The sequence below is a fragment of the Callospermophilus lateralis genome, unplaced genomic scaffold, assembly GCF_048772815.1.
Source record: "Callospermophilus lateralis isolate mCalLat2 unplaced genomic scaffold, mCalLat2.hap1 Scaffold_45, whole genome shotgun sequence".
Taxonomy (NCBI): domain Eukaryota; kingdom Metazoa; phylum Chordata; class Mammalia; order Rodentia; family Sciuridae; genus Callospermophilus; species Callospermophilus lateralis.
This window is the reverse complement of record NW_027514398.1, coordinates 726,763-870,941: the sequence shown is the minus strand read 5'-3', so window position 1 is coordinate 870,941 and position 144,179 is coordinate 726,763. Positions and strand designations below refer to the sequence as shown.

Below are 144,179 nucleotides of genomic sequence, written 5' to 3'. Positions count from 1 at the left end.
GCTTTGTGCATTTCTGTTCAGAATATTTATAACTATATTTTCCTTTTAGAATAAAATTTATTCTAATAGTAAATTTACATTATGTAAATTAAATTCTCTCACCCTCACTGAAGAGACTCCAGTTACATTGTAACAGCCCCTCCATTGATGGTTTTAGTTTCAGCTCTGCTCTTTCCTACTTTCATGGCCATGGACACATTTCCCTTCTCAAAGCCTCCTTTTCCTTTCTGCAAATAATTCCATCTACCTCATCTATAGTTGTAGAGGTCAACAGAGGATAAATGAAGGGTCTTGGCACACAGTGAACACTCAGTAAGTTTTTTCTGTGTTCAGATATGTGTATAATCTCTCCCACTAACTCTATGCTTTTTAATTCCTATCATTTCTAAAAACAATAACTATAGCATTTTTTAGCATTCTCACAGCTATCATTTAATTTGTGCTTTACAATACCTGTGAAACAGGTAGATGTGTTAGTAAGCTTCCCATCACTGTGACATAATGCCTGAGAAAACAACTTAGAAGGGGGAAGATTTATTTGGGCTCATGGTTTCAGAGGCTTCAGTCCATGGTCAGCTGGCTCCATTACTTTGGACCTGAAGTGAGGCAGAACATCATGGAAGGAGGGTCTATTAGGGGAAAGCTGCTCACCTCATGGCAGCTGGGAAGCACAGAAAGAGAGAAGAAGGGGACTGGGGACAAAAGTCCTCCTCCAAGGACCCACTCCTTCCATTTAGGTTCCACTTTTTACAGTTTCCACCACCTCCCAGCAGTCCCTTTAGCTAGGAATCCCTTAATGAATTAGAGCATTGATGAGATCCAGGCCCTCACAATCCAATCACTTCCCCAAACTTTCACCCCTGAAGATTTCTGAATTAGGGACCAAGCCTTCAACACAGGAGCCTTTGGGGGACACTTCATATCCAAACCTTAATAGTAGAGCAGATAATAATATTATTCTCATCTTCTAGATTAGTAAGTACAGTAGGGCCCCTCGTATCCAAGGAGGACATGTTCCAAGATCCCCAGAGGATGCCTGAAACCACATATAGTGCTAGACCCTATATAACTTTTCTTTCTATCCATACATATATGATACATATGTGAGAACTTTTATATATACATTAGTTAGGTGAGACATTAACAATAATAATTAAATAGAATAATTATAACAACACTATAAGAAAAGCTATGAAGGAAAGACTTATGGTCTCTCAGAATATCCAATCATATCCTACTCGTGCTTCTTTTATTGACAGTGAGTAACTGACATTGGAAAGTGCAGATAAGGGGGACACTGTGCACAAGCTCAGTGAGATGGATTCAATTACTCAAGGTTGCAGCCTCTTCCCTCTTGCTGGGTTCTCCCCATGTGCACTATACCTGCTCCACTGGCTGTTACCTTAAACCAATCACAAAGCAGCCCTCTCTCAACCTCCCCTCAATTTCCCCATGACGGCCAAGCTCTTCACAAGAGTTGCCAGCATGTGCTACCTCCATGACCTCTTTCTAATTCTCATCATCCTGCCCCATTTGATTTGTGCCTCTGCCTAATTGCTCCTGGATAAAGCCTGACTGGCCTCAAGCTCTCTGTTCCCTCTGACTCTTGCCCTCAACAATCTTATCCATTCCTGTGTTTCCAAATGCCATCCCCAAAGTTTGTCACCTGTGTAGGCTTCTCTGGTCTTGATGGTTCCCAGGTCAGGGGTGGGAGCAGGTAAGGAGAACCCTTTCACAGAAGTCCAGACAACAAGGAGGACCTGAGCCAGGGTGGGAATGATGGAATTAGAAAAAAATAAAAAAAAAAAAAACAATGAATACAAAAGATGCTTGGAAAGATTCCCATGATGTGGAGACTACATGGCTTTTGGATTCCGAGGGAGTCACGGATTCTAATAGTGGGTACTTGGGAGACACTCAGGGATAGAACTGCAGCGGAAGCTACTGGGGCATGTCTGATGCAGGTTGTAGACCTGAGCCTGCAGTGAGAGAGGGACATCTAAACAGAAAGCCCAGTGGCTAGGGAATGTTTGCTCAGAATCCTTTTCCTTACACTTTCTCTGCCTAGTGATGCAGGCACCCTCCTCTCCCCACCAGGGCCTGCCACTTTGACAGCAGATTGGATAGAAGGAAAAATGTTGCTTCTCCATGATGTAGGTCATTATCACATCTACAAGGAGCCATGGTAGTGTATTTTAGAGCATCGATATAAAATCATAGCATTCCTGACAGGTTGTCTAAAGAATAGGGGACAGGTGGAAATGTGTGACCTCTCACCTTCGAACCTTGTGGCTACACTGGACAGACCTAAAGAGACCTGAATGCAGACCTGGTCATCTTGGGAGTTTCTCAAGATCTCTATATTTTAAAAAAAACCCTATACTACTGTGCTTCTTGGAGCTAGGTTTGGAGTTACAAAGAAGTTATGAAGAATTGAACAACTACTGAAAGCAATCTGAAATCTCCCTGAATTAGGTCCATTAGAGATGAAGTTGTAGTTAACCCACGTGGCCACATAGGGGCAGCACACACTTCATGAAGTGGTCCCATTGGCTTTGGTCTTAGTCCCACTGCACCATCTACCCTTCCACAGACTCTCAGAGCCTCACTCAGGGATCTAACTTTCTCAGCACCTGGCCTTCAACCCTCATTCTTGTATGCTAGGATGGGAGGGCCATCTACCTCCTGATGCCCTCTGGAGTCTCCTAGCCATGTTGTCACTTACCACCTCAACGTCCCAGCACCTTCCTTCCTACTTGCGGCTTGTCCTATCCACCTGCCTTGTCTCTCCAAGTCCTAGTCATAGTCTCCAACCTGGCCAGCTTCTCACCACTGGCAGCCATAACTTTATCTCTAAGACTGCAAGTGATTTCACAGAATGTGACAAATCTGTAAGCAGAATGACCAAGGAGAGGAATCCAGCAGCCTCAAACGATGGGTTTTGAGTGCCATCATGGGGCACATTGTTCAGGCAACTGATATCTAGTTGATGCAGAGTAGCATCCAGGGAAAAGCCACTGATATGCCTTGAAAAAATGTTGACTTTCTGGTTTTGTTAACAATCAAGTCTGCCTTTTATTCTCAGAAATTGGGGAAAATTCATGGCAATCATGTGGCATGAGTGCTTCTTTAGCACAGTGGTCTCATCCTGGACATGTTTGCCAAAAGCCAGTTTTCCTTTTGCTTTTCTGGGAGGTCTGATCTACTTAGTTCAGGGAGGAAATATCATTGAAGTAGCCATATATGCCTGGCTGTCACAGGTGGCTGAGCAGGATGACACAACTTCTGGAGTCGTGGAGAAGGGACTCTGAAGAAGAACTCTGAGAACGTGGGTGACAATGAGTGCATGCCAGTATTTTGACCTTCTACAGAGTCCAGTTCACCTCCTCCCAATCTGGAGAAAGTCTGGGATCTTTCCAGAGGGATGGAAGAAGTGTTGTACGTTGCCCTTGAATCCCTGCTTCAAATCCCACTGTCCTGAATAACCAGGTGACCATACTCTTTCTTTAGTTATCCAAGTGAACTGATGTGGGGAGGAACGCCAGGAGAAAGCTGTCTGGCTTCTCTGACACTTTCACCTCCGGCCTCTGAGCCTGTTAGTCTCAGCTCAGGCACTTGGTCTTTAGCATTTAGGTAGGAACTGAATCAGTTTTGACAGCACCCTGTGTAGTATTCACCTGATGTCCTTCCTACAAGGGGGCTGAGCCTAGTGTGGATGCAGAGACTGGGACACAGGTGCTGAGACTGTGACAGGTAACCCTCTTCCACTACAAAGCCAGCCAAACAAGTGTGGCCTCCAAAAGGCCACCAGAGGAGTGGGAGGAGGAGGGAGAGGCGGTAGGAAGCGGGGGCTCCTGAGGAGCCCATTTGGGTCAGGGGAACGGCAGAGATGGCCCCAGGTCAGCCAGGCAGCTCAGGGAATTGGCGGCAGCGTCTATTTGAGAGTTTATGGTAAGAGGCTGGAGCAGGCACAGACTGCACATCCCACCCTTTAAGAAAGTGGGGAAGAAAGCAGCAGGGGTGTGGTTAACGACTGGGAGGAGGAGGGGAAAACACCAACCTGTCAGCCCTCTTACTCAGCCACAGCCTCCAGAGCCACCGAACTGCACCGTACCTGTCGCAGACCCTGACTCACCTGAACCTGCGCAGCCCCCGACTCACCTGGCAGCGCCCTAGAAGCTGTCACCAGAGTCCGCGCCTCGCTCTCTGTGAGCTTCCTCTCGCGATTCGGGAACCCCTGGCACAAGCGTTCCTGGCTTGACTGGGTGGAAGGGGCTAGAGCGGGCGGCAGTTCCGGCATCGGGGTACCTGGTAGAAGGAACTAGGGGTTCCAGGAAAACGCGTGACTGACCCAGAAAGTGGGAGTCGCGGTGCTGTGCATGCCCTGAGCTCTCTTGCCTTCAACTGGGGGCCCAGAGGTTCTATTTTTGGAGTTAATTTGAGTCTCAAAGGTGTTTTTCCTTTTTGTGCTCTTGATATAGACAGGGGAGGCTGGGGCCACCGGCACGAAGGAGCGGAAAGCTTGTGCCTCTAAAAGTCAGAGTCAGAGCCATGAGCCAGTTGGTGGCTTGGGAATCCAACTTAAGCTCCTGCCTCCAACCTCAGCCCTTGCCCCGCCCGGCTCCATTCTCTAGGCCCTTCAGCACCCCCTGGGGTCACATTCTTCACCCACCCCATCCCACTCCACTCTTCAAGGTATTTCTTGTCTCCCTCCCAGTTTTCTATACACCGAGCTCTGACTGGAAGCAGGCTGGACACTACAAGGGGGTCTCAAGCCTAACTCCTAACTCCGGATGTGTGTGCTTGGATCTTTCTGAAGCTGTCTTCCAAATACCCCTCAAGGGTTAAGCTCTGGGCTGCTTGCTCCTGCTGCCAGGCTGTGTGTGGGCAAAGCTTTGAGTGGGTGAATATGGAGCATATGGGTGATGTTCTGAAACCCACCAAACGCTGCCACTTGCCCTAACCCTGGGCCATATGACACCAGAATGTCCCCACTCCCAAGGGGCAAGCTCCAACTGAGATCATTTAAGGAACCAAGTTGGGACCAAGGGGTGGCCTTAGCCAGCAGGACTTGGAAAACAGAGGCAGAAGAGGTTTAGGCAGACCTGCAGCTAGGCTGGCCTAATGAGGACATGAACAGGGTAAAGGGTGCCAGGAGTTTCTTCCATGTCCTAGCTGCTCTCTGCTCACCTGAAGGGCTGTTGCTGACCTAAGCATTGCTGAGGTTAGGAGGGCAGGGGGGAGCAGGATGCAGTCAATGAAATTGACTCAGGAAAGAAGAGAGAAATAAAGCAGTCATTCAGAAGACCCAACTTTGGCAGGACAGTCTGCATTCATTCATTCTCTTAGTGTCTTCTCACCTGCAACCAGGTGCTGAAGCTAGGTGCAGAAAAGCAAAGTGAGTCTGACATGTCCCTTGCTTGCCAGGACAGAGTGGGGAAGAGCAGGGCATGCCATGGGAAGGGGCAGAGTACAATCAATCCAGTGCTTGGGTGGAAGAGCAGAGCCAGTCAGGGATGGCCAGGAAGGGTCCCTGGCACAAGTGTCTCTAAGTCAGACTGAAGGATCTATAGGAATTTGCCAGAAAAGAGGAAGAGGGGGAAGAAGACAGCACAGAGGAGGGAAGTGTAAATATCAGAGGCCAAAAGCAGCAAGTTAGAAGCAGCTTGACAAATGGTGTAACTGAAAGTAGCTTGATTAGTTGGGAGCCTAGAGAGCACAGGGGCAAGGGGAAGCTGCTAGGCTGCTATGGCAACTCTTGCTGGAGCAAAGCTTGGGACCTGGAGCCCAGCATGAGACTTCCCAGCATGCCTTCAACTCTGGGATTAAGGTGCCAGATTTAGCAAATAAAAACATGGGACACTCAGAATTTAATTTCAACTAAGCATATTTGAATATTTTTTTTCAGTATGTCAATTCAAAAATTTGGGACATACTTATACCCATACTTATGCTTATTCACCATTTATTTGCAATTCAAATCTAACTAGGTGTCCCATATCTGTCTGGCAACCTTTCTCTAAGTTGGAGTTCTTCTGGGAGGTCAAAACTGGGAACTGCCTTGCTGCCCTGAGACCGTCTCAGGATACATTTATCTTGTAACCAAATTCTCCCGGATTCCATTTTGGACTTCCATCACTGAGTGACCTATGATTATAATGATAATGATGGTAGTGAAGAAAATCAGTTCCTTGGTCAGCTCATTTGTCTATAGAGCTGGAGGAGGGTGGTGCCTCAGAAAGAAACTGGACTTCAGAGCCCTCTATGGCAGGATTCAAATTCGTGGAAACCAGTTAAATTCTCTGAGCCTCAGCTCCTGCTTATGGGGAGGATGGGTGACAGTGCACTCTGGAAAAAGTGGTCCATATTAATTTTTATGACACATTCACAGAGGGTGACCAAAACAGCACCCACAAAGTGCTTGGAGCTCCCTGATTTTCATTCCCATCCATGAAGCCCTCAGAAGTGTTGGGGGAATATGTGTAGGATTGTTCCTGATTGGGGGGATAGTCCCTGGGCAGGGAAGGGCTGGTGTTTTTTCTCAGGGCTACCATACCCATCTACATGGCCTGTTTCAAGAAGAGGAGATACCCAGGCTTGTCCTTGGAGGGTGGCAGGTAGGCCAAGTGGGTATGACTCAAAGCCCAGTTAGCTGAAGGGAACTGTGAAGGAATTAAAGGAGAATCCACATCAGATGCCTAACAATGCCTGATGCTGACAAATTCTTCATAAAATGAGGCTTTGATTATTCGTAGTTTTATAATGAGCTCCTTATTAGAAAAGTGGAGCTCTGGGATGGAGGGAAGAAGGGTGCCTTGTAAATCAGGCTTTGACTTTAATAAGACCATTTGTAAGGACAAATTAGAGGCTTCCTGAAATGGATCCTGGAGGGACTTAGAGTCTGTTAAGAGAAAGAGGTAATGGAAAGTGTGTCTACCTTGTGGGAACTGCAGGGTTATAAAGTGTCCCTCTTTCCAGTAGTAAATCTCCCTATCCCCTGCCGCAGGCCAGCTGGCTAGGCAAAATATCCGGGGGGGTGACGAATGACTTGTGTAGATTGATGCAGCAGGAATAGGAGCCGTTTATTGTAGGATCTGAGCGATATTTATACATTTTACACAGCTTATCTAATTAGCATAAAATAGATACAGCAGTCAACCAATAAGGAATCTCCACACTTAATGGCTCGCTTTTGTTACTTCACAAACCACTCCCTCTGGCATTTGGCCAGGTGCCATCCAGACTTGTTTACAGACTTTAACATTTCTCTGGCAAAATAACAGGTGCCAATCTGACTTGTTTACAGACCTTAACAATCCCCCTGCCCAGTAATAAGTATTTTTGTCCCTAGTCCTTTAGGGCAGCATTTGCCAGGAGTGTTCAGAAAGACTCTGTGCCATGAGATAGTTAGAGGTGCTCCATTGGCAAAACATTCAAATGAGGTGTGTCATTCATACTGGCATGGTCAAGGTTATGGTAAGTGATGCTGAGTAAAGTATGCATCACTGGTTTTATGCAAGCACTCATTGAATGCAGCCTAGAAACCTTGAAAATTTTAAAGGATGTGGCATTAGGCATGTAGTGAGTATGGATTGGGGCACAGGGCAGGTGTCACAAAGGACTTCTGAAGGTATTGTTCCTCCTCTACCAAGGACCAGCCTATATCATCCTGGACTTAGGTGTGTCCACCTCAGAGATCTTTGGGGAACAAGCTCTTGTGTGCAACTCTCCTGGCATCACCATCCTTCCTTGAGAGACTCTCCCCGTGTTGTCCTAACCCTTCCCCTGCATCTTATGCCCCGTGTCCCTGATAACAGTATTTCCACATTCCTAAAAATGCTGATAAGGCTAGGGGAGAGGATATGGTGGTCCCCCCATGGACTCACGTGTAAGGTCTCTCAGATCTAGTTTTCCCCAAGTGGGCCTGGCCTCCTGGGTCAATGGTGGTTACACAGGGGAAGATGGGAGCAGAGAAGCACAGGAGCAGAAGTCAGTTTTTTGAGGGTATGGTACTGAGCAGTCTGGCTTCATGACCATTTCTTGTAGAATGGACCAGTTGCAGGGCACAGGAGCGAGAGCAGGGGCACAGTCTCTACAAGCCTCATGTGTGCTTCCCTCCTAAACAGGCCAGTGGTCAACAACCGAGGCTAGGAATCAGCATGCGTAGGTTCCAAGCCCAGCCCTGGGACTCTCTGTATGATGCTGGACAGGTCGTTTAGCTGTAGTTTCCTCATCTGTAAGATATCCTTATCTTATGGGGCTTTGGTAAGGCTGGGGTGAGATAGTATACACTGGGGACACACACCAGAGATGACACTAGCATGACCCTAAGCAGATGGGACAGGCACTCTGCTGTTTCAGGATCACCCCAATAGTGGCAGATCAGGGGGACTATGGAAAAGAGGCAGGTCTTCAGGGGGCTGTGACATGTACCAATAAGTACAGACTATTATTTCAACATTTTGACACCCAGATGGCCTATTCACAATTTAATATCCTCAGCTGCACATGAAATATTCAGTCCAGTAACAGGCACACGGTGGGTGCCGAGTGAATGTTAGCTAATCTGTTTTGGCTTGTAGCTGTACCTGAGCTTGTGGGAAGCACTTCATTTATTTATTTTGTTAGTTAGTTATTTAGTTCCAAAGGCTGTGGGCCACTTTCTTGAGGCAAAGAAATCTTCCCTGGGAGCTGCCTCATGGGCACATATGAGACACTTAACAGTATTTACTCCTGCCTGTCCCCCTCCCAGTCCACTGCACCTTGGGAATAGCCAGGCCTAATTGACTCTTTAGCCAGCAAAGACACTGTCCAGAGATGCCCATCGGGAACTGGAGACCCAGTGATCATTGAAAGTATTCAGAGAGCTGATAGGAGAAAATGGTGCCTGTCCTTTCTGGGCCTCTTCATACTGTGTGCAAAGCTCTGAGCTGTGTGAGGGGGTGGGTTGGGGGAGGGGACGGCTTTTTGAGTCACTCTGCTGTTTCCCAAGGTATAATTATTACTCATGATTACAGTTTGATTAAGAGAGCAGACTCCAGGCTGCATATTCTGATGCACTTTTTACCTAGATGCAATGGGCAGATAAAGAAAATGTTGTGGTTTTATTTTTAAGAGAATCTGCAGGTGGGCTACAGGGATAGGCACTGCTCTAGGTTTTGGGGTCTTCTCCAGGTCTTCCATTTTCCACATGTTAATGGTGGGATTTGAGCCCAAATCCACAGCCACTAACATCCATGGAAGAAAGAGGGTTCCCTTTTTGCATCTTGGCTAGGGTCGTTAACATTCCCCCCCCAGTTGTCTCTTCCTTTAATGTTCTGAGCCCCCACCCCTAGCATCTGGCAACAAGAAGATCACTCACTAACCACAGGACAGATCTCCCTCCACACTGGGCCAGCTCTCCCACCAGCCTTAGGGCTCCCCATTTTCCATGCTCTTTCTCTTTTGGAGGGTCTTCCATCTGACTCTCTGAGTCTTCCCCAAGCTAGGGCAGTCCCTCCGGTGCCCACAGGGTTCAGGAGGCTCCTCTCAGCCCCTCTGGGAATTGCACTCAGGGTGGTTTTGATCTTCAGGGGTTCCTGTCCCAGCTGTGTGGGAAAGGCCAGACTACAGTCCTGGCCCCTTGAGGAGGTAGCACACTTGGTCCTGGTTTCTAGTTAGTGTGCTTTGTTCTCCTGACACTTCCTCAGGCACCCAAAGCTCCTCTTTGTTCTGCAGGAGTGTGTAGCTCTAGAATCTTTCCATGGGGCCTCACCACCCACCAGCCCAAGTGCCTGCTTCATACAGGTTCCAAGAGAGCTGATTCTGCTGCACCTGTGCAGACACTCTTGGCAGCATCTGGTCTGTCCCCTTGCTGTGGCACAGGTGGTTGGTGCTGATGTACAGAGCTGTCAGTTGAGGCCTTTGCAAGGGCCTCACCACAATTCCCATTCCTGAGCCCCAGATTCCACTGCAGCCACAGGTGGAGCTTTCTTGGGAAGTGGAAGGAGGGTCCTGCTCACAGCCTGGGCACTGTCTTCTTCTGCCCTCTAGCTGTGTGACCTTGAGTGTCTCTACTCTTCTAAGCCTCCCTTTCATGTTTGAAAATGAAGACTTTGTCCCACCTCTTTTATGGGGTCCTTGAGAGAAATACACTACTTGTGTGAGGATGCTCCAAAAAACTCATGGGAGTTGGCTCAGGGAATTGAAAGAGTTTGGGGACAGAATGATGTGGGCCTGAGTCTTGACTGATTTTGCCAGGTAATGGAACTGCTCTGAACTGCCCTTTCCTCCTGGAAACTCATTCTAGGCCTTCATTGAGTGTCCTTCCCCTGCACTCTCAGAGTTCCATCTTTTCATCCAAATTTGAAGGAGTCTGTCTGTCCTTGCAGGTTTACAGTCTGGCATGGGAAGCAACACGTGGAGGTGAATAACTGGCAATATGTGAATTTGCAATCCATTACAGGGGCACAGGGTGCTATGAGATTAGATGACAGGAAGACTGGTTAAGAAATGTGACAGAGCCTCATGAGGAGTGGCATTTGGAAAATCTCTGAAGGGACAGGTAGGATTCAGCTGTGGGAACTTGGGAGGGTGATGTAGTCAAAGAAGAGTGTAAGTAAAAGCAGAGAGGTGGAAAGACCTGGTCTCAGTGAATCATTTGGTGCAGAGCCCAGGGTGGCAAATGACAACAGAAAATAAGGGTGGAAGTGAGGAGGCCTGGATCTGGAGACGGAGGAGTATGGGACACCATGGGATTTTATTGGAAAGCAGTGGTGGAGAGCTGTTGAAGCTGTTGCCTTGGGTGGAGGGGCCTTAGTCAGATTCAGGAAGTGGTGTGAAGTGGATTGGAGAGTGGATTGGAGCTTTTGCTTGCTGGATAAGGGACTTTGCAGTGGCTCAGGTCCTGAGAGTGAATACATTGTGTGGTTTGGGTTGAATGTAGGGTCTGGATGGTTTCTGTGCATCAATTGGAAGCTTCTACTTTCTCAGAGCTGAAATGGCTTCTTTGACGACTTAGAAATAGGCTTGTGGGAACGTCAAGTGGTGTAGGCTCTATAGGTAATCTCCCTATTCTGAATTTTCTTTCTTCCACATTCTCGATTCACACCTACGTCCCTTTCTGGGGGCCTCACCTTGGAGGTGCTGGGTGCTGATGACTCCCAGGTTCTGCCTCACCCAGGCCCTCCACGGCCTCACTTGAGAAGCTCATCTTAAATGCCGCAGCTTTGAAATGAGACCTGTCTTTCTCTCTCCGCAAAGCTTGTCCTCCTCCTGCAATCTGCCTTTCCCTCTGCAGTGCTTGTTTTCCCGCAGGCTGGGTCAGAAACTATGGCTGTCTCTCCCCTACCTCTCTGCCTTTGCTCTTCTCTGCTCATATCATGCCCAACACTAAGTCCCACAGATTCTTTCTTCATGCCTCTCCTTCCTTCCTTCCTTACTCAAGCCCAGGCCTTATTACCTCATGTTACTATATAGTTTCTAAGGGCTTCTCTTCGAATCCCTCGAAAGTTCCCCAGTGCCTCTAGTGAGATCTAGATTCCCTTAAATTTACCCTGACTTTAATATCCCCTCCAAACCCAATGTTTCTGTACTTTCCAAAGGAAGCCCTTCACCCCATCCAGCCTGCTGTGCTCACTGGTGACCATCACACCTTTGCAGAGTCCTGGGTCCTGCCTGGAGCACCAGCCCTGTATGTGTGCCCCAGTACCCAGTCCTGCATACTCATCCCTCAGGACTCGGTTGCAGGCCCACCCATTCAAACCCAAGCTCCACTGCAGCCTCCAGGCTTCTCTGTGTCCCCTGAACTCCCAACATGTATCAACTCAGCCTGCTGCTAAATTCCGCCAAGATAGGGAAACACTTTTCATGTTGTTCTCCTTCCTTTTGTCCTCAAATTGTCGGGCTAGGCAATTCCATTTCCCTGGGCCAAGAAGTAGGACCCCACCCCCGCTGCACACTCATGCCTGCTCACCTGCACAGACACCCACAGCCTCTTCCTCATTCCCTACACTGGGCATCTCAACAGCCAGTTGCGACATCCACACGGCAAGGACCATATCCCAAGCCTCTTGAGTTCTTGCCCCAGGGACAGGATGCCCTCCTAACCCCTCCTGAAGGTGGAGACTTCTGGTAGCCCAGAGAGGAGTCATGGATCTGCCCCCAAGTCTCCCTATCTGTGAGGTCCTGCTCTCTCTTCTCTTTTGTCCTCTGGCTTTGAGCCCTTCTGGGCCCTGGTGAATGACAGGAGACAGGAATCGGGTGGGAGTAAAATTCACCCCAACTAAGGGTGAAATTGCAGTGGGAAAACAGGAGAGAGACTCGTGGGGGTAGGGAAACAAGGTTTTAGTGACCTGGACTTTGACCTAGCAGTGTGCACAGACTTGCCATGGTCACTGGACTCTGAGCCCTCAGCTCATCCATTCCCAAGAGGTGAAAACACTCCATGTACATTAACTTCCTTATCTATAGAGGAGGCTTCCATTGTCCCCAGTGTGATCGCTGAGCCCTCTGCCTCCATCTTTACCTGACTCTCCTTCACCCATGTGCTGAACACTCAATCCCCACCCCCCACTGGGTTCTCACCCCGGACCCCTGGGGACATGGGTCAGAGATCTCTGGGTAAATGGCTGCTTCCTGGCCATCCTACCACAAGCTTCTGGATGGGTCACCTGAGAAAGCCTGAGTGAGCCTTAGGATTCTCATTTGTGTACATGATAAGGGGGTTGGGGACTTTTTAACAAGAAGAAAGCTTTCTTCAAAGTAGATGGTAGGTGGAATCCCAGTATATAAACCATGTGAGAATAGACCAATCAACAGCTGAAGTGGGGAGGGGAGATGCCCCAGTTCCTCTCCATAGTGGCTCCTGGGGTCATCTTATGAGGTCTATATTGAGGGGGGTTGTATTTATTGTTAGGGGTTCCATTAATTATGGGGGTACTATAAATGTTGAAGTGGGGTTATATACATTGTTAGGAGTAGTGTACATCATTGGAAGGTTGTATGTAATGTTTGGTGTGCTGTATGCATTGTTAAGAGATTGTATGTTTTATTGGGGGTATACCATTATTGGAGGTTTGTATATATTGTTGGGAGACTGTATATATGAACCCTCTGAAAGTAAATACTTTTTACCTCTAGGCAAATGCAAAAGTTCATAGCTTTCATCTGACTCTCCAAGGAGCATGTGACCCATAAAGATTAGGAAGGCCTCTTATAAGATGTTATCAACATTACACGTCATTCATACCCATGGCCATAAACTTGGGCTTCTCTTTAATTCTAGGCTGAAAGCCCAGTAGACAACAGAACCACACTGTTCTGATGGCCATGATCACCGCCCCAGGATGCAGCCTGGTGCCAGACACATGGGCGTCATTCAATGTATACAGCATGCACCTAAGTGTTCTCCTAATAAGGAGGGCTTTTAAAAAAAGAAAAATATTAATTTGAATTTGTAAACTTTTTAGGGTAATATTTTATATACTATTTTAGTGACGGACCTTTTAAATGACATACTATATAAAACAATACATTATCTTAAAAATACTACATTCCCCAATGCTCCCTGATATGGATGGCTTTGAGCAGTTTTCCCATCTGTGATGCCAGCATCCATCTCAAACTCTTTCTATATCAGCTCTTGGTTCTGCACATACCTCCATCCCCATAGTCTAGGGAGAATTGGCTGTTTCTTATTAATCCAGAACGTGTTTATTTTTTTTAATAACAGCCTTTTTGAGAAATAATTCACATTCCATAAAATTTACCCTTTAAAAATGCACAATTCATCGGTTTTTCAGATTGTGCAATCATCACCATTACTAATTGTAAAATGTTTCATCACTCCAAAAGAAACTCTGTCCCATTAGCAGTCAGTCTCTCCAGCCGCTGGCAACACTAATCTACTTTCTGTTTTTATGGAAAAATCTTTTCTGGTCATTCCATGTAAATAGCCTTTTGTGAATGGCTTCTTTTATGTAGCATGTCATTGTACCTATCAGCAACTCACTCTTTTTCATTGATGAATAATATTCCATTTTATGGATCTGCCCCATTTTATTTACCTTTTCATTTACTGATGAACCTTTGTGTTGTTTTCTCTTTTTAACCATTATAAATAATACCTCTATGAACAATCATGTGCAAAGTTTTTTGTTTTCATTTCTCTTAGTTATATACATAGGGGTGGAGTTGCTGGGTCACATAATAACTCTTTGCTTATCATTTTGAGTAATGACCTAACTATTTTCCACAGAATTTGTATTATCTTCTATCTCCACCAGCAGTGCATCATGGGTCCAATTTCTCCACGTTTCTGCTGATGCTCTTTGTTGTCTGTGATTTTAGTCAAAAAGGGATCTTAGTGGGGATGAAGTGTATCCTATTATGATTTTTCACTTGTGTTTCCCTGATCACTAATGATATTGAGCCTCTTTTCATGTGTTTGTATGTCTTTTTGGAGAGATGTCTATTACAATTTTTTAGATAGTTTTTATTTTTATCCCAAGTTCCCCCCAAAAAAGATGTTATTTATTTTTGATGCCCACAATCTAACCACTTGGTTCATTGCTTTTACAAAATGCTCTTCTATAGGTTTGTTTATGGCATTTAGCATTGGTTTTGATAAAAGTCTCTGAATCTATATCATAGTAGTAACCCACCTGCTTAAAAAAAGTCAAACCATTCTATCAAATGACCTTTGAAAGCACCCTAAACTAGCAAAACTACTAAGTGATTCCAGGCTAATATTTTTCCCCTGTCTATTTTTGTTTAAAATAAGGCAGTTGAGAAAGCAACCCATAATATGAAAGATCTGAAAGGATTTGACTATAGAATTCCTCATTTCTGACAGATATTTAGGGAAGGAGAAGTTTACCTTATATTTTACCATATGTGACATTGAAACACAAATGGATGTTGGATAGAAGAATGTAGATGTGGATGGATGAAGAAATAGTGGGTGGATGGATGGATGGATGGATGGTGGATGGATGGATGACAGACAGATGGATGATGGACAAGCAGACCAATGAATGAATGAACAAGAAAAGGCACCAGTGGAACAGCCATGGCAGTCTTTCCCTCAGGGGGCTGGGGCTGTAGCTCAGTGGTAGAGCACTTGCCTAGCACAGGTGAGGCACTAGGTTCAATCCTTAGAACCACATAAAAATAAATAAATAAAATAAAGTTATAAAAATGCTAAAAAAAGATTTTCTAATATCCACTTAGAAAACTGGCATTAGCCTTTAACTTACATTTCATAGAACTGTTTATAAAAGAATTTTTAAAACAGATTTGTGGTTACAGTTTAGAAGTCAGATGCATTTTCTGTTGCCTCATATATCTTGACTATGTTCCTTTAAAATGAGGGAACCTGAGGCTGCCCAGTTTCTAGATGTGGTCAAAACTCGGTGACCAAGTGATGTAGCTTCAGATTCTTTGTCACTGGAGAGGACCTTTGTGTCTGTGATTCACACAAGGATGTTGGGTTTGCCTTATTCAGGTCCTGTCTACACTGAGTCCTCGCTCTTTCCCCAGGCACCTTTCCTTCTCTCGCCTTAACATGGGACCGTCTGGTCATCTCAGGGACCAAACTCAACATGATTCACCACCAGTTTCCACAGAGAGATTCCCTTTCTGTTTTTCACATTTTGTCCTCCCCCAGAAGACATATGGGAGCTGGCAAAGGGAACTTAAAGTCTGGGGTGAGAGAAGAATATCAGTTAAGAAGATAAGAAGGGAGCTGTGGCCAGACATGAAGAAGTGGCAGACATAGTCCCACTCTCCAGAGATGACTTTTAAAGGCTCAGACCCTGAGAGAGAAGAAGGGACAACAGTATTGCTCTCTGGAGAAAGCTTCACAGAAGCAGCTTGAAGGGCAGGTTCCTGTGAAGTTGGTGCTGGGAACTGTGGTGGGGGAGCAACTGCAAAGAGCAGCGTGGACAGGGCCGGGACCCCTTCCTGTTCCAGTGGGGTGCAGGGGGTTAGAACTAGGGCTTCAGATCTGAATGGATCAGATGAGCATCCAGATCCTTTCCATAGAACTTTAGTCCACTTCTAGATAGAACTGAGTGTGTTCCAGTGGAGTGACAGCTAGTCCTTCTATGCTATGTCAGGAGTGTCTGCCTGTCCTCCATGCCTGTCCTCCAGGTGGATGTTTCCCTGGGTTTTGAACATCTGCTAGGAAAAAGCCCTTATTCTTCCCCAAAGTCATGCTTCCTTTTTCAGGGGTGTAGAGCTGGTGGCTTTGAAGCAGTGAGTCTGGAGACCACCGCATTCCAGTTAGCCCTCTGTTTAGGTGTGTTCCGCATCTGCCAGTTAATCCAACAGTGGATGTAACAGGGCCTCCATGTTCACATCTGTACAGAAGGTGTGCAGATTTGTTTTCTTGTCATTTCTATTTTAACAATGAACTGTTAGGACTATTTACCTAGAACAAACACGGTATTAGGTATTATAAGTAATATGCAGATGAGTTGAATGTACAGAAGGATGTATACAGGTATGCAAATATGGAAATACTGTGCCATTTTATATAAGGCAAGGGACTTGTGCATCCATGGGGTTGTTATCTACGGTGGTGGTGGGGGGGTCTCAGCACCAGTGTCCTGTGGACACCAATCATGACTGTATTTACTACAGATCAGGAGCTATGCTGAACACTGGGGATGCAGAGGGGAGCAGAAAACTACCCTCAAGATGAAATAGCCAAGCACACAGTCATATGAAAAAAAAATTGTTCTGCCAGATAGCAATGCAAATGCCATGGAGCCACTAGGACAGAGCTACCAGTGTCCCAAAGGAAAGGCTCAAAAGGCATTACAAATGAAGAAAGATTGTGAAGAGTGGATAGAAGTGACCTGGACAGAAGAAGGTGGTGAGGTGCTTTCTAGAATGAAAGCAAACGTCCCACTGGGGATGCTGTGAACAGCCCAGGGGGCTGGATCTAGCAGGATCATGGTGGAAATAATCCTGGTAGGATGCAGACAGGCCTTCTATCACAGTGGCTTGCCATTAACATTATTCTCTGGCATCAGGGAGCTGTGGGATGTTTAGGATAGGATATGTAGCTGTTTTCATGGAGAGGAGAGTCAGTGCTTTGTTTTGGAGAGGACTTTGGCCCCAGAGGAGTGCTTGTGCCAAGCACAGAGAAGCTCTGAGTGGGAGATCTGCAAACAGGCATTCTTGGGTGTGGCCAAGGGCAGCAGGCAGGGCCGGGCCTGTGCACAGTCACAGGAAGTGCAAGCCCTCCAGGGGCTTGGTCAGGTCCACAGTGCCTGCTGCCTGCTGCCAGAGACTGGTGATCAGGGCTGGTCCCTAGGAAGAGCCCACTTTCTGCTTTCTTTCCCTGTACTCCTGTTTGCAATAGGGACATAGAGAGAACAGCGGGCTTGGCCAGGTGAGCAAGATGAGACCTGCCTCCAGCAGGAGGCACGGAGGGTGAGACGTGCTTATTCCACAGGTGGGGAACCCACAAAGAGGATACCTACCTGGAAAATAAGGGGGTGGCCAGGCATGTGTTTTTGCCTGAGAGTTGGAAGGGCAATTGCATAGGAATGCTGGAGGAAGGAGGATGTCCAGGAAAAGGCTCTAGGGGAGGCTGAGGGCTTGGGCAAGGACAGAGGCTGGCATTCTGCCTCCTGCTGCCCCCCTCCCAGAGCACTTGGCTGCGGCATCCAGTTGTGCCTGGCACATGTTTTCTTGAGATAAAAATTATTTTTCACAAGTACACTCCTTGCTAAATGGAGTGGTGGGAAGGCAGGGGCCTTGCTTTGTGCCCTTTGCCTCCTAATCCAGCAAATGTAGAGATTCACAGCTTGCACTCAGGGAACATTCATCCAGATCTGAGGAAGTTTTAGGGAAAATACCAAAGGAAAAAGTACAAATGTGGAGATGGTTTCCAGTCCCTGTGGGAACAAAGGGTATCAGAGGGATTCAGATTCAAACAAGATGCACAAAGTCTCATCAGCTGGTGAGGGGAATGCAGGCACAAGGGAGCCCTGGCCCTGGGATGAGGCCACTCAGGTGGAGAATGTCCCAAGGGAAAGCATATGTGATGACCCAGGAGAGTAGGTGCCAGCGATGGCCACTTTACTGACCACACAGTGCCATAAGTTTCTCTAGTGTAGAATGGGGGTCATGCTTCTTCAAGATATCAGAATCACCTGGATGATCTTTAAAACCCAAGTCCAAAATTTCAGCTCCAGGGCTTCTGACAGTATGTGAAGGCTGGGGCCTGAGAACTGCACTTCTGACAGGGTGGCAGGTGGCCTGGAGATGACATGTTGAGAACCACCTGGGCACAGACCCTGTAGGACAGCACCTCAAGTACCTTTCCACTTTCCTTCCTCAGGGGTGTACATGTGGGGCCCCTCACCCTGAAGTGCTTTTCTCACATTCTTGTGCCTGTTCATGGAAGGACTCAGATGGCCATTTCTCCCTCTCACTCAGGTTTGCTCCTAGAGTTCCAAAAATGGTTCTGACACCCATCCTGGTTGAAACACTCTGCCAACTCTCTGCCCCCGGTGCCATGACCACCAGGGTAGCTTCCCTGGATAGCCTTTGTCCACAGTGTCATCTCAGTCAGGACCCCTCCCCTGGATTCCCACCTTCTCCCTGAATGGGTTCCTGTCCCTGACTCTGCTGGGACTTTCCTTCTGCCTTACTGTACCCTGTATTATACATATGACTTTCCCAGTTAGATGTGGAATCAGGGGGACAGAGTCAAAGGCCCCTGCCCCTCATGGGTGACAGTGGAGACCCTGTTCCACAAGAGTCAGCTGAACCATAGAGAGGAGCTGAAAGCAAACCAAAACCAGCCAAGAGCAATTTGCATTGGTCCTTTCTGGCCACCTTCTGGAGAGTGACCTACAGAGGCCTAGGTGATGGGGAAGAGGTTGCTATTGCAGAGCCCACCATGAGATGAGGTGGCCCAGAGCCAGAAGTGGTGGGCTCCTCAGTCTTAAAAATAATGCAATTACTAATCTTCTTAGGGAACTGCCACCCCCAGAGCTGTATTAGGAATGTTTTCCTCAGGCAAAGAAATGTGCTGTCTTTGGTATCCAAGCCTGCCTCAGGAATTTCATTTTATGATTTATCCCTCTTTTTTTAATTGTTGGCTTTTTTCCCTACATTCCTGTAGTTCTTCCAGATCCTTTCCTTCCAGATCTCTCCATCAACACAGCCAAGCCTTCCCCTGCATTCCTTCAACACTCACATGACTTCCAAACACAGTTGCTCTGCACCAGGCCTATCTTTAATTCTTGTCCCTCATTCCTCTCCAACAAAGCGACCATGTCCCCCAGGTTCAATGGTTTCCCCTGACCTGCAGACCCCACATGAGTCTCAGAAACCTGAAAAGTTCCAGATGCTTCTCTGGGACACCTGTATAATAAAATGGCAGCATCATCTTGGAGAGAATTCAATTCACATGACATCCTTGAACTGGTTTCAGTTCAGCTTCTCCACAGAGGTGCTCTTGGAAACTGCCCTTCAACTTGTACCTAATTCATTAAACATTACCATTGTCCCCTGAATTCTGGCCTTTCTCTTAAAACAAATCCCTCTGAGTACATGTCTCAGATTGAAGAAAGGACTCCTAGTCTTGGTTCCTGATCCTGTCTTTCACTTTTCAGGAAAATGGCATGTGTGTCCCCTCAATTATTTGTGTGCCCACTCTGCTATGTTCCCCCAGGCCTCCCTGCCACAGCACAAAGTTAGAGCTGATATTTTTGCTTTTTAAAATATGGATCAATAAGTCTCCCAGTTTGCGGTGGGGGACATTGGTTTGCACTTAAGCAGTTCTCCAGTGTATTAGGGAGGCAGGCCATAAGGTTGACACAGGACTAAAGCTCAAGGTGTGGCCCCTCTACTTCCCAACCATGTGACCCTAAGCACTTCTCAGCCTCTCTCAGCTCAGCTTTACTACCTGCTAAATGCTTATGGTAATTGTGTTTTCCTACAGCAATATTACAAAAATTAAAAGGAGATATTGGCATTCATAGTGCATTATACAGAATAGGTACTCAATCCATTAGCTATTCTGTGTATCGGTGGCCACCACATCACTAGAGGACAGATGAAAGGTCAGTGGGGTGTGCCCCTTGCCTAGCTGACCACACTTGGTGCAAAACCCAGCTCCTCAGCCGGTTTCAGCCCCAGGGCCTCATCGGATCTCTGCTGGTTCTAGGGCACTCCCTGCTCTGTACTGACCTCTTGGTTAGCCACATCACTCCAAGGTGCACAACTCACCTCTTTAACCAGTGACCCAGGAAGTCACAGACCATACAGAACACTGGTGATTTTGTGGGCTACGAAGGAGAAAAACAGAGAGGAAAATGTGTGATGTGAAAGCGTGTAGCAGTCACCACTCCTCTGGCCTCCTCTCCTCCTGCCTTTCCCTTCTTTCACAAAGCAAGGCACTAATTACCCCCTCCCCCCATCCTGACTCCTGGAGCCTCATCTTCTAGCTTTAATGGGGCAAATTTCTACACAAATGCTTTTCTTCCTAGAGGGACTTCTGTCTCCATCTCCTCTTCATCTATTACAAGTGTTTAAATAAAGATTCTGTGTCCTTGGGGCAGAGAAGCCTGTGCTTACATCTGGGTGGTCTTGAGAGGCAAGTGGAGGAGCTGCCCATAACTGGGATGGAGGCCTCAGTGGCCTGGAGAACAGCCACCATCTGGAACTGACATCCTGGGAATTTTGGCAAAGTGAGCCAAAGTGAGGTGCAGATGGCTGCTACTGTTTGTGAGGGGAAGGGGTGCTTTCCCCAAACTGCAGACCTGATATTCTGACTATGGGACTGGGAAACTTATTCATAAAGAATCGAAGCACCGACTTTATGGTGAATGAGGAGATGAAGGAGAGGTAGGCTGGGAAACAAATGAGACCTCTGACAGGCCTGACACGTTCACGGGAGGGTGAGTCAAAGAAGAACTGCAGCAGGAGCTGCAGATACAACAGCTCTTCGGAACCCAGGGGCCCGGGCCCTGGAGTCCGCAGTGAGGGCTGCAGGCTGCATGGAGGAACTTAGGGATGCAGGAGATACGCCAGTCACTGGTTACAAAGTGACTGAGCCTGGCAGGATCCTCTGGTCCCCAGATGGTTTTCACCTCTCCTTCCATTGCCGGAAGAGCTATCTCTTCTACCCAAGCGTTCCTCATCCCCTCTTGCTTCCTATTTCTTCATGTTCACCTTTAATTCCTCCCCAACTTTCCGCCATACCACATCTGTGAGGCTGCCTGGCCCCCCTCTTGCCTGTGTCAGATTTAGTGGCCACAGCAGGCACCCTCCTCCTTCAGTGTGTGAGTGAGCCTGCAGAAAGCTTTGCCTATCTTTAAATCCATTTTCAGCCCTGTCTAGTGACCTGGGCATTATCTGGCATGTAATCAGTTCTCCACGTAGCTTTTAGAACTCCATTCAACACGTCATGAAGAGTGGTTCACTGTGATCCCAGCATCGAGGACCTGATTCAGCTACATATCTGGTGCTCAAGGCCTTGGTGGGTGTTGGAAGCACTTCTCCACTTGTAGCTCCAGTGTTCCATTTGCAGATGGGAAAGAGCCCAAGAAAGAGGCTGTGTAGGTTCTCATGTTGAGTCTGTTCTCCTAGAATTCTTTGTTTTCTGCTCCATGCTGCCATAGTAGAAAGTAACATAGAGTCTCCTCTTGTCTCAGAGAAAGGGAGCATCACAAAGGACTGGAAATGTCCCCAATGAACAAAGCGTTTGGGAGTAGAGGGTGGACTGCTCAAAGTCAGCTAGTGCGAACTCCTTCTTGGAGAGAGGTTTTCTTTTCCTCCAGTGCCTGCTAGTTTTGTCCCATGTGTTCCATTATTGGATGCTTCTTACTGCTAGAAGGTTGTTCCTCTCACTGAACTGAAATCTCACATGCCCTGGTTCTAGAACTGCACTGTGCAATAGCCCAGGATGGTGGCTGCTCCTTAACACAGCCCTCAGAGATAAGAGGGCCACCTCCCACTCACTCTCTAACCTCGGCTTAACATAGAAAGTTGTTCCCATTTCTTTGCTTGCTGTAGTGGTCCAGATGCACTGCCTCTGTGGACCTCCAGGGCTGGACAAATAATTTTGTTACCATCTTGAAAAGTCCTATCCAGCGGTATACATAACCACAAAAAACAGAACCTCACAGCTGGTGGTTTGCAGCCTCCTGCTGGTGTGAGCTCCTATCTTCTCCTCTATACATGAACTTTATGTTTTGCAATACTTTTTTTGCTAATTAAGTTTAATAAGTAACATGCATCTACAAATCCCTTCATTTTTGAATTCCTCAGCCTGACATTTACGACCCCACAACTCCTCTGTGGATCTCCATTCTCCACACCTTGTTCCTCATCAGTCCTGTGTTAGTCAACTCGGGCTGCCATAACGAAGCACCAGACCTGTGGCTTCAACAGCAGACCTTTACTTTCTCCCAGTCCTGGAGCTTGGAAGTTCAAGGTCAAGTTGTCTGCAGGTCTGCTTTCTTGGAAGGCCACTTATCTTGGCTTGCAGATGGTTGTCTTCTCCTTGAATCTTTTCAAAGTCTCCCTCTGTGTGTGTCTGTGTCCTAATGCCCTCTTCTTCAAAGTCACCAGTCAGATTGGACAAAGGACCACCCATATGAACTCATAGTATCCTAGTCACCTCTGTGAAGGCCCATCTTCAAATGAAGCCATATGCTGAGATACTGGGGGTGGAACATATGAATTTTGTGGCTCATAATTCAGTCCAGAGCTCTATGTTCAACTTTCATCTAGTTATGCTGACCTCATCTCCTCTTTTCAGAGCACACCCTTTATTTCCATCTCTGTGCCTTTGTCTCTGCTACCCTCTTGTCTTCCCGGGATGCTCTTCCATTAATCTCTGATGCTAAGCATCATCCAGTTTGCTTAGATGCCTATGGAGATAGACAGACTATTTCTCCTGATGTATCCCATTCTGCTTGCTTCTAGAGACTCACATCATAGCAAAGCTGTCTTGTTTCACAAATTGAAGGTGCTTTTCTATCCAATTTAGATAAAATGATCTCTAGATAAAATGAGATCTGAGTAGCATATGAAAAAAAAAAATTCAAAGATCCCAGGAAGGTGAAATCTGATACCTGAAACCTGTCTATTGGAAGGTAATGCTCTTGGGGAGCAGATTTTTTTCTTTTGAATTTTTTTCTAATTAGTTATACATGACAGTAGAATGCATTTTGACACATTGTACACAAATGGAGCACAAATTCTCAGTTCTCTTGCTGTACATGTTACAGAATTACAATAGTACTGTAATCATACATTATATAGGGTAATAATATTGGTCTCATTCTACCATCCTTCCCATCCCCACAGCTTTTCTTCTCATTCCCCTCTGCACAATCTGAAGTTCCTTCATTCTTCCCCACCCACTCCCCTCCACTTATGGATTAGCACCCACTTATCAGAAAAAATATTTGGCCTTTGGTTTGTTTGGATTTGCCTTATTTGGCTTAGCATGATAGACTCCATCTCCATTAATTTACCTGCAAATACCATAATTTCATTCTTCTTTAGGGCTGGGTAATATTACGTTGTGTATATATACCACGTTTTCTTTATCCATTCATCACTGAAGGTCAACTAGGTTGGTTCTATAGTTTAGTAATTGTGAATTGAGATGCTCTAAACATTGATGTGGCTGTGTCACTGTAGTATGCTAATTTTAAGTCCTTCATCTATAAACCAAGGAGTCAGATAGCTGCTCAAATGGTTGTTCCATTCCCAGTTTTCTGAGGAATCTCCATACTGCTTTCCAGAGTACTTGTACCAATTTGCAGTTCTTGGGGAGCAATTTTAAGCAAAATCTGGCCCTATTCCTATGCTGAAAAGAGTCAAATGGTTCTTCATTTGACCCTGATCATTCAGAAGTCCTGTGATCTCTACCTGTTTCCTCTGCAAGACAGAACACTCCTAAACAGCACTTGCCAAGACCTCTCAGTTGAAGCAAAATCAACAGAGCCTACTTTTTATATTTCAAAGTATAAATCTGTATTTTATTTTCAATTTTTATTTGTTCTAATTAGTTATACATGACAGTAGAATGCATTTTGATACATCACACTTAAATGGAGTATAACTTCTCATTCTTCTGGTTGCACATGTTTAGAATCACACTGGTAGTGTATTTGTGTGTGTACACAGGGTAATGTCTGCCTACTTTTCTTACCACTTCACTTTCTAGCTCTTCCCCAGCCTGTGCACTCCAACATGCACACCTCCTAGAACTTCAGCCTTGTGCATCATCTCAGTGCTGTTTCCTAGTAATAATATGCTTAGCAACCAGTAAGGGAAGTGTGATCACACCTCCCAGCATTGTACTTGGAGCACTGCAGACAATACAAACAGTTCCCTGGTTTCTCTCTGCAGCTAGAGGAAGGTAACTGTCAGAGGTGACCAGCATTATGCTCCAGAGATTGCGCTCATCATCTGGAGGCCTGAATTGGTTGCTGTTTGGCTTTTACTTGGCATTGGGTAATATCTTTGTGGGGGCGGCTGGGTAGGTTGGTTCTTGAAGGGCCAGATCTCTCTGCTTGCACTTGTTTTCAGGATGCTTGCAATGTGGGCAGGGCAGCTAGCAGAACCCTCTCTGCTCCCACACAGCCCTGCCCTTCACCAAGCCTTTGTCCCACTATCCCCAGCCGCCTTGCTCCCCAATGAATCATCTACTTTCAGGGAGTCCTTCTGTGCTCTGGCACTGCCCTGGCCCCTTCCTGGTGGCTCTCTTGCTCTTCCAGTGCCCTGTGTCTGCCTTTTGGATGCTTTCCTGTGATGCTGGACAGCACCAACTTTTTGTTTGAGGCATGTCCTTCCCCCTCCCTTTTTCTCAATTCATGTGTATCCCAGGGCCCAGTCTTTGGGCCAGACACCATACAAAGTGAGGTGAGGCCCCCCACCTCCTGCTCTCATTGGCATTATGATTAAAAACTGGAGACTTCGCTGGGGATTCCTAGGTGTCCATGGTGTGACACAATATAGAAAGGCAGATGTCTGAGTCTGAGATATGTGTTTCATACTCAGATATTTTTCTTTACTTTCCCTTTGACTATGTAATTTAGGCCACATTTCCTTAACCTAAGTCTTAATATTCTAAGGAAATAACTTTGCTGTTAATCTAGAAATTTCACAATGACCATGCTGGGCACTGGGCCAGAGTTGAGGGTAAAAATAATATGGTCTGGTCAGAGCGTTATACCCATATTCATTTCCTGGTTTTGATGTTATAGTCCAAAATGTCACCATTGGGGAAAGATGGATCATGAATACACAGGACTCTGTGTGCTATTCTGCAATTTCCTGTGTGTCTATAATTAACTCAAAATGAAAAGTAGAAAGAAATATCTACAGGGTAAAAATCCTGAGAAGCTGCATGAATCGGACCATTGAGGTGGTTATTAATATAAACACTTTTCAGAAAAGATGATGTTCTTGTTGAAGACCTGCAGTCAGTAGCAAATTTTTAAAAATGGAAGTAACCCACATGACCTTCATTGGGTGACTGGTATATCCATTCAGTGAAATACTACTCAGCAATATAAAAGGATGGAATCACAGAAACACACAAACACCTAGATTAATCTCAAGTGTGTTATGTGGAGGGGATAAAAGTCAATCTTGAAAGGTTATATGCTGTTTGATTCCATTTACTAGCATTCTTAAGAGGACAACATTGTGGAGACAGAGAACACAAGAAAATTGCAGAGATGAGGGGCTGAATATGACTATAAGGAAGTCCTTTCATAGTGATGGAGCAGATAACGTGTCCTGATTGGGGTGGTAGTTACATGACTATGGACATGAGATGAAATTTCACAGAACTACATGCACACACATACATGCACACAAACAACTCCATGTGAAAAGTGGTGAAAATGGAAAAAGGTCTGTGGTCTGGTCAAAGTGTTATACCCATATTCATTTCCTGGTTTTGATGTTATAGTCCAAAATGTCACTATTAGGGGAAGATGGATCATGAGTACACAGGACTCTGTGTGCTATTTGTGCAATTTCCTGTGAATCTATAATTATTTCAAAATGGAAAATAGAAAGAAATAGCTACAGGGTAAAAATCCTGACACTTCTGTCTCCTGGGCTTTCCTTACCACCCAGATAGTTCCAAGGCCATCTGAATTGGGGTTTACCTCATCTTCTTCCCATCATGGCCAGTCATTTGCTCATAGACATGTGGAGAGGGAGGTGAAACCAGCCTCCCACCACAGAGGGGAAGGGAAAGCTCATATCCTCCCAGATCCTCAGGCCACCTTGTGCCTACCTGCTCCCTCGCCAACGTCCAGGCACCATTTCCCAACCACCAGCCTAAAATTGGCTGTGTTTGTGAGACACCGGTGATGCTGTGCCATGTGTCAGGAGCCAGGCTGTCTTTCTCTTTGCTGTCTCAGTGCCAGGCATCACTTTGCGGGTTTTATGAGCAGACCAGGTAAAAATGGCAGCTGGTCTTATGAAGATTACATCAGGTGGTCTGGATGCAGACTTCCTGGCTCACCTCACATATGACCTTGAAAATTTCTTATTATCTTTGAAGCTTAGTATTTTGTTTGTTGTTTGTTTGTTGAGGGATGGGTTACTCATAGCAATTGGATTAACTAAACCAACCTCCTTGGATTCCTCTGTAGCCACATGAGAGGTTTCACCTAGTACTTAGCACCGTGTCTTAAATAGGAGCTGCTCTGTGTTCTCTCTATGTTTGCCCGTCCTCTGTGAACTTCACTCCCATATGCACTGCCTAGAATTGTCTGAATTCCAGCAGGTTATGCACAGGGCTAAGGACACAGCTCAGTATGGAAGGTTTCCTTGACTTGAACACTGCACGGTTCTGCTAAGCTCAGGCCAAATGAAGTTGTGAAGGAGAAAAGGAGGAATTCTTTTTTTCTTTCTGCTGATATTTGTGTCATATTCTTTTTAATTCTCTGTGTTTTGGTGCATATAAGTTTATGATTGTAACTTCTTGTAAATTTTTCCTTTTTAACATCTTAATTTCTCATAACTGTGCTAAATGGTTATTTTATATGTCATCTTCCTTTCATTTAGTAATGGACTGATTTATATTTTTCTACCTCTTTCTTTCTATTTTGTTTTAAGATTTTAGATTTAGTTCTTGTAAGATTCATATTTAATTCACAATTAATCCAGATTTTTAAAAAACTACTAAATCTAAAGATCTTTATATTTTAATGGGAAATTTAAGCTACTTATTTTTAAAATTTATTTATTTTTAAATAGTTTTAATTTTATTTATTTATTTTTAAAATTCTGATACATTTGAATGTTTCTCCTTTATAATACACTTGTCACTAATGTGGCAATACTAAGAGATGGTGCCTTTAAGAGGGATTGGGTTATGAGGGCTATTCCCTGGTTAAGGCCTTTTCAAAAGAGGCTTAATAGCTGCTCCCATGCAACTTGCCAACTTGCCCTCTGCCTTCTCCCATAGGAAGTGTGGGCCCTTGACTTTGGACTTCCCAGCCACCAGAACCAAGAGAACAAATCTGTTTTGTTTTAATAAATTTCCCAGACTCGTGTGTTTTGTTATAGCAGCACAACATAGACCAAGACAACTTTTCATATATTTAATACATTCCTACTCTATTATTTCACATTTTTAAATTAGCTGTGTCTTATATTAGACCTTCCCATGCTCTTGCCTTTATTGGATTGATTGCTATTATTTCCTCCTTTATTAGTTCTACTCTCTTGGTGGTTTTATGATTTTGAACATGGACTTGAATTGAAAGTCTAAACATGGGTTAGTTGCATTCTCCTCCTCCTCAAGGTGGAATGGCTTGGTGACACCTTGACTCTAGCCTTTCTGCCCCTTTCTTCTAAGCTATTGTCAACTAGCGTTTGAGTGTGGCCTTCCTTTTAACATTCTCACTCCAGGTTAGCAAGTGTTCTACCACTCAGCTGCCCTCCAGATCCTCTACTGGTTTTTAGTCCTCAATGGCTCTGCTCACTGCAGTTCTTGATTTTTGACTCTGGCTTGTGTCCCCTGCCTCTTACTCAAGGTTGGCAGAGGATGCATGTGGATCATAATTGTGAACCGGGAAGGGAGTGAACTTTTCACATATTTTTGATTGTGGAAATGTCCTACAGAGTGTTCCTTGTTCCTCTGCCTGAATCATTTGTCACCATTTCTGGATTTGTTTATGTTTTAATTACTTGGGTTGGAATTCCCGCTGCACTGAGTAGAATAGCACAGACTTTGGTTATTATAATTTTTTCTTTCTTTTTTTTTAACTGGAACCTGGCCAGAGGTCAGGCTTCCCCATGTGTGGAGAACTGGTAATCAGTGTGTCTAGAGCCCGTCTTTGAGTTAGGGCAGCTGTTTGTTCTCTGTGTTCTGTCCCTGCCTCACAGGGATCTGAAGTCTGATGTTACCATTCTGCATGAACATGAATCCCCAGCCCCAGCTTCTGGGGATGATCGTCTGATACCGCTGGGGCATCCCCAGCTTCATCACCCACCCACTGCTCTAAATTTGAGTATCATTTCTGATACCTGGAGATTTCCTTGGTGCCACATGGTTGTGACTGAGGCTTTTTTGTTATGTCCACCCCCACCCCAACCCGGAGCACCCATGCATTTGGAGGGGTGAGGCCCAGTCTGCATAAGGTCCATATGTTGGAGCCACTGCAACCCACACATGCCCACATGCCATGGGTGGAAGTTTACTTCATTTATTCAGGCAGCAAATGTCACTGAGGGAACTATAGGCTAGGGCTACTGTGATAAGGCAAGAGAAAGAATCCTCCCCACCCTCCCAGAACCCCTCAACCGGAGGGGCACACAGAGTTGACTCCAACAGCCTAAATAAATATGACTCTGCAGCTCTGGAAATGCTTCCAAGACTGTACCTGCTGTCAGGGAGGCCTGGTCTGGCCAGAGGTCAGGAAAGAGGCAGGGAGAGGTCACAGAGGCCAGCACAGCTAAGGAGGGCCAAGCTACAGGGCCCTTCCTCCTCCCAGCTCTCCCACCTTTACCTGGGAGCTAACCTGCTCCCTGATCAGGTACAAGAAACCCAGGGTGATTAAGTCCTGAGGGGCAGGGTCAGTGAGGGGGCAGGCCTGGCCCAACACAAAGCCCAAATTCTGTGAAGCAATGACAATGCTCATGCTGGGTTAAGAAATAGAAGCATGAGCAAACTCTGCAGGAGCTGAACCTGCCAAACCTTGACAAATGGAGTGGGGTATGAGGGTTAAGACCCCTTGCCCTCTGGGTCTAGATTTCAGGATTTCTTCTTCCAGATGATATCAGGAAGAAGGAATCATAGTAATTCTCTAAATACAATGTGTTGGTCTTTGAATTGTCAGGGAGGTGATGAGGGAAAGGTCAGGCAGGGTTTGAGATTTTAGAGGCAGGAGAGTCTTGGACTGGGAGGGGCAGAGCTCACCCTCTGACTGGGGTGGGACTGTAGGTGGGGTTCATTGGCACCCACCTTCTCTGTAAAATTGGGAGGGTATACAAAGGCTGGAAGGACCCTCTATCTCAGCACCCAGCATTTCCAGGGCTCCCAAGGTTACCTCCTCCCTGGGCCTGGCACCTGTATTGATTGGCCTGGAGCTTGACAGCCCCCTGCTGCCTCACCCTCCCCACTGTGTCAAGAGAATGCAATCTGTGTGCTCTGAAGGCCCTTTCCAAGTGTGTTCATGGCTTACTAACCTGGCCAGGTCTGCATGATGGGAGGGGAAGCATGGATCTCACTTGGAACTTCTTTTTATGCATACAAATTGCTAAACAATCCCCAGCAGCCTGTCCTAATCCAGGTCTGGCCCTGAGCCTCTGATCATTTTGCTGACTCAGTTTGTCATCCTGGAGGCAGGGCCTTGAGTTGAAGTCAGAGCCTCTGGCAAGGCCATGATCCTGCGCCCCAAGTGTGTCTCCCTCTCCCCTCCTCTCTCCAGACCTTCCCTGAGGCAACCTTCTCCCATTCTGCTTCCGGGGTGTGATTCACAGGCAGCTCCCTCTAAGCATGGCAGGTATGTGTCATTTCCTTATGCTAGAGAGACAGATGATGACAGACAGATGGCAGTGTCCACCATTCCTGCTACTTCCCTGGCCTGAGCAGGGCTGGACAGTCGCATCCTCCTAGGAATCTGTCCTGTCCTTGGCACCTGTTCCCACCTGCCCCTCCTTCCTTGACACCTGGAGTCTTTGGCAAACCAAGACCCCACCCCATTCAATTTCAGCACTGTCTGTTTCCCCACCAATGCTCTCCTGAAACCCTTTGTCCTTGCCCAAAGCCCTTTGCAGCAGCCTGCCCATGCTGAAAGAGAAAATGGACCAGTTCTCCAAGTCCCCTACTGGCCATCTCTCAAAGGAACTTAGCAGAGCAGAGTGAAAGTGTCAGATGTGGGCAGAGAGCCTGCCCCACATGAGGCTTTGGAAGTGAGGTTCAGTAAGCTTTGTAGTGTCACAGATCAGGAGCATTGTCCCAATTCTTGGTGGCAAAGGACACCTGAGATGCCCAAGTGGCCAGAGTGGGCAGGGAATTCTTGCATGTCTCCGGCAATAGCGTCAACTCCTGCCCTGCTCATGGTGGGAAGTGGGAGAAGGCTCAGTGCATGTTGCTGGCTGAAGGCCCTGATTCTGTTGGATGTAGGACGAGGGCCAGCTCCTTCTGTTAGGTCGTGGCACTTCTGTGCTTGGGTCCAGTTCTGAAGGATCCTCTTCAACCCGCTAGAAAGACTTTGGGGCAGCAAAGGTGAAGAACCTGAAGAGGACATCTTGTGGGAACTCTTTGAAGGATTTGAGGCATCTTAGAATAAAAAAAACTGGGAAAGCAGATGAACAGTTTTCTCATAGCTTAGGTGGCCACGTTGGTCCCCAAAGCAGACCCAGAAAGTTGCAGAGAAGTACATTGGGTTTTTTTTTAAACATATTTACTTTTTAGCTTTTTATGTGGACACAATATCTTTATTTTACATTTATGTGGTGTGGAGGATTGATCTCAGTGCCTCAAGCATGATAGGCAAGCCCCCTACAACTGAGCCACAACTCCAGCCCCCTACATTGGGCTTTCAAAGGAAAGCTTCCTAAACCTTAGATCTTGGAGCCCATGGAAGAGGTTGCAGAAATGCTGAGATAGGGAGTCCCCTTTGTTGCCAAAAGAATTCAAGCAGAAAGTGGCCAAGAGGGAATTTCTATCTGTGCTGGGCTTAAGTGAGGCCAGGGTGACCTCTGACAGCCCTCTCCACTCTGAGCCTCTGTGACTCTGATTGGGATCTAGCAGAGCCCTGTATCCAATCCCTGTCTTTCCCATCAGAGACTTCCTCTTCTGAGCGAGGCAGAGGCCAAGGTATCACCAGGCCTATATCTGGGGTGGGTTATTATGTGATGACTCTTGGATGAAGCCCCAGGAATGTCTGCCCTGTGCTTAGCTGGTATGGTCACTTAGCATCTCTGGGACATGGATGTGTAAATTCTAACCGGTAGTTTCATCACCCCCGTTCCTGTGGGTCACGATTACTCTCCCTTGCGCTGAAGAGGAGGAAGTGAGGAAATAGCCAGGCCACTGCAGAGCTAAGGTTAGAGAGCCTGGTGGTTGCTGCTCCCAACATGCTCCTGCATGCAGAACAGCCAGGTGCTTGCTAGCTGACAAGTGTCCTGGGGCCTGGCGCTCTCCATACGGCCCATATGCATCCAGCTGGCTTTCGATCCTCATGACTCCTAAACAGCTGCATTATTATTGCCTTGTTACAGGGGAGGAAGCCCAGCTTGGAACCATTGGCAAAGGGCTTGTGACATGGCTGTCCAGGGGTGGAGTTGTGACCTGCCCCCCAGGATGCTCTGTCTATGCTGCCAGCTGCCAACAGGAGCTAGAAGTGAGCATCCAAGGAGGGTCCCGTGCACCTGCAGAGCACAGCTCAGGGTCTTGAGCTAAGCCCATTCAGCTCCACACTCACCAGTGAATGATAGACTCCTCTGGATGTTCCAGGTCCTATGCCAAATATGACTCAGAAGTATGTCACATACTCTTCCAATTTATGAGAAACCAGTAGCCCCAGAGTGAATGTATCTGCAAGTTGTACCATAAAGGGTGCAAGAGCTTATCCTACTGTGGGTGTAAAGAAAGACTTCAGGGTGGAGGTGGCATAGTTAGGTGGACTTGCAGAAAGGAGCACTGGACAGGCGAGAGATGGGGTGAGGGGAGCAAGCTGCTGCATTCAGGGCCAGAGGGACCAAAGAGAGTTTTGCCATGAATTCTTGAGCTAAGGGAGCACTATTGACTTCCCCACTTTCTCTGCCCTTCCATGGATGGCCCCAGCCCCAAACAGAACTTTCCAGACCAAATTCTCACCTGACTTAATGACTGGCCTAAACTTGGTCCCTCTCATTGCCTGATGCTTCTCTCCCAGTCAGCTATGGATTCCTGTAGATGCCATCTTGGGAATCTCCCCCAACCTGTCCCTTCTTTCTCTTCAGTGTTGTCCCCATTCTTGGTGAGACTCTATTCTTGCTAAAATCAATGCATGGGCCACCAAGATGCTGCCCCAAGGGACTTTTCCTGCAAGTCCATTCCTTACTGTGGGTAGAGTCACCATAACCTTTGTAAACCCTTTCACTTTTGACAAAATTGTTAGCAAGTCCAGAGTTTCCTGCTGCTTTGTCCCCATTCACTCTGAGTTTTGCTAACAGCTTTGCCACCCTACTCCTCTTCTTTACGAGGCCGTCCGCCCTGAAAGTCTGGGCTCAAGCAGTGCCACTCTCCATGATGTAAGATTAACTGCTTGCACTTGCACAGCCTCCTGTGTAATCTGTATCTCTCTTGTATTTTCCACACTGCCAAGTGGCATTATCTGGTGGAAAAGTCTGCCCACCTTCATGTTGGTTTCTGGGTCATTCTTTCCTGGTCTTTGTATTCTCTCTTGTCCACCCACCGGGTAGATACTCAAGAGTGTTTGTTGAATTGATTGTAATCTCAATCGCTGCACTTTAGCCCCAGTCCAGCCGAGGGTAGGCAGGAGGAGACAGGTCACTTAACCTTGGCAGCTTTTTGGTCATTGTTGTTGTTGTTGTTGGAAAAGAAACAATTAGCAAGAACAGGGACCTACCGAAGACCTGCTTGCTTTCCTCATGATCCAAGGTAGATGCCATATGTCTCCTTCAGAGATGGTATTGTGTGCCAGTTAAGGACAGAAGAGCCAGATCTGCCATTTCATAGCTCTGTGATGTTGAGAAAGTCCCTTTGATATGTCCATGCCTCACTTTCCCCATGTGCGTCATGGCTGGAAAACAATAGTACCTATCTCTTTGCTTTGCTTTGAGAAATAAATATATTAATAATATTTGTCATTGGCACATTTTAAAAAGTATAAAATAAATGTTTATTACCTTAAAGTTATTATTATCAATAGCCTGTGTCCGCTCCTAGACACAACAGGCCCACAGCTTAAAACTAGAAAGGCTTGAGATGACCCTGATGATGGGGACAACTTGCTTGGTAATCTGCCTTACTCCCTCCAACCTGAACCTCAGGATTGGAATATGGAGCAAGATGATGAGGGATTAATGCTTACAGTCCTGGGGAAGGACACCAAATGACACGCATCATACCTTGTTCTTTTTTCTTTTTTTCCTTGGGGCTTGAACCAGAGGTACTTAACCACTGAGCCACATCCACAGCCCTTTTTATTTTTTATTTTGAAACAGGGTCTCACTAAGTTGCTTAGAACCTCACTAAGGCTTGTTCAGGCTGGCCTTGAATTTACAGTATTCCTGCCTTGGCCTCCCGAGTTGCTGGGACTACAGGCATGCACCACCATGCCTGGCCATCATGCCTTGTTTCTGTGCATTTCCGTTGACACTGAGACATTAGAATCTGGCTGGCCTGCCTTTTGTGACTTCTCTCCTCTGCCACATACACCCTGGTCCAATCAAGCTTCTTTGTCAAATAGGACATGACCTGATACTTCTCTTTTCTTTGTCAAATAGGACACGACCCACCTGATACTCTACTTCCTGTGATTGGCAGGAAATCTGAAAACCCAAGAGGTGACTCATAGCTCTCTGATCTTCGAGTGACACAGAGCTTGGAGTGACTCCATCCCATACCCAACCTGAGAGTTAGTTCAGCATCCCTGGCTTCAGCCTCCTAAGCACCCCTCACACCCCCCTCCTCCATCTCGTCATCCCAGGGATGGCAGCTCCTTCTGTGGGGCAGGGCTATGGATAGCTTCTCCACTTCCTTTTATGCTAACCTAATTTGTCTCCTGTGTGGACAGCACAGTCTCCCCAGCAATGTCCAGCTTCCAGATTTGAGTATTGATGGTTCTTGTGGTGGTAGGCCAGCCTTCACCCAATCAAATCTGGGAAGTTTTTCCACCAGCCAGATCCTGCTCTGCCCCAAATCCAACAGGGTCAGAGGCCAGGATGAGAGCAGGCATCTGGGCCTGGCAATGGCTTCTAGTGCACTGAGTTCTCCCCTACCAGCTAACCTCCCATTCCCAGGCAGATATTTCCTGAGCAGGGGTCCTGTGCAGGTCAGTCTTTGCAACATGCAAATTTCCTGGGACTGAACTATGTCCCCTGAGAATACAGGAAGTCCCATGTGAAACAGAGAACACAGAGTAGAGGTTGGGAGAGGACCGGGTCTGAGGTTTCTGCTCCCAGTATGTCATGGGTGTTCACTTTTGTGTGTGACAAGTGCAGGCACTAATGGGCAGGGACAGGGGTGGGATATGTACAAAGGGAAGCAGTCAGGCAGCCTAAGAAACAGATTGGAGAGGAGAGAACAGGAGGGAGAGAGGCCATCCTCTGCTTGCCTGGCATTTGCAAGCTCAATTTGAGGAGGTAGAGATTGCTGAGAACAGAAAGTTCCAGAAAGGTCTGGACTACTTCCATTTTTAGAGTCTCTCTGGGTTATAAAAGAAGAAAAAGAAATGCCAAAATAGGGAAGCAGACTGTATGATGTATTTTAAATGTTGGCCTTTACCAATTAATAATTTAATGCCCACATGCACACACACATGCACACAGACACACACGTACACAAATTGATTTGAATGGATTCATGTAGAAAAAATGTTCATGCTCATGTATTCCATGAGCCAGAACCAAGTGGCTTTCTGGTTTGAGGAGTTGCCCAGCAACCTCAGCCTGAGAGATTCTTTAACGGAGTAAGGGAGGCAGGTTTCATAGACCATTAAAGGAAAAGTCCCAGGTGCTATGTCAGGATAGCTCCTGGACCCTCATGACTCGCTGGGGCCCAGGAGGGGCTGAACAATCTAGGTGTGGAAGTGTCTGGGCCTTCCCAGATGGGTCCAGCCAGTCAAGTATCCATTTCACCAGGGAGACAGGCTGTGGGCCCCCAAAAAGAAACTCTCTCCCTCTAGGCACCCTAAGTCAGGCCCCTGCAAGTACAGAATGTGTTGCAGGGGAAACTCCTGTCAGGGTCTTGGATTCCTCATCAAGAGCCAGGAGACAAAGCAGCCCCTACAGAACAGAATGCTGAGGACTCAGGTCAGGCTGGGCCTGCTCTGGGCCCAGGTTGGCAAGCCTAGGCTGCCCTTGTTTTAACCTGCCACATAGCCTTGGGCCATTCTTTCCCTCAGCTGCAGGGTGACCGTATGACAGATAGGGACTCATTAGAGCTGATGCTCATGTGGTGTGAGGAAGGGAAAGAGCTATGTCCCCAAACACACTGCTCTCTCTACTTCCCTTCCACTGATGAGGATGCCCTCCATGGCCAAACTTTCTCTTCTTGACCAGGCCTCATCCTTGACCTGCTAAACCTGTTCACCCTGCTATCATTGCTGCTTAACTAAGGTCCTCTTAGTAACTGTCCATCCTGGTTTCCTCTCCGTGCCCTTGGCTATAAGTCCCCAGCTGCTCCTCTGTGGTTGGAGTTCAATACCCCCCCCCCCAGCAAGTCTTGGCTTCTTAGTAATACTCTTGAAAAAGCCTCTCCTGTTGAACTCCATCTGTTGTGATTTCTTGTGCACTCAACACACATAAACTATTAACTCAGGTGCTTCACAAACCATCTTATCTCCTGCTCTCAGAAAAGTTGCTTGATAAGGAGATTGAGGTCTGTGGAGACATCACCTGTCCCGTGTGGCCAAGGTGTCCCTGTGAGGTACAAGCTGGCCAGGCTCCCTGTGTTCTGGGAGTGACTTTGCTCCCTGGAGTTCATGAAAGATAAACCAGGACTGCCTTGAGTAGAGAAATTGGGGAAGGGCGGGTGGGAATAGAAAGAGCTATCAGGAGCATCTCACCTCTCCTGGCCCTTCTGTGTTCCCATCCCTTGGAAAGGGTTGTTCCGAGCTTGGTTCCTACAGAAGCATTCTCTGTCATTAGAGCCATTTCTCGGCATATCTATTTTGGAGCTGCAGCTGGTTGCTTCCCAGAATAAACAGAACTGTGATATGGGGATAAAAGAAGAAAGGAACCTCATGTCCTCTTTGTGTTTTTGCTCATCCCAAAAGCTTCCCAACCTCCTCTTCCCTCTTCTTAAAGGTCTTGCCCTAATACCGCTTCCTCCACACTCCCTGCTCTATACCTCTTCTTCTACCATCTTATAACCATAAAGGTCCTTCATAGGCATGTAGGGAACACTGCTATGGCCAGGCTGTGTCCTGGGCTCAGAGGCTCCAGGCATGTGTACCTGCAAAGACCCCGTGTCAAGTGAAACAAAGATTCATATACAGATTGAGTGGTCCCTTCTCTGAAATGCTTGGATGCCAAAAGTATTTCAGATTTTGGAATGTTTATACATAAATAAGAAGAGATCTTGAGGATGAAACCCAAGTCCACAGGTGAAATTTATTTATTTATTTTTGTTCCACGTATATCTTATACTCATAGTTCGAGGGTAATTTAGACTGTGACCTGTCACATGGGATTGGATGTAGAATTTTTCACTTGTGGTGTCGTGTCCATCCTCAAAAGGTTTTGGATTTTAGAGTATTTCAGATTTTGGGTTGTCAGACTGAGATGCTCATCTTGTACTAAGGACTTAAATGGAAGAATGTAAAAGCTTACACAGCCACTTCCTGCTGCAGCGAGGCAACTGAGGTCCCCTCCTGGGACTGCTGTGCTCAGGTTCTCAGGGCTCCTGAGAGGTCAGATAGGGCCATAATACCTGACCACACAGGCTTTCCTTGGGCCTTCCTCTGTCTTTATCAGCACAGCTGTGTTGTAAAATTCCTTGAAAAGGGAGCTGAAGGGGACAGAAAGATAAACCAGACTATTGTTTGTCTCAGACAAAGCTGTTTTGCTTCCCCAGTGTATTTATGGAGTGAATTGGCTCCCAGGGAAATTAGGGATGCTTTCTTGAACCTAGAGTGAGAGTTTCTGGTCATGAACAAGCAAAGGAATAGACTTGTGTGTAGACTCATCTGAAGCCAAGTCATTTGTCATTTTCTAGCACCTTCTACAGCAACTGGGTCTGGCAGCCTGTGGGGACATGTGGGCCTCTCACCTCTGCGTTGGTCCCAGGGTCCTTTGCCCCTGTGCTCAATGTGTTTTTTTCTTTCGTGAGTTGTGCCCAACTCCACTGACTACCTGTCCCTTCTCTGCTATCCTGCCCTGTGGCTTTCCCCACAGGCAGCTTGAGAGCACAGGAGTTGGTATTCCTGGACCCTGGACATGGGGCCTCAGACCCTTGTCCCTCCCCCGGAGTGATCAGCCTCCTCTTGCTCTGTGGTCTCCCTTCTCATCCTGAGCATCAGGTGGCCTGGCTCCTCTGCTACCAAATGCAACTCTGAGTAAAGCGGGCAGCTTGGACTTGTGCAGTGGATTTTCTCTCGTGGTTTTGTTTAATTTTTAAACATGAAAACTGTGGTTGGACTTCTAAATGAGCCTTTAGAAACCTCAGTGGATAGCTCATAGCAGAGCTGTCTGTCTGGAGGTGGCCATGGCTTCCCAAGCTGCAAAGGGCCAAACTCTGGGCATTTCCACCACCTAGGAGGGTCATAGGTATGAATTTCAATGTCAGTGGAAACGAGACTGACTCTTGCATGTAGAGTGGGAGGAGAATGTCGAGACAAGAACGTGGATCCTGCCACTCTGTAAGGCAGCATGGAGATTCCTCAAAAAACTAGGAATGGAACCACCATTTGACCTAGTTATCCCACTCCTCAGCATGTATCCAAAGGAATTAAAATCAACATACTACAGTGACACAGCCACATCAAAGTTTATAAGAGCACAATTTACAATAGGTAAGCTATGGAACCAAACAAGGTGCCCTTCAACAGATGAATGGATAAAGAAAATGTGGCATATATATACTATGGAGCATTACTCAGCCATAAAGAAGAATGACTTTATGACATTTGCTGTTAAATGGATGGATCTGGAGACTATCATGCTAAGTGAAATAAGCCAATCCCCAAAAACCAAAGGTTGAATGTTTTCTCTGATATTTGGAAGCTAATCCATAATAAAGTGGGGAGGGGAAATATTTAACTTCTGTGGATTAGATGAAGGGAAATGAAGGGAAGGGTGGGAAGAGGGAATCAGAAAAGGAAAGACAGTGGAATGAATCTGACATAACTTTCCTATGTACATATATAAATACACCACAGTGGATTTCATCATTTTGTATATCCATAAGACAATAGAGTCCTAATTAGAACAAGATATATTCCATACTTATAGAATTATATCAAAGTGTACTATACTGTGATTGATAACTAAAAGAAAGAAAGAAAGGAAGGAAGGAAGGAAGGAAGGAAGGAAGAAAGAAAGAAAGAAAGAAAGAAAGAAAGAAAGAAAGAAAGAAAGAAAGAAAGAAAGAAAGTTCATTCTAAATTCAAGTGAATTTGGGAGCATATCTCAGTTCCACCATTTCTGAGCCCTGTGGCCTGAGACCTTATACTAGTAATTTAGTTTCTTTGGGAGTCCATTTCTCCATCTGTAATATGAGGATATTAACAGTTTTAAAGAAGAGCACATTGTTTAACTCAATGCATCACGTTTCTGAGCACCTTTTCTACACCATGTGGCTTACAACCTGGGAAGAACTGTCACAGTTCTGTCCTGAGGAGGCTTGTAAGTTCTGCTGTTATGTGGATTACACAAGAAAGCATATAGGCATTGCTTAGTACCATGCCTGACACATAAAAGGTGCTTGATAATTGGGTGTATTTTCAGGTACAGTGTCTTTAATTCTCCTTCAGATTAGAAGCAGGAGAGATGGGCCTTGGGATCAAATCTTCTAGAGCTATAGAATAGTGAAAATCATGCCACCTCACTTCTGAGCACCTCAGGGAACAGGGAGGGTGAGATGGGACAGAAAAAACCTCCAGAGAGCTCAAGGCTCCAGCTTTTAAAGATCTGAAGAAATGTCACATTGAAAAGGGATTGGAGAGGACAGATGTCCACCCACCAGCTAAGAGAAGGCAGGTATGTGCTGAAGGGAGAAAGGCTGGGACAGAAGGCAGTGAAGGCCCAGGCTGACAGACAGCAGGGGCTAGAGAGGGCTTCATTGTTAGCCTGCAGGCTGCTGGGGGGGGGTTCCAAACGTTTTTCATGCATGCATAAACTCTGAAAATTTTGCAGAGCACACAAGAGGTAAACTGGAAGGTATTTGGAAACCCAAAACAGACTGTGTAAAAGCCCAGAGTATCTAGGATTACTTTCAATCAGATGCTACAAGACTCGCCTGTGCAGACACAATGTCATGAAGGAGGAAGTCTGTACTCACAGTAGTATGAGCCACACAGGTCATGCAGGGACCCTGTGCAGGTCAGGAGGCTGAAAGAGCATTTATTGTGTTTTCCATGAGAAAGAACAGGTACGGCAGGGTGAGTAGGTATAGTATTGGCTGGAGTGGGTGATTTCAGCAGACTCTGGGGAACAGGAGTAGTCCCCAGTTGCCTGATACCTAGCTGGGGTGCTTAGGGTAGATGGATATTGAGCCAGAAGTGACCTGAGAGTCCAGCCTTACTTCCTCTTCAAAGAGACCTGAGCCTAGGAGAGATTTGAACCACTCTGTTCAAAGTCTCATAGTTAATTAAACCAGGTACCTGGAACTCAAGGCTTTCCCAGCATTCCAGGAGTTTGCAAGGCACTGGAGGGAGCATGCATGGGGTCCTCAGTTATGGGAGTGCATGGACACTGCAATATAGAGGCTCAGAAATGCCTCCCACCAGCAGTATTGCAGCTCCCTGGGGCACTAGGAAAATGGGGGCAATAGGAAGGTGGGGGCTGTAGAGCAGACCCTGCCAGACTAGTGAGGCTGCCCTAACTCTAAACCTGGCATGGACACACAGGGAATTCTTAGAATCCAAGGTCTTAGAGCCTGGATGCAGCCTGGGATGAGACCTCGATCCAGTCACAGCTGTGCCCTGAATCAACTACTTCTGCTGAAATGAGGATCATTTTCCCCACCCATTCATTCTGACCGGTAGGTCTAGGGTAGTTACGTGTTTCAAATGATTTTAACCAAGAAGCATCTGAACTCTGGAAACCAGCAGACCAGATGCTCTCTGAGACCCTTTGGTCTGGGCTAGTCTACGTGGGTAAATCATCACCGCTGAACCACAGAGAGGGCTGGACAGAGGAAGCTATGCTTGAAGGTCACAAGCTACTAGGCCCCATGGGCTGAGAAACAGAACTCCTGCCCCTGGGGCATTGGTCTTCCTCTGCCCTGCAGCAGCCCCTTTCTCCCCCCCACGCAGCAATGAACTGGGGATGCCCACTGTACGTAAGGTGTGCCTATTCACATGGACATCTGGTGCAGCATTTGCCCACATGACCTTTTTTCCCCAGAAGGGCAGTGAGCTGCAGTGGTGAGCAGGGAAGCCAGTGCTCTGGATCCTCCTTACCCTCACCTGGCACACAGCCAGGCAATTAGACACTTGACAAATTATGGCGATGTTAACAGTCAAGAATAGAACACAAAGTGGGAGGTTAGTCTGCTCAGCCAGTGCTGTGGGCATGAAGTGCATGTGGTTGCTACCTCATCTAGAGGATGAGCAGGGACCAGACTTCAGAGTGGATGGAGCACCAGACAGGAGCCACACATATGGGCTGCAAGGCCATAGGTAAGGATCAGGGCACACGAACTTCAAGGCTGATTGAGCTCCCAAATCCCAAGACCCCAAGACCTAGGCCAAGAGAGGAGGAACTACAGGACAGGTCCAGGCTGGGCAAATGTGGGCAGGGCCACCAGGCATGGCTGTTTTCCTGGACCTTCCTGGGAGTGGCCTTTCAAACTTCTAGCTGCCATCACTGATGTCACCAGATCTCATCAAGTCTGATGCCTACAGGTATCTTGAGGTTGGGACTAAAATGCATATGAATAGCAGATGGTCCTGGTAAAGAAAAATCTGTGAACCCCAAACCCTTGTGCTTTCTATAGTTTTCTGTTTAGAAACAGAGACTGGCTGTGCAAAGCCAGAGCAGGCAGGGCCAGACTCAGATCCTGCACTCCAAGGCAGCCTGTGCTGGAAGTTGTGGAAATTTCCTTCAACACATTGTTGTGAAGACCTCTCTGGCACTGAAAATGTCCAAAGCATTTATGCAGATTCTTGAAGGGACCTGAGAATCTGTGATCATGACCAGTAGCTGGCATTGGAGATGTGTAGTTTACAATTAAGTGCTTTATATACATGAGTATTGCTAATTGTCACAACAGTTCTAGGACAGACAGTTTCACATGCCATACCTCAGTGGACAAGCACACTGAGATTTGGGGAGGTACCAGGATTTGTCTCAGAGGAGCTGACTGATGAGTTTCCTCCATACCCAGAACAGTGGAACTTTCCCTATCTAGAATCCCTCCCTAAGCAGAGCCTGAGAGGCTTCTTCTTGCTCAGTTTCTGGCTCCAGTTGAGTGTAGGTCTTAGCCCTTTCTGAGCCAGTGTCTCCTCCCTATAAAGGGCCAGCATCGTCTCCAGAATGCGGAGGGAGGAGAGAAGCTACCACAAGCAATTTGTGAGAGGGAGAGCATTTGTACTGAGGCCACAATTAGATGAAGACTCAGGGCCTGGGCAGGGCGCACATTGGCTCAGGCCAGAAGAAGCCTTTCCCTGAGGGCAGGGCAGGGTAGAGAGATGCTGGATGTGGTAGAGAAACTTCTGGAAAACAGCCCTCTTCTGTTGAACTCTGTACCTAGGATCATCTGTACAGTCAGCCCTGAGGGCTCACATGGTCTCCAGCAGCCACCAGGGGCATACCTGAGAAGGTGGGCCTCCTGAAAAGCTCAGAGGTCCTTTGTCCTATGCAGCAGAGGACCCCTACTCTGTTCCCTAAGGCCTCAGCTTTGTGCCTTTGGAAGTCACTTAGCATCTCAGCTTCAGTCTCATCTGTGAACAAAGGAAGTAAAACAAATGACCTGGAACCCCTTGAAGCTCCAGTTCCCACTCTCGGGGAGCTCACAATCTTCGTTATTTCCACCTTCTCTATATCCCAGTATTGTATATCTTTCCTTTCCTAACTACTCCCTTAAGTCTTTTTTCTCTTGCCTAATCTCCTCTATTCTGAGATGAGAAAAACTGAGTTCCAGCAGATGGACAAATGTGATGTCTTGCCAAAGTTATCTTAGTATCTTTCTGTAATGTCAGTTGGATGTGATTCCAAAGAATTCTTATCATTTTCATGACTGTGTGTGTTTGTGGGCAGGCACATACTAGAAAATTCCCAGTCAGCAGAAAGAGAGCTTACTCCCTTTGGTGGTGCTTGAACACTTGGATGTGGACATACATCCGCCCAACACCCCACTCTTCTGCTTGTTCTGCCAACCTTGTCTGGCCTGGGAGGCGTCCAACATGCAGTCCCCTGAGCCTCTGACCTCTGTTCTCTCCCTCTGGCCTTCAGATTGTGGTGAGCTTTGAAGTGAGCTTTTTTCTGACTTCCTGTGTTCTTCAGAAACCTTAATGAACGAGAGCTGAAGGAAGAAAGGCCAGGGACTGTTACACCAAACACCAGCTAATATCTGATGTGAGCTGAATTCATGACTTTGACAAATAAAACCCATGATTCTGACTACTCTGTCCCCAGCTTGGCTGCAGAGCAAATGCAACTGCTTGGAGGCTGGAAGTAGGGCCTAGGACCCTCATTATTTTCAGACTTGGATCAAACTTATCTAAAAGAGAGATAAAGTGATCCTTCACCATTGAAACCAAGCCAGTGTTGATGGGAAAAAACAATTTCCTCTCTACTACAATTGCTTTAATTTCTCTATTTCCTCTTACTATGAAACTCAATTGTAAATATGCACGTTAGCAACTTTTTGTCACTGTGTCAAGAACTCAAGTAAAACAAGTGAAAGGAGGAAGAATTTATTTGGCTCACACTTTTGGAGGTTTCAGTCCATGGTTGCTGGCTCCATTGCTCTAGGCCTGAGGTGAACTAGAATATGATGGTGGAAGGATGCAGCACAGGAAAGGTACACAGTTCATGGCAGCTGGGGAGCAGGTAGAAATAGAAGAGAAGGGGTAAGACCCAGGGACAAGGTGTAGTCCCCAGGTACATGTCCCCAAGGACCACTCCCTCCACCAGGTTCTACCTCCCACAGCCTCCTCCACCTCCAGGATCCATCCAGCTATCCATGGATTAATTCACTAATGAGATCATGTTCCAGTGACTTCCCAAAATATTCCACTTTCTGAACATTACTGCACTGGTTTCCAAGCCCTCAACTCACAAGTCTTTGGGGGACGCTTGATATTTAAACCATAACACTGTGGGAGTACATTTGTATAGTGACTGTGTATATAATATTTGGAGTTTGCATATTCCTTTAATTGAATATGAATTACTTTAATTGAACTGTCTGCTTATTAATTACTTAATAATGAATGAGGCTCTGTACCCAGGTGAGATGGTACTACGGCCAAAATATGATGTTGCTTCTATTTTTTTTTTTTTGGAATGCTATGGTAACTGTCCACAAACTCCCATTCTCAGGGTCTTGCTACTCAAATTGTGGTCCACACACAAGTCTAAGGGTTGATTCTTTTCTGCCCAGCCCTCTCCCAGGTCTAAACTTTTATGCCTGGCTCTTGTTCCATGTGATTATTTTCTTCCCAAACTCTTAAAACCCCAAGACTTGTCTTTCTACTGTTCATGTTCAAGAGAGTGTCAATGAGGTTTTCTCTTTTATTTCACTCTCTAATCAGGGAGGAAAACTACTAATCAGCCTGAGCAGTGGTGGGGAAGTTGCTGGAGAAGAGCTTTGTACTGGGGAGTTTCTTGGGTCTACACCCAGACTCTCCACTTGGAACTTTCACGGCTGGAGTTTCAGAAGACCAAAGTTCCCTAAATTTTGTAAGCTGTGAACAATTGAAACTGTTTTTTTCTCTTTCTGCCCATTTCCCAATAAAGGGCTTGGATAACCAGAAGAAACTAAAATAGAAACCAGCACTGTACTCTGAAATCAGAGGTCCAGAGACACATAGGCATTTACCAATTGTAACCCATTAAGATCTGTTGCAACACCAAGCTTGGCGTGGACACCACCCTGAACACTGAACATGTGGTTCGGAGGAAGGGATGCACAGTGGGGGGTCTGCCACCTGGGAACTGGGAGACCCCAGTTCCAGCTGAGAGACTGCACCACTTAATCTCTCAAACTCAGTTCTCACCAGTGAGGCAAGGACCAGAGCAGTAGCTCCTGACTCTCACTGAGCAGGCATTTATCATCACCCCCTGGATAATGGGGAGATGGTTGTCAAAGGAGACAGAACTTCTAGGACACGGAATTTGTAAGCCCTAGAGGTCTAATGTCCTGTGATTTATCACACTGTGTTATGTACTGGATATCTGCTGAGAGTGGATCTGACATGTTCACACACACACACACACACACACACACACACACACACACACACACATACACAGTAACTATATGGAGAGATGAATATATTAACAACCTTTATCACAATTATCAGTTCACTATGTATATGTATATCAAAATATTACACATTGTACATACAATTGGACATACAATTTCAACTAATTTTTTTTAAAAAATAAAGCTGGGCATGGTGGTGCATACCTGTAATCCCAGCTACTTGGGGGACTGAGACAGGAGCAACTTAGTGAGATCCTGTCTCCAAATATAAAATTAAAAGGGCTGGGGAATATAGTTCAGTGGTAGATCACCCTTGGTTTCAATCTCCATTAACACAATTTTTTTAAAAATTAACTAAAAACTATTAAAAATCAAAACCAGGATTGATGGCACATGGCAATAGTCTCACCACGTGGGAGGCAGTAAGAATTGCTTGAATCTAGGGGTTTAAGGTCAGCCTGGGCAACATAGTGAGACTGTCAAAAAATGTTTTTTAAAATCACAAATAGAGAAGGCTGAGACCATCCACACAGGTCTGCACTCTAGTATGGAGCTCAGGCCTGGGAGGTCCGAGCCTCACCTCCCCTAGTGACACACTGATCATGTGTTTAGGGGGAGGGATGCACAGTGTTTCTCCAGGTTATGTTTTTAACCTGGAAAGTTTAAAATCCAAAGCCCCAGGGCACTTTTCTGGGTGTGCTGTGGGGTAAGGCCTCCTGGGTGGACAGGCCTGGACTCTGGCTTACTGCCAGGCCCTTCATCACTGCAGGTCAGGGTGGCAAAGTGCCCTCATCTGGAGCCCTGTCCAACTCCATTGTAGTCCCATTTCTGCTCTCCACTTGCTGTGTGACCTTGGGAGTTACCTGCTCAGCCTCAATTGCCCCATGGATGAGACAGGGGATGCAAGTACCTCCCTGTTGAGCTGTTATTAGGACAGAATGGACTCATGGTTAAGGTGAAATGCTAGGCTGGGACAGGGTGAGGAAAGTGATCTGTATAATTTCTCAGAAATGAGAGCAGGGAGGGGTGAGAAAAGGGCCCAGGTGGGGCTAAGGTATGAGGGCTGCAGAGCGACCCACAGTTGCAGTGTAGGAAGGAATCTTGAACCCTTGCAAGACACTCTGGGTTCCTCACAGACTATTTAGAATCAGGGACAACTCCTGTGGTCTCAGTCTCTCCTGTCAAATTTTACTGAGATGTCTCTCTGCATTGTTTACCCCAAACCTGATTTTTTTTTATAGGATGCAGAAATTTCCATTGTAGGTGCCATATGTGCTCTCTAGTCTAGCTTTGTGGCAAGAACATTGGCCACCCTCTCCATGGGCTGCATGAAGAGCACAGAAAATCAGACCACAAGAAAAGGCTCTAGAGGCAGATGCACAGGAAAGGGGGACAGCTTTATCCTTGGGGACAGACTGTACATATTTTTAAATATATTTAACAAGTTTAACAGTAAGAGAACAAAGACCTTTTAATTGCATGTAACTTTAAATATAGATGTGTTTTTTGTAGTTATAATAAGTATGTAAATTCCATTCTCTGTCACATTACATTTTTATATAAATCTTTTCATGTGCAACTATTCCCCATATTCTTCTCATAGTATATCATGATTGGTATTGCTTAGCTTTTCCTCTGAAAATTTCCCTGAACACTTTGTCTGGGTTCTCATGATTTCACTATGATCAGTGGTACAGGTGTGAACATCTTCGTGCAAATGACCCACACCCCCTGTGCGGTATGTTTCCCACAGGTGGAGGACCAGGTCAACATTTAAGTTATTTTATATTTAACTAAGTTGTTCTTCAGGAAGCCAGTGCTGAGTTCATTGGCAACTGTACCAGTTTCTTCATAAGATATAAATGTAGGTGTTTTTTGAAATATTATTTGTCTTTAGGTCTCTTGGCTTGTTTGATGAGTTTCTAGTGATTCCTTAAAGTATTTATTTCATTTGCAGTTTTAACCACTGAGGGGTTGCCCATATATTTTTCAACTTCCGAAGTCTTTCACACACAGGTGGTGTCCAGTTTGCTTGACAGGGCATCTAAATTGGTATTTTATCCAGCTCTTGTTAAAATGAAGGCTGACTGCTGCAGTGTACAGATGGGGGCATTGTCAAGTTGGATGTTTTCGGTGTTTGTTTACATGAAGCAAGTTTTTGGTGCAGACTGCATTTGCAATGAGTGGCAGATTGGAGGCTGGCAGGTGGAGATGCTTGTTCAAGGGATGTTTGTGTTGCTTCTAAGGTGATGATGGATGCACAGGACAACACCTGTGCTGTTAGACCTGTGTTTGTGCTTTTGGATTTTTTTAAAAAAGAAAAGTACTGAGTCTTCTTTTAACCACCAATTGTTTTGGGTTGTTTCTTTAATGTATCCTATGAGATGCCTTAAGAAAGCTCTATACCTCTGACATTGCCACACCTATTAATAGTGTTGAAAGCTCACATTTATTCCAGGGCCACATGGCTAGATGCTGATAAGCTTACAGTGAGCAGTTTGGGTTCTATCAGAATTCTGGAAAACAGGTTCCTCTGAGCACTTCTTGGGCACAGAGACAGAGGTGCGGGAGACCTGAAGTCTTAGGTTCTGTATGAATGTGGGGTAAGATGGGAAATCTGAGATCTGGTCCAGGCTCTGCCACTTAAGAAAGGAGGCCCTAGGCTGGCTGGCTTTATTGGGTCACTTTTTCTTATCCTCAAACTGGGAGGGACATCTGCCTTGGGAGACATCGGCAAATTAGCAAGGGTACAAACACATTAATGGGCAACTGTCATTCAGTTCGCCTTCCGTGTCTGAAGGTTCTGCATCCATGGGTTCAACCAACTGAGTATTGAAAATGTTTGAAAAAAGAAAAATACTTCACCTGTACTGAACATGTACAGAGTATTTTTAACTTGTAGTTAGTCCTCAAATAAAAGGTTAAAACGACTATTGACATACAATTTACATTATATCCGGTATAAGTCATCCAGAGGATGTGCTTAGCTTAGATGCTAGTACTGTGCCATTTTATATAAGGGACTTGAGCATCCTTAGATTTTGATTATCTGCAAAGTTCTGCAATCAGCAATCTGCAGATATTGAGGAATAATATATATATATATATATATATATATATATATATATATATATATATATCCTCCTCCCTTCTATCTTCTGTGTGTTGCATTTTATTTTAAACCTTGACCTGGTTGAAGAAATCAGATTCATCTTATTTTTTTTTACATGGCATCTCAACCATCATAGGAAATCTGTAATCCATCCTGCCTTCCCCAGACTCACTTCTCCTTTTGGTCTCAGCGGTCTGCATCCTGCACCAAGGTCCCTAGCTCACAGGGATCCAATTTTCACACCTAGAACACAGACTCTTAAGCCTCTGGGCCCTTAGCAGGCAGTGCTGAGCTGGGACCAAGTGTGCAAAGCCCAGGGGAATTACTATTCTCCTTTTCAGGATTTTCTAAAACCTCAACACTGCATTAATGTTTTGTTTTGGGCAGCCACATCACAGTGACTAACAGTGAGTTTACAGTTAGCTTTAACCCTGTTTTTTTAAAACCATACTGCTGCTCAAACCAAATCTTCCTTATCGAAAACTGGGGAGAACTATATGTTGCTGTTTGCCTTTAAGAAGGCTACATTTATTCCATTTTCTAAGTTACATTTTTTTACATGGGAATGTCCTGCCAGCTTGTGAGGACTTCAGGGATCCTTTATTTATTGATTTTTACTTGTAGATGGACAAACATCCTTATTTTGTTGATTTGTTTTTACGTGGTGCTGAGGATCCAACCCAGTACCTCCCACATGGGAGGCAAGAGCTCTACCACTAAGCCACAATTCCAGCCCCTGGAATCCTTCTTTATCCATGGCATGAATCATAACCTCTCCCAATCCTTTACTCAACTTGCTGCCTCTCATTGGATGACCACAAACTCCTTCATACCAAATTAAAAGGTGCACACGAGGAGCATTTAGAACATCAGTCGGTCCTTAAGGTTAACATGGATATTTTGATCAGCAGTCTTTGAGGAAACCATTCCACCTCTTATGAATTTTCCTGCTTATTATCTGGCCTTCTCCTTAACTTTTGAAGCAAATGGGGAAGAACTCAGTCAAAGATCTAGCCAACGCATTGATTAATCATGCCACCAAATTTCCCTGCCTGACCACCAACTCTAAATCCTACTCACAGAGGGAAATGTGATTTTTTTCTGGGTTTGGTGGCAAAAGCTGAAAGCATGATTCAAAGTGGAGAGTCTAGTTTGGGGTTAGAGACAACAAAGAGTGTGGCTTTGAAAATTACAGCTTCTAGGAGATTGGACAGTAGCAAGTTCCTTGCAGAAGGGCCACCTCTTGAGTTGTGGAGCTTCTGTGTCTCCTGTACTTCACTGTCTTGCAGTTCTGGGTGATGACACCACTATAGGAACAAATGGAAATCAAGGGTCAGATGCTGGCTGGAGACCAGTGACCCAGAAATCTGCACTCTTTGCCTGGGTTCTCTCACTGTCCTCGCAGTGGTGGGCTGTAAATACCTCTCATAAGTGGTTGGTGCCCATTTCTCTCCAATTCTGCTTCCAGTGAGGTTACTCTTGTAGCTTTAAATTGGCCAGAGAAAGTTAGAGCAGAGAAATTCGCCAATGCTACAAATTGAGGCCTCCCCTCTCTGGTTTGCCAGTGGCTAACATGCACCAACCTATACTAATGGTTTCGCTATCTCCCAGCTCACCCTGGTGCTCATATTTTGCCAGATTTATAATTTTAAGATGAAAATCTGCTTTTCAACAGAAGGAAGCTCAAATTTCTTAACATACTGCCATCTTCTAGCCTTATTTCCCGGCAATTCCTCACCTATTCTCTTTCTCAGGCTGACATCATGTCATTTGGCTTCCTCATCTTGCTTGGTCTCCAATCCAGTCCTCAGCCCTGTCCTGAGGTCCTCTTGTGCTAGGCCACACTGTGACTGGTGTGTGAGTGTGTCTTTTCCCTCTGTTCTGAATGAGAAGGGTCTGTCTGTTAGGCAGAGACCCTCTCCCCTCTTCTGCTTATCCTCATATTTCCAAGCTCTGGCATGACTCCTGAGACACAAGAGGGTAGATAGGGAGAGAAGGGAGGAGAGGGCACAGGGGGAAGGAGGGAAAGAATGCAGGAGGAAGGAGAAAAGCCATTCATGAACTGCCAGATAAAGAGCAAGGGGATTGTGAATTTTTGAAGGGTCTGGAAAGCAGTGGAACCCAGAGATCAAACAGGAGGAGAGCTGAATCTGGCCAGCTGAGGGCAAAGGCCTTGAACTGGCGAGGGAAGCAGAGGTCCTCTCAACAAGGAAGAACAGGGTAACATGTCTCATGGCACCCTCCTGCCCTCCTGAGTCAGCTGACCCCTTGGTGGGCATGTGCTGGCAGCAAAACTACTCCTGGTGGATAATGGGCCCCAGGGTGGGAAGCCAAAGACATGATAAAGTCTCAACAAATGCTTTTAGAATTATTCTGAATTATAGCTGGCAGTAATCACAACCTTTCTGGCTCCTTCCTTCACAAGGTAATGGGGAGGGATGCCTGGAGAGCAGAGAAGGGATTAGCCCAGTGCTGGGCTCAGAGGCTGGCAGCAGAATGCTTCCCTGCAGTAACTGGGGACTGAAAGGGCTTGGGCAGTGAGGGGGCACCACTTGGAGCCAGCAGGGCCCAACCTTGCCCAGAGACACAGGAACGGCTCCCTGACACTGCAAAGCCACTCACAATGAGTTAAGTGGCTTTACCCAGCAGACCTACAACAGACCAACATTTCCCCATGTTGATGGGGAAATGGCAAGGGAAGTGACTCAGACAGAGTGGAAATCAAGTGTGCTTCTTGTGACACTCTGACTTCAAGCTGGATCCAAGGAACTGGTGCTCTGTCTGTCTTCTGTGAACTTCCTTCCACAGAACATGCTTCTGAGTGCTCAGGCCAGAGCAGTAACCTGCATGTGAGCAGAGCAGGAGGGAGAGTGACCTTCCTAGGTGGTGGGTGGAGAGAGGAAGGTGGACTTTGAGGTGAAGGGAGCCTCTTAGCTCTGGAAGATGAAGAGGCTGTGGTGACTACCCAGTCCCTCACTTACAAGGCCAGGTGTTCTTTTAAGAAAGGGTCTAAGTAGTACATTTCCAGTCCTTTCTTCTGCCAATTTATAAGCATTTTTAAAACATATGAGCCAGGGACTTTACTGAAGTATCCTCTGATTCTCCAGAAAAGTTCTGAAGAATTCAGCCTTATGCCCCAAGAAAGGAAACTAAGGCCTAGAGGGGTCAGTCACCTTTTCCAGATGCACAGCTGGTAAGTGGCAGACATTTACAGCCCCAAATTACCAAAAATTATTTTTCTCCTTTCATCAATGAATGAGCATCATAAATACAGGAAAAGGCAGACAGCATAATGTTAGAATAGGACTGTCCTTCAAATTGAGCTTTATGATGAATTTTCTGCAGTGTCCTTATTTTTTCCATTTTTTCATGGACACGTGAAAAAACATCAAGGCCACCATCAACCTATCAGCCACTGTTGGGGAGCCTTATGTTTCCAGGCATCAGAGCCAGTAATGGCAGAGCTGTGACATTACCCCATAACTGTGGTAGCAGGACATGACACCTGCTCCCAGCATTTGGTAATTAGCATTAGTGAGAAGGGAGGTGTGACATCACGGAGAAGGCTGACACAGCTGATTCATTCAAACCTGGATTTAAAACCTATGTCCTCGGGGCCTCCATGACACATCACTACGACATTACTTACTCTGGACTTTGAAGTCAGGCAAAATGTCTGCCACTTACCACCTGAGTGATCTGGACAAGACTGTAGGCCTGTTTCTTCTCTCAGGCATGACACGAATATGACCTACCTGCAGAATTTTTCTGGAAAATCAGAGATTATTTATGTGAACTCCCTGGCACACAGTATATGTTCAATAAGGCATAGCATTACCCTACAATGTCTTCAAGGGCACGAATTCTCTTTTTCTGTGATGTTTACCCCTGTAGCCCTAACATCTTCTTCAGGCCAGGATCACCTGTGAAATCTCCAAGGGATGGACATCCTGCCTCAGTCGCCCCTCCTTCAGACAGGTAAACGTCTTGCCATTCAGGAAGAGCATAATTTATCTTCTTCCTGAAGCTTCTTGGACTCAGAGATTGAACAGCCTCCTTGAGTACCCATTGCAGGTTAGGGCCAACAAGTTCTTATAGCCAATCAAGACATTTCCTGTTTAATCTGGGCCCATTTACTTGTGTTTGTTATACTTTGACTGTGACTATGGCAGACCTGAGGGCTGGAAAGCAAGTTAGAGCCCAGCATGGCTCAGGGCCAGGGATTTTGCTAATGCCACAGCATATAGGCGCCTCTGACACCACTCAGTGGGTCCGAGGCAGACCAGGACAAGGGAGGAGCAGAAGCCAGGGCTGGGAGAGTCAGGAAAGAGGTCTGGAGAAAGGGTCAGGGCTTTTGTCTCACACATTGAGGGTCAGAAGACTGCAGTTATAGAAAACCAGAGATGGGCTATTGATGAGAAATTCAAATATTCAGGCAAAATTCAAAGGAACAATCAAGTTTGCTTATCAGAAAGAGGAGCTGGAGCCTTCTAGAGGATTGTGCTTACCTCTACCTGACTAAACTTTCAATGATATATGTTAGTATCTTGAAATAAGCCATGGAGGGAATATTTACACCATGGTAATAGGCAAATGCTGGAAATCAGATTTTTTTTCATTATAGAGAGCCATTGGCAGGAGGAACAAAATATGGGAATTGTTTTAGTCAGCTTTTTCACTGTTGTGACTAAAAGACCTGACCAGAAAAATTGTAGAGGAGGAAAAGTTTATTTGGGGCTCATGGTGTCAGAGGTCTGAGCCCATAGACAGCCAGCTTCATTCTTAGGGGCTGGATGTGAGGCAGACCAACACGGCAGAAGACTGTGACAGAGGTAAGAGGCTCACATGATGATTGGGAAGCAGAGAGAGACTCCACTCACCAGATACAAAATATATATCTCAAAGGCAAGCCCCCAATACCCACCTCCTCCAGCCACATCCTACCCATCTTCAGTTACCTCTTAGTTAATCCCTCTCAGGGGATTAATTTACTGATTGGGTTAAGCTTCTAAAACCCCAATTATTTCTCCTCTGAACCTTCTTGCATTGAGTCACACATGAGTTTTTTGGGGACACCTCACATCCAAACCATCACAGGAACACATGCAAGATTTCAGAAAATAGGCAACTAAAAACTGTGATGAGACTTGCCATTGAATGCTGTTAATGAACATCAATTTATGTTTTCTACTTCATTGTCACAACATTTCCAATAGGAAAAACAGAGCAAGTAGCCCTGTCCCCATTGTATAGATGTGGAAAATGAGGCAGAGAGAGGTTAAGATACTTGTGTTAGGTCCTGGAGGTAGTCAGAAAGTGAGGTGGAACCCAAACACAGGCAGAGTGAGCATGGGGAGTGTAGAGGGGTGAGTTCTCCAAGACCCCAAGGACAGGTAGCCTGGATCTTTCTTGTGTGACTCCTCTCAGGTACTCTACTTCAGAGAGTTTGGGGAGTTCATTACAGATCTGTATCTACTAGTGAGAGTTTGGGGCACCCTTGAAGAAGCAAAGTGCATAGTTTACACTAGGGCTCACTCCTGATGCTGTACTTCCTATATTTTGGACAGAAGCATAAATACCTGTATTCACCATTACACTACCGTAGTGAATAGTTTCACTACTAAAAATTCTTCATTCTCCACCTATTCATCTTTCCCTTTCCCCTAACCCTGGAAACCATTGATCTTTTCACTGTCTTTATACTTTTACTTTTTCTGCAATGTCATACAGTTCAAATTCTACTTTGTAGCTTTTTCAGATTGACATTTTTATTAAAAATAAATATTTAAGGTTCTCCCATGTATTTTGTGGCTCCAAAACTCATTTGTTTTTAGTTCTTATATTTCATTGTATGGATATACCAGTTTGTTTATTCATTCACCTACTGAAAGGCATCTTGGTTACTTCCACCTTTTGGCAGTTATGAATAATACTATTACAATTATCCCTGTGTACATTTTTGTATGGACATGTGTTTTCAGTCCCTTTGTGTAAATACCAAGCGGTGTGATTGCTAGATCTTATCATAAGAGCATGTCTAGTTTTGTAGGAAATTGTGAGGCTGTTTTCCAAAATGGCAGCATCATGCTGCATTCCCACCAGCAGTAAAGGGGAGTTCCTGTTTCTCCACATTCTTGTGTCCTGTTTTTTCTCGAGTTTAAAAGCACTATCTGCTTTTGTACCATCAGCTGTAGCAGCTTAGGGACAGAAGCACATGTAGATTCTAATATCGTCCCCTCAGACTTTGCCCTGTCCCTGTCACAGGCATGGACTTCTAACTGTCCCATACCACTATGCTTCCACACTCCACCTGCCAGTAGATATATATAACACTGAAGATGGAGTTTCCCCAGATCCTACCAGTGAATCTCTGAATTATATAGACATTTTATTCCTAAAACATTCTCTCTCATATTCTTACCAGGATATTTTAGGAAGTCACTGAAGTGTCTTGTGTGTACTCACTGGAGTATCACCCTTTGGTAAGAATGCTGGCTGGGTTAAGGTGACATCTCTTAGGGCACCCAAATCTTCAGAAACACCAATTCCCTTCATGAAAGCTATCTGGGAGATTGCGGTATAAGCAGCAGATATGGGTACAATGCCCTTCTTTCCAGATTTTAGACCATATTCTTACAAGCATGACATTGCAGCATTATAGGCGTCCAAGTTTCCCAGTGGCCATTGGGAAGCCAGGCTGTCAACTTTCATTTTAGAGTCCTAGGAGTTCTGTCTTAGTTTGGGCCATTATACAAAGTACCATAGACTGGGTGACTAGAACAACAAGCTTTTATTTCCCACAGTACTGGAGGCTGGAAGTCAAAGATCAGGTATGAGCATGCTCAGGTTCTGATGGGGGCCTTCATCCTGCTGATACATGTGGCAGAAAGAGAGTGACACAGTTCTCTTGGGTCCCTTGTAAAAAAGATCCTGATTGATCCTATCCATGAGGTCAAGCCACCAGCTCTGCATCTTTGTTAAGGAATTTCTCTGTTCTCCCTTGCATAGAACTGGATGGAAATGCTGGGGACAATGGCTGTACGAAGCAGAGTCTAAATATCCCAGGTCTCTCACGGTCTGGGTGGGTGTATTCTGTCAGGCTCCCAGGATTCCCAGCAGAATTAATTAAGCTGTTCAAATGATCCCTCAACAGACAGCTTTTTCATAGCTATCTTGCCTTCCCTTCACACATTCTGTACTCTCTGAGTGGTATTCCCTGGGATCATCTCTCAAATGACCTCCCCTAGATTCCTTGTGGCAGGTCAAGGGGAACTGAGATCCATCCCACTGCACGGCACCTTGACGTGTTCAGTGATGTCTCTGGGAAGATGGAGTGGACACTTCCATGATGCTGGGTGGATGGTGTATAGATATGTACATAAAGATGTACATGTATATGTAGCTTCCCTGAGAACTCTGAGCCTGGTGTGTCCCTTTGTCCATCTGCCCCTCAGCTGAGTGACAAGCCCTGCTCTTCCCCCATCATTACAATACCTCTTTGAACTTTCCTAGTACACATTTGCTTTTTAAAATAAATGGTTCCTCAAAGCTGCTGTCTAAATCTTTTTTTTTTTTAACTAGTGCCCAGCATAGTATGTTTAATTTTCTTTTAAAATCATAGGCTGTAATTCCACTTTTTAAATATTTGACCCCACACTTGTTTTTTAATATGGCCAACTCCATCATGTTTCCCCCAACTTCTGATCCAGAAATTTTCCCTTCATATCATAGGATCTTTTGAGATCTTTTTTCTGTAAGGGTAGATTTCACCATGAGAGCTGAATGTTAGGGCACTCCTAGAAATTTAAAATATACTAGTGTTCAGACCTCAATAGCCCTTTTGTAGACAGGACCCAGAGTTAGTATTCTTTAAAACTTCCCAGGTAACCCCAAAATAGAGCTTCAGTTGACACCATCAATCCAAAGCATTTCCATCACTTCTTTTGGACAACCCTGTTTAGACCTCTAAAAAGTAGGTTCTTGGAAGTCTTATTGGATCCAGAGAACAAGATCAGTTTGCTGAAATTTGGGGTGAACTACAGACTCATGGGATTCTTATAGCTTGATCTGCATCAAGCTAGGCTATCATGAGAACTGGATTAATCTTAGAGTCCAGACCCTCCCACCCTAAAGAATACACTTTCATAATACTGGAGAGAGGGTGGGAATTGTCCTTCGTGTGCTGAGGAATGCTCTATTTGATGAGTCCCTGGGGGATCCAGGCTTCCTATCATGAAAGCTCTGGCTAGCAGCTGAGGCTGTGGAAGGTCAGGACATCATTCAAAAGCCAGGTTCACCATCTATCCCCTCTCTTGCTTTCTCTGTTCCAGGTCCCTCAGAGCTATTCATTCTCCAAATCTGTCTCTTTTCTGCTTTCTCCCCCTTTTCCCTGTTTCTTTTCTGCTATTTTCTCCTGCCCCACTTCTCACGTTTCTGCTCCACTGTGCCTTGGAACCAGGCTGTGGCCGCCTCCTCTCAAAGCTTCATTTGCTCTATGTGGGCCCCTTGCCTAGGAACCATTGTGCGGGGAGAAATGGGAGGTAGAGGGGGCTTCCAGAGGAGAGGGCTAGCATGCTTGGAAGCTCCAGGTCCAGATTTTATACCTGAATGTTCATGTATCCTGCTTCCACCTGCTGCAGATTCCCAAGAACATCCAAGAATGCTGGATGCTTTTGGGGGAGTTTTCAGGAAGAGGAGAATAGGTCATTTGCTTGGTGGTTGCACCTGGGGGGCTAAGGCATGAGGGATTCTAGGCACTCATTTCAGTACTGTCTCTCTGTTGTCTCCAGAGGACTGAGATGTGCTGGTCCCAGCTGCTGTCTGAGAGGATGTCCGGGATGTCCAAGCCCTGAGCTGAGTAAAGGTGGGCACATTCGCCGGCCTGAGGGTCCCCCAGAGCCCATGGTGGTGGTACCAGTTAACATGGAAATGGCAGATGTGTTCATCCTCAAGGTTTGCTTCTAAAGCAACAGCTTCAACCATGGGAAGAACTTCAAACTGGTCAAATGCACTGTGCAGACAGAGATCCAGGTAAGCTAGAGACCTGTGCACTCTGTTTGTCTGTTCCACCCTCTGCTTCCTGGACAGTTGAGCAGAACTCCTTCAGCCCAGCAGGCTCTCCTGTACTGCCTGGCAGAGAGAAGTTGGCATCAGGAGAGATGTTCTCAGCTGATGTGGCCAAACTCCTCTCCAGGTGTGCAACTCCACTTCCCTAGGGGCTTGGGGGACAGATGCTACAGCCTTTGTTTGAAACCCTGATTGTTTGTTTGGTCTTTGTTCAATTCATTTCAACTCATTAAGTATTTATGACATTTGAGTCTCTGCAAAGGACTTAAAAGTCCCCTCAAATACTCTCCAATGTAATTTGAATTAGAGGCATATGCAAGTGATTACATTTTCAAAAAAAGCTATCTAAGGTTTCTGCTGGACATTTAGAGGATGGAGCTGGTGGGGCATTTAGAGGATGGTAATGAGCTACAAATGCCCTGGGCTAGATGGGCGTCACCAGGCTCTTTTGCCAGAGCAACAGCTCAATGGGCTTATTCTTACTTAGGCTCCTAAAATCTGTTAACAGATCCAGGTATCCACCTCATCAAGGCGTCTAGATACCAGGAATTCAGTTCAATTTAACTAAGTCTATATGAAATTGTCATTAAAAGCAGAGTTCCAATATACTGGCTGATTTCATCACCTACATGCATTGAACAATAGCTACATGGGAGCAGTTAGGTGTGTCTTTCTATACTCATGATCTCATTAAGTCCTCTAATGACCCCAAAAGATGGATTCAGTGAGAATGCATCTTTCCTCTGCCCAGAACATTCCTTATTGATAATGGAAGGGAAAGTCAAATGGGTTCTCAGAAGGTTGCTTGGAGGATTTGTGATTTGAACAAGGAAGCAGGGAACTTGGAGGAAAGGCACCAACTCTGGGACAGCTGCCTGAGCTCTTCTCCATGGCATTGCCAACCCTTCCTGTGTCCTGAAAACCCATGCCTCTCAACTTTGTGAGTGGCTCCTTTGGTTGGTGCTGTGGCAGCTTGGCCAGTTACAATTGTTGATTCTGGCTCCATTGACTCCTTCTGTTTCCTGTAACTGATTTGATAAGGGCCTTGATTACTTGTCATATGGTTTCTGATATGGGATCATAAATGTGCCTGAATATAAGCCCTGGCCCCCTTCTTCCAGGGGACATTTTTCTATTTTCTTAACTGTCCATTTCAATAGTCTTCCTTCAGGTATGTCATTTTCATACATAGATGATGCCGTCCACTGCGAGCCTCACTATCGTAATTTTCAGAAGTTAACCTGATCTTCAAGTTTGAGGAGCACTCATCGACCTTTTGTGCTGAGAAGCAGAGAACATCTGGTTGGTTCCACTTGGGACAGGTTTTATTGAGTTAACAGTGAGAAGGGCCCTGAAAGATGGGTGGGATTTAAAGCAGAGACTCTGGGGTAAGAAGGGAGCAACACAGATAGAAGCTGGGAGACTGCTGGATGGTCGGTAGTCTGGATTGATGGAAGCATTGGATTTATTTAGAAAAGCATCTCAAGTCAAGGCCAAGGTAGAAATTGAGGGCAGATAAAGAGGCCTAGAACATCAGGTTAGAAATTTGGAGTTGGGCAGGCACTGGGGGACAGCACCTAGTTTTTAGGAAGGGGGAGAGAGATTTTCTTAGAGTTGTGTGATGGCCTTGTGGGTGTCTAAGGGGAGGAAGAGCAGGAGGCCTATAGAAAGGGCAGTAAGGCCCAAGCTCAAGAATGGCTACCAGTTCTGGGGGCATCATCTGGACGAGTGTGGGGACAAAGGTGAGGCAGCAGCAACAACAGAAGGATGGAATTGCCTTCTAGGAGTTTCTATCCACATTTTGACTTTTTCTGCTTCTAGTGTCTCCTGCTGGCTAAAGGTCACCTTCTAATGTCACTGATTATTACAAACAGCTGTGGCCATAAAGCCACTTGGACTTCTAGCCATGAGCTGTCCTACCCTTAGTGGTGTGTGGCCTTGGGTCTAAATGCTTAACCAATCTGCACTTCAGTCTGCCCCCTGGGGACCATGTCCATCTGCAGCCTTGCTGTAGGATTGGAGATGGCAGATGAAATGTACCTAGTGCACAACAGGGTCTCAAATAATTGGAAATATTGGTTGCATGGATGAGTATTAGGTGATTACCCTGCTCAAAAATCTCCGAGGATCACTAATTGCCCAGAGAATGAAGTTCAAGTTGTCTTCTTTGGGTATTTATCCATTCATCTTTCTTATTTTCAAACTGAGAAGACAATCACATTAGTATTTTAAAATAGCACACGGTGTTCTGAAAGATATTAATGAGGTTGCCCTGGAGAAAGGGTCTTATCTCAAGGAAGCTTAGAAGATAATTGGTTAAACAATTCTGAACAGATTCTTTTATAGCAAGCTTTCTCAGAACCTTTAATAAGCTAATATGCCCAGTGAGTCTTTGAGACAGGGGCACAGAAGTATTATTTTCTACCTAGCTGTTTCTTATTGGCCTAAAGAAATGCTCTAAATGCTCTTTTAAAAGTTGGTCCACTAGTCTTCTGAAAAAATTATTTAGGGAACTTTTATCCCCAAACCCTGGCAGCAGAACACAAAGGGTTAGAGAAAGAAGCTGGTAAATGGGAAGTGGGTTAGGTGGCTGTTGTGTGAGAGGGAACTGATGAGGACCTGAACTAAGGGAGCGTCACTGGGAACAGATAAGTCAACCCATCTGAGTGTGTCTCTGGAGGCAGAGTCAACAGAATTTGATGATTAATTGGATGTAGGGAGGGAAAGAATGGAAGGAGACAAGGATGACTCAAGCTCTTGCCTGGGCAGCTGAATGGGAGCTGGCACCATTCATTGAGATAGGAGCAGAGAAAGGAAGGGCCTTGAGATTCCAGCTCTACTTGTGGTGTGTTTGAAGTGTGTTAGAAGCACCTCCACAGTGAAATGTGGGCCTGGAGCTTAGGAGGGAGAAAGGACTTGGAGGTAAGGATTTGGCATTGTCATGCGATGGATGCCAAGCAAGAGGGCAGAATCATCCATGGAGGTTGAGTTGAGCAAGAGCAAGAGTTCCAGTAGGGAAACCTGGGGAAGTTAATTTCCAGAGGACTCATGAAGAAAGAGAAGCAAATGAAGGAAAAGAAGAGTCAACAAAAAAAATGAAGAGAACTGAGAGAACCAGTCAGGGGGGCCAAAGGCCAAGGGGCTTTAAGGAAGGAGTGTTTAGCAATGTTAGGTGCTCAGAGAAGTCAAGTCAGGGGAGGGCAGAAATAGGGTCATTGCCTTCAGCCACAGGTGCCATGGGTGACTCTTTTCTGGGCAGTTCCAGTGGAGAGATTGGGGCAGGGATCATTGTACAATGATGGTTTAGTAGAGATGGTGAGAATAACTAGCATTTTACAGTTTTGACCATGAAGTGAAGGAAAGAGGAGAAAGCAAAAGAAACGAAGTCACCAGCCCAGGCAATACCACATGTGGTAGTCCTTGAGTGGAAAGGTAGATGGCAGGTTGGAGGCTGAGAGTTCCTTAAGATTGGCTTCTTAAAACATGTTAATAGTTTTGATCTTTACTCCATCCCTTGTGGGAAGATGCTGATGTAATTTAATCGATATCCAGAGACTGTAGGAGATGGAAGAGACAGGCTTTGGTGATGGATGGGAGGTGCAGGAGTGAGGGATAGGGAGGTGTGAAGAGTGGCAGCCCTGGTTCAGGTGGACAGGGCCCCCTCCCTAAGATGATGAACACTGGAGGAGAGACTGGGTGGGGAGTGACGTGTTCCCCAGTGCAGTTACAGATCTTTCAGTGCGATTGAGGTGCTTTAACACTTTCACATGGAAATGTTGAGTAACCGTTGGTGCATGTTCTGGAGGGGAGAACTAGTGTGAGCACAGACAGTTGAGTGTGGTCAGCCTCAAGATGGTGGTTGAAACCATGGCTGTGGATGAGGTCACTGTGGAAAGAGTCTTGAATAATTCCATGTTCCATTCCACAAACAGAGTTGGGTGCCCATCCCTGGCACCGTGCTGGCCGTGGCCTGGGGCAGCAAAGTACCCCAAAACACAGGTACACTCTCTGCTTTCACAGGGTTTCCTGGCCAAGGGTGAGACCAAAATTGACTCAAACCAAAGAACAAATGATTACAAACTGAGGCAAAAGCTCTGACAGGAAGAAACAAGGCAGAGGAGAACAAATAACACAGAAGAGTTGGGTCTGAACATCAAGGACTAGCTTTGCTATTCAGAGCCCACTAGAGGTGTCCAGTAGGGAATGTCCAATAGGGAACCCAGGCCTGGCATCCTTGACTGAGATTCTCCTGGAGAAGTACCTCCCTCCATCTACTTCCTGACAGCCTCCTTTTCCTAGCTTGGCTTTGACTTCAACAAATTTTTCAAATTCAGCTCCATATCTTCTTTCACCATCCTCCGAGTACTCAAAATGCTGCCAGCACTTCCAGATTTGCCAAGCACATGTCCTTCCATAAAAACACTCCTGAAATTCCAACACCCCCCACTTGGCTGCATCTGATCAAATAGAAGCAATGGAGATTCACCCTGGCACAGCCGCTGCCGGGGCATCTTTTCAAAACATGATTACTCCAGGCATACTTGCTTACTTCGTAGAGTTATCTTTATCCCCAACTTACTTCTATGCAAATACAATAGACTCATGATGCTTGCCACGTTCAAAACCACAAAAGTACTCCCTGGATTTGGTTCCTAGGACCCCTCAGAAATCAGATAGATGCTGGAGAGACTCAGAAATGTGCCCAATGAAAACCATACTTGGCTCTTCTTGATTTTCCACTTCCCTTTGGTTTGCTATTCAGAGGAAATTGTGTTTGTTTGGGAGCTTGGAATCTCTGTAGCAAGCAGAGGCTTATATCATTCTATTTTCTTCTAATGTGCTAATTTGCTTGTCTGGGAAAGAGGATAAAATGGCATTCTGAAAACAACTTGCAGAGCATCACCCAGACGTGCCAAAACGGGGTGTCTCCTTCATGATCATGATTACGTGCACGCAGTCCCCATCCTCTCTCTCTCTCCTTCTCCCTCTCCTTTTCTTCTCATTCTCTTTTGGGTGAGAGGGCTTACTATATGTCCTGGTTTGTCTCAGTTCCAGCTTACACATAATGTCCAGGGATAATCATTAGGAATGTCCCTGCCAAGCACCAAAGTACAATGCATGTGAGGTTGAATTGTTGGTCACCTGCTTCTAAGTGCCATGTTCTGTCGTCCCCGTGCCTGGCACACTGACTGCCTGTTTCGTGGTGTCTTCTCCCTCTGGCTGTCACCAGCAGACCCACTCTCTGTGTGTGTGCATCCCTATTATCAGATCATCTGTTTTTCTCTCTCAGGAGGGTAGTAAGAAAAAATGGGCATTCGTCCATGATATGGTGCAATGCAGAATTGCTGGCAGGACCCCCACTCCTAACCTATCTCTCAGCCAGCCTCCACTAGGCTGAAAAGCTGCATTTGAGATACATCTTCATTTTTTTCCTGAAGTGTCACTGCACTGGGAATTCATATTTGCATTCCCAGGAGGGACAGGAACTAAAGCCATTCTGTGTCCTTCCTGTCCTTCCAAATGCATTCCTCCCACCCACAGCAGAGTCTCTGCATTGCAGGTGTGGGCCCTGGGTGTGGCTTCCCTGGAATGGGATGAGGGCAGAGTCCAGTTTCCAAGTGTGCCCTGTGCTTGTGTGACACCATCAAATTCCCATCCAACTTAGCTTCAAGCTTAAACCACTCACCTGATGTGGCACAGTGTGCTATGCACTGAATGTTTTTTGCTCCTCCCCAATTTACATGGTACAGTCCTAGCCCCTGATGTGGTGTCATTTTGGAGGAGGGGCCTTTGGGAGCTACTTGGTCAAAAGGCTACATTGGACCTAATACTGAGTGTGACAGCATCAAAAGCTCTGGCCCCATGAATGAGATTATTGCCCTTCCAAAGAGGTTGAAGGAAGCACCCTCTTCCCTTCTCTGCCATGTGAGGATGCAGCAAGAAGGCACCATCTTGGAACCCTCACCAGACAGTGAATCTGGTGGTACCTTGATCTTGGACTTCCCATCCTCAGGATCTGTGAGCAGTAATTCTCTGTTGTTTATAATTATCCCTCTTAATGTATTTTGTTATAACAACAGGAACAGACTAAGATAGGAGGTAATTAGATTTAGGTAAGACCTTGAGGGTGGGGCCCCCATTATAGTATTAATGCCCTCAAAGATGAAGAGAGTCCAGAGCACACTCTGTCTTAGCCATGGGAGACACAGCAAAAAGGGAGCTGTCTGTAAGCCAGGAATTGGACCCTCACAAAGAACTGGCACCTTGATCTTGTATTTTTCAGCCTCCAGAACTATAAGAAGTTTTGTTTAGGCTGCCCTGTCTGTGGTATGTTGTTTCAGCAGCCCAAGGGACAGAGACACAGGGCCAGCAGCTCCCTGAGTTTGGAGGAGCAGTCTGGCCTTCAGACCATTGGTCCAGGTTCTTGGTTTCCAGAGCATTCCTGCTGCCCTCGTTCAGATGCAGCTAGGGCAAGGCCTCAAGTTTGGGATGCAAGGTTGGGGTGCAAGAGGAAAGGAGGGGAGGGCTACCTGTACTAAAAGAAAACCTACCCTAATAAGAATAGATGAAATTATAGAAGGCCAGCTTCCCGTGCATGAGAACGTCACTGGCATAGGAGAGGAAAGGCTCATCCAGGAAGCCACAAGCTAGTACCACACAGACACTCAGAATAATATAGAAGAGGCACACTCACAGGCCTCCTCCTTTCTGCACCCTCCCCATTTCCTGTGAGTGCTCCTGGCCACCCACCCACACAGACACCTACTGAGGCAAGCGCAAGGCAAACATGCAGAGTTCTGGGCCCCTCTGTTTATCTGTATGCTTAGATTCATGACAATGACAAATTTGCAGTCAGATGTCTATCTTTTTATTTTTAACCTGGTGGTTGCTTTGCTAAATGTCCTGGTTAGAGGCTTTTATCACCTCTAACTGAATGCTCTCAGAGTGAGAAGTTATGCTAACTTTTATTATTTTGTTCTTCTATCACTTTTTTAAAAATTATGCCTTATGTGTTGAGGACATGGAACTCAGATGGCCTTTGAATCAGTTTCCTATTTCAGTCATAATGTATTACTACAAACCTGGGGCTTCAAAAACATAGGGATGGTTCCTTTGCAGTTCTGGAGGCTGGAAGTCCCAAATCAAGGTGTCATTGGGGCCTTGGTCTCTCTGAGGGCTCTAGGACAGATCCTTCTCTGACTCTTCAGCTTCTGATAGTCCAGGTGTTCCTTGGCTAATGACAGCATTGCTCCAGTCTCTGCCTCTGTCTTCACACACCCTCCTTCTCTTTGTGTGTCTTTTATATGAACATTGCCATACAGGTTATGAGCCAGAATGACCACAGTCCAGAATGACCTCATCTTGAAATTCTTAACTCAGTTACATCTATATAGACCCATTTTCCAAATGAGGTCACCTTGAGGTTCTGGAGGTTAGGACATAGGCATACTTTGGGGGACCCCATTCTTCTACCTCTTGATAGCTGTCTCTCACTATCACTGTGTTTGTCACTGGTTTCTGTATGTAGGCTAGCACAGACCAGGACATACAGATGTACAGACCTAAGTGTGAGCTTTCTGCACACACTCCACCCAGACGCACAACTGGCGTTGGAACTGACCTTTGAACTTGGCTGACACAAGTCTACCCCTCCTCTCCACTTCCCAGAATTCTCAGCTGCTGGCCACCTGCAGGTTGTGTGCCCTAATGTGAGGCTTCCTGTGATGTTGCCAAGCATGTGACCCCCTAGGGTGTTGCCTTGTCACTCTTCAGGTGATCTCCTCCAGTTCCCCTACCTATGATTCTAACCTAAGTGGTGCCATATGTGTACTTCTAACTTCAGGCTCCCACGACTCCCAGTCTCTTCCCCACCTGCCAGGTTGCCGTCTCCACTGACCATATGTGCAGAATCAAACATCACCACTGGTCTTCTCCTCAGTCTTTTTCATTACCTGATGCTCCACTCTTTGCCAACAATGTCTCAGGCCTTAGAGCTGTCATGACTTCGTTCATTCTCTCGGACTCTATTCAGTCCACTAGAAAGTCCTTTCAGGCTCCACCATCACAAACACCCAGATTCTGACTCCCTTCAACCATCCATTGCCTCTTTCTTGGTCCAATCCATCAGCATCTCTTGTCTGGAATAACTCATTTGCCTGCTAACTGCTCTGCCCTTAGACCCACATGCTCCACCCTATAGGCAGCAGCTATGGTGAATTTTTAAAACACAGGTCAATTAGAGGGACATGTTTAAGACATAGCTTAGATCATATCATTGCTCTGCTTTAAACTCTCCAGTGGCTCCTTATCTCACTTAAAATCTACAGTCTCACCTTGGTTCACAACAGGGTTTACAAGCAATTATTGTTTTCAGGCCAAATACAGCCGGTTGCTCTCATTTTTGTAAATACAGTTTTATTGAACCACAACCACACTCATGTATTATCTATAGCTCTTTTGAGCTACAGTAACAGCGTTGGGAATTTGCAACAGATATCCTATGGTCCACAAAGCCTCAGATATCTTCTACCTGACCCTTTACAGAAAACATTTGCTGACACCTGGCAGAGCCTCCCTGACCTTTTCTCCTATCAGTTCCCTCCATGCTGTCTTCACCCCAGCTCGTGTGGCACCAAGCACACTGAATCCTCACATCCTCCCACCCAGGGCCCTCCATAATTTCTGGACCATTTGTCTGGAAGGCTCTTCTACAAAAAAGCAGCTCTGTTCCCCTCTCTCTTACTTCCTTCATTTCCCCAATTTGCTGAATTAATTAATGAGTCCTTATTTAATGATGGATGGACCAATGGGTTCCAGTTATAAAGCCCAAAGAGAATGGCCACAAATCCACATTGTCGTCACTGTCACCACAATTGGGGTCTGGGGCGTGGCTGTCTGTGGGCTGTAGCTATTGGTGTAGAACAGACCCACATGACAAAGAAACTTCTTGCCTCAAATGTTAGTGGTGCCTGTTGAGACTCATTGATGACAATTGTGGAGCATTATAGTAAAATGGGTGCCTGGGACCCATCACTGGACATGAGAAAAACCTGCTTTACCTGGACACTGAAGTAACCCACGTCACCCACCCCTCCTGCTGAGGCACATGCTACATGTTGACTTCATAGTGAATTGGAAAGTCATTACTTTAACAGGCAGAAATTTTTGAAGAAATACACCACCTGGTACTTTCCTTCCTAATCTTTATTATCCATCATTATCCATCATTCCTCCAAAACTTAGCAAAAGGCCCAAACTGGTGGTATATTAGCAAATCTGAATATAGATAGAATGGTTTTACCTTTAACAGAGTGTTTTTTTTTTTTTGGGGGGGAGGTACCTCTCATGCACTGTAAGTCAGCCACAGAGAAGCTCTTGTTCCTTCTTCATGGCTTCCTTGTGCCTACTTCTGGTCTCACTACAGAAGGGAAAAGGGAAGCTGCTGCTGGGCTGAGTGGGGTGTTGGGGCTGAGGCCCTTCATGGCTCTTGCTCTGAGCAGAAGAAAGTGTTTTTTTTTTTTTTCATTCTTTCTTTCATCCAGGTGGCATGGCTGCATCAGCTGTTACCATGGCCTGATTGTCCCACAGGATCATTTATCATTTACCACCCTTTACCCACCTCTGCTGGTACTGGCTTCAGCTCACCAACAGCCTTGGGTCCTTTTCTTTCTCTTTAATATTTATTTTTTAGTTATAGGTGGACACAGTGTCTTTATTTTACTTTTATTTTACTTTATGTGGTGCTTAGGATTGAACCCAGTGCCTCACTCATGCTAGGTGAGCACTCTACCTCTGGAGCCAGAACCCCAGCCCACCTCAGGTCCCTTTCTAAAGACTGCTTTCTTCAACACTGCACCCCTTCCTTGGAGCTTGCAGGTATTGAGAGACTGCATCCCACAGCTCTGGGCCCACAGCTCTGGCCCCTTCCTTTGGCCCCTACCTACTGGGTTTCTGCTTAGGCACTAGCTCCCACTCACTCAGGCAAAGCCTGAGCCATTGGAGAGATGCTCCATCCTCAGGTCTCAGACTTCCTGGGCCAATCAGTTCAGCTCATCAGGTTGACTTGACCTTTGGGCCAGGTCAAGCACCTACTGTATGCCAAACACTACACTAAGCTCTTTATGTATCTGTGATCCACATAAGGCCGGCCAGTCTTAGTTCAGTGTCACACTGCAGAAAATGTTAGTCTGACATCTAAAAATAATTGGAAATGCATTTAAATCTTTATTGTCATCACTTGGAAAGGTATGACTGGAAGATCACTGTTAAGACAGGTAACAAAATTTCTTAAATTTCTCATAACCATTTACCAATTAGAACTAAAATGAGAGTTGGTGTTTGTCTTATCAAAGATCAGACCTAGACTGTGGTTTTAGTTCATATTGAAAAATGTCTTCATTAGTTTCCCAGGGCTGCTATAACAAAGTCTCACCAACAGGGTGGTTTAAAACAATGAAAATGAATCATCTCACATTTCTGGAGGCAGGAAAGCCAAGAGCAAGACCTCAGCAGGGCCACGCTCCCTCTAAGACCTTAAGGGAACCCTCTCTTGCCTCTTAGCATCTGACGACTTTCCAGCATGCTTTGGTGTTCCATGGTTTGCAGATGTGTCACTCAAATCCCACATCTTCACCTGGCACTCCCACTGTGTGTGTTTCTCTCTGTTTCCAAATTTCTCCCTTTTGGAGGATACTGACCATATTGGATTAGAGCCCAACCTAAAGTTTTCATTTGAGCTTGAGTAGTCTGCAAAGACCCTATTTCCAGATAATGTCACATTCTAAGAACTAGAGTTTAGGACTCCAATGTGTCTTTTTGCGGGAACAAACTCAATCCATAACAGTTTCTTGCTGGATTCATAAGCAAAGTCCTTTGTTATCTCAGTGATAAAACAAGAGCTCTGTCAAGGGCAGTCTGGAAGGGATTTCCAGAGGACTTAAGTATGGACTGGGTCCTTAAAGGATACCTGTGATGACTGGGAGATCTCCAGGAGAAGTCAGGAGACAGAGGGAGCCAGGCAGGAAGAAGATGTAGTCAAGCACAGAGAAAAGCAATGGCATGCTGTGGTGAGGGTGGAAAGACCAGCCCTGGGGCTAGGCAATTTGTGGGTCAAGAGGGGAAGACAGGACTGTGAAGAACATATGGAGGGACATTCCAAAGGGCCTTTTAATCCTAATGCTAAAGAAAGATTGGTTCTTATTCTCTTATCATATAGAAAACAAGGAACCAACGGGAATTTTCAACTGAAGTCACTTGATTTAAATTTGTTCTCAATCTTAGAGTGACACCTTTTTGGACAAAGTTGAAGCAAGACTCTCTTGAACCAAAGCTTAAGTAGATCTTATTCATTATAGGTTGAATTCTGTTATCTTAAAAAAGAGGATCATTTGGTCTTGGTAGGGCAATGAGAAAGGAGGGTGAACTGAATCAAGCCCAGAACATAGTCTACAAGCCAGAGTCCCAGTGGGGCTCCCAGGAGGCAGACCCGGCTTGGAGGCCTGGGTGGAAGAAGTGTGAATGGGGACTCTCACAAGATGCACCTGGAACAGGAGATGCAGGATCGGCTGGGGCAAAGCTCGGCTGTGAAACAGTCCATTCCACATGGAACTCTGGATCTCTGGAGCTAGGGCAGCTCAGTGACATTGGCCCAATCAGGATGAAAGGACAGGCCTTGATGACTATCTATTGACCAATCACTGTATGTGAGCCATCCCTCATCAGGGATGTGACCTTAGGCAAGGACCATTTTTTGCAAAAGAGTGGAGGATGATGGGGACCACATTTATCACATTGTTTTGAAAAACCCAGTCACTGACATACAGTATGTCTAATAAGCTCAAGGAAAACAAAAAGATTAGGTGATGCCTAAAAACAGATGAGCCTGAGAAAATAGACCACAGAGATTACAGGAGAAGTACCTCAGTGTGATTGATGTGGTTAAAGACAGAGAAAGTAAATGGAGAAGATAAGTGCTTGGATGTCCTTTATGTTTGGGAGCATAGTCGAGTGTCACTCAATGACAGGAGAAATACACCTCGAGGTGAATTCATCCTCATGTGAACATTGTAAAGCACACTTACACACACATCTGATGTCACTAGATGGTATAATCAGAGTGACTGCTATCCTATATGTGGTCCATTATTGACTATGTAGTGCATGACTGTAAGTTTTCCTGCTCTTAGAGACAAGACACCCAGTCATATTCTTTCTTTGTTTATGACCTACAAGAGGAAAAGCCAGAGAATGGGGAGATAGGAGAAGTCTTCTGGAGGAGGTTTTCACACTATTTGGTAAAGAAAATAAATCATCATTAGCCAAATAGAAAGAGAAGCCCTGGAAATGCCAATGTTTGCAAAAAAGCGCCAGAAGGCTTCTCACATCCAGGCTGTGCACCAAGGGCAGGCTGAGTGCTTGGAAGCTTCATCCAGGGCAAACAAGGCCTTCTTGCAGAAAACAAATCCTGGGCTTATCCAAAGAGCAACTGAGAAAACTAAGACCATTAAAAAAATCATGTTTCATATGGCAATTGAGTGAGTAGTATGCATCTTGTACTATAATTTTAAAGGAGTGATTTATGAATAGAGAAAGAAATATTGACTCATTAGTGACAGGTGATGACAGTGGGTAGAGCACCCATGTTGCTGCTTCCACCATTTGAGAAGATGTGCAGGTACCAGAGAGCAGCAGGGAGCACAGAAGACAGGACCACTATGGGAGCCAACACAGGGAGGGTGGCCCCAAGGCCCTGAGCTTGTACTTCTCTGACTCCTCCCTGAAACTCAACCACTTTCTTCTACCTACAAAATCTAAGTTCCTCCACAGCTGAGGGCTCTGCATGCCAATGATGGAGCCCCTAATTTGCTCTGCACGGTGTGAATGGGGTCGATTTTTGCTGATGGTTTGAAGGAAGACCCTTTCTGCAGCTCAATAGAGAACAACTGGGAGAGGACTGTCCTATCTTGCTAAAAGTGTGTCAGAATTGGATTCACACCTTGCAAATCACTGGTTTGAGAAACTCCAAAGTTACTGTTCTTTTTGTGTCACTTGTGGTCATCAATCTTCTTTTTTCTCCCTGCTATGCCTAATGGATCAGCCCATTTGTAATGTAAATTCTGCAGTCCATATAGTCTTCACAGGTTGGGGGCATAGTCCACAGGACACCCCTCCCCTCAGACCCGAGATGCAGGCTCCAGCATTCTCAGACCACCAACACTTTTGATCAACTGACTATGGATGTGGGAGTTCCCTCTATTTGCTTAAGTTTCACCAAACCAACTCATAGAACTCAGAAAAGTGCCATACACATGAATGATTTTAGTTTTGACCAGTCAAAGGAAGAAATGCATAACACAAAGTCCAAGAGGATCCCAAATATGAAGTTTCCATGTCCTTAGGATGCATCACCAATCAGGAAGCTCACCTGAGCCCACAAGTTTCCAGGGTTTTCTCAGTGTTTATTATGGGGGCCTGTTTAGATGGTTGATTGAATCATTGGCCACACTGAACTTAATCTCCAGCTTTCTTCCCTCCTTCAAGATAAGGCCATCATGTGGCTCAAAGCTCCAACACTCTAATCACAGAGTTGGTCTTTCCAACTTGAAAGCCTGAAACATGGTTGACCAGGACCCATCCTGAAGTCATCTAGGGTCCCTCTCCGTTCATTAGCATAGATTCAAGTGTGGTCCAGGTACCCATCATGAATTTCAAAGGCAATCCTATCACTTGGGAATTCCAAAGGTCTAGAGGCTCCTTCCCCAGAACGAAGGTCATAGAATAGCCAGATTCTTCACCATACAACCTCAGTGACTAGTGGTAGTCATGTTGGTAGTTTCCCTGGAGATTCAGGTTTGTCCCTGATAAGAATCTTCCCAGCACTGGACAGCCTCCCAGAGAGTGTGTTTGAGCTTGGAGAAATCCCAAGTTCTTCCTTTCCTGGGGCTGAAATCTATCTTTCTATAAGCATCTGTTAAGCAAGGAGTTATGAATTTCCACTCCAAGGATCTAGAGTTACCCCACTATCTTCTCTACAGAATCTTTCACTTCCAAGAAAGAAACCTGGAAATTTATTGCCCAGAGCAGGTCCTAGAAAGTTTCACCAACCATGAAACAGAGAGCTGGACTCTGTCCAACCCCTCTCAGATACCTTGGAAAGCAGCAAGGCTCTGTCTGGCCTGACAGAAGTTTTATTTATCCCCTTGATATAGTATTTTTCTTTCACATGTCCTAGGTCCTATAAGAGTCTCTCCTCTCTTTTTATTTTGTAATTATTTCAAATTTAACAAAAAGTTTGAAAAAGCAGTTCTAAGAATTCAAGTCACCTTCACTCTGGTTCCACAGTTTTTCAATGTCTTCTGCTTTATTTACTAGCTCTTTTTCTTCTTAAGCACATTCATTCAAGCATGCCCTTCATCTTTTTTTAAAACTATTTGAGGGCAAGTTGTGGCAATGCTGCCCATTATTAAAATGCTCCAGTGTTTATTTTCCCCAAACAAGGGCAATCTCCTGCCAAGTTCCACTACAGCCATGTAAATTGGGAAGTCAGTGTTATTCTGATACCACCACACAACTCACACCCCTGACACCATCATTCAGCCCATATCCCTGATATCACTGTGCAACCCACAAACTCCATCTGACTGACCCAGCCATGTCCATGTCCCTCAGTCCAGGAGCATACATTGCTGTCATATTTCTTCTGTTTTCTCCAATGTGAAAGAGATCCTCAATCCTTTGTTCCACAGGGACTCTGGGGAGACCCCTCACTCTGGGTCTCATCACCAGTCTTGGGCCTCAAACTCTTGGCAGGACATCTCAGAAGTGAAGCTGTACTTTTCTTGTCACATGGAGGCAGGAAGCGCACCAGAGCTGCCTGTCCTAAACTGGGAGATGCTAACCTGGACAACTGGGCCTTTCATGCCTGCCAGGTTTTCTTTTGTATTTGGTTGACATCTGAGGAGCAATGCCCTGAGACTGTCAATCCTCTGCCCACCATCAGACCTCCACTCTCCAACTTCATCATCCTTTGATGAAACGTGCACTGATTAACCAACACTGAGCTTGTTGCCAAATGGTGATTTGTATTTCCATCCTTTTCATTACATTTACTAATTGGCCTTCTACTAAGAAGAGAAGCATTCTCTTCTCCCCCGTTTATTTATCTATTCAGAGTATATTTTTTTCCATTGGATGTAATTCCTATCATTATATTTTAATACTTAGGTTGTCCCAGATTTGGCCATTCTGGGTCCCTTCAAGCTCATTCTGTCTCATTGTCATATATTCCCAACATCCTCTAAACATTTTCTCTTTTCCTGGCACAAAAATGATGTTTCAGGCTCATTTTGTACTTTTCTCTTTTCTTCTGCCCCAGCTCTGGAATCACCCATTTCTCCAAGGAACCTTAGATAACTTTCAGTGAAGAAGGTTATTTATCTGTAAACTACGACTTGGGTGGTTGGTTTGCAAATCACTAGGGAATGTCCTTGCCCCTAAGCCCTTTCGTAAACAAAGCTCAGTCTCTTTCTCTCTCTTTGTCTTAAACTATGAGTCAAACACTATTTCTAATTCCAGTTCCTTATATGGGGTCCTCTATAGCCTTCCCCTCTCAATAGTCTGTGTACTCCTTCCACCAGTAAAAGTTTCCCAGCATCCTCATAGATTTCTTCTTTGCTCAGCCCCCTGTGTGGAGCCAATTTCCTAATCACTAGCTGACTCTGCAATGGGCCCTCAGCCTCACCACTTTCACCTTTGGCCGTGCCACCACCTCCTAGGGAAGGAAAAAGAAAAAAAAAAGAGGAGTAAAACAGGAGGCTCCAAAATTTTGTTTTCCCAATCTAGTTTATGAAGCACCAGACTTTGCAAAAGGTTGTTGTTAAAACAATGTTTTATTTGTTTGTGTTTTTAGTGTTTACCTTGAGTCAAGTGATAGTCTAAAGAGTTCTAATTAATTTAATTCTCACAAAACCATTCCAAATACTGCCATTTTTCCCATGTTCTAGATTTAAAAACAAAAAATAAAGAAATAAAGAAACAAAAACGGATTCCAGAGAGCATCAGTGTTTTCCAAGGACATCTAGCTGGGTACTGGTGAGTGGTTGGGCCCTGCTAGAGTGGCACCAGGGCTTGCTATTCCTGATATTTTCTATGTTGCTGTCTGGCTGTTAGTGCCTTGAAAGGAGCTCTCAGCTCCCCAGGCCTCTTCCATTTTCAGAGGACACAGATTTGTTCATAAAATAGCACAGAGATTTCAAAAACAGTGAAATAGCTTGGTTGGACTCATCTTCTTGCAGGTAACAATGATAAAACCAGGACAAAATTTTAAAGCCATCTCTAAGGACTGAAGAGTGTCTACAGCAAGCAGAGACTAAGAAGGACATCAGCTCTTGTGACATGGACTGTGATGAATGAGTGGGAGTGCCTGGCTTTTCTTTGGAGGATACTATCCAGTCTGGGAGGGGCACAGGCAGAAAGCAGCAGCCTTGCTAGCCCAAGGTGTAAGCGGTTAGAAACCAGGGCCGGCAGAGCAGCAAGAAGGGAGTCACAGAAATGGTGAGCAAAATGAATAATCAACTTTTAAAAATTCCAATTTAAAAAAGCATCGAAATACACCAGCCACTTAGGACTAAAGCCTATAACTGGAAACTATAAAGCATTACTTAAAGAAACTAAAGAAAATTTAAAGAAACAGAGAAATACCATGTTCAGAATTGGAAGACTCAGTACTGTTAAGAGATCCATTCCTGCATCCCCACCCCATTAAACTAGAGATTTAACACAGTCCCAATCATAATAATGCTACAAAGTTCTGGAAAAGAACAGGGAAAGCTGTTTTTAAAATCAATATGGACATGTGAAGATCTAAAAAACCAATAATCTTGGCGAGAAACAGAAGATTTATCCCATTTGACTTTAAGATCCCTAAAACTACAGTAATGTGTACATTTATGGTATCAGCGAGGTGTGAAGAAAGATCAATAGAAAGGAGTTAGAATTCAGAAATAGACCTAAACTTAGATAGCCAACTAATCTTTTACAAAGACAGGAAAACCATTCACTTGGAAAGGAAAGTTAACAACCAATGCAAATGACTGTAGAACTACATGAACAAGTGTTTTATCCCTGCTTCACACCACACAGAAACATTCATTTAAAATGCATCAAAGACCTAAAAGTAAATATTAAATCTATGAATCTTTTTAAAAATATTTTTAGATGTAGGTGGACACAATGCCTTTATTTTTATTTATTTATCTTTATGTGGTGCTGAGGATCAAACCCAGTGCCTCACCTATTCTAGGTGAGCACTCTACCACTGCTCCAAAACTATGACTCTTATAAAAGAAGACACAGTATATCTTCATGACCTGGAAGCAGGTGAAGATTTCTTAGGACGCAGAAGGCACTAACCGTAAAAGAAATTTTTGATAAATTATAGATACCGAGACACTAAAATGGAAATGATTACAGATCTGGAGAAGATAGTAGTAAAACAGATCATACAAAGTACTTTTAGCTAAAATGTATAAAGATCTCCTAAAACTCAATCACAAAAACACAACATAGAAAAAAGGGCAGAAGACTTGAACAGACACTTCATAAAGAAGGAGTGTGAATGGCCAATACACACATAAAAATGTGATCAATGCCGTCAGCCATCGGAAGGTGCAGATCAAGGCACAATAATATACTACTAGCCCTGCCCCTCAAGTGGTTCCCACACTGATCTGCTAATACATGCATGCCGTGCCTCAGTTTCCCTACTGAGATGACACATATTAGAAAGATGACAGCACCCAATGTTGGAGAAGGTGCAGGGTAACAGAAGCCCCATGTCATGATGGAAACACAAAAGTGGAACAAGCATGGCAGTTTCTCATAAGGCCACACAATTCTACTCCTTGGTGTCTATTCAAAGGCCATAAGAGCATCTACACACAAAAATATTGTAAATTAGTTTTCACAGCAACTTAATTCATAATGGTCAAAATTAGAAATAGCCCCTATTTCTAAGAGTAGGGGGATAAATACACATATTGTGTTTTCTTTATAAAGTAGAACATCACCATTAATAAAAAGAAACACATTACTGAATTATACAACAATGTGGGGAAATTTCAGATATTTTTCTCGGTGAAAAAAACTGTGCCAGACACAAAAGAATGGCACCTATAAAATGACCCCACTTATGTGAAGTTCTGGAGGGGGTGGTTCCTGGGAGGGAGAGGTGGGAGTGAGCCACGAGGGATGACTGAGGAGGGAGAAGAGAAAACTTTTCAGGGATCTGGAAAACTGCCTTTCTTAATTGGTGTGTGGGTTTCACAGGTGCATTCATGTTTCAAAATCATACAGTTAAAATTGTGCATTTTAATTTATATAAGTTTTACCTTAAAAGAAGAACCACAAAATAAATTAATAGTTGAGTCACAGTTGGAGAGTAGGGGGTGGCACAGATGAAGCAGGAGGGGCAGAATGTTGGTCATTGCTGAGGCTGGGTTGTGTGTACAAGGGAAGTTATTATGCTTCTCTGTTTACCTTACATATGTTAAGGATTTTCAATAAAAAACAGCACAGGGGCCCAGCCCTAAGGAAATTAGACATTACCCTAATGAGTTTTAACTGGGGAGAGGGAATGCTCTCAGTTTAAACACCTCAACTGGGAACTCCAGATGGGGCTCAGGAGTGAAAAGGGGTTGGGTACCATATCATGAGGACCTTGTGGACAGAGTGGTAAAGATGAGTGGTATAAGTGGGTGGAGAGTGACGAAACTGTCTACTTCACATCCTCTTACCCATGTCCCTCTCCCAGTGGGTAGCCTAGGTCATTGCCCTCTTCCACATCCTGAGCGTCAATTGATTCCCATGCTGATTTGTTACAACTGATGACATGTTCATGCTATGCCTCAGTTTCCCCAGCTCTCTCACAGATCAGTAGTCAACTTCTCTGCAGTAGTCAACTTTCTCTGAGGGGAAAGGGAGGTTTTAGGCTGAGGGTCTTCTAGCATCCTGGTAGGAGATAGCTGGACCCAGACACATGTGTGCTTGGGCAGATGAACAACTGGGCATTTCTTCATAGTCATATTATTTTAATATTAGTTTAACATTCTCCTAGTGGAGATAGAAAGAAACAGATTTTCTTCTGAGAAAAAAGATGTCATATCTCCTTCTTTTTGTTCCAATTAAGAGATTAGCTGCATTTTATTTACTAAATTAGAGAATTTCTTGGAAGGCATGGTAAAAAATAGCAACAACAAAAAAATCATGAAATCTAAATAATAAACTGCCTCTGCTCTTCCTGGTCAGAACAGCAACTGCCTGGGCATCGATCCGTCTGTCACACCACCAAGCCATCCAACAGGATAGGTCAGTGCCTGCGGGCTTCTAAGTTTGCATCTGAGCCATCTCTCTGCTGTCAAGAGTCGGCTTCAGTCACCCATTACGTGTGGAACCACATAAGAGGCTTGAGGAAAAATGTTGCAAAAGTGATGTCAGAACAAGGCAAGGCCTCAGAGGTTCACATCCAGGCAGCCAGCTGCCCAAGTGGCCCTCCTGTCAATCCAGCTCTGGCTCTGGCCAGGAAGCTAGGACATCAGGCTGTGGGCAAGTGGCCCAGTTAACTAGAGGCCACCTTTATTGTCATATCTTCATTTCCTATGACCATCCTTCTTGTGTAGGGACTGTGCCACTTGCTCCCTTGAGGTGAGTCTTGTCCTTCTGTATTGCCCTCTCCATCATCCCAGTGAATCAGCTTGGCCTAGTAGAAATCTAGAGTCCAGCAGGCCAGGGTTCAAAATCCCAGCATAATGCCATGGCTTGTGTGACCTACATCAGTTTCCTCTTTGTCACACAAGGACAGTGACACCTGCTTATTTCCCCATGTTGGACAGATTCAGTGAAATCGTGTGTGTAAAGTATCTAGCAGTGCCTGGTCTGGTACTCAGTAAGGATGGTGAACTTGGGAACCATTGAGAAGGTGCTTTTTACATGGTAGGTGCTCAGTGAGTATTAACTGGTTCAACTGGAATGCGTGCAGAAGCATAGCACCTGTGTTGTCTCCTCAGTTCTGTCTCTGTCTCATTTTGGCTAAATGAACAGCATTTGTTCATTCACAACATACAGCTCACTGTGTACCACATCTTGCACTAAGTGCTAGGGAATCAGAAACAAGTACATCGATAAGGCAGAATCCCACCCTAGAGAATCACACACCCTGGGGAACCCAGTAAGGAACACCCCTGAGTTGTGTCCCTCTCTTCTCTGCAGGAAATCATCACCTCCGTCCTGCTAAGTGGGTGGATTGGGCCCAACATCCAGGTTCCTGAGTGCTATGGACTGAGGCTAAAGCACATGAAGTCAGATGAGATCCACTGGCTGCACCCCCAGATGAAGGTGGGAGAGGTGCAGGACAAGTATGAATGTCTACACGTGGAGGATGAGTGGAGGTAGGAATGTGGGGTGGGGAAGCCCTGGAGGTCCTCCCCAAAGCACTCCCCATCCTCAGAATCTTCTAGAAAATCCAAGTGGCATCGTAGACTTAGACCTCCTACAATATCTAATGCATGCATTTTCAAAGCCTGACGTGGACTCACAGTAAATCTGTATCCAGAAATGTTCCCAGTTGGGATACTGTAGTGCTATGGTGAAGGGGAGCAAAGGATAGGGAGGATGGAGGGACCCACTTCCTCCTGGAGATTCGAGCTTCCTTGCATCACCCAGAGTCTGACTGCCTATCACAGGTATGACCTTCAAATCTGCTACTTGCCGGAAGACTTCACGGAGAGCCTGAAAGAGAACAGGACCATGCTGCTTTATTTTTACCAACTGATAAAAAGTTCCTCCAGAGTCCCATTGCACCCTCCAGACCAAGTGTATCCATAGGATGATGGAAAGACAAAGCCCAGATTTGTCTTTTTTGCTATGCCTGAGGATCATTGTCAGTTGTTCCAACCTTGGTGCAGACCAACCTGTTCCATAAGCTCCCAGCTCCTCTAGGACTTCCTTGGCTTCCCAGGTGATTGGGCTAATTAAGCAGGAGCAGGTTAACATACAGGCCCTGGGGTCTTTCATAACTGGTTTTTAGCCAGCTCTGCCATTTACTAACCAGAGACTTCATTTACCTGCATGAAACTGTCTCCTCGTCTATAAAATACTAATACCTACTCAATGGGGGCTATTGTGAGGATCAAATGACATCATTGGCACTGTGCAGGTAAGCTGTCTCTGGGAAGATGAGACCCCTGGTTTAGAGCACCTGCCAATTCCCATGGTGTAAATGCTCCTTCCAAGACCTGATTCAAGCTACCAATGGGATATTCACCAGTTCATAAAACTTCTAAAGATGTGATAACTGGCTCTCTTGAACAATTGCCAAGCCTCTTTGACATGCCATAGCATTAAATAAGTGCCCAGCACCTGTGTGAAGATGTGCCAAGGAAGAGTGAGCTACTTCCATTATTTTCTAGCTTGTCTCAGCTGCATCTCCCCTCTGGTTTCCTGAACACTAATCCAGACAGGGCTTTGGAAAAATTAATGACTCCTCCCCAAATATGGGGGGGTCGGTTCTCTCCAAATTGGGATGGGGTGAAGACTCTGAAGCAGGAAGAGAATGTGTATAAAAGTTCACCTGTGAAGGGGCTCAGGGGCCCAGGGGGCAGAGGCAGAGCTGAGAGGGAGCTCCCATCCTGCTCCCCATCCCTGCTCAGTGCTTGTCTGTGGTTAGGTGAGCATGAGACGGCTCAGAGGCAGAGGTGTGTCACCTCCTGGGGCCTCTGCTCAGGGAAGGGGACAATGAGGGTGTGAGTCTGAACTGTGATCCTTCTCTTGCCAGGTCCGGAGTGACTACATGCAGTGCTATGCCAGCAAGGTCAGCGAAGGCATGGCCCTGCAGCTGGGCTGTCTGGACCTCAGGTAAGTGGCCTCAAGGTTTCACCTGGGAGAGCTGGGCCAGAGGCTGGCCTGGACTTTCAAGCATCTAGGGTGGAAGTGGGAGTAGGCATGTGAGAGCTGAGAAGGGGAGGATAGGAAGCCAGCAGAGTGGGCCTCTGAGGTGCTCATCATCTGGTCCTTGGAATAAATGGGAGAGAAGGACCAGCTCAATCTGCTCAGTCCCCACCCCCTGCCCTGCCCTTTCCTCTGGGCTGCCTGCTTCTCCCTCTGTCCTTTTCAAGTGTTTCTGCAAATGCTTCAGAGCACAAGGCCAGGCCCTGGGGATATTGGTATGTAGGGGTACCCATCTTTGCTGCTCACTATAGCACCACAGCTCCAGGAGGTACTCTGTGTGAAATTAGCACAGCATTCAGCGATGTCCTCGAGCTCACAGTGTTTGGGAGGTGACAGATTTGTACATGGTATGATTTTCTGAACTCTTCCAGGGATGTGACTCTTGCTTGAAAATCATGGGTAACAGTCTCTTGTCCTGTTAACATCACAGATTATACACTTTGCCTATGGCTAACGGCATCACCAGGAAAAGAGTATGCATTGTTTCTTGGTGTAAAAGAGAAGTATGGTAGGTGCAGCAGACATGAGATTAGGGACATGAATCCTCTGTGGACTCAGATCAGATCCTATCTGGAGAATTGGATATAATGATGTACAGCACAGGTCAGAAGCTGGGCTTTCTGGGCATGCATCCTGGGGCTTGCATTGACTCTGTTATTCTGGGCAAGTCGTCTGATCTCCCTGTGCCTCAGTTCCTTCATTTGTAAAATCGGAATGATGGAACAACTTCACAGGGTTGTTAGGAGGAATTAGTGAGTTACTATATTTCAAGTACTTACAACCATGACAGGGACTAAAGTGTTCTGTAACTGTGTATTTACTTGGCTGACATTTTTCTCTCAACCCTTATTTTATTTACTTATTTGTCTCTAATAGACTTTTGTTCAGAGAAGTTTTAGATTTGCAGCAAAACTGAGCAGATGGCACAGAGTTCTCTTGTGCCTTCTCTCCCATACCCGCACAGTGCTCCATCATTGCCACTCTGCGAGTGTGGAGCAATTGCTCCGATTGATGCATCATTATCACCCAAATGCCACAGTGCACATGAAGCTTCTCTCCTGGAGGTGCACATTCTCGGGGTTTGGACAAATGCTTGCATCCACAACTATAATATCATATGGGCTAGTTTCACTGCCCCCAAAATGCTGCATGTCCCCCCTCTTCATCCCTCCCTCCCACTTACTCCCCGCAACTTCTGGGCTTTAAATTGTCACCTTGTTTTGCCTTTTGCAGAATATCATATAGTTGAAGTGCAGCCTAACTGATGTTTTATTGATCTAGTGAAGATGCTTTACAAATGCCAACTATATTATTTAATCTAAATCTCCTGCTCTAAGTTAAAATGTGAAACTCATGGCCTATATGCTAGAAATAAGTTTGAGGAACCAAATGATTTGTCCCCCTGTGGCATCTTAAACAGACTCAGTTTTCCCCAGGTAAGAAGACCCTCTGTCTTACTGTGCCTGGAGTTCAGTGGCCTCCATTCACTGGGTAGCTCCATCCCCGTGTCTCCCAGCATGCTTATTTTCTTGTGAATGACAGCTACTTATGTTGCTTGACAATATATTCAAAGACACCATTTATTAAAAATTGTTCAGGACATAATATTGTATTTTTATGCTCCTATTGGAGGTTTTTTCTATAATTTCATGCTTTAGATGTTCTTGACCCTGTGATATGAAAATATTTTCCTAGATTTCTTTTTCTAGCTTTATAATGGTTTTATTGCTTATATTTATCTATGTTTAATCTATATCTATATTTATCTATATTTAGAAAATAAATATTCTAGATAATAGTTTGAGGTGAGGATCCAACCTTCCTATTTTCTAAACAGGGTGAGCAGTCTGAGCTCATTGCTTCGGGGTCATAAGTTACTTGATTCTCTCTGCTTATAGTATTAGTAGCACAAAACTGGTCTCAGATGTCTATAGGACACCTGGCTTAAAGGATTACTGAGTTATTATTTTTTTCTTCTTGGTACTAGGGATTTAACCTAAGGGTGCTTTATCACTGAGCTACATCCTCAGCCCTTTTTATTTTTAATTTTGGATCTCACTAAGTTGCTGAGGCTGGCCTCTAACTTGAGGCTCCCCTGTCTCAGCCTCCCAAATCACTGGGATTGCAAGCATCAGTTACTTTAATGTAAGATTGGACAGTGTCTGAAATAGTCAGTGAAATGACTAGACACAGCAATCCTGACAGGGAAGGGAGGCTGGCATATGCAGGGACATTGGCTATTTGGTCTCAGCTGAAACTACCATTGCTACAAATAAATATGTCAGTCATGCATCAGTTACTAATGGAGATACATTCTGATAAATGCATCATTAGGTAACTTCATTGTCACATTAACACAATAGAGTCCATTTACACAAACAAAGACAGCTATGACTCTAGGTGATATAATCTTATGAGACCACCATGATATGTGTGGTCCATTGTTGACCAAAAGGTCATTACGTGGCATCTGACCGTACATACAAGTTTTCATGAATGCATATATTTTTAGGAGAAATGAGACTTGAAGAAGATGTGTCATATATTAATTGATGCCACCTCTGGTGGTAGGATTATGAATTATTTATATTTTCTTTTACAAATTCAAAAATTTTAACATGTTCATTTAATTATTGTTTAGGTGAACACACAAACATATGTACACATTTCAGAGATAGCAAATAGGCAAAAAAGAAAGTGCCCAGGAACCCAGGACCTGAAGGTGCAGGTGGTGTTCCTGGCCTCCTGGGCTTGGCCGCCATCTTCTTCCTCAGCCTCAGAGCCCACAGCCCAGGAACTGGGTCTCCCAGAGCATGAGGATGTTGCCTTTCTGGGAACAAAGTCTGGGGGATTTCCTAGTCCTCACTGTTTTCTGAAGATCCAATTTTACCCCCCAGCCACCTTGCTCCCTCTCCGCAAATCCCACCTCTGGCAGGGGAAGGGCCTCCAGGCCAAATCCTGGGCATGAGTGCCCTTTTATTTTATTTTATTTTATTTTATTTTATTTTACAGCCCTGATGGCCTTCTTCTCTAGTTACCGAGTCTCCCCTCTGTAACTCCTTTCTCTCCAGGCAGTTCTTCACAACGCCCTTGACAAGAAGTCCAGCTTCCAGCTCTTGGAGTAAGTGCAGGGCTGCCTCCTGACCTGCCTCCTTTCCTTCCTTCCAGAGCCTCCTTTCCCACTCAGCCCTGGACCAGAGCGGGGTAGTCAGGGCCTTTCTCTTTGTCCCCAAGCCCTGGTACCTCCTCCCGACTAGCCAGAAGTCCTGAGCTGGAGAGAAGGAGAGTCAAATGCTGCTTCTATTTCCCTGTTTTCAGAAAGGAAGTGGGACTCGACCTGTTTTTCCCAAAGCAGATGCAGGAGAATTTAAAGGTGAGAAAATCAAAGGGTGAGGGGCCCAGAAAACCCTTCTTTGTGCAGATCCCCTGGGCTAGAACTACAAGGATTGGGCTGGGGATCCTCAAAGAAGCTGGGGCATCTGTGCTGTCTTGAGCCAGGACATTGGACAGCCAAATGCCCCCAGTGGGCCACTTCTGTGGTGGAGAATCAGGACGGGCTGCACTTGGCTCTAGCCTCCCAAGAGGCAGTCTGAGCCCTGGGAGGCTGACTTCGCTGCCTCCCACTCAGGGTTAGGGTGGGCCCTGCCTGAGACCACTGAGTGTGTTTTGAGGAACAGGTCAGTGTTGCTTTCACGGCAGGAGCCCTGGGGGCATATTCCAGCATGGGCATCCTCCCAGTGAGACCTAGTGGAAGGACAGGTGCCAGGAGGGGCAGGGCCTGGCTCATCATTGCCAACCTTTCCCCAGCGTAAGCAGTTCTGGAAGATGATCCAGCAGACCTTTCAGCAGTACGCCTCACACCAGGAGAAGTGTGTCATGAAGTTTTTCAATACCCTGGCGGGCTTTGCCAACATCGATCAGGAGACCTATCGCTGTGAACTTGTTGTAATGACCACCCTCCTTATTCTCTCTGGGCCTGGGTTCTGGGCCTGGCAGGCTAGGGGGCCAGGGAGCCATTTGGGGCCAGGAACAGTGTTCAGACAGCAGGGCTTTGCTGTTACCTGCCTGTGGCGGAACTCATGTTAATCCATGTGCCAAGCAGGGAGCTGAATGTTGGCCTCCAGCTGTGGGAGGTGGGCAGGTGGGCAGTTATCCAGAGGGGTGAGCTGTAGAGACAGTGGTCCCTGTCTAGCTTCATGAGGCTTTCTTAGAGTGTCAACACACCAGGTGGCAGAAAAGAGATAACAGTCCTCTCTCTCCTCTATTACAGCAAGGGTGGAACATTACAGTGGACCTGGCCATTGGCCCCAAAGGCATCCGCCAGCTGACAAGTCAAGATGCAAAGGTAGAGAGCACTGAGGCCATGCCAGCCCCTGGCTCTAGGTCTTAGATTTCCGACTCCTTCTCTGTCTGCCCAATCATTCATCTTCCCCCATTCCTGAGAGCAGAGAGCCACACCCTTGGCGTGAGCTCTGTGGACAGTGTTTGGGGATGGCAGCTTGAGCAGATGGCTCCTTATTGCAGACATAGGTGCAGAGAGAGAGAAAAGGACATGCTTGACATTCTCCTGGTACAGAGAGAAGAGTAGCTCTGTAAGTGGCAAAGGGAGGCAGTTCTGGGTCCAGTTCTGATTCTACTGCCACCTTGACGTATAACCTTGGGCAAGTCCTGCCTTTCTCCACACCCCATTTTCTCTTCTGTAAGGTGAGGGGCTTGGACTTGATGATCCTTCCAGACTTTCTCCCTTCATCTGCAGAGAGACTCCCAGTCGCTCCTCCTTCCCCCTACTGACCCATCTGTATTGCCTGATCCCAGCAATGGGATGCTCTTAAGGCCCCCTTCTTCTCCACAGCCCACCTGCCTGGCTGAGTTCAAGAAGATCAGGTCCATCAGGTGCCTCCCACTGGAGGAGGGCCAGGCTGTCCTGCAGCTGGGTATTGAAGGCGCACCCCAGGTAAGCCTCTCTGGACACCTGGAGTCTCTTCAGGGGTATCACTTTGGGTTAGGATGCCCTTGGGTCGACATGACTGTGACAAGCAGGCAGCCAGGGCTTCAGTGGCTTTGAGGATCTTGTTAAGAAAACTGCACCCATGCCCTAACAAGGTGCTGGGATGATGGTTTGTATTTTTATTTTAATGTCAGGAAAGAAGTAGGGTCTAATATTGACCAAGTAAAAATGACTTATAGGTCAAGATCCCAGGGATGAGGGGATTTCATGGTGGAAGAATCAGAGACCTCCAACTGCAGAGCATCTATCTCTGCTCTCACCAGTCTGTCCCTGCTCCACTCTGTTTTCCATTTTTCAGTTTCTGCTTTACATAGGGAGCACCCCACGTAGTACAAGGCATCCTGCTTTCTCACTAGTCTTCCCAGAGCTCAAGGTGGTTAGTAGGAGGGAGCACAAGCACACCCACTAGTGGCAACAGAGAAGGCCAGCAGAGATGGGAGGAAGTGTGGGTTGGGGTTGGGGGTCCTGCAGCAGGGTTGGAGATGAAGGTCCTGCAGCCTCTCAAGCAGCACTAGAGGGTACAGTGTAGCCAAGGCTTGAGGTCTCACCTTTGGCTGGCTTTTTCTCTGCAGTCTTTGTCCATCAAAACCTCATCTCTGGCAGAGGCTGAGAACATGGCTGACCTCTAAGATGGTTACTGCCAGCTTCAGGGGAAACATAAAGGCTCTCTCCTCATCCATCCCAAGAAAGGTAAGTTTCTCTAAAAGGCACAGTGGACAGCTGCATGCTGAGCCAAGCCTGCAGGGTGATGTGGAGGCATGGGGGGTGTGGAGCCATTGGCCCTTGAACAAATGCGTTCTTTTTTTTTTTTGAGCTTTAAAATATGTGATTATTTTTATTCCTTTTCTCAAATGTGAGTGAATCAAAGGTTCAACATTGGCATTCCATTTGGATCACAAGCGGAAGGACATTTCAAAGACAAAAGCCCATCAGAGAATACAAATTGTTTCTAAGTCTTCAAAGTTCAAATGTAATAACCATTTGCAAGATCAGTTTAGTGGATATCAATGGCCATTGAGATTGCATTCACTTAAGGAGGACATCAAAGGAAACCAGAGTTCTCACCACATGTGATTTATGGATTTGGCTTGAACACTTGTAATTACTTCTTTTGCACTGGAGGAAGAGTATAGATGCATGAGAGCCACCAAGTTCCAATCCATCTGAAACAAATGCGTTCTTCAGGGGTGTGAGGAGGCACTCAAACAGCCCTGCAGGTGCTTCCTGTGGGGCCATCCTGGGTCGCCAGCTACAGGCCCTGGTCCTGGACAGCCACCCCTGGTCCTGCTAGTCTGAGCTTCATAGAGGCCAGCTTCTGGAAGTGCTGTATTTGTAGTACCAGGGAGATCAGAGCCATTGCTAGGACATGGGTGGACCTTCCTCATTTTGGGACCAGGGTCAGCAACTAGCTCTGAGATGGATCACAGGGTGCTGGCAGGAAGCCTACAAGGAGGATTCTGATTCTGGTCCAAAGCCTACATAGCTTCCACCCTGATGCTGAGAGGGGACAGAAGGTGGGGAGGGGTCTCCTTGTGGAGCAATGACAGGCCCTCCATCCATCCTGGACTCTGTGTCCCTGGCTCCGATCTACCCTCCTGTCCTCTCTCTCCAGATGGTGAGATGCGAAACAGCCTGCCCCAGATCTCCATCCTGTGAGTACAGTGGGGATTTGGAAGGGCCCTGAGCTCAGCCAGTGTGTGCTGGGAGGAGGATGAACAAGCAGGGTGCCCCCACCCCCTCATTTTTGAGAGAACTCTAGACCCTGGCCTTTCCCACAGTGTGTTGCCCTCCATGCAGCCCCCTGGTGACATCCAGGAAGGATTGCTGCTGAGCCCCATCCCAGGCCCAGGCCATGCCCCAGCTTGTTGCAGCCAGGTGGGCTACTTCTGCTATCAGGCGGTGGGTAAGGGGGACCAAAGCTCTGGGGGAGCTTTGCAAGCTCTGGGTTTATCTGCCTCCTGCCCTCTCACCTCCTGCAGAAACCTAGAGGCGAGGTGGTCCCACCTCTCAGAAAGCTGCAGCATAGGTAAGCCTGCCCACCCTGCCCACGGCCTGTGCCCACCCTGTCCATGGCCTGTGCCCACCTCCCCATGTTTGGTCCCTCTGCCTGCTCTTCTGACCATTCCCTCCAAGTTACAGAAAACAACCTTTCCTATCCCTTCTCAGCGCTGGCTTTAGAATATCGCCAGTTGTAATAGCAAGCATATATTGAGTAGTCTGTACACATACTGAGTTTGTCATAACGAGAGGTGGCTCCAAACAAAATCCACAGACCACATGACTACAGATAGACATTGATTTCTCACAGTTTCAGAGGCTGGCATGTCCAAGGTCAAGGAACCAGCAGATTCAGGTGACTGCCTTATCACTGTGTGCTCCTGTGGGGCAGAAAGAAGGAACTCTGGTGGCCATTCCTCCTCTTATAAGGACACTAATCTTGTAATGGGGGCTCCACTCCCTGACCTCATCTAATTGCCCCTCCAAGCTGCATATCCTAAAACCATCAAATTTTGAGTTTGGGCTTTGAGACACAAGCACACAGTTCATAATGGTTTTAAATGGGTGGTAGGCATGTTTGAAGGAGATGGATTTGCCCTAGATAACAAAACAGAGACTTGAGCCAAGACACCCCAGGCTCAGTGGCTGCCCCAAAGCCTGGAACAGGAGCCACAGACTTGCCCAGCTTCCCCCCCCCCTTCAGCACCCTGACCTCTGGCTGTGCTGGGCTCCAAGTGGGAGCCACAACCAGGTTCCTTGCCTTATGAGACATCTCACCCATGTGCTGGGCATCCTCCTGTCATTCCAGAGTCAGACATCTATGCAGAGATTCCCAACGAGACCTTGAGACGACCGGGAGGTAGGTCCTGGACCCCACCAAGGTGACCAGTCAGGGGTCTGGGAAGTGACATGATGAGGATTCCTGGGACACTACCGTGGAGCTTCCTGCCCTCCCTTCCTCCTGCCCCAAGTGTGCTCAGGAAGCAGCCAACCTGGGATCCTGTGGGTTGAGAGATGTGGTCCTCCCCTGATGGATTGTGTGCTTTTGTGTGTCTGTGGGATATGGGGGTTCTAAGAACATGAACCTGGGACCCAGGAAACGGGGTGATGGATCCTCCATGGATCTGGAGCAGTGGAACATTCTAGATCCCCTTTCCCAGCCCAGCCTGTGCCTTTTGGCTGAGGTGTTATGGGGTTCTGGGGCACCAGGGGATGCCAGCTAGTCTGTGTGCCCAGAGGCTGTGTTCTCCATCTGTGCAGGTCCACAGTATGGCATTGCCTTCGAGGATGTGGTTCTCAACCGTGTTCTAGGAGAAGGCTTCTTTGGGGAGGTCTATGAAGGGGTCCACACAAATCACGTGAGTCCCAGACTCTTCCTGACTCTTTGTCCACCTGTGTAGGGGTGAGGCTTTGGTAGGAGAATACACGGAGGGCAGGAGGGTGGACCCTGCCAAGTGGAAGTTCATCCGGGGCACCTCTAGGTGGACAGGCTTCACCTTTGTGGCCATGCTCAGCAAGCCTGGGGAGGGCAGCGCTGGGGTGTGGGCAGGGAAGGAAGGAAGCACAGTTTGAAGCCAAGTTTAGAGAGAACAGGGCCAGCCAGCCCACATTTCATGAAGGCCTGGGGTCACCTGCTAACCAGGGCAGATCACGCGGCCCCTCATCTCAGCATCTTGGTCTGAACAGCTGAGCTTGAGCTCTTTGATCTCCAAACCTCATTCTGGGTCTAACCCAGCCTGGTCCAGAAGAAAGGGGAAGAAGAGGAAGAGAAGGGGAAAGGGGAGAGAAATTGAAGGAAGGAAGGGGTGGTGTGTCCTGCAGAGGCCAGGTCGCCTTGCCCCTCAGCAGTTGGCAAAGTCCGTGGGAAGGACCTACTGAGGCAAGGGCGGGAACGGTTTCCTTTGAGCACTAGGCTGGACCAAGCTTCCCTAAACCCTCTTGTTGCAGAAAGGGGATAAAATCAATGTGGCTGTCAAGACCTGCAAGAAGGACTGCACCCTGGACAATAAGGAGAAGTTCATGAGCGAGGCAGGTAGGCACACCTGGGCGGGGCCCAGACTCCCTGGCCTTCTAAGGAAGAGGAGAGGGGGGGGCTCTCCTTCCGCTTTCCCCATTCCCCTGTGTGACCTCCTGCTCCCACTTCAGTGATCATGAAGAATCTCGACCACCCCCAAATCGTGAAGCTGATTGCATCTTCGAAGAGGAGCCCACTTGGATCATCATGGATCTGTACTTCTATGGGGAGGTGAGCTGAAGGAAGCAGGCCAGGCACCCTGAAGATAGCTGGGACACCAAGGGAGCAAAGGACACTTCTCCCAGTTTCCTGCCTTCCATACTCAGCAGAAGCAGAGGCCCTGTTAATAGAGGAAGTCGCCAGAACATCTTGCTGACTTGGGGTTTGCCCCAGAGGAAGGGGAGGGTCAGTGGCTGCCAGCAGCCCTGGCTCCATGCTGGGGACATGACAGCACCTCCCTTCCCACAGCTGGGCCACTATCTAGAGCGAAATAAGAACCCCCTGAAGGTGCCCACCCTTGTCCTTTATTCGCTGCAGATATGCAAAGCCATGGCCTACCTGGAGAGCATCAGCTGTGTGCACAGGTGGGTACACGGAGACAGCAGAAAAGCGAAGCCCATCCCTAACCACAGAGGAAACTGAGTATCAGGGCCAGAGTCCCACAGGGAGGAGCTGGAGTCCCTGCCTGGGCCTGCACCAAGCAGCTTAGAGCACTTGAGCACCTCTACAAAGTGTTTTCTCACTAAAAAGCCAAAACAGTTGTGTGGGCCTCAGAGAACTGTCAATAGAAGTAGCTCCAGAGCAACTCCAAAGCTTAGCGTCTGACTGTAGCTGAGACCTTCTGCCCCTCCCCTGAAATGCCAGGAAAACTCCTCCCACCCTCTCAGAGCTTCACCTCCTCCAGCCTGCCCACTTAGCTGCCAGGGGTCCAGGAAGAGGATCTGAGCTAATAGAGCACCTGGAGATCCTGAGGTTGAGGCCCAGCACCACCCTCATTCCCCAGCCCCTGGGGCTGTGGAGCTATCTCTTCCCCACCTGGCCTTGTTCCCATTCCCTAAGAGAAGGCTACTGCCATGGGAACATAGCCCCAGGAGACTACCTGGGCACTTACCAGGTGCTTCCCCACCACTGACGTGGCTTGTGTGGCCTTGTGCCTGACCCTATGCAAAGCCACACAGGAAGCATCCATTCATTCAGTGAGTATTATGGAGCTCCTCCTGGGTGCCAGGCACTGTCCTAAATTCTGGGACAAAGTTGTCACCCAAACAGACAAACCTTGTCCTTGTGAAGCTCATGTCCTAGCATGAACGTCAGGTAAATCATGTCAGTGGCTGTAGGGTAAGGGAGTGGAATGATGGGTCTGGCCCCTTGGGGAACTTAAGCCTGCATGCTTTCATGTCAGCATTTTAACAACAGAAGCAGACTTTTTGTAGCAGAGCTGCCTGCGAGAAGCCAACGCGCCCACTGGTTTGGGGTGGGGAGCCATGCTAGGACCAAGGCCATCAGTACCAGTAGCTCCTCTAGGAGGCTGGAACTCAGCTCGCAGGAAGCTAACTGTATACAACCTCTTCCTTCACTCACCTGCTTGGAACCTTCCTTCAGCTCTCCCACCTGCCCCAGGGTCCTAGGCAGTGCCTCATCCTGGTATCCACATCCTTCTCTAGGGATATCACCATCTGGAACATCCTGGTGGCCTCCCCAGAGTATGTGAAGCTGGGGAACTTTGGCCTTTCTTGATACATTCAGGATGACACATATTACAAGGATGAAGGAACTTCCAGCCCCTGCTTTGTCTCTGAAACCAAAATCTCAGGAGCCTACAACTGGGGAGCCCAGACCATGAGCTTCCTGACAGTAGGTTGTTTTTCTGGAAAGTTCTAGATCTTTCTTCCCTTAATAATACCTGTAAACCTCTTTGCCCACCCCAAGCCTCTGTGACTCGTCTCCCCATCAAATGGATGTCCCCCAAATCCATTAAATTCTGCCGCTTCATGACAGCCAGTGACATCTGGATGTTTGGTATGAGGCAATTCAGGAGAGTGGGGAAATGGGCTCAAATTTTCCGTGCGGGTTGACCAAGAGGAGGATGATCCCTTCACCCAAATAGCCCATTTCACTGTGGCCACTGAGAAGTCCCAGAGGTGGGGAGGTGGTGGTAGAGTCATAGGTGACATGAGCCAAGGACTGGCCTAGAAAATCTGGGTTCATCCTCCTGTAAAAGGCTCTGATAAGCATGGACCCCACCAACCAGCTCTGAGGACAAATATGGGGATGACTTGGAGGGGAGATTCAAACACAAAACTCAGGTTTTTCATGAAAGGAGAAGCAGGGAGTGGAGAGTGCCTAGCTGGGTGTGAATTGGCAACCTCACCAAACACAGCACTTCAGGTTACCTGCCAGTTCTCCCACAGCTGACTATAAACCTCATCATTGTTACCCCCATTTTCCAAGTAAGAAAACTGAGGCTCAGACCATTAAGGGGCTTGCCCATGATCATACAGGCTGCAAGAGGTGGTGCCTGCCCTATTATTGTAGCTCCTAACCTTCCCAAGAAGGATCTGGTGTTTCCAACATGGGCCACCTCCTGAACCTACAGAATCCAGCCAGCTCCATGTTGAGAGAGTCAGGAAGGGGAAGCCCTGGTTCATGTACCACAGATGTAGGTTATTGGTCCCTTGAGTGGACCACCATGGTGGGTAAGACCCCAGTGGCCATAGAGGGAGTTGCAAAATAACACAGACGCTCCCTGCTGGGGCCAAATGCTAATGGCCATAGTGTCCCCGGGGTGCCCACTTCCCAGCAGGGTGCCTGACCTTTCACCTCTTCCCTAAGCTATGTGCATGTGGGAGATCCTAAGCTTTGGGAAGCAGCCTTTCTTATGGCTGGAAAACAAGGATGTCATTGGGGTGCTGGAGAAAGGGGACCGGCTCCCCAAGCCTGACCTCTGTCCACCTGTTTTTTACACCCTCATGACTTGCTGCTGGGACTATGACCCCAGTGTCTGGACTCACTTCACGGAGCTCGTGTGCAGCCTCAGGTGAGCATGGGCTGGGGAGCTGGAGTGGGGGACATTGGCTGGGTTGCCCCAGAGGCAAGCTGCTGCCGGTGGCACTGAGAGGTTTACAGCTAAGTCAGTGCACTCAGGTGCTCCTCAGGCCTATGCAGCAGGTGGCCCCATTCCCATCTGCTGAATGGAAGAGTTCAGGTTCAAAGTCAGTGACTTGCCCAAGGCAGTGACAGGAGGGTCAGGACGTGTACCCAGACCTCCCTTCTGATCATCTCTGAGCCACATGACCACACAGAATGAGTTGGTCCTTGGCAGAGGCATGATGAGCATTGGGCACTCGGTACAGAAGCAGCTCTGTCAGGGGCTGAAAGGCTGAGGCCAGGTTCACTGTCAGATACTAGTTCAGAGACAAGGTGAGCCTGGGGAGGCCTTGCTCATCAGGGCATCTCCAACCCAGCCCTGTGCCTTGCTCATGCTGTGCCTAGAAGGTATTTTCTCTATTGGAATAAAAAAATGTCCAGTGCAGCCAGACCTGGTGGCACACACCTGTATCTCAGCAGCTTGGGAGACTGAGGCAGGAGGAATACAAATTCAAAGCCAGACTCAGTAACTTAGAGAGGCTCTAAGCAACTTAGGTGAGACTCCATTTCAAAATAAAATATAAAAAATATCTGGGGATGTTGCTCATTGGTTAAGCACCCCTTGGGTTCAATCCCTGGTACCAAAAAAAAAAAAAAAAAGATGACCCAGACACCTATTGTCTGCAGAGTTTGGCTGGAAAACACCTGTCTCCTGAGTGGGGTTCGGAGTCTGAAGCCTTATCTTTCTCAGTGCCAAGACACTTGTTCCCCTCTTACTGGAAGGTCACAGGTAAAGGGTGTTTCCATTTCAGAGGTCCAGGAGTCCCAGTTTGCTTGGTGGAATGCCTGCCATCAGTGCTCCCAAGGGTGGTCCCCTTCATTAGGCATACTTTAGCAAGGAAGTCAGCTGACCTTCTCTGTAAAGGACCAGATAGTGAATCTTTGGGGCTTCTGTCCAGTCTTCTCATCTCTGCCTCCACAGCTTAAAAACAGTCATAGGCAGTAGTGAATGAATGGGGGTAGCTGGGTTCAATAAGAATTTCAATACCATAATTTTTATGTGGCATACAATATCATTTTATTTTTATTTTTTTAATTATTAAAAAATGTGATAACCATTTTTAATTTGAAGCCATAGAAAAATAAGTGGGAGACCACATGTGGCCTTTGACCATGGTTTGCTGACCTCTGTTTTAGGAGATCTCTTGCTTAGTTGACCTTTAACAACATTAACATGTTGTTAATACTACTCATTGATATCATATAAACATATTAGCAAATTTTAGTGAGGGCAAGAAAATTACCTCTACAAACTGGCTGGTTGAAGGCAACCAAGGAGGAGGCTGGGAATGCCCAGGCAGGGGGCAGCAGGGATGACCGTGCATTTATTTGTGGGGCAGGGTCCCCAACATAGTCTGCAAAACCTCTAGCTTAAAAAGCTTCTCTGGATGGGTGTGGTATTGCACACCTGTAATCCTCTTTGGCTGGGTGTGGTATTGCATGCCTGTAATCCCCGTGACTTGGGAGACTGAGGCAGGAGGATTGCAGGTTCAAGGACTGCCTCAGAAATTAGTGAGACTCTAAGCAACTTAGCAAGACTTGTCTCAAAATAAAAATTATTTTCCTCCTTCATTGGCTGTCCTGATTAATTCATCTGCATTGTCCCTCACAAGGAAGATTGAAGAAGCCAGGGAGTTCTAGGAGAAATGTATTGAAAGCTGTACTTTGAGAGAGCAGAAGTTCTGAGTGAGGACGGTGTGGTCTTAATCCATTATGGGATCTGGAGAACCAGGGGAGCATGATGGGGTGCCTAAGATGAGAGGTGTCTCCTTTGGAGGCAATGGGCCAGCCACCCCCCCACCATGATGCAGTTTAAAGCAGGCTTCTCTGATGCAAAGGAAGGATACTCAAAGACCCAAAGGACCCCAGCTGCCTCCCTCAGTTCACAGTCCCTTCTTTAGGGGAAATAAAGGTTTTGATTATTGTTTCCCAATCTTGTAGGGGTAGGAAGGGCTGTTTTAGAGGTCAAATTTGGAGAATTCTTCCATGTAATCGTAATTTTAGAATCCTTTGATTGGCAAAATACATTGTGTTTGAAAACAAAGTACCAGGCAGTATTCAAAAGTACATAACACTCTGGGGCTGGGGATGTGGCTCAAGAGGTAGCGCGCTCACCTGGCATGCGTGCGGCCCGGGTTCGACCCTCAGCACCACATACAAACAAAGATTTTGTGTCTGCCAAAAACTAAATATATATATATATATAAATTTTTCTCTCTCTCTCTCTCTCTTTAAAGAAAAATAAAATAAAAACAAAAGTACATAACACTCATACCCATTTGAAAGTATGGATTGATGGAGCCTCTGCAGTAATTACAGAGGCCTCTGGGGTCTGTGATGCCCAGGTTGAGAAGCACTGAATTGGGGCAGAAAGGTGAGGGGCACTAGCACGGCTAACAGGTGAGGGTTGGGGGAGATGAATCCACAGCCCATTTGCTCACATCAGAAACCAGATGGTGAATTGTTTAATGACAAGTCAAACCCAGGCCTTCATCATGAAGTTGACTGGGACACTGGAAATCTAAACAGGGTTGGCACCAATAGCAGTCACAGAAAAGCAGGAAGTGTGGGGAGCTGGGGATATAGCAGGCTTCTGCTGCCCTGTTGGGTTAAGTCTGGCTCTCCAGGGACCTCCTCCCACCTTGGACCCATCCCTGTGGTCCTCCCAACTTGGTGCAGGGTGCCCTCAGGATCCATACCCCAGCCTGTCTCAGAGGGGTCCCCCAGGTCACTCTTCAGAAAAAACAAATGAAAATGGGATCAAGGCCCTTATCCAGGCCTCTCCTAGTTTCAATGTCATAGAGAGGAGTGACTCGCTTTGGCCCTCTCACCCTGTCTGACCTGCTGCCTTGGCAGTGACATTTATCAGATGGAGAAGGACATTGCCATAGAGCAAGAACGGAATGCTCATCTAAAATACTGGAGCCCATTGCTTCCCAGGAACCCCCACCCAAGGTAAGCCACCCCTGGCCTTGCTATTAGTTCCATGAGCCACAACAGAGCCAGTGCCTGTGTGACCCACTGCCTGTTCAATGGAAGCAGGATGCTTTCCTACAATCCTCTCTCAGTTCTGCAACTCAGCTACTTATCAATCACCCCTTGTCATCTTCATGCCCTGGCAGGTGTCATCTGAGACAGCAGACACCTTGTGGAAAAGTCATTTCTCAGAACTTTCCCTTGGGAACCTGGGCACTTTTCTTCTGAGAGTTTCCTAGGGCTAAGTTAGCTCTCCCTGAGGATACATGGATGGAGACTATCCTAAGTCCCCAAAGTCCATTCTCTGTCCATGCTCTCCATGACAGCCTTGGGCTCAGGAGCCAGAGCCCAGCTGTTCCACCATCAGGTGGGGGAGGGGTCCAGAGACCATGCCTGTATTTGTCAGCTAGAGCTGCCCTAAAAAAATCCTACAGAATGAGTGGCTTAAATCATTCACTTATGTCTCTTCTGGAGGCTGGAATTCCAAGGCCAGGCTCTAGCAACTTTGGTATCTGGTGAGGGCCCCTTCCTAGCTTTCAGATAGCCACCTTCCTAATGTGTCCTCACCTGGTGGAAAGAAGAAACCTCTGGTCTCTCTTCCTCTTCTTATAAGGGCACTAATCCCTTTATGGGGCCCTATCCTCATGAACTCATTGAACACTAATCACCTCCCAAAATCTCTGCCTCCTAAACCATCACACTGGGGTACAGGACTTCAACATATGAACTGAGGGGAACACAAACATTCAGTCTATAATAATGCATAATGTGGACCAAGGTCTTTTCTCATTGTTCCTCCTGCCAGGCATCTGCTGCCCTTTCCCTAGGGCCCAATGCAGCTTTTATCTCCATGAAGTTTCTGTGAGTCCCTGAGCCCTCAGTGACCTCCTGCTTTGAATGTGGCTATCCATGGCTGTTTTGTCAGGCACTCCCACATACAGGGAGGCTGCACACACAGAGGTCATTAAACCCCCAATTAGCCGTAGCCCAGGTGGCAGAGGCCAGCCCCTGTGACTTCCCATCTCTCAGCATGTAACTGGTGCTCAGAAGTGGATGCAAAATTATTTTAATGATAACCTTGTCCACTATTGCTCCTTCATTGTGAATAAGGCTGAGCTACATTCAACCTGATGCTCCCCTTAGTGGGCCAACTCATTTATTAATGGGAGAAATGCAACTGACACTGCTCTATATCCTGTTTTCCAGCCCAGCCCATCCAAAGACCTCTTGCTGTTTAGACCCCCTCCACAAACCAACCTGCTCGCTCTCAAACTACAGTTCCAGGTAAATGTGTAACCAGGGGGCTTGGAATGGCCAGGCCCATCCCTTGTCAGGTGTTTCTTGAAATTCCATTCCTGTGCCATTAAGGAGTAGCAGTCATCTGCTCAGATGATAAAGATAGCTGGGTTGACTCTTCTTTGTTTCTTTGTTTGGCTCTTTGATGTGAACTTGAACTCACATCAAAAGAATAGAAACTCAGTCCTGCCAGACTGTCCTCAGCTAAGCAGACCTTCCTGTAGCCTAGTCTGTCTGTCTGCAGTGTCTGCTGCTTTGTGTACCTGCTTGTAGCTCCCTCCCCATGTCCAAGACTTCCCTGGCCTCCTACCCTGAGCAGAGCCTCTGAGAAGTAATCCCTAGGAACTGGGGATGGATGATGTCTCCAGAGAATAGAGTGGATCCCTGAGGCTCCCTGCAGAGGTCCTGGCCAGGACCTGGGTAGCCAGTGAAGGGAGAAGGGTTCCATCTGAGCCTTCTCCACCTCTGCCACCACCAACCATGTCTCTCACCAAGGCTGTAGGTCCCTGACTCAGAATTCCTCTGTCCTGAGTCCTTCTTTTGTGTCTGGGTAAGAGGGAGCCCAGCTTCATCTCTGTCCTTCTCTTTCATCCCCTAATCAGTGTTGCCATTCAGAACTGGAATATCTCAACCAATAGCAACAATGTCAGTTTACTGATGCTCCTTACAGGGGGCTGTTCCCCAGGTTTGTGTATCTCCTCCCAAGGAAATGCCCTATGCCTGAGTAAACCCAACCAAGAACCAACAGATAAATCCTTTTTTAAAAGAGAGAGAGAGAGAGAGAGAGAGAGAGAGAGAGAGAGAGAGAGAGAGAGAGAGAATTTTTTAATATTTATTTTCTAGTTTTTGGTGGACACAACATCTTTGTTTGTATGTGGTGCTGAGGATCGAACCCGGGCCACATGCATGCCAGGCAAGCGCGCCACCACTTGAGCCACATCTTCAGCCCCAGATAAGTCCTTTATGTGAAAATAAAATGCTTTGATTCAGAAGGTGGAAGCAACGTCCTTAAAAACTAAACATAATTAAAATAGTGATGTTATTTAAATTTTATATTAAACTATATATAATTATTGAAAATTACACATACACACATACACACACATGCACACACACACACACACACACACACACACACACACGGTTGGCTTTCCATATTCATGTGTTCTGTATCTATGGATTCAACCAACCAGGAATCAAAAATATTAACATAGGAAAATAAATCTCATTTATACTGGATATGTACAGACTTTTTCTTGCCATTCCCCTAAAATTACTGTATGCCAGCTATTTGTGTAGTTACATTACATTAGATGGCAAAAGCAATCTAGAGATGATTTAAAGCATACTGGGAGATATATGTACATTACATGCAAATACCATGCCAGTTTGCTCAAGGAACTAGAGCATCTGCAGATTTGGGATATCTTCAGGATGTCCTGAAATGAATCCCCCTTGAATATGGAAGGACAACTATGTGTGTGAGAATTTATTTATCCATGGGCTAATCATATCTGTCAATTTGTAACATGACTATGAAACATAACTGTTTGGAAAAGGGCCCAAGGGAGGAGTCATGGTCTCAATAGCAGCCTGCATGGACCCTGTGTGTGCAGAATACCACTAGGGGAGTGTTAGGCAGATGAGAGGCCATGATGCTCCACCAGGTGTCTCCAACAGGGCCAAGGAAATGCCACACCACATTCTTCAGCAACTCTGAGAGAGCAAGTCTGTGTCCCCCATGATGCTCTTGTATCACTTCTTTGTGCTCCTGTTTGTAGCAGCTGATTGTCCACCCCCTTGCCTTGTCCTGTGCCTAGTGCTTCTTTGCTTCTCCTTAATAGGTCCCTGAGGGTCTGTGTCCAGCTCCCCTATGCTCACCAGCCCTATAGAGTACCCATCTCCCATTAACTCGCTGTGTACCCCATCTCTCCACCAGCACAATGTCTTCAAGCGCCACAGCATGCCGGTAAGAGGGCACTGCATGCTGAGTCCCAGCCCGGACTGAGGAAGCTGCTGGAGGGAGGTGGCCTGGGATACTAGGAACCCCACATTCTCAGCCTCAGGGGGTGCCCTCCATGCTTCTGTGTGCCAGTCAAGTCATCAAGGTGTTCTGTGACTCTTCCCTTTGCAAATATATCAAAGTTGGGATGAAGTTAGGCTCTGCTCCTGGGGACACCAGTTGGACACCAGCTGGAACTACCCTTGTCCACACTGAAGCTGTGGCAAATGATGTAAAATTCCCTATCTTTTCTGAGCCCCAGAGGCAGAATGCAGTGCATTAGTGTGGAGGCTGGTGGGTGGAGTGCAGCCAGGCCTGGTGGTGCTGGAGAATAAAAGACCCTGGATGTTCTGCTCCACTCTGCCATCCTGCCTGATTGCTAAATCTCTCCTCCATCAGAGGAAAGAAAGGCTTCCTGGCAGCTGCTTCTACTGCTGCTGCTTTTGTAAAGGTGTTGCTGGGTGGGAAGGAGCTTAGGGGGTATTGTGGTTACAGGCTCATGAACTGCTAGAGAGGCTAAGCCACCTCCCCATTGATCGCTATGTCATCAGCGACTGTGAGACACTGAGTACTTTGTGGAATATCTGTTGATTGTCAGATCTTATGTAACAAAACCATCTTTGCTTGAAAGCAGATGCTCACTTGCCACCAATCATCTCCTTTAATGCAATGACCTCTTGCCACTTGTTGCCATGAAATCTTGACACATTTTACCAAACTGGGTTACAAAACAGGCTAAACTCACTATTTGAGCTCTTACTTGTATATATGTCTAATATTTCAGGCTCAACATATATGTCTCTAAAAATTTGGAGGCAAGGAAATATGTGTTTATCATAAGAGATTTGGAAATTTGGGGCAAGTATGTTGACATATATCTGTACTGTTATTCTTTATTTAGTAAAAATTTGAATGCCCATGGTAGCTTCAAATTCCAGGCTGCGAGATCTATTGTGAAATAAATTCTCCCCAACCTACCTCGTTTTTCTCTCTCACATTAATTTAAACAATTTCTGTCTTCTCATATGCATAACAATAATAAAACTATGGTTCTAAGCATGTACTATAATTTAGGCAGTATGCAGTTTCTCTACCCTTCTGCCCTCGACTCTTTATCCATAATTAATTAAGTTTTAGGGAGCTTTACTTTAAAAATTGTGCTTTTAGAAAGAAGCTGTTTTGTATACATGAGGGGCTGCATGGCCTTTGTCTAAGCCCTGCTCCACTGGGAGGATTTTGTTCCATTCCATAAAGACAGACTGTGCCACAGAAAAAAAAGACCTTTTGTGTCAGAGGTTTAGAAGTAATTGCTAAGAAAAAAATCTGCCTGCAAGAACATAATGAGCACTTCTTTAACCAAACAAAAAAGATTAAAAATATAGATCAGAAACACTGAGAAAATTCTCTCCCAGGCGAAGCGCTGACGAGGTTCCCTGCAAGGCAATTGGAAACATTAAAGCAATGCTCAGAGATGGTAACAACAATTTTCCTCCTGACTGGCCCCATGGCCTGGCTCATCTGGGGGCCTGTGGGATGCCTCAGAGTCAGGATGGTAGCATCTCCTTTCCGGAGTCTTCACAAGTCAGTACTGAAGTTCCACAGGGCACAGTGGGCCTGTGCACTTGCGGGTGCTGTCCAAGATGCTGAAGGAGGAACACGTGGTTTTGCTTTCAAGGAGCTTACAGTCAGTCAGAAGGAGCAGGTCAAGTGCAGGTTCATGGGTAATGTGAGCCAGAAAGTTGTGGGGGCCATGTAAAGGGTATTCAGAGGGGAGAGTGACTCCTGCCTGCTTCTGGCTTTCAGTGGGGCACTGAAGGATGGAGAAAATTTGGAGTGGAAAAAACTGGAATGTAGGGATGGAAGAGGCAGGGGCAAGTGGTGTGGTGTTTGAGCAAGGAAGGGTATATATGGCGGCAGGGGGGAACGAGGCTGGCAGGTGTTGTGGCTCATGAACATCATTTTAAAAGACAAAGGGAGTGTTAACTGTCCATGACCTGGGAAGAATACCTAGAGTGTATTTCAGAAAAACCAGCCTAGACATTCAAGGTTGTAAAGTCTCTCATTTTTTTTCCTTTGGTCTTACTACGAAATTGAAAGACTCATTCTGTTGAGTCTTCTAATATTTATTCGATAAAGATTTGCTAAGATTAAGCTTGGAACACACAAAACCTGAAAGTGGTGGCATTTGTAAAATTATACAGTATTTTCTGGACTCCAGTAACTCATATTTTCTGCATTGAATCTTTCTCAGTCTGTGTATTTTTTTTTTTACACCAAGATATTCTTATCTCTGGATATAGAACCTCAGGCACTTAGTTCCTTTTTATCACTATTTGTCAATAGTATAAAATGGTATGGGGCAGCCATACCATTGTGTTTACAGGTATTGACACTTAACCAAGGATATTTGTGGCCTCAAAATTTGTTCATTTTCGAGTATCAGATCTAAGCTTCAATTGCTTAATGAGTACTTATTCCTTTCTGTGTGGCTATAACAAATGCCTGAGGCTGGATACTTTATAGAGAAGAGGGGTTTGGTTAGCTCATAGTTAAAGAGATCCAAGAATAAAACACTGACCTGTGCTTAGCTCTTGTGAAAGCCTTCTGCCTACATTACAGTCTGATGGATGGTATCACGGTGGGAGCACATATAGGAAGGAGAGATCACATGGCAATACAGAAAACAAGATCCCAAGAGGATACATTTTTCATAGCAGTCCCCTCTCTCAAGAATTAATGCACTCCTTCCACACATGGCCCACTCCCATGAGAGAGCATTAAACCATTTGTAAGAGTGGCACCCCTGCAGCCTAGTTATGTCCCACCTGGCCCCATTTCTTTTGGAGGTTCCAACACCTTGGCACTGCCACATGGAACCCAGCCTTCATCCAGAACATGAACCTCTGGGGGTCAAACAATGCCCAAACCATAGCACTCTGTCTCTGTGAAGTAGATCATATATTCAGCAATCTCAGGGTTGTAAAATACCCTTACATTCTGAAATCTGTTTTCTTTTAAAAAGGTCTAGCTCAGTGATCCCCAGCTGAGGTGTTTTGCTTCTGTGGGGACACTTGGCAATGTCTGGAGACATGTTTGTCCCAATGGGGAGGGCTGCAGGTACCTAGAGGGTGGAGGCCAGAGGCTGCTTTGCATCCTACAAGGAAATTTCCTTGAAATAAAGGATTGATTGTCTGGCCCCAACACTGGCCTAACTATTGTTTACTGATCCCCATGAGAAAAGGAACATCTTCTATTTTAAAATTACTATTCTCCCAGCAGCCAGTTCTATGCCTGCTTCATAGCATTGCTTAATGAGTACATACTGAATAGATCATTGAACAAGGAATATTTTAGCAAAAAAGCTAACTTGTAGGGAAGGTATTATTAGAAATCAAGATTGGTAACTGAAGCTAAATGAACTCTAGGTAAACTGTCCCAATACAGCTGTTTTTAGACTATACTGTAATATTCAAGTTTATTTTATAGGGTGTACTGGGAAAACTATTTTGAGAAGCTTGGCAGGGATTGAAGCTTTCTAAAAGTATATAGAGTTTTTCTAGAATTTTCTTTACATAATTTGTGTGTGCACTGGCCACTTTGAAGGAAAGGAACTGTTTTAGTTCATTTTGTGGTGCTGTAACAGGACACTGGAGACTGGGTGATGTATGATGAACAGAGATCGATCTTTTACAGTTCTGGAGGCTAGGAAGTCCAGCACCAAGGGCCACAGCTGGTGAGGGTTCTCTTGCTGTGTCATAGCTTGGCAGAGGCATCACCCATGTGACAAAAACAGTATGGGAAAATGAGGGAAGGAGGCCTAACTCGTTATTCTGTCAGTCTCCCCTCTTGTGCTAACTAGCCCACCCCTGTGTTGGTGGCACTGACTCATTCATGAAGGCAGAGCCCTCGTGGCCTAGTGGTCTCTTAAAGTCCCCACCGCCCATGCTGTTGTGCAGGAGATTAAACATCCAACACATGAACTGTGAGGACCACGTTCAAATTATAGCAGGAACTGGAGTGCCTGTAGACTTCCTTGTCATGGCTGAGTCCTGTCACTGGCAAAGGCTCCCTGGGGAGTACTCAAAAGAATGCCCCTGGCACTCTCCCTCCATCCCAGATGCTAAGCGGATCACTCTACAGCAGGGGGAAAGCAGAGTAGTTGGAGGGACTAAACAGATAACTACACAATTGAACCATAAAAAGGAGGGAAAATAGGAAAACACCGCGCTTTCCATTCAGCACCTCGGTCTGTAGGTCCACAGTCCCACAGGTGAGTGAAAACAGGGTGAGGTTAATAAAGCTGGGGAGATCTGCAGAGCTTTGCTTCTTTAAATTTCATTCTTCATATTGACTCATAGCTCCTGCACTTCTGGCCTTTGGTTAGATAACCCTGGCGGCTACCTTAACAAAGCTGAGTGGGACTACATGCCAGAGAGCTGGAGGCCGCACCTGTGTCCCATGAAGCTTACAGGACTGCCACATGGCACTTAGATGGAGAAAAAAAAAAAACCCAAAGGGCTTCCAGAAGCTGGCTTTGCATTTCTAAATCTATTAAATGACAGCAACATCACCAATGCCAACTGAGAAAATATAATGTTAAAATGTCATTGATAGTTCGCGTCGCAGCTTGAGTACAGTGCATGTTTAGCAGTGTGTGCTGGGGTTTGTCATTCCTGCTGCCACCAGGGCCATGTGTGAGGCTGACACCTGATAATAACTGTCTGCATATAGGGCTGCCAGGCTAAGAACAAGCTAGAAAAAAGTGGCTGCAAGGCCAAGGCTTGTGACTCCCCTGAGGCTCTTCTGGGGACCGTCCCTCCTCCAAGCCTGGGATGGGGCTCATTGCATCTCTCCTTTCTCTCTGCTGTCCTCCCAGGAGGAGGACTTCATCTCACCAGGCAGCAGAGAAGAGGCCCAGCAGCTGTGGGAGGCTGAGAAGATCAAGATGTGGCAAATCCTGGACAAGCAGCAGAAGCAGATGCTGGAAGATTCCCAGTGGCTGAGGCAGGAGAAGTCCTTGGTGAGCCTGCGTGGAACACGGGAGGGGTTTCCCTGCTCTCCCCGTGCCCTCTTTGCCTCCCACTAACTGGGACAAATGCATGCCATGCATTCTGGTGTTCAGTTCCAGAATCCTAAGTTTTTGCCTTTGGTCTCCTCTGCAGGACCCTATGGTTAACATGAATGATAAGTCCCCATTGGTAAGTCAACTGGAGAGGCCTCTTTCTAGAGCCACAGCCTGGAAAGGCCTGGTTGCCCCAGGAATCACCAGTCCCTGGGTCTGCCTTTCTCCTCCTTGGGGCTGCCCATCTTGGGACCCTCCCACCCCATGGCCACAGTCTCTAATCACACTATGGATGAGGGAGGGGGGGGCAGTGGGTGGTCCCCAGAGCTGTAGAAGTGACTGTTCTCTTCCCTTCTTTTTTTGTAGACCCCAGAGAAGGAAGCCGGCTACAGTGAGTGTTCCTGCCCTTCCTTGGGGAGTCCCCACCTGGGTCTCTGTGGTACCCCATCTTTGTTTACTGCCTGTGCAGGGGGCAGCAGAGTATGTCTTCAATGTTAAGAACCGTCTATTTGCCTTGTTTTTAATGTGGCATGTGCAAAAGTGGTCAGCTTAGAGTGGAGAGCTACTCCCTGCTCTGACCACCTCCTCGGTCCTCTTCTCGGTCCATCTCCTGCCTGCCTTTATTTGGCAGAGTGGGTGATTCTCGCCTTTCCACTCCTCACTCTGGTGGAGGAAGGTTAAGTAGTTCCATCCACCTCCGACTTCTCCAAGCCCAAGGAATGAACAACACCAAGCCTAGGAGATCTCTCCGGAATCTTGTGCTGAAGTCAGGGAAAGGAGGGGGTGGAGCTGATGATAATGATAAGAAGAGCAAGGACAATGGAAACAAAGAACTTAACACAAGCCAGGCACCAGCCCAAGTCACAAGTATTAACTCATTTGTATTGTAGCAACTCAGAGACAGGCAGTATGTCTCCATTTTACAAAGGATGCAACTGAGACACCAGCTGGTTGATAACTTGCCCAGTGTCACCAAGCTGCTAATTAGCATGGCTCAGGGGTGAGCCTAGGCTCTCTGGTTCCAGGTGACTTCAGAGCTAACCCTCTTATTCTGCAGATGAAAATTGAGACTGGGGGAATACAGATGTGCTGTCTTGGGTGGCAGGGCTCTTTGATGGTGGAGGTGTGAGCAGAACCAGGTGTTCTGATTTCCATCCTTGCTTTCCCTTCCAACAGCTGTGCAGGGCCTGTGTGTGTCTTTGTTCATCAGAGTGGGCATGAATAGCAAGGCTCTACTGGTATTTCATTTACTTGAGCCCCAAATGCTCAAGGAAAATTATTATAGCATCCTTACAAATCTACCCATGAGCAGCTGATACACCAGGGTGGGGGCTCCATGGACCCCCATTGCCTGTAGAGAGTGAGGCTTCTTTTTCATGGGTGACCAAGGCCAGAATGTTGCTATCCCTTGGGCCTGTGTCTATTAAGGAGGAAGCATGCCAGAGCTGGAACTCCCATGAGGTCACCCCATCTCTGCTGTGACTTTGATTTTTTTTCTTTCTATAGAAAACCACAGAGGCCAGCATGCTCTTCCCCTCCCATCTTCCTGGGATTGGGGACTAATACCCCTGGAGTCTCCTGATAATGGAGGAGAGGGCTTTGCTTGATCATCAGCGGGTATAAAGGCAAAGGCCAGCTGCTGAGACCCCTCTACCCACTTACTCACTCACTGTCCTTCCCGTTGCAGCAGAGTTCACAGGGCCCCCACAGAAGCCACCACAACTGGAGGCACAGATAGGTGTTGGCTCCCCCAAGGTTGGATATGAATTGGAGTGGGGATTCCCAGGACTGAATACTATGGTATTTAAAGACAAGCACCTTGCCTCAGGCTACCTCAGTTGGTTCATGTAGAAGCAGGGGTAGAGCCAGGCTCCTGTCCCCACTGCCTGACCCAGAGGAAAGCTCATATGTGCAGCCCTGGGGGAGGACGAGTGGCCCCTGTCTCTTTTGATCGACCCTTAAGCTTTTGGCACCCCTCACCAGATCCTTCCAGTAGCCTGGGTGGCCACTGGTATTCTTTGCTCTAGAACAGTGGTGCTCGATTTCGGCTGCCCATTAGAATGACCTGACGGGCACTGACCAACCTGGACCCCAAGGCTAGGTGATGGTTCCATGGGTCTGGTTAGGCAATCACCAGAATGTGATTAGGCTCCCTGGCTGGACAGCCATTGTCCTGGAGGCAGAAGGGAGGGATACAGGCCCAGGAAAGGTCACTATTTCTCCACAAAAGAGTCCTTCCTGGTGGGCTGGTGGCTGAGTTGCCTATCCACAAAAGAACAGCAGTGGTAGCAGTGTCCTCCCAGGTCCCCCAAGCCCCCTCTACTTCTTGTCCTTAGTCCATCCAGTCCACAGCCAACCTGGACAAGACCGATGACCTAGTGAACCTCAATGTCATGGAGCTGGTGCGCGCAGTGCTGGATCTCAAGAAGGAGCTCTGCCAGCTGCCCCCTGAGGGCTACGTGGTGGTGGTGAAGGTGAGAGCCCAGGCAGAAGGGACCCAAGGAAGTGGGGCTGTCACCCCTGAAGAAGGGGGTGGTGTCTCCACCCATGGTCAAAGGGAAGTTGGTTCCTGGAACCCCCAAGATGTGCTCTGGCCAAAGCAAACAGGGCTTTGTGGAAAAGAAAATAGCAGGTGCTAACAGCTGCCCTGTGCCTTCCTCCTTCCAGCCCCACATGGGGCTGACTCTGAGGAAGCTCATTGGGAGTGTGGATGATCTCTTGCCCTCCTTGCCATCATCTTCGAGGACAGAGGTAGGTGTCCTATCCTAGATGGTGTCGAATCTGTCCCTTCTCCCCATACCTCCACCTGTTCCTAGTTGCATTTCTAGCAGAGGTCCCTAAGCCACCTGGGCAGTCCCATTTCTGTCCATCAGGAGACTGCACAGCATCTCTGGGCAGCCACCATCAGAGGGCCGAGAGGCCCCCAGGAGCCTGGCCAGCTTCTGGGGTGAATTTCCTATCAGGTCTCAGATTGCCATAAATTTTTATTGAATGTGGATGTGCAAGAGGGCATGCCTGTCTCCTCTCCCCACCCTTTATCCTTTATCTACTCACTGGACCAAGGTCAAGGTGAATGTCTCATTGAAATCCTGTCAATGAAGCCCTGGGAATCCCGGTGTTCTGCTGACACAGCCCTGTGATGGCCACCAGGGACCTAGCCTGATCCCTGGGACTTGTGAACACATTATCTTACAAGGCTAAAGGGGTTTGGGGGATGTGATCAGTGTGAGGCTTTTGAGAGGGGGAGATTATGTGGATTACCCAAGTGGGCCTGTGTCCTTGTTAATGAGCAGCGGGAGGAAGGTCAGAGAAGGGCTGTGATGACAGAAACCAAAGTCAGAGGGACACTGCTGTTGGAAGGTGCAGTTTCAACCCAGGGAAAGACAGGGAACACCCTGCCCAGCTCTAGAAGGAATGCAGTCCAGTCTGCACCCTGGTGTTAGCCTCATTGCGCCCGCTCAGAAGTCTGACCTGCAGAACTGTAAAGGAATGACCTGTGCTGCTCGGAGCTGCTAGGTTTGTGGTCATTTGTTACTGCAGCTGTAAGAAGCTGATCCAGGGCTACTGGACATTTGTCGGTTGTCTGTCTAGAAACCAAATGTGGACCTCCCATGGAGCCATGGGATCCTCTGCCTCTCATGGTCAGCCATCTGCCACATGATCCATGTGGCATGTGGCCCATCCCATCACCACCCTAACCATCTGCCTGCTCAAGGCAAGACAGAGCAGGGACACTTGGGACATTTCTCAACCTGCCTCTGGGTGGCAGCAGTAGCCCACAGAGGCACCCCATCTAGGCAGGTACCATCAGAGGGCTGAGATGGCCACCAGGGACCTAGACAGCTTTAGGGCAAATTTCCTGAGGAGAGGTCAGATGTGATATGATAGCTTTGTATCCTAGGGATGACCATGTACTCACTCGCTCATTCAACAAACATCTCTTGTGTTTCATGTGCTCAGTGGGCTAGGCTCTGGGCATGTGGTGGTTAAAAAAAATCCCAGATCTCTTGATTTGATGGTAGACAGTTACAAAATGGCACAAGGATGTGGACCCTGACCGTTCACCTGAATTTTGGTGGTGTGAAGGGTTGTTGCGACTGGATTGCGTATGGGGTGGGGTCAGGCCATGCTCACACGATTGGCTAGGGGTTGGGATGCCCACTCCAATCTGTATGGGGGGCTGGTTTCAGCCAGGCCTAGACCCACCTTGTCCCCAGGGACTTCAGCCAATACCCTTCCCAATGGCCAAGCAACTCGCCTGTCTGTGTGCTTTCCCTACAGATTGAGGGGATAGAGAAGCTGCTCAACAAGGACCTGGCAGACCTTATCAACAAAATGCAGCTGGTGCAGCAGAATGCCTTGACCTCCCTGAGTGAGGAGTGCAAGCGACAGATGTTCACGGCTTCCCACACCCTGGCCGTGGACGCCAAGAACCTGCTGGATGCCATGGACCAGGCCAAGGTCCTGGCCAATCTGGCCCACCTGCCTGCAGAGTGACCTAGCATGGTGGCCACCCACCTGCATCTTCCACCCCCACCGGTCATGCACCTCCCCTGCCTTGCCTTTGGTCACATGGTCTTCTCAGGGAAGGACCTGGGTGAGGGGTCCTTCCCTCACCACTTTGCATGAACCCCTCCCCGCCCCACCCCAGACTGTGCTGTTCAGGCTGCAGCTGGATGGAGGGGACTCTGGATATTGACGCAGGGTTGGTGTGACACACATGGTTCCAAGATCACTGTCGTCGCCAGCTACCCCTCCTACCCCAACCTGGGTGCTGAAGCCTCATTGGGGTCACAGTAGTGTCCCTAGCAGCCAAAACACCTTATGCATGGACATGGCGGGCCCATATGGGAACCAAGCTATTTCTTCTCCTTCCTCTCCAGCCCTCAGGGATCCCCTGATGCACAGAGGGGCCAGGGAATGGCTTTATTGGGGGGGGGGTCAGGAGGCTTGAAAGATGGGGGATGGGCTGGCTTTCTTGTACAGTGTATATTCAAATTTATTTAATGTGAGTTTGGTCTGGACTGACAGCTGGGTTTCCTCCTGATGGGGAATCTGGAACACAGTCCAAGAACAAACTGATTGGGAATTCTGGCACAGGACACTGTTGTTATCACACCAAGTATCTGGGGAAGGAGCAGAGAGACAGTGGCCAGGACTGGACTTTGGACTACAATCTGCTTTATCCCTGGCAACCTCCTCTCTTTCTTCCTTAACCTTCCCTGCCTTTTCTTGCTCCTCTTCTCCCCCTTTTCTCATCTGACCCCTTCCTTTCTCAAGTGTTTGTGTTGAGCCTTCTATTGCCTCCTTTCTATCAGATTTATGGTTGAATTAAACTCATACCATTTTCTTTGTGGTTTGTTGGACTGTGGTGTTGGTTTGATGTGCCCTTTGTGGGAGGAGGCTGGCCATGAACCACAGCCAGGCAAGAGATGGATGGTGTTCTTTTGGGTGCAGATCAAGGGCTGATGGATGCTGGGCCATGGCCAAGGAAAGCACCTGGCAGTGGGACAGGTGTGCTCCAGTCCTTGGTCCCAACTGGTCAGTAGGGTACCTGACTCAGGGGCCACTTTCCAGGAGGGACCCAGGGCAGTTTCATCCATGTGGCATCTCTTTCAGCTGCACCCAGACCACTTGGGCTCTAGCGGGTCACACAGCTGAAGGAACAGCAGACTTGGCTTTATTTAACCACTTTACTCACATGCAAGATGGATGGACATGAAACATTAACAACACAGATCTCCATGCTGTTCCTACAGCAGATCACCTTTGGGAGCCTCAGTTAGGCAGAGAGACAGGGGTTTGAGGGCGGGGGCTACAGAATGAGGAGGAATGAGGCTAGAGGGCCATGGAGTTGGGGGGGGTCTCAGGAGAGAACTCAGGAGCAGGGCCTGGGCCAGGGTCACAGGTAGGTAGGTCTTTCCAGATGTGTGAAGGAGTGTTGTGTGCTGAGGAGGAGGAGGTTCAGAAGGACAGGACCCCAAGATGGAGGGGAGTCGGCAGTTTGCCCTACTCTGCTTGCTGCCTGGTTCCCAGGAAGCAGACAATGATAAAGAGCCAGAGGAAGATTCTGTCGATGACCATGGCAACACACTTCTAGTCTTCTCTCACCTGCGGGAGAAATGGGCTCACAGTGACAGAGGCCAGGTCTCAAGAAGTGTTCCTCTCATGCTCAGTCCCTGTAGGGACAACCACAGGGCAAAAGCAACTGTCCCCTGAGACCCAAGGGGAAGCTAAGACTGGCACAGGTGCAGAGATAGGGTGGAGGGAGAAACAGAGCTGGCCCAAGCCCCATACCACCCTCTCCTGTGTCCCACCTATGTCACCCTTCACACTGCCGGGGCTCAGCAGGTTTCAGGCAAAGGGACTAGAGGAACACAGAGAGGTGCTGGTACCATCTAAGGAGATGGACTCCCAGTGGCTGCCGTGATTTCAGTGCAGAGAAGGTAGTGGGTGGGGTAGGTGTGACTCAGGGCAGGTTAGTGGGTGGGCTTTGTGTAGCCTGGATTCCCAGCCCAGGCCAGGGATGGATGCCTAGCTGCTCCCAAATTAATGATTAATTTTCTCATTCACTTATCAAGGCTATCCAGTGATACTTTCCAGCCTTTCACCCTTCCCTAAGTTGATAAGAAAATGCTGATGCTGAGTGCTAGATAAGGCAGAGGCTGCGGAGAGGACCAGCCTCGTACAACCAAGAATCTGCAGGGTTTGTGGTTGACTCATGAGCTTCACAGAGGGCCTCATGAGCAAAGAGGAGAGGGGACCATCTAGCATAAAAGAGGAAGGCCACTACCACAGGGGGCTATCCCACCAGGCTCTCCTAATCCCCCCTCCACCTCCCATCCCTGCCAACTCCTGTAGGTAGTGGCATAGCATGGCACTGCAGAGTCCACATCTAAGCATGCCCTTCTCTGCTTGCTGTCTCCCAGTTAGGCTGAGCAGGGACATTCTTTTCCTACTGCCATCAAGTGTCCCAAGAGCCAGCTAAATGTTCTCTCCCAATTGATTTCAGACTCTTTGGAGCCATGAATGAGTGAGGCCAGCCCACAGGGAGGGGTCCAGGTTGGTCTAGCTACCACCTTGAGGTGGAAGTTTTCCCTGCTAAGCTGGTAGGGTCACCCAGGGGAGGCCCTCACCCAGATCTCACTCACCGAAGAGTCAGCATCCTCAGACCACAGGTGGTCAGTAATATAGTGCACACCTTCCAGGGCTTTCTGTATGCAAAGCGACAGCAAGACCTCAGGCTCCCCAGAGTGAGCCTCGGCCCTGGGCCCTGAGGCCGGTGGGTTCAGGCATCTGCGGCCATAGATGATACCCATGGAGGGGGCTGGATGGCCTGCACACACCCATCTGCCTGTCTCTTCTTCCTCCTCTGCCTCCTCTCTCTCCTCTGCATCCATGTTGGTCTCCAACCAGTAACAAGATGGGCCAAGTTTCAGGCCTGGGGAGTCGTGTGGCTCCAAAGGAGGCCAGTTCATCAGTAGCCACCAGGGCACACGTCCCAGCAGGGCCACCCGCACCCAACAGGGCATGTTGTGGGTGCTGGGGAAGCCGTGGTGCACGTTGAGCACGAAGACGGTGATGACAATGGAGAGGGTGACGAAGATCATAGTGAAGAGCTGGTACTCGCTGGTCAGCAAGAGCAGCATGGAGATGCACAGCGTGATCTTCTCGCCGCAGTCGGAGGGCAGGTAGAAGACCAGCACGGTGAGGCAGGAGATTAGCAGGTGCGGGATGATGAGGTTGATGGTGTAGAAGAGCGGCAGCCGGCAGATGACAAAGGCGTAGGTGACGTCAGGTTAGATCTCGGGGTAGCAGTCATACTTCTTGCTGTTGTAGGTGCCCGTGGCATTGATGATGGCCCACTCACCACTCTCCCAGTAGTCCTTCAGGTCCACCGTCTGTTCCATCGGCTCCAGGTCGATCTTGCTCTTGTCATAGGTCCAGGAGCCAGACTTCATCTTACAATTCTGCTGGTGGAAGGGGAAGAAGGTGACGTCGATGCTGCAGGAGCTTTTGTAAATGTCGGGGGGCACCCAGTGCACAGTGCCCATGGAGAAGAGGTGCGCTGTGGTCAGGTGGGTCACCACAAACTCCCCATCTGCACTGCGGAGAGAAGACCAGCTGGGGGCTCTGCACACCCACCTGACCCACCCAGACTGCTGCAGAGAACAACCTGAACAAGGCAGTTCTTAGCTGGCCAAGTGTCCCATCTTTTGCAAGAGTATAAAATTCCCCCAGAAGATGGATATACTTGAGTTTTCTTTTGATATAACATTGTTTTAATTGCAAAAGTTGGAGTTTTGAAGAACACTGGAAAGTACCAAGAATTTTTAAAATACCCACTATTAACAATGTGATATGATACATGTCTATTCTACTGTCACGCAGACAATGATTCTGATGGTTTTGCATATTTGAGGTCACAGGGTGTATGCAGTTCCATTGCCTGTTTTATTCCTTTAATATTTTAGAGTGATAATTTTGAACTGTACTTTCCTAGCACACAGTGAGCAAGCAGCTTCTTAGGTAGAAGATCATGACTTTCCCACTTGGATCTTTTGTTCTTTGCTCAAGAGACCTAAGATTTTGGCTAGTGAGGAAACTTCCTGGAGTCCATGCATCTAACCTCAACCACTAGGGCCCCCCTAGGAGGCAGCTTGGCACCAACAGGAGGCTGGCTGCAGTGCTCAGGGAGGATTCAGCCAAGGGAGGGGAGGGGGCACCACAGCAGAGGGCCCTGCAGGAACAAGAAATAGCTGTGGCCAAGGAAAACCTTAACAGTGCTCACTGGAGCCACCAGGTGGGCATCATAGTGACTGTGGTAGATGAGGTTGGGGACTTCGTGGGAATGAGAATCCAAAGACCCACAAGGACTATGGGGACACTGGAACAATGGTGACCAATCAGATGGGACTTCGTCAACTCCCCCTTAGCTTCCTACGGTCTGTCCTAAAGTCCAGGGAATCAGAATACAAGGGAGTTTCCCATGGAGTAGTTCCAGGGTAGAGAGACAGACTGGCTGGAAACAGGAATTTTGAAAGAGAGTAACAAATACATCAGGCAAAAAGTCAAAAAGAAAAAAAGAAAAAGAAATTAAAGGCATTTTGGTCATTTCACATAATTGCCACTAGATGGCAACATGCACCCATTTGGTTGAAGGAACAGTTCTATTGATTGGCCAGAGTGTAGTACCTGGGTGGAACAGATGTTTCTTTATATGTCTACAGAAGTTTAACTGGGCTTTTCTTGTGAAAATCAAGTCTTAGTGGTCATGGCTTTATTGACAATCCTGAAAATTGAAGTTGGATTTGACCCTAGGACTTTGCTCATATCTCTGCCAAATGCTCAGGAAGTAGAAACTAGAATGTTCCTGGGTGCCAGCTCCTGGGTACAGAGCAATGGGGTGGGGGTATGAGTCAGCAAACACAGGTACCTGCAGTGTCAGACCTGCCAGGTCACCCAGTGGCAAGTGTGTGTTTACCAAGACGGCTTAGGTGAGAGGGCGCTGGGCCTGCCCAGGACCAGACAGTGTAAGAAACTGGTGTAAGGAACCACTGACCTCTCTCGAGGTCTAGAAATGGACTCTCTCTCTATGTTTTATTGGTCAAAAATATCATTTCCAAGGTAGGGTCCAAGGGATTGGGAAGTGCTCAGTAAGCTGGTTTCTTTGCTGCAGGACTTAAAACAGCATTTAAAACGCTATTGCGCTCTGCTGGCTTCCAAAGCCCTTGGCAGGGGATGACAGACACACAGTGTGATCCAAAACCATGACCACAGAACCTTGTCATAGGTATTCATATCTTAAGGAAGCAGCAACCTTCTTTAGAAAATGGTTTTAGACAATTATAACACCTTCTTTTAAATTTGAACTTCTTAACTTCTCAATGAAGAATTGCCTGATACTAAACAAACTAATAAAAATATAGATTTCTATTTCTCCTATCAAAAAGTATGTTAATTCATTGATTTTTGCCCACTGGGATTCTCTATATACTCCTCCCCCCCCCACCCTCCAGCTTCTGTTAGATTCTAGTTGTTAGGATGAGATTGATCCTTTGGGTCTTGAATCCAAAGCAAGTATAAGAAAACATGATTAAAGAAAAAACATACCCAGTGAATTTGTTCTTCAAAGGTGCTACTATAGGATGCCACTTACCTGTTCAGACAATATTGTCATCCTCTAAATTTTCAACTCTTAAGTGTTTTTAGAGAGCCTGAACCACATTTTCCAAAGGATACTCAGAGTTGGCAAATCTGTCCCATATCACCTTGCTACAAATGAATACATCTTCAGTGCCCAGTAAATGGTGTGTAGGAGGGAGAGAACAGAATGAAAGGAATAAAAGAATACAGAGGAGGGGGTTCTCTGCTAAGTATTGAGAGGGAAAGGATGAAGCCCTCCAAGTCCCCTTTACTATCCCTCCTGGTGATCTTCCCAGGGCTCCATGGCTTCCTACTTGTTGGAAAGGACAATGTCAGGGATCCAGATCATCTCTGAAGGGACCCGAAGGGAGGTGATGTTGCCAAAATCAGCGAGGTTCCAGCACAGCTTGTAGTCCCTCCACTCCTGCGCAGGGGAGGGGTCCCATCACTGCCATGCCAGGGAGGGGCCTCTGTCAACCTAGGCTGAGCTAGGGATTCAGGAGCCCCCAGAGCCCCACCCAGCCCCACAGAACGGAGAGGCTGCAATGCCAGGAAAGGGCTCTGACCAAGGAACCAGGCACACCCTCCCAGATAAACACCCTCCTCACTTTGCCCCCACTTCAGTAGCTAACTCCCAGGCAGGTGGTGTCCCCATCCATGCCCCTGGTTCTCTTTTGCCTCCCTGGCTGACTCCGGTGAGGCACTGCAGGATCTGAGCTGAAGTCGTGTTTCAGCACATCACAGTTTACAGAAGTGGTTAGATTCTCCATCCAGGTAGAGGCTCCAGAGACAGCCGGCCAGGGCATGCTGAGCAGGTGGAAGTGAGGACCACAGAGGGGAAAAGCCACCTGCCAGAGGCATGCGGCTAAGGCTCGGAGCTATTTGTGACCTCCAGAATATGTTCCAGAGATCTCCCTACCCAGGGGATGGCCCAGGAGGGAGCAAGAGTTGCTCTGGACTTCACTCCTGCTCCCCCCAAATCATGTCCAAGTGAACCTATGTTTCTTTCCTCCGATCAGTTTTTATTCTCTCTCCATTCCATTCATCATGTTTTCAGTTCCAATCAACATTTTGGGGAACCCACATCAAGTTGGGGCATATTACTGTCCTCAGGCATGTGGTAGTAGGTTGAATCACATTCATTTTACAGATGAGGAAAATGAGGCTCAGAGAAGCTGAATAACATGCTCAGCATCTCAGGCTAGTCAGAGGTGGTGATGGATTGATAGCCCAGGTCCCACAGCAGTGTATGTTCTCACCTCCTGCCCAGCCCCTGGCCCAGGTGACCAGACCATGGGGACAGCTGCAGTGACCTAGGTTCTAGGCCTACCCCAACTACACACACAGTACCTTCCTTGTTCTGGTCCCCAGTTGGCACATCTGTAAATATGAGCCTCCTCACGCTCCAACAGCTCTGGGATGTACAATATCCACTCAGAGTCTCTGGACCAAGGTCTAATTTAAACTAAGTAGCTGAAACACCACACCCCAACACCATCCAGGGCCTCCTGGGGGACAGGGATTACAGAAAGGGCACTGGAGGACCAGGCACCCATTCAAAGGACTCAAACAGAGATGCCAATCAACATTCTGGTGGGTGTGGCTCTCTGCATGTTTACCTCTGCCCAGGGACAGTCAGGTGCTGGTAGGGAAGGGCACCAGCTCCTCTTTCTCACATTCTACTGCCACCTCTATGTCAGAGGCCTTCAGAGCATCAGAGCAGATCAGGAGGGGTAAGAAGGGAGGGAACACACTGGGGTTCTCATGAGACCTGTGCTCTAATGAGTCTGCCCTAGGAGTGGCCCATCCAGGAGGGCCACATGCTCTTTGGCTGTCCTTCCACTGAGAGGTGGGGTCTATGGCCCCTCCATGAATCTAGCTGAACTCCTGTATTGCCCTGACCTACAGAATATGGCAAGATGGATGCTGAGCCCATTCAGGCCATCAGAGACCAGCAGGTTCTGCCTCTCTCTAGGGACCTTCCTTCTGGGAGCCCTGAGCCACAAGTGGGAATCTGACTTCCCTCCTGGAGACACTGCAGGAAAAGACCCCAAGAGGTCCTGGGCAGGGCCAGGAGGCCAGCCAGGCCCACCCTTTCAGAACTTTCCAAACACCCCTTCTGTGAGTAAAGTTTGTCCTTAACCCTTCAGAACAGGACAGCCACCAGCCAGATGCTCCCAAGTAGTCACCATGCAAAGCAGAGCAAACACTCAAACTCCTGACCATGAAACTGAGATACGAAGCATCCAAGTGGCTCTAGTTGGCGAGCTTCGGGTTTGTCAAGCAACACAAACAGGGAACTCAGTGTTCTTTGGTAGAAGGAGCAGAGCCAGGCACACCTGGGTGCCCCCTTTACTGTCCCAGCCACACCCTGCTTCTCATTTTCCTCAGCTGTAAAATGGGCAGAATGAGACCCCCCTGGGGTTTTGGTGACAATGCAGCCTGTCCCCAAGCAGCAAGGACTATGAAATGTCCATTTCTAAGAAAGGCATCTCTGGCTCTCTGGTGACATGTCCAGGGAGTAGACTCAGAGCCTGGCCATGAAAGCAAAGTCCGCTGGAGAGGTCACTTGCAACCAGATGACCCAAGTGGCAGGTGTTCACCAACCTTGAATGCAGCAGCTTGCTCCTGTCAGGGAAAGGTACAGGGAGGGGTGGGGCAGGGTCCAGCAATGACTGTCCCCCCCTGCTGGGAGAATCCTCACCTGCCTCAGCCAGACATTGGTGGTCATCATTTGGTTCTTCTCATCCTGGCTGGTAAGAGGGAGAGGGCAACAGAACCCGAGCACAGGATGAGTGAGGGGGCTGCAGGGATCCCCACCCACAGGAAGAGCCTCTGTGCGGCACCCAAGCCCAGCGTCCCTCCCAACATTCCCCTGGACTCAGATTCTTCAGGGTCACACAAGAAACCCCCCTGCTGCCCTCTGCTGCCCCAGAAGGGGATCTGAGCGAGAGAGGGGAAGGGGCTGTGGCAGCCCAGGAGAAACAGGCTGAGGTCCCCGCTGTAATGGAGATGGGCTGGGAGGCTGGGGGGACCCTGGGGAAGAGCCTGGGGTCTGGAGGCTGATTCTGAGGGGCCCAGGATTGGGAGACAGGCCCACCACATCAATGGGCTGGGCAATGGACAGTCCTAAGCCCACGATCACCATGTCTGAGGTGTTGGGCACCAGCCGTGCCCAGCGGTTATAGCCCCTGAAGAGGTATTTGAAGAGGCAATCCTCAGCCTGGGTGTGAGGGCCTCACTGAGTCAACACTGTGGGATGGGAGAGAAGAGGAGAGGTCTCCAGAAGCCAAGGAGGCAGCGGGCATCCGGCTTCCCATCAAAGCAGAGGCTGCCATCTGTGTGAGCTTCAGCTTGCTCATCTGTCAAGTAGGATGTGAATCCAGATTCCACTTCAAACCCTGTGGAGGACTCACTGTGATAATGTTCATCACAGCTGTGCAGAGCCCCGTAGCCACAGTGCACTCGCTCGTGCTGGTCATCAGTACTGGACATCAGTACCTGTGTGATATTAGATAACAAAGCCAGAGTGCTGCGGCAGGGAGGGGGGAGATCCAGCCCAGGTCCCAGTTAAGGTGCAGGGAGGGGACTTGCCCCATGACAGCAAGCCTGGTGGTGAGCAGCATTAGTTTCCACCCAGTCATCAGAGGAACCAGCAGTGCCAGCCGTAGCCCTCGCCACTGAGGGCACCTCCCTGAGTTGTTCCTAAACCGCTGGCACTTGCCACCTCTCATCAACTAGGCCAACCACTGTCAATGGGTCTCTCAGGGGTTTTTCAGTACTCTGCCAATGGCTTTGGCACACCAAGGCTCTGCCACTGAGTGAGTGGACAGCTACTGCTCCAAACCCAGAACCGCAGCAGCTCCAGCTGGGACAGAAAGCCTGGCAAGGACAATAACCACCACATGTGTGTCCTGGGTGCCTGCTGTGACCCAGGTGCTAGGCACAGGCTTTCCTTCTGTCCCCACAATAGCTCTGGGAGGTCCGCTGCACTATTTGTGTTTTGCAGATGAGCAACACTGAAGCTGGGGACATTCAAGGTAACACAGCTGTTAATATCAGCGCTGTGACAGCCCCTCCACCTTCTCCCTGTGGAACCAGGAACCAGCCTATGACCTCTAACATCCTTGCTGCCTTGAGGACTGCAATGAGCCCACCTGCAAGATATCCCCCCACCTGGCACATGAGCACACAGCGGTGAAGTCCCAGAGATAAGGCAGCCACTCACCTGCTGGGAGCAGAAGGGGCCACAACAGGCCAAACTTCATCCAGGGTGGCAGTGCAGAATGGGAGGGGTCCATGGTCTCAGAGGAGGGTCTGGCTTCCCCTGCACATCCAAAAGAGGGCAGGTACAGCTTGCTGTGGTCTAATCTGGCAGGATGTCACCAAGCTGGCATGGCAGGGGGCCACTGGATTCTACAAGGCTCCTTCTGCTGAACCTGATCAAAGCCAGAGAAGGACTCTTGAGTCATGCCTCCTCAACACTCCACAGAGGGGTGCAAGGCCTTCCAGGAGCACCGGGCTCCTGGACTATCCCCAGCTTGACTGAGGAATCCATGTCTCCCACTTTCCAGTGTCAGCCGGCTGCTCTCCCTAGACAAGGCTGACCTACCAGGGGGCACCCACGTTCCCATCACTCTGGCTTCAGCACCTCATCTGTAAAATGGGGATAATTTCACAAGCTAGTCAGCAGAAGAGCACAGGTACCAGTCACAGTAGCCTAAAGGTGGAAATGGTCCAACGTCCACCAACTTATAAACAGATGAAAAAAGCCATTGGATGGATGTGATGCAATGTGATTCAGCTACAACAAGGAATGGGGTGCTAACATGGGGCCACCACGTGGAAGAAGCTGGGAAACAGCCCAGACCCCAAGAGGCCAGTCACAGAAGCCCCTGTAGGATGAGGACAGAAAACTCCACAGAGACAGAAGGACAACCAGGAAGTGGATCTGGGGAGGGAGGGTGGCGAGGGATTGCTTAAACATCACTGGGGGGTTCCTTTTGGGGTAACAAAAAAGTTCTGGAAATACACAGTGGGATGACTTCACAATTCTGGGAGCATTTCTAAAGGGGCACTTCTATGCTATGTGAAGTATACCTTGAAAATGCTGTCGTTAAAATGCTTCTGGATTAATAAGAAGCAGCCACTCTCAGGCCATGAGGATGGTGGTGTGTGCAGAACACAGCAATGAGATGGAGGCAGCGTCAAGAACGTCAAGAACGGTGAACTGCTCGACTTGTCATGGCAGCAAGAGTTGGGGAATGCAGAATTTTAGGTGTATATATTATTGTATGTCCTATGTGATTTTAAACTTGTCACTAAGGTAACATGTTAAGTATTACCTTTAAAAGTGGGCCCATTCATGGGCTGGGATTGTGGCTTAGTGGTAGAGTGCACCCCTAGCATAGGCAGGACCCGGGTTCCATCCTCAGCACCACATAAAAATAAAGGCATTATGTTGTGTCCATGTACACCAAAAAAAAAAAATGGCCCATTCAAATTAGTTTTTTTAAAGAGCTGTTTTTATTGGGAGAGAAGATGCCCTCTGCTTGGGTACACTCTGCATATGGGGTGCAGACATAACATTGGCTTTCTGCACAAGCTGTGGGAGCAGGGTCTCCTTTGGGGATGGTAAGAATGTTCTAGAACTAGATAGTGGTGATGGGTGTAATGGTAAGTTTTATGTTAAGTGTATTTTAAACACAATTTCTAAAAACAAACAAACAAACAAGAACAAGGCTAAGAGAGTGCTTTAAAAATGTAAGCCACCTCGTGCATGACAGAATTAGAATAACCGTTAACAGAGGCACAAAACCACATTCTCCTTCTCAGCCCTCCTTGTCCCAACATCTCAGCAGTGAGTCCACACATCACCCATGATCTTCTGCTTCTCCCCAAACCTGTCACACTGCTCGCTTTTGCCCTCTTGCCAGGAAAAGAGAACTGGCCTGGAGCTTGCAAATGTGGCTATGGGTCCTAGCCAAGTCACTAGGCTCTGCTGGAATTTTGGCTTATCCTTCTCCTGCCCTGCCTACCTCCAGGACAGGGGCAGGGAACAAGTAGGATGGTTGTGCTCCTGGAAGCTCCTGGCCCTGCAGTGGCTGGGCTGGGAACACTGCTACTGGGCTTGTCAAAGCACCAAGGCCCAGTGGCATCACACAGAGACAGTTCGTGCCAACTGGGGAAGAGAGGGTGTGGGAAGGTCTTGAGGAGAGTGTCAGTGTCCTGCAATTTCTGGGACTTATTTATTGCCACAGGCTCTTCCAGGGTGTATTTTGGGGCAAAAGGCCTCCCCACCTCAGTTTTCCCAGGAGGTTTCAACACAGAGACTCACTAGAAAGTGAGATTTATGTTTGTCCCCTGTTCCTTGAGAGAATACTGCCCCTTACCACCAGCAACTCTTACTCATCTGGTGCCACACTACCCCACTGCTACCCTGGGGTTTCCTGCTTCATTCTACCTCTCTTAGAGGTGACTGGTTCCTTCCAGTCCCCCAAATGGTTCCCAGAGGTGGCTGTTCTGGAGAAGGGGTCCCCACATGGGAGGGACAGGGGTTCTTGGAACCTGCCTCCCACAACAGACCCAAGCTCAGACACCTCAGGATTTGCTCTGTCCACACACCAGGTGTGGTGGCACAGCTGCCCAGGTTCCCATGAGAGTGCAGATTCATGTACTCACCAACTAATGGTCCCCTGAGTGCCACATAAGGTTTGTGCAGCACCCACCCACCTGGGATTGGCAGCTTTCCTGACCCTGGTGAGCAGAGCCGCTTGGTCCGGGGGTCTCTAGCCCTCACAGGGGACTGTCCCCCTTCCTCCAAGCAGACCCTCTGCAAAGAAAGCAGCATAGCCGGGCTCTTCCTAGGGAAAGCTCTCCTTGCTGTCCTGCTTTCTCCTCTTGTAACCGTTTCCTCCAGGTACATATAGATCACCTGCAATCTCAGGGATTAGAAGCCATTTTACTTGTCTTTGACACTTTTCCACACTTATCAAATTTTCAACCATAAGATGCATCAGTTACTTAATACAATAGTGCATTTGTTTATTTGTTTGTTCCCTTGCTTTTATAGGCAGCAATGCCTGCTATGCTTGTATATGTTCTCCCTCAATCTCATGGGGAAAGGGGGCTCACAAAAAATCATGTAAACTCTATCCAAACAGAATGCAATAACCCTGGTCAACTGTTGGGAAAGGGAAGCCACTCAAGCTCAGATGAATTGATACACAAAATGTGGACTGTGCATACCGTGGAATATCACTCAGCCTTTTAAGAAGAAAAATTCTGGTACCTGCTACAACATGGATGAAATAAGCCAGACGCAAAAGGACAGATACTGTACAATCCCACTTACACGAGGGACCTGGAGTCACCAAATGCACTGAAACAGGAAATAGAATGGGTGTTGTCTAGGGCTGGACAGAGGGGAGATTAGGAGTTGCAGTGTGGAAAGATGATGAGGTTCTGGAGATGGATGGCAGCAATGGTGGCGGAGCAGCCTGGATGGACACACTACCACTGAACTGCCCAGTGGTTAAAGTGGTAAATAAAAATCAAAGTCAGCTGTGCTCACCTGGGATTGCCTTAGCTGAGGCTTCCAGGCCTCTCATGGGGCCCCACAACTGGGGCATGGTCTGCAGAGGCTTCTGGAGAAGAGCGGAAATCCCTGCTGTGAGCTGGCTTCTTCAGGGTGAAGGCTGGGTCTCTTCCCAAGTCTCCAGCCCAGGCCTGCCTCCCCAGACACCTTTTGCCCTGTGAGTTCTAGGTAGGCAGAGCCTCCTGGGAAAGTACCAGGGAGGAAGAGTCCCTGGGAGAGTGGATGGGGAAAGCCAAGGCTGGCCAGGGAGTTTAGGACCAGACTACAGAAGACATTTACTCTCATAATCTGATTGTTTGCTTTTTATGATTTATCTCTCCATGACTTCATCCTTTACCAGGACCAAGGATGTGCTGGGTAACAGGACAGAGAACTAAGTTACTTGACCCCAGAGGTACACAGTGGACACAGGAAGAAAGACAACTCTGGGTTCTCATTTACTCATCCCCACCTGCTGCCGAGCTTGATCATATTCATTTAACCCCACTGGTTTCAGAGGCATCCAGGGAGGCCCAGGTGCACCCAGGCTTCCCTTCCAGGCTTTAAACAATTCCCCATGTTGGGAAGTCCCTCCCTGAGTCTGATTCTGGGTAAGCACCTGAGAAGCTTGAGTAGAGCTGAGCTAAGCCACCAGCGGCTAAACTTCTTTACCACCCAGGGGAAGCAGGTGGCACTTCCCCTCTGTTCTCTGTTGTCTCTAGAACACCTGACAACCACAGACCAACTATCTCTTCCTTTCTCCTCTTTCATCCTCTCTACCTTGAAGGACCTCAAGTGTCCCAGGCCCTCCAAATTCACCTGGGGATGTCAATGCTTACATATCACCTCATCCACACTCTCACCACCTACTGGAATTTTTTTGTTGTTGTTTTGTTTTTTGTTTTGCTGGTTAAAACGAAGAGGAATTATAAATTGCAATTGCTTACCACTATCATTGCACAGGCATGATAGTTTTTCTTTTGAAGTTAGAAAACAGGGCTAGGTAAGTGCAGAGAAAGAGGAGGCCAGGGTTCCTTTGGTGCTGACCCCTGAAGGTTTTCCTGAGAACAGCTTGTTTATGCCACTTGCAGGTTCACAAGGCATTTCTGCAGCTTTGGGCTCACCCCACCCCCAAGGGTGTGTGGAGGAGAGACATTACTACCTATTACAAGTAAAATAAAAAGCCACACTCAGAGAAGTTGGCTGATTTGTCCAAATCCACATAGTTTAAAAGTGATAAAGCTGAGATTCAAACTCAGGTCTTTAGTTTCTGAATTATAGTGTGGCAAAATGCTCCTCAAGAAGTGCAATATGTGTGAGCATCTCAGCCAGAACTTGCCTGCTTTCTATAACTCCTGGCACCGTGACTGCTATTGCTAAGCCACTATCAAAACTGAGGTCAGTTGGAGATGGTGAGAAAGGATAGGTGCCCATCCCAAAGCTGGGCTCACCTGGATCCAGGGTGCTCCATGTACAGATTACTAACTTCTTCCATCCAATATCATGGCTGAAAATTCCACAGTTATAATCTGTTTCACCTTTTAACTAAATACATTAAATAAAAAAAATATTTTTCCCTTATTAATGAGACTAGGAATCCAGGCATACTGAAATTGCATCATTTAGAGACGCAAGGAGAGATACTTGGACTCTCTGCAAGAAGTGCAAATGAGATATCACTGACTCTAGAGGATATATTCCTGCAACATGCCTCAAATTTGCATCCTTTATAATTAGCCCACAATTATAATTTCATTAATTTGTAACCAGAAACCAAAGTGGAAATTGTTCCAGGTAATTGACAGTAATTAGAGTCAATGTCCACAAAGGTATTTAAAGAGAAAGAGCTCTGGACTCTGACCCCCTCCATGACTGGAATGGCAGTTTTTTTTTTTGGGTTGTTGTTGGGGGGCAATCACAGTGGGGGTTACATTCCTATCTGTAAGGTCTGGGTAAAAGGGATGCACAGAGAAGCCTTTGCATAAAAGATGGTGTGGGCCAAGTGCTCAGACACCAACATCCCCTTCGGGCTGATGTTCACGGTATCCCTATTTCTCCCTTACACCCCCACACTCCATGCAGCCTCTCTCACCCCCTGAATCCTGGTTCCATTAAGTCAGTGTAACTTGAATCCTATTCCCCGTCCATCTTCACCCTACAGCTGTTTTTCAGCTTTTTACCCACTGAGCCATGTTCTGCACTTTTCACAAGCACCCCTTCCTCCCAAAAATCTGCTTGGGTCCCCCAGCCTCTCTCTGCCATCCAGAAGCCCCACACCTCATCCCATGCAAGAGACTCCCAGCTCTTGCCTAACTGGCAATACCATACCCCAGAGGAAACTCTGTGACTGGAAGAAATGTCACTGTTTCTCTTTCCAAACAGAGTGCTTCAGGGGTAGCATACCTATTGCTTTGATATCTGCTCTGCATCACAGAGGTTTAACCTCTCAAGGTCAGGTACACTCTTAAAGGTCATCTGCACTTCCAGCCTCCCATTCGGGAATCCTCCCCACCTCCAGCCTCCAGAAATCCCGGTGTGAAGGAGTTGCTACCTCTCAACTATAAAGCTTCATGTAAGATTTATAGAATATTTACTGCATGAATAAATACATGAGCAAATGAGTGAATGGTAGAAATAAAGACATAGAAGCAGATACTCAAATAGCCGCAGCAGCTCAGAGGCATTATTGCTCACACAGGGCTTTGAACAGCCCTGACAGGACAACCAGGAGGCTAAAAATTTTCCCAGGAACAGGCACCTTCTGCCACTCAGACATGACCCCCTCCCAAACATCCAGGAGCTGCTAGTATTCTTGTGAACCCACACCCCAGTCTCCCCCTATTCACAACACCCTTTGCTTACCTGTGGTCACAGAGGAAGACAGGCCATTTGAGGGATGCAGAGATCTGGTCTAGTCTGGAGATTCAGAATAACTGACATAGTCCCCCAGAAGCAGAGTAGCAGGGGCAGAGTGGAGTTCAGTCACTTCATTCCATGGTCAGATGCAGAAGCTTGGGAGTTAGGTGACATCTTGTTGGACTGGGGGAGATTTGCTGGAGGGTTGGCGTGGCTTCCTGGGGATGGCTGGAAACTTCTGCAGAGTGATCAGTCTTCCTGGGCTGCCAGCTCTGGGAGCCAGAGAGCTTCATGCAGGTGCCATTGCAGAGGGCATCCTGGAGAGCCAGCCCCAGGGCACAGCAGGTGACAACTCAAACTGGACCCTGGCAGAGTAGCAATCCACCCTGTGCAGACTGACTGACTCTCTCTCTCTCTCTCACTCTCTCTCTCTCTCTCTCTCTCTCTCTCTCACACACACACACACACACACACACACACACTCATACCCTCTCTAGAGGGGCGGGGGAGGAGCCTGTGACTGTTCAGCCTGTGTCCAGTGGGGACAGAGGCAGCTTTGCAAGGTCTATGATTCCTCGCTTACTGCTGAGGGACCCTCCGCCCCAGAGCCACTGTGCTTCCTGAGCTCACCCCAGGTGAGCCTCCTCAGGTCTCTGGTCTGTCTGTCATAGAGCAATAAAGTTTTCAGTAAAATAGGAGGGAGGACAGAGGCACGGAGCCACCCAGTCTGCATGTCTCCCCTCCCCTCCTGTCCTGGATGGCCACTCCCCCACAACCAGCCACCTGGGGACCACCAGCTCTCTCATGCTGCTGCCTGGCCTGGCTGCTTTCCTATCCCCATCTCAGCCTCCCTACAAGTGACCTTGCCTTCTGTTGTCTGGAGAAGTGAGGTCATTGTCTCCAAAATCCATTAACAGACCTCTGTCTCTTTTTGTCTAGTATCATACTTGCCTGTGACCTTGACCCCTAGCCCCAGGCATCCTCAAAACTGTGCCTGTCCCTCCTGGAAGGCCATTCCCTCTTCTTGGAACCTGAATAAGTTTATTCCCTGCCCTAAAAGCTCTGTGTTCTGCTCCCCATGCTACTTGCTATCTCAGTTCCCTGACTTTGTTAAAAGCAGAGGCCCTGTATGGGGATTGCGGAGGTTGGGTTTCTGGTTCGGCTCCTAAATAACCATGGGATCTTGGGCAGGTCCAACTTTCTGTGCCTCAGTTTCCTTATAGGTCAAAGGAGGATGGAAACAATGGTTTCCACCTCATAGGCTTGTTCTGAGTTAGCGTAAATCCAGCAAAGTGCTTATGAGAGTGGAACTGTACACAGCACGTACATAAACACACACATATGAACACACAGTCATTTACTTTTATATATGACTGCTAGTATCATCTTTGAGAAAATCATAAGGTATAAAATACAAAATATCCATTAAACACTCATAGTCTCTCTATCCATAATTAATTATTGTTACCACCTCACCATATTTCTACTTATATTTCTACCTCACCATATTTCTCACTCATTCTACTTCCTTAGTGGAGACTTTCAGATTGAGTTCTTTTCTTCTGTACAGTTTATGTCTTACTGCAATTGCTTCTCAAATACTGATCCCCATACTTATAACCTGGAAACTTGTGAGAAATCTCAGTAGCAGTGGGGCACAATCACAGGGATTACTTACTCCACACTGACTGAATCAATGAGAGAGTCTGCAAATGACAATGTTTTCAAAGCTTTGGAAGGCTGTCTTTTACACTAAACTCTTGAGTTCCTCTAGATCAGAGCCATTTATTTATTTTTGTGCCTCCTTACAAGATGTCAGTTTATGCCAAGAATTTCATATATGTTCAACAAGTGAAAGAGACAAAATGGAAACAAATGGTTCAGTGGTTATTTAAGTAGGAGTGACAAAGCCAGGGTTCCGTGGATGCCTCTGTGTTCAGAGATTTTTCTACCACCATGCTATGCCAAATACAGAATGATACACTTACAACAAAGATATTTTCAGTGGCAAAAAGAACTCTAGAACATGAGTTCCTCTTGACACTTGGTTGAATATCATTCCATTGTGTCATTTGGCCTCTATCTGTCAAGAGAACAAATGGATTGAACTTCTGTTCCCGCAGTTCAAATTTTAAAGAGCATCTGCCAAGCTATATATATTTTAAATTTCTCATTTGCTTATTTATTCAAAACATGCTTGAATATTTTGAGCAGAAAGCATATGTTTGTATAATTGTCACCAATGTATTTTGCTTTGCTTTCAGTTTTGAAATAACAACTTTATCATGCCATAAGTGACTTAGTCATTTATTGTTGGTTTATTATTATATTTTCATCATGTGTCAAGTACTGCTATCAAAAAATTCTGACTCTAAGAATCTTACAAATGACTGGTGGAAATAGCCAAAGAAGCAAGCAGCTGCAATGGACTTTCAGGAAGAAAGGAACACAGCATACTTGCTATGGTCGGAATGTTGTGTTCCCTGCAAAACTCATTAAAATTCTCACCCCCAAGGTAATGGTAGTAGGTAGTGGAGCCTTTGGGAAATGAATAAGTCATAAGAGTGAGACCCCCATGAATGGGATCCGTACCTTTGTTCAAGAGATCTCAGAGAGGTCCTCATCCATAGCAATGAGGTATTTTCTGTGAATCAGAAAGAATATCCTTACCAGACACTGAATTTTCTAGTGACTTGATCTTAGACTTCTCAGCTTTCAGAACAGGGAGAAATATTTTTTTTGCTTGTAAGCTTATGGTGGGTTTATGGTGGGTTTGTTTGTTTATTTGTTTGTTTGTTTGTTTTTTGGAGGGGAAGGCAGCAGCCTGAATGAGCTAAAACAGTACTAAAGGTCATCTAGTAAGAAAAAGGACCTGGCCCAGTTTTGGAGACCTGGAAAGTATTTGCAGAGAAAATAACAGTGAAGCTAAATTCCAAAGAATGGATAGAATTTAATTGGGCAAATTACATTGGGTATGATACTCCAGACAGAGTAGAGATGCACATAAAAAGACTTAAGAAAATAGAAATAATGCAAGGCTCAATATAACTAAAGGTAGTTCAGTAAGGGAATAGCAGACCTTTGCTGGTACTGGGAAGGGAATGGTATGGAGAATGATGAGGGTTTAAACCAAGATTAGGGACTGTGCTGAGGTCTCTGTAAAGGGATGTGGACATCCTTCTAAATAGTAAGAGTAACTATGTGACACATTTCTAGCACTTACTATGGGCTCTGCACTGTTCTAAACTTTGCCAAAGTTGCACAGCTGTGAAGTAAGAGAACTGGGCTCTGGAAGGCGATGGGAAGTAATGATGTAATCTTTATTTTGTGAAGAATAGAATGGCTCAGATGTGAAGGAAGAATTTGGAAAGATATTTTAGTAATCCAAGTGAAACAGGCTGAAGGCCTGAACTAAGTTGAAGCAATCTGGAAGGAAAGATGTGATGAGTCGACAAATATTAAGGGGCTAGCATGTGATTCAGTGATCAGTTGAAAACTTTGAAGACCAAGATGAGCTTCTCAAAACAGTGCCTGCATCTCATGTTTTAGACATAGGTAATCAAACATATATGCTTCTCTGTAATGGTATTTTTTAAGGGATACAACAAGGTTGATTGGAATATATAATGTGAAATAAATCCTCAGAGAGCATAGAAAGGAACATAGAGTAACAGGTGATTTTTAAAATGACTGTTATTGTTAGAGCTGATAGAATGTTCCATGGAGGTTGACATAATGGAACCCTCCAAAATGACGTGTATTTTTTTCCAACTTTATCATGTTAACTTGATCTTGAGGCTGCCAAATATAGGCCACTAAAATAGTTCTTTCAGAAAATCTATTATGTTCACATAATTCAATGCAATCTATAATTCTGTTTAACCATATAAAAATACAAAGAATACAAAAGCTTTTGTTTTTCTCTACATATTCATAAAACATTGGAAATCAGGCAATGCACAATATATACATCAAAGGTAAATAGAACCATATGTATGAAAAGTTAATGAAAAAGTCAGACTTTACATTAACTAATATTTTATTTAAGTTAAAGAAGAACTTGGTGTTATGAAAAAGAACTAAAAATTCTCAAATAACTCTTACTAATGAAATTCACCAATCATCTATCTATAGTAAATTGGGAATTATCCAATAATCTCCAGTTGTGTTTGTGTGACAAAATACAACCACTATTGGCTGCCATAATTTGGGGTTAGTGTAGTTGATTAAAAGGAACTTCTGAATGCATATTCCTGCTCTGTGACCATGGAGCCAGTCCCTCAGCAAGATAGTCATTTTCAGTCTGACTCTAAGCTTTATGAAATAAAATTCTGTTTGGATCTGATATTAGTTTGAAGAGACTAGAGCACACCCATGGTCACACCAAGTACTTTCACTAGAACTTTCCCTCTAGCACAGACATGACTCAGGCAGGGAAAGTAAAAACCAAAAGTACCTTAACATCATGTTGCTATATGAACAGCCATTTCTCAGTGCTTAGTTCAAATCTATTATTTCTCTGTCATAATCCTATTTAGAAATTTGGATCCATTCTACAGCCAATGGAATAGCAAAATCTGCAAGTTTTGGCAAATATCTTTGCCTAAAAGGTGAACCTGCATCTCTGAATTCACAAGACATTATTCTGTTTTGAAAGTTCTGTGTCATTCACATAGATGGGAGCTATTGCACATGAAATATCTGAAGATTTTCTCTTGGTTCAGTATTGGTCACCAAAAGATGGATCCAGAGGATTCCCCATAAACATTTCTCTTGAGAATCTCCATGATAGATACACTGTGAAAGGAAAGCCAGCCAAAACTCTGGAGTGATATCACCTTTTCCTCTACGAATATTGTGGTCTTTCCCAAAGGAGAATGGAAAGATCTTGTTTTGGCTGGAAATATTTGGATCATCCTTAGAGGTAACATCCTGGCCACTGAAGAAATGACTCAGATGAGGTGAATTAAATGGAAAGTCCCCAAATTTCCTCATAGAGAACCTTGAAACTAAGTTTCTCATGAATGGATTTCTGTACCAAAGATGCACACTATCTTGGGAAGTTGGTGGATCCTGAGTTTGTTATTCTTGTCTCTTGGCTATCTCAAGAGAGTCAGGCTTGTTAGAATTGAGGAAGTTAAATAAGACTAAGAAAAAATTTTCAGATTTTTGCTCCCACATTAGAAAATTAGATGCGAAACAATGAAATTTAACTGTTTTTAATAATTTGTAGTTATACCTGCTTGTACACTCACATGAAACAATCCATTGGAACTTCAGAAAATCTATCCAACTTAGTTTATAAAGAGTTCTTTAACCATGTAGTGGGTACTGCCAAGTCCTAGGCATATGACTCCACCATGTGGATGAATCTCTGCAAATATTTCTGACAATAATGTTTTTTATAAAGAAGGAGGAGAAAGTTCACGTTATTATGAAGTCTGCATATCAGTGGTCCTACTCTCATTTCATAAATAAAAGGAGAACTAGAGAAGTTAGTGATTTATCCAAGGTTAAGTGCACAAGGACTAGGATCTTGGGACTCTTTATTAAAGCAGCTGTTTGGACTAAATCTTACTGTGTTTCACTCACTCAATAATTTTTGTTATTAAATAATCAGACTGAGCATGTTCAATGGATTTTTACTTTTATATGTGCACAATCTAAGCTATTTTATATTTGGGAGGAATTATGTTGAGTAAATGCAGTGAGGGAAGGTTCCCCTTCCCTCTAGAGAACTGGAAAGAATACTTATCTCCCTCCTTCATCCCAAGAGATAAGATGCAGATAAGTCACTTAGGTTTGAGGACAGCATGTCTGTGCAGGAATGTTGGATCCATAGTAAGTGATGTAATTACAAGCAACTTGGGCTTGTTCTGTAGGCCCCAAGGCCAGTCAGGCAAGTAGCCAACAGAAATGCTAGGTGTTCATGCCAGCAGCAGTAATGAGGATCCAGAGATGTTACTGCTAGTGGCGAATGACCTTTCAGGCTATTTCTGAGATGTGAATTTAGATACATTTTCTGCTTCCCAGTTTCTCATTTAGTTCAATTCTTGAGCTTGGTTCTTTAGTCCTCTATACTCTCTGAACCTATAGTCTTTCAAAGGCATCCTTTTCTGGTTATTAAGACAAAAGTCAGTTTTTCTTTCACTTTGATTTACACTGAAAATATTAGCACAAATAAGTTGCAAAATGGAGCCTCTGAGAAACTGGAAAAATCAGGGTTCCTGTCTGGCCTTATTGAGGCTAAAATAATTTCAATTCCTCATCATTTTAGGGATGAAATACAGATCTACCTGATCCTAATATGCAAAAATAAAGCAGCTAATTATAGCCTGTGGTTACCTGGAATGAAATCCTACTACTCTCTGGCTGTCATGGTGTGTGATTGCCAAGGGAGGGAACATAGGTATTCATCTTTAAATCAGCCCAATCTAGGTACTGAACTTGTGGTAAAGAGTCCCTCAGATGGTTCCAGCCCACAATCAGAGTCATCCCTAGGCATTGAGACTTCTGAACTGAGGCTTCAGACTTCATAGAGCAGAGAGAATACATCCACAGTGTGTTACACTTGAATTCTTGATCTACAGAGTTCCATGATTATAATAACATGGTTATGAGTTAATTTTTCATGCAACAACAATGACCAGAAATACAATCTATACCAATTTAGTGGATAAGAGGTTGGTTGGAGTCCCAAATACTTGCAAAGCACTGGATTGGAGGATTATGGAGGATGTTTGGAAAATGAGTATTCAGAAGAAATATAATTACTCATAATGAGTACAAAAGGTGAATACAGTTGGCCCTACATCTCAGCTGGTTCTGAATCCTCAACTTCAAGCAACCACAGATTGAGAATATTGGAAAAAATAAGTTGCATATGTACTGAAAATGTGCAGACTCTTTTCCTTGTCATTATTCTCTAAACAGAAAACTATTATTTATACAGCATTTACATTGTACTAGATGTTACAAGTAATTCAGAGATTATGTAGGTTATATTCCAGTACTATGTCATTTTATACAAAAAAAATTAGCATCCATGGATTTGATATTTGTAGGGTTAGAAGAGTCCTCTAACAAATCTCCCAAGGATGCCAAGAGAAGACTGTATAGCTCTTGGAAAATTATATATCCATTAAAAGACCTATAGTGTAGACTAGGAATGAAAAACAGTGATAGAGCACTTGCCTAGCATGCTTAAGGCTTTGGGTTTAATTCCCATCACAAAAAGGAAAAAGAAAATGGAACAAATCATATTTAACCAATAAAAAATATTAAAAAAAATTAGTGTGAATAAGGTGACACATTCAGTAGCTAGAAGTTACCTTTCTCAGCAATATCAGTAGCCTCATGAACCAAAGAGTATTCTGGAAGGAATGAAGAATATTCCTGGTTTCCATAACCTTAACAAAGGGTCCACTTTCTAGTAGCAATAACCAGCCATGAGCTCTTAATTGGCATCATACTAGAAGGACCAGAGAAATACTTGGTGCCAGGTTGTCCCTGGTAACTATAGTATCAGTAGAAGGAGCAGCATTTTTTCCTTATTTCAATAGATATTTCTTCTAGTTTTGTATTTTTGTTTGTTTGTAGGTTTTGATTGGGGGGAGGGTTGCTGTATTTACATTTGTTTTAGCTTTCCCTGATTATTATTATTTTCTTCTATCATTACACTATTTGCTGCAAGGCCATGGTATCTCATGGAATTTTCTCAGTTTAAAGGAAACAAGTTTCTTATTATCATTTTCTAGAGAAACAAGCAAAGTAACAGGCTAATGGTTAAGGGTTTCACTGGTCTTATCATATACTGCATGACTCAGAAGGAATTAATTAATTAAGACTTGAATGAATTTCACTCAAAGGTCAACCACTTGGGTGTCAGAGGTGCTCACCTGCAAAATATCATTCAGGTTCTGAACCACCTGGAGTTCTTTTCCCCTTCAGGTGTAACACACAGGTCTGGAATCCCAGGGTTGGAGATTGCAAAGGAGGGTCTTCATATTACAATTACTGATTCACTTTCCAATTATTTGATTTCTGTCCCTTTGATTTGAGACCCTTATAGAATAGAATCAAAAGAGGAGAAATTCTGATGAGGGAACACAAAATATTCCTTTAAATGGGAAGCTAAACCTGTACCTAATGAATTTAAGTGTTTTATGTTCTATGTAAGCAGGTGGGAAAAAGATTCTTAATATTATTATTTGTTACTGTGTTGCCTCATTCTCCTTAAAGGAAAGTAGAGTTATTGATGCAATAGGAAGAAAATGTCAGTTAGATTCTACCACCACCTGATTCAGGTAAGGCCACTGAGAGTCAGATCCCTCACTGTGCTGGATAAAGAACTCTATCCCACAGGGATTCAAGCTTAAGGCAAAGCAAGTCTAGTAGAGGAAGGGAGTTACAAAATTCCATTAGACCTCAGCTGGAAAACAAGTCTAGTAATACCAAATACCTTTGACTATATTTTGTTGCTGTGTTATTTTATTTTTATTTTGGTCATTTTGCAACCTAGGACTGACTAGTACACCTTCTTAAATGGTTATAGACTCATATTTATCTGGAAAATGATAACAAAAACAAAATTCAAATTTTTAGTTTATATCTTATTGGAAAAATACAAATTTACATCTATTTTTAATTATATTATTACAAGCAATCCTAGCTCTTAGAGATATACTTTATTTCAAGTAAGTGGGCAAATAAAAATTTTCAAAATAATTTATTTGATTGAAACATTTAACCAAGTAGTGATTTAAACCCTGGAAAGAGGCTCATTTCTGGGATCTTACAGTTGTAGAGACTGTACCTGGGATGTTATAGGTTTTTAAGATGACCTTTTTTTAAATTAAAAGTGTTTTTCAGTTTTATATAAAATCTTTTCTGTGCCAACCATAGAATAGCATTTCAACTTGTTTCTACCATGAAAGTGAGCTCTTTTTTAAAATATTATTCATAATATAGTTTTGAGTCTGGCACTGAACATTACTACTTCAGTACATTGCACTAAGTAGCTTATCATTAGGGAAACATGTCAAACTTTAAGCATATGTCGTTATTGAAGAGACTATAACTCACTATGGTGTTACTATATTAACATAAAAATATATTGAATTGCAAAAACTGACCAATAGCTATAGGATGAAAATAAACATTTTATAAATGTTAGAATTATTTGCCATAGAACAGAAAAACTCTGGACAAAATTTGGATCACACAAAGAAAATAATAAAATGATTTGAGGTTGAAGTCTTCCAAAATAAATTGGTAGTTATGGAAAAATATTATTTCAGTGTTTATAATTTGTTACAGAAAAATGTTCAATCAAGACCCCAAAATGATTAACCACAGACATTTTAAGCATATTCAAACATTTCTGCACAGATTGAACAGGATATAATTGGATGTTACACTAAGCAGTGCACCACTGCTGCTCCTGTGGGAATCACAGAAATTTCTTTGATTACTGCCCTTTCACTGTGTATTAATGTATATGTCATTATAGGTATCTTCATATGAGTCAAATTGTAAATTAACTTCAATGGACCACTTTAAATAACAAAAAGGAGTTTTCAGAATGTCATATCTATTTATGTGAATTAATGCACTGTTTGGAATTTAATTTATAAATAAGTACCTTAAGGATTACTTCAAATAAAACCATGTATTTGGACTAAATAATTTCCCCATTTTATCTCTTTACATTTATCAATGCATTAATTGATTGGCTGTTAAGATGGCTATTCAGTTTTTTTTTCCTAACATAAAAATAGGTAAACATAATAGATACTTCATAATCTTGTTCTTTTGGGCTTCCTGATACTCACACAAATTATTTAGTCCCTATTTATTTATATCCCAATTGTACCAAAAGCAATGTATGGCAGATTTTGAGAGTTTTTTGAATACTTAAAGATGAAAACTTTTATGTTAATAAGTACATTTAAAAGAAATAAAGAAAAAAATTAAGAATAGAAGAGTTTGAAGGAACCAGGAGTGAAGTAGGCATCTTAAAACACACACTTGCTGGTGATGAGCTGCAAATTTGGCTCCAAGCTCTCCAGCAGCCAGATATTCCTTAAATAGCTTGGGGCTGTCTTCACATAGAAGCCAAAAACTAGTCTGAATGACCTTGAGGCTATTCACCTTGCTTAGTAAGTATAAGAAGATTACAAGTAGATAGTCATTTACACAATAGGTTTGCTACCCAGAAATTGTGGACATAGAAATTTTGCACATGAAATCATGTTATAAATGCACTGATAGAGGAATCATAAATGACTCCTTTAAAAGAAAACTTATAGGGGAGTCCTATAACATGGAACCAATCTAAGTTTGAAGTGAAATCTGACTGTAAATCGAAGATCCTGCTCCTGAAGTATTCCCAATATCTTCCTCCCTAGGGAGGCCAGCTCAAGGGCAAAATTCTTTAGTTTGTGACGTGTTTGTTTAGTTGATTTGAGGTACTAGAAGTGGGAAAAAATTACTTGCTTTTTCAATAACAAAGAAACCTCTTTGTCTATTTATCTATCCATTTTTTTAATGTGCTTATAAAATCTTTTGCATTCCTCAAGCAACAAAGGAATTCAAGAAGAAAAATTGCACAGTTTGTATTTCTATTTTAACAACGTTACTTCCATTGATTCAATGTTCCCTTTCATTTTGCTCACATTAGATGGGATAATCAAAGTATACAGAGAGATTATTTGGTGCTATGCTTTTTAATTTTTCTCTATTTTTAGGCAGTTCATGTTTATAATTATTTGAGAGAGCAAAATATTGCAGGAATGTTTATTTATTTTGTCTTTTGTTGAACAATCACTTTGTTCCTTAGGTTTCTTTTATAGTTAACATTACATTTGAATTCTCTTAGCATTTGTATATTTTTTTCTTTTTAATTATTGCCTTAGGATAAATTCACAGGAATGGGAGTACTGTGGCAAACAGTATGAACATTTATAGTACTTTGCAAATGTTGCCAAATTGTTTTCTAAAAGGAATGCACCAATTTACACTTTCCTCAAGCAGTATCTGAACATAGCAGTTTTTCCCCAAAGTTGACAGTAATCTTGCTCTATCGTTTGTCCATCCTGTTTCCTCACTAAGTAGATGAACTCAGGGTACATGGGACTTTTAACTTCATCTGGAGTGACTGAAGAATCTTGTTTTCAAGATTTTTGTCTACAGACATTATGACATCCACTCAATGAAATATTATGCAGGAATAAGTAAGGAAAAACATGAACACCATAAAGTCTCATGAAAAACTTTCTGGAATTCAATTCAAAAGAAAAGGGAAACTTCAAGGTTTGGTCTTGTCCATGTGTGCTTTCAGCCCCATGCCATCTGAAAGACAAGTGTGTATACTCAGCCTTGTTTCATGCCAAAGACTTTCTTACAACACAGTATGTTTCCAAGAGTAATACAAATATATTTTTCCAAGAACACTGTTTGCTGCCCAACCATTTCTAGCTACCTATGAATTTCAGAGGAAATGGACCAGATGAGAGACCTATACCTTTACTGGGTGGGCATAAAAGGCCAATTTGAGACCTCCCCAGATCAATCTATCTAAAAAGATAGGCTATCTATTGATTTATTTTCTTGGTATTTTTCTATCTGGTTCTTCTCTTCTCTTACTAATTGCAAAACATGTGCTTTTTTAGAATGCTTGACTTTGACTGTAATGTTGACACATATTCCTGGTAAATATTACCCTCTTCTAAATCTATTTACAAATGGATTTTGGGATGAGTTTGATTGTATTTAAACCCCTATTTTGCCACTAAATTGTGATATTTTGCCGATTACTTAAGCTGGCTTTGACTTGGTTTATTCATCTGTAGAATGGGAATAATAATACAAATAGCAGTATGTGTTTTATAGGTCTATTGTAAGGATTAGGTTGAGGTATGTAGGACCACATAATAAAGCATTAAATAAATTTTCTATTTTGTTGTTATTATATTAGAATTCTGACTTTCTGTACTACACATGTTCTAAAAACCCAGTCACACTAACGTACTGGTGACCTTCATTTTCCCTCCTTGAATTACTATTTTTCCATTTAAAATATAATACAGAAAATAAAAATAATAATAACAGCTCTGTATCAAAGTATGTATGGCACATGGTATTGTTTTTATGCATTATCTCACTAGTCCTCATTATAACCTTATGAAGTTGGGATAAGTTTTCTTCAGGTGCAGTGACAGATGGTTAGAGAAACTAAATAATTTGCCAAAGACCAAATACTAAGTAACAGAACATAAACTTGAAAGCAGTCCTGATTGTCAGAATATGTGCAGGAAAAGAAAGAAAATGTACCTCAGTGTTATTAATGATTGTCTCTAGATCACAAAATTAGGAGAAATGTTTTAAAAATCTCTACACTTGTCTGTTTAAAGCATATTTTTTTGATAATGAGAAATTATTTAAATCAATTTCAAATAAAGATTATAGCATTTATAATTCACACTCAATAATAGTCTTTGAATCAATTTCACAGGCATTTCTACCATAGCCTCCTAAAAAGGAATATGATATTAGAACCAGAATTCTACTTTTTGTTAGTGAAAATGTAATATGCACAGATTTTTTTTAAAAATTAACTGTAATCCAACATTAATTTTATGTTGACATCAGAAGGGCTCCTTGTGTTGGCCCTTCATGTTGCTGAGGAGACAGCCCCCACCCAATGTGTTTGCATGGTGACAGGCAACATAGTCCAAGTGGTAGCAGAAATCCAACCTCCTGCCTCAGAGGAGGCAGGTTTGTCCCTCACTCTCAATCACTTCTCAGAATTTGCAAGGAAAAGAGAAGAAAGAAAGGCCATGTGTGACAGATTAGATTTATGGTCAACTAACATTTACCCTAGGGCTTGCTAAGTCAAAGATGATTCTAGTATTATTCTTTTCATCCTCCAGGGCCAGTGCAAAATAGGTACTATCCATCCCACCTCAAAGATGAGGACAATTAAGCCCAGAATAAAACAGTGTCCTGGAAACTGCACAGAGGGAAAGTAGCAGAACAGGGACTGGAATGCTGGAACCCAGAATTCTTTTCTTTAAAAAATCTGCCAATAGGTTTGTCACTCCCAGTTCCCAGAAGTAAAAGTCAGTTAGTAATCTATTACTACAATAATTATATGTAAGAATTATCCATAAGTTGAATATATATAACAAAAATAATTAGTAAATAAGAGAGTACAGGTCTATTTGCACATCAGTTCTACATTTTATTTGCTGTTTTTATGTAAAAACTCGTTCTTTGATTACCTCCTTCAGATTAAAATAGTGTTTGCAAGGGCTGGGGTTGTGGCTCAGCAGTAGAGCGCTTGCCTAGCACATGCAAGGCCCTGAGTCTGGTCCTCAGCACTACATAAAAATAAATAAAATAAATGTATTGTATCCAACTACAATGAAAAAATAAATACTTTTTAAACAGTTAAAAAAATAGTATTTGCTAAACCTATTGTCCCCCCCCCATGCTGTGAAAGTTGACAATTCATTTAGTAACTCAGAGAAAATAAATATCATCTACAAACAAATTGTTAAACTCAAAATATAACTATAACTATAATCACGTTCCATGAGATAATTGTTAATTATTCTCTCCTCGGAGGTCTTTGGAAAAGTAATGATAACCAGTTCTGTGACCCATCTCTAAAGCTCATCATTTTTGATGCTTCTGTCAATTTATTATTTTATATGTCTGTCAATATGGAGATTAAATGTAGGAGAATGTGGATGTATATTGCTTTCAGAACTTTATGAGGATAAGGACACTTAGACAATGGAATGTGTTGTAAGGATTTTTTTATTTTCCAACAGGTTGAGCCGTCATTTGCCTGGAATGGTTTAGGACAGTTCCGCTTGGAGGCAGGGCTATGGACTCATTAACCTCCTAGCCCTGCAACTCTGTCAATCTCTATTCTCACCATGCTGTCAATCAGATACAGCTGCCTCTAGTTTCATTCTGGTTGGTTTCAGTGTGGCTGTGTGCTCTTGCAATTTTCTGTGTTGCAGGAGAAAAAAACATCTTCAATATGTGCTTATTGCAGTGCATGATGCAGTGTGCATGGTTTCTTTACCAAAAGTCTCAACATAAAATGTATCCATAGACAAATGCACTAGTATATTGAAAAGTGTCCAAATACAGAGGATTCTTATTATTTCTCTTTGCATATAGATGAACACACAGCTTCGGTATTCTCAGGGGGCCTAGAAGTTGACTTTGTCCAAAGGAATGACTGCTATTTTTGCACTTTCCCTCACATTATTTCTCAAGGCTTGAGGAAATTTAAATGTGACTTACTTGGCAATGACAAGTTTCTGTCCCTTCGGTGCCTCCCAAATGAGATCATTTACACAAGTCACTTCTCCATAGAGAGACAGTAGCATTTAAATGGAATTCAGATTTGGAGAAAGGGCAGGGTACACATTCCCCCAAATGGCTACTTAAAAAAATTCATTATTAAATTTACAGTACTCATGTAATGATTCATTTAAATATGTTTTCTGGAAAAGACAAGGGTCTTTTAAAAGAATGTTAGTATTATAAATGAAGGACTAGAGGATCTGCAAAGTTAATGATTTGGATAGAGTCTCCTGGAAAGTTGATGGCATTACCACAATTAGAACCCAGATCACTGGTGTCTTAATCCAGAATGCAGCCCGTCCCCTCTATACCATGTGTTAGGCCAGGTCATATACATTGCTGAAGGAGTCAGATACTAGCAATAAAATATCTTAAATAAATACTACTGAATTTTTATCATGAAATATAATTTTGAAACAAGGAAACATATTTATAAAGTACTGGTAACTAATATCTGTTATTTCTGATGATCCATATAAGAGTTTTATTATTAATGATTTAGCAAAATTGGCCTGTTCCCTTGTGGAAATCTATTGGAATGGAAACAAGTAATAATAAAGCCAAGCGAAAAATACATAATGAATAAAAATTCAGAGACTATTGGCAGAGTTATTTGCCCTCATAGAAATAACAATGAGGGCCTGAAAGAAAGGTCAAGATTGGTTGGAAGCCTACTACTTTACACAGTGAGCAACTAATGAATGTTTTAAAAATTGATTAATAAACTCATAGTTAGAAATTTCTCATTTTGTAAGCTGCTTTTACAAGTATTTAAAAGAGTTTGTGCTTTTTAATGTATTTGTATGTATTTATAGAAGACTAACTATATTTTAAAGGAAATCTTAACAACTGTGAACAAATTAACTCTAAGTATCCCAAATTCCCTAATGTTTATTTAAAACTTAAAGGAGTTCTACAATAATTATGTTAAGAATGAAGCTAGGACATTGTCATACTATTATTCTATGAATAGTAATTGGCTACTCCTATTTTCTTACAATATTTATAGGAAGTTGGGTCAGTATTTCTAATGAGAATGCAAGAGAAAATTAAAATCTATATCTCATTTAGTCCATAGATGGCTGATTCCATTGCTCTGGGCCTCATATGAGGCAGAATATCAGGGCAAAAGGGCATGTTAGAGGAAAGCAGTACAGGAAATCAGAGAGAGACTAAACTAAACTCTCAAAATATAACCTCGAAGACACATCTCTAGTGACCAGCTATACCCTGTCTGCCTACATTCACCACCCAGTTAATCCCTCTCAGGGATTAGGTAAAGGCTCTTCATAACCCAATTATTTTTCTTTAAGCTTTCTTTCATTATCTCACACATGTGATTTGGAGGGACACCTCATATCTAAACCATAGCAGTGCATGTTTATCAAATAAACATTTCAACTTAAATACTTCACCTCTTATATTCACATTACTAACTTCTACCCACTCATCCTTGGAAGTCCTGCTTACTCTTTTCCCTTGCACCATAAAAGTCTTTGCAACCCCTCACATTTATCAGCTATTTCTTTGGAAATATCAAATTGTATTATTCCATATTCCTACATCCTTTTCCTGATTCTTAACTCTTTGAGAGCATGGCCATACTACTTTAAACTACCTGGTAAAACTTTATGAGATGCTGAACCAATATTGAGGATTTGGCATAATATGTGGTATAAATTTCCAGCATCCATCATGTTTAAAAATTGCAGAATGATCTGAGAAATATTGGTATCCTAGTCCATTTATAGCACATAGCACAGGCTGGTCAATTTATAAATAGAAGTTTTTATGGTTCATGGTTCTGGAGATTGAGAAGTTCAATAGCATGACACTGGAATTTGGAGAGGGCCTTCATCCTGTGTCATTCCTTTGTGGAAAGCAGAAGTCAAGCAAACATATGAGAAAGAAAGGGGGTCAAACTAGCCCTTTTATTGGGGACTCACTCTTGATAATGGCATTAAGCCATTCATGAGAGTGGAGCCCTATGATAGAATCACCAAAGTTCCCAACTTTTAATACTGTTTCAATGGCAATTATATTTCAACATGAGCATTAGAGGGAACATTCAAATCATAGCAATTGGTCACTACATTATGATCTTTCCTAGGTTAGGCAACTGAGATGAGGTTGAAAAGGTTAGGAATGTACTCTGTAAGATATACTCATTGCACAGAAGGAAAAATAGTTTTGAAGACTAACTGTTCAAGAACACACTTGATATCTGGAACAAGCAGCAGACTTTGGGGCCATGGTATCAAATGTCTTGAAACCCAGCACCACCTGAGTGAGTTACTTAGCTACTCCAAGTCTCTTGAATCATATGGATGATAAAACTTAACTAAATGGTCACATACAGAGTAAAGGGTGCATAGGTCATACTTGAATTTTTTTTTTTACTTCTTTGCCCAGCTTAAAAATGATGCTATGATAGATAGATTTAGGAGAGTGTGTTTTGAAGATGGAACAATAACACCCTTCAATAAACACTCTTAAATTTGAGATACTTTTGCCAAATTGTTACTTGTTTCACATCATCCATACTGTTTTGAATAACATTCTTAGTTGGTGGAAGAGAAACAAATGGACACAAATTAAATCTGCTACCATTCACTTGAAGAGTGTAATTTACACTAAAAAGTGGCTCAATAATTTATTGGATTTATTATGAATAATATCAAACGTGAAGAGTTAAAAATCATGTACCCACCACCTAGATTTAGCAACTTTCATAATTATCATGATAATGCTGAGGTTAATGATGACATCAATAGTATTTATGAATAAGATTTTGTGAAGGCTTGAAGGTGTATGAAAACCACAAAGGGAATTCACCAAGAGTTTCTTCTCTGAACTCTCAATGAACATTATATTGGATTGCTCTGATGGTGAACTATCAGAGACCACAAAGATTGAGCCACTTTTCTGCATAATGCCACCTCTCAGTTTGACACAGCTGGGCCTGGGCTTGCTCTCTTTTTCTTATGTGACAGATGCTACTTCTTGCTTCCTTTTATTCTTTCCAGATTTTCTAGGTCATAGTAGTGTTGCCAGATTTAGCAAAGTAAAATACAGCACGTCTAGTTAAAATTGAATTTCAGATAAATAATTTTTAATATAAATGTATCCCAAGTATTGCACAGGGCATACTTATACTAATGAATAATTCATTGATTATCTGAAATTCAAATTAACTAGTCCTAATGTATTTTATCTGGCAACGTTATGAAATAGACAAGTCAAAAACTTCTGAGGAGGCTGTGGATAACTTTGGGGCTCTCAAGTTTCCAGGTCTGCAGGCAAAATGAAGAAGTAGGATAAAGAGAAATGAAATATTTCTGTACCACAAATAAGAACATTTAGAATTAATTTTAAGAAAATATTTCTGTACCACAAATAAGAATATTTAGAATTACTTTTAACTTGTTGGAAGCTAGACATGAGTGTCTGTGGTGTATTTGTGTTGGATTTAATAAGTATTCTGGGGACTCTGGGGAGACAGGGTGTGTGAACTTGAACAGGTTGATTAGGGTTGTGTTTAACAGGGAGTACTGTACCTATTACCACATTAATGCTCTATACCAACAAATGATGAAATCTCAGAGTTGTAGCAAGGGTGTGGGCCTGTGGCTAAGTTGATCTTGGATGGTCTGGCTCCTATCTGGGGGTTTGGCTACTGAATGACCTAGGTTGGCTTCTGTTGTGAGTCCTGCTTCCTGTTGAACTACTCAACTATCCCAGAGATGTCTTTCTCAGTGCAACATTTCAGGTATGTTGAAAACATGCAGAAACATGCAAACCATTGAGACCTAGTCTCAGAACCTGTACAGTGTCATTTTCATCTCATTATATTAGGCATAAAACCAGCTTCTCTATGTGGGAGGAAATCAGCTTTACCTCTTTAAAGAGAGGAAATTCAAAGTCCCAGGGCAAAGTGTGTGGGTTGATGAATAAGAGATAATTCTCTATGACAAGGGGTATGCAGGAATGTAAGTATAAATTGGGGTGTAGTTGCTTGTTTTGTAAATTTGTTTTCACATGGAGTACCTTTTCTTCTCTAAGTAATGTACTGGATTTTAAAAAGAATTTTTCTAGTTTGTGAAGTAGCAATACCAACATTCCTATAAAAATTACGACAATGTTCCACAATTCCTAAAATGCTACCAGAAAAGTCCCTTTGAGTGCATGGTGGCACTTTTTCTTGCATTAAGCAAAATGCATCCAAATCAAGAGTCTATGATATTAAGGATGGAGATTTGTAGAAGAGTCGGTAGAACTGAGAGAAAAGGAAGATTGAAGATCCAGAACAAGTTACTGTTTGGGTGTCCTTTGAAATACAGCACCATTTTCTTCACCATCATTTGCTATGTTTACTCATTAGAAAGAGCAGACTGGAAATCAGATGTGGGATTCTGAGACTTGCCGGGTTGTGTAGCCTTTTTAAACCTGCAACGTCTTTGGTCAATTTTTTTTGTTCCAAATGTGGATTGAATAAAAATTCTGTATAAACTCTAAAACACCAAATAAATGAGTAACTTTTATACCAAAGATAATCTCGAAGAAACCATTTTAATTATGAATCTTTATTGTGTCCTCTACTTGCAAGTTTCCTTTTTTTGAAATTAATAATAAAAAGATGGGTTTGGTTCTTAGGTCTATTTATTCTAACAACTGTGGGTAGAAAATGAACTGGCATTAGACAATTTTATCAGTTAGGACTCTTAGTTTTCAGATACGATCAACTTTAAAACTTAAGAAAAAGACTGGTCTTATTTTTGGGACTTAGATTGAGGAGCAGAGTGAGGCTTCTCCTGCCAATGCCTGGTGACCCAGGCCTGATCTGGCAGTACAAATTAGGTGAGATGTGAGGGAGGATCCCTCCTCAGAACAATTCCTGTTCACTAATAGTATTAAAAACAAGTACATTTTAAAAGGGAATTGCATGTGAAACAATTTCTTGCAACCACCCCCATAACATAGGTATGTTAATTCAAGTTTGCAGAGAAAATAATTTGCCCAAGAATCCCAGGATTTACAAGTGGTAGACCAGAGATTTAAACTCAAGATCTTGGCTTCAGCAAGTATTGTGTAGTGCTATAAGAAACATAACAGGAGGATTGTTAACTGAAATATGAAGACTGTGGGGGCAAAATCTTTCAGAACCTTGTTGGAATAAAAGGCAAGTTGCTAGAATATCAGTGCATGACTCTATGTGAAGAAAACACACAAATGCAAATGTTTGTCCCAAACAAACCTGTGTACATATATTGGATATAAATGCATCTATCTAGGGATTCATATCAAAATATTAACAGCCATTATCATCAGAGAGGGATGTGAGATGATGGGGACAAAAAAAGGGTGTTTCATACTTTATTACATGTTACATATAAACTGTAATTTTAAACTGTTCTAAATAACCTCATTGAGGGAGGAAAGGCAAAACACAATGTCTAGATGCCAAAAATTAAATATGAAACTCAAAAAAGTTTGATTCTAGACCATTCCTGTTTCTTACTTTTACTGTGACTTGAGGAAATGATAGGTGAAAACTGTTCTCAAACTTCTCAAAGAATAGAGATGGTAACATATTCTAAAATGGTGTGGACAGGAAAACTTGTTAGATCATGTGTGTATTAATGCCTCATTTCCTCCCAAGTCCCACGTGACCTTTAAAACACTAAACTGCTTCTAGAATATATAGAACCTACAGTTGAAACAAACACTTGTTTTCACAGTTTATAAAATAAAATACAATTGATACCTCCTATAAATTTCATCTTTCTTTGTTGGTTCCTAAAGTAACCACTAGCAAATAAATGTGTGCGTATTTTATTTTTTTCTATCTACACAGCCACAATATATGCCATTTAGCATATTTTATGCTTTATATAAATGGTATCATAAAACATACCTTTTCTGAGTTACTTTAAACTGTCTTTGCTGACCCATGACTCTAGATTGCTGTTGGCTCTGTTACACAAAAGCCTCTCATGGGAGTGTTCCCAATGTTGAACACTCATTAGGATCACCTTCTGTTGTATACAGGCTGCCATGAATGTTTTTGCAGATGTGTCCTTACACACACTCAGAAGCAATTTTCTGAGGTGACAAGAGAACTTAGTTTACTAGATACAGTAAGACTGATTATTGTGCCAGTGTCTCTCCACCAACAGTAAGAGTTCCCACTCTTCATGTACTTAACACTTGATATTTTGAAACTTGCATTTTTTGCTAATTTGATGTAGTAATTTGTGTTGAGTTACTATTTCCCCAACATCAATGAAGAATATTTTTTTCTATTGGTTTATCAGCCTTTTAGATTTTCTTTGCATTTTTCTTTTATAAAATAACCCTTTATTTTGAAAATATCTTTTGGCGTTTTGACTTTGTAGTACTTAGTGTACATACAATTTCACATTTTAATGGATTTAAATTTATCGTATTTTTAAAATATCTTTATTTTTATGTGGTGCTGAGAATTGAATCCAGTGCCTCACACATGTCAGGTGAGCGCACTACCATATGAGCCACATCCTTTGCCCCTGGTGTCTTTCTTTAATGGCTGTGCCTTTTCATTTTATCTCAACATTTTTCTTCACATGCTCAGGTCTGAAAGTAGTGAATATGTTCTTTTTAAGTTTTAAAATATGACTTTTAAATGATAAATCTTTAACTCAAACATATGATTTTTTGAATTAGAGATCCAATGTTTTTCCCCAAGCAAATAACCAATTAGACAAACACAATTTTTCAAAAATTAACTCATTTTATC

At 45.4% G+C, this 144,179-nt stretch overlaps 2 pseudogenes; one reads left to right on the top strand and one right to left on the bottom strand.

Annotated features, from left to right (window-relative positions):
* The first annotated feature begins 53,222 nt into the window (after positions 1–53,222).
* On the top strand, positions 53,223–106,938 carry LOC143388899 (protein-tyrosine kinase 2-beta-like; annotated as a pseudogene).
* A 1,512-nt stretch (positions 106,939–108,450) lies between these two features.
* On the bottom strand, positions 108,451–115,750 carry LOC143388898 (neuronal acetylcholine receptor subunit alpha-2-like; annotated as a pseudogene).
* Between the last annotated feature and the right edge of the window lie 28,429 nt (positions 115,751–144,179).